Source organism: Panthera tigris, chromosome B1 (genome assembly GCF_018350195.1).
Source record: "Panthera tigris isolate Pti1 chromosome B1, P.tigris_Pti1_mat1.1, whole genome shotgun sequence".
NCBI classification, from domain to species: domain Eukaryota; kingdom Metazoa; phylum Chordata; class Mammalia; order Carnivora; family Felidae; genus Panthera; species Panthera tigris.
In genome coordinates this window covers 183,364,902-183,496,243 of record NC_056663.1, presented here as the reverse complement: position 1 = coordinate 183,496,243, position 131,342 = coordinate 183,364,902, and the positions used below count along the sequence as shown (strand labels likewise).

Genomic DNA, 131,342 nt, shown 5'->3' with positions numbered 1-131,342 from the left:
ATATTCTTCATGGACTGAATTGAAACTAGAAAATAAAAGCTCTTCTTACTAGGTATCAGCCAGCCTTCATTCTGACTCCCTGGTGTCCGTAGGTCGACTTACTAGGAGGATGACCCTTGGTGTTTCTAGTGCTTTAGACTTGCCCTGTAAAGAATCATCCTAGTCTCTGGGGCACCTGGGTGGCTCAGTCGGTTAAGCATCCGACTTCAGCTCAGGTCATGATCTCGTGGTTCATGAGTTCAAGCCCCGTGTCGGGCTCTGTGCTGACAGCTCAGAGCCTGGAGCCTGCTTCAGATTCTGTGTCTCCCTCTCTCTCTGCCCCTCCCCTCCTTACGCTCTGTCTCTCTCAAAAATGAATAAACATTAAAAAAAAAAATTAAAAAAAAATTACCTCAGTCACTCTAAGTGACATGTTGAAGCAGTTTGTCACTCTGTGAGCACCAGGAACCATCAGATAGCCACATTCAGCTTCTTGACCTATTGAGAGACCAACTGACATTTGGGTGGCCGTGTTCTCTGGCTTTCTCTTTGCAAAGTTTCCAGAAGACAAGCCCATGCCTGCTCAAAGCTGGCATTTTCTGAGCTCACTCACTGCTGAGTTCCTTGGCCATGCTAACAAAGTGGGGCATCAGAGTTCCTCCATCAACAGGAGCTCTCTGCTCCACTCTCTCCCCCACTGCGCATGTCCTCTCCTCCAGACCCTTGTTCAGGCAGTTCTCCCCATCAGATATGCTTCTCTAATCTGCCTGGCCAAAATCCTGCCCAGCTGGCAGGACTCAGTCCCCACCTCTGTGACTATCCCTCACTTCCTAACTACCACCGTTGCTCTCCATCATAGAATGCCTTGAACATCTTGCGTTTTCTTGGCAATGGGTTGTAAGGGTATGTACATTACACTCAGATGTGCATTGGAAATACATTTTCTTTAGTTTGTCTATAATCTAGACTTACTTTTGAGTGTGCATCCCATGGGTATTGGTGGGGATGGGTGGGAAGTGGAGTGAGGGAACTATTTAGTCCAAAGTAATAAACTAACACAGTGTCTTTGGATGATGTTCAGATTCATTATGTAAAATGTCTCCTCTTCTAGATTCACCCCCCACCCTCACCCCCAAAATTCCCTCGTAAGATGGTGTAATGGTGGGACATGCAGGATTCTTGTGGTATGTGTATAAAGTCTTCAGACTGTCTCGTCATTGAGCCAGCCTCTGAGGCAAATATCTGCTGTCAGCAAACTTGTGGTCCCTTCCCTTGGCCTGGGCAGTGCTTCAGGGACATCCTCTCCAACAACCACTCACCAATGAACTCCACTCTTGCTTTCATTGATGTTTAAAGATTCCCATAGCTGCAGCCCCTGCTAGAGAAGGCAGCCAGCACCCTCAGCTTCCTTCCACATTTCTCCCTCAGGGCACACACGTGTTTCTGGACACCTTCAAACCACACGGAAAGCTGGGAAGATTCAGGGAATCCTCAGGCTCTTCCTCTTGGCTACGGCAAACAGAGACACTGGTTGAACCTCAGGTATGGGCGGAGGGTCTGCAAGACTGGCATCTTCCAATGGAAGGAAGATAGAGGTCCCTGTGCCCCAGGGCTTCCCTGTGTCTAAGCTTGAGAGTCAGTCCTTCTGAGGACTAGGAATGTGCAGGGGCGGGAGCACAGAGGATATTGAGAGGATGTGAGAAGGGACAACCATGGCATCTGCTTTCCTCTTTCAAATTCTGCTCCTCTCTTCTGTCCCCCACCATCCTTTGGCTGGAAAGAGTGAATTTTTCTCTTCCCTCCTTATACTCTTTCAACCATTGTATCTAGTTGTCACAAGCAGAAGGAAAATTGTCTCTCCACCATTGATAGAAAAATCTTTGAGCTAGGGGGCCTGGGTGGCTCAGTTGGCTAAGTGCCCAACTTTTGATTTCGGCTCAGGTCATGATCTCATGGTTCCTGAGTTCAAACCCTGAGTCAGGCTCTGCACTGACAGTGTGGAGCCTGCTTGGGATTCTCTGTCCCTTCCTCTCTCTCTCTCTCTCTGTTTCTGTCTCTGAAAAATAAATAAATAAATAAACAACTATTAAAAAAAATCTTTGGGCTAGACCTCCAAATCTATCCTTTGATATAACTAAAGAAATGTAGGAAACCCACTCTTTCCCCACCAGGCTTAATTGGCAAGCCCATCATTTGTTAATGAAGTCAAGTATCTGTTTTCTTCCACTCTCTGGTTATAAGCTTTGGGACTGTCTCTGAGGGAGAAAGCTTCAAAGGAACATGAGTTGTAGGGGAAATTAAAATACATTGGTTTAATATTTGCAAATATGATCCCAATTTCATTTTGTTTAATGCTTGTGCTTTCATTTAACTTTTTATGGTTGTCAGTCCTCTTTCCTGAGTAAGTAAAATGCTTGTTTTATCCACCATGAAGATTCACACACTGTTATATACACAGCTAATTCACACAGGAAAATTAAAAATAAAATTTTACAGCTTCACTGAAGTGTAATTGACATACAACATACTGCATATATTTAAAGAACACAACTTGATGGGTTTTGACACATGTAAACACCCATGAAACCATCCTCAAAATCTAGGTAATCAATATATCTATCCCTCCCAGAAGTTTCAAATGCATCTCCTGTCCCACATTTCACCCCAACCCTTGCATGCCCTAGGCAATCACTCGTCAGCTTTCTGTCACTATAAACGAGTTGATATTTTCTAGAATTTCATGTAAATGGAATAATTTGGTATATACTCTTTTTTGTCAGACTTCTCTCACTCAGAATAATTACTTTGATATTCATCCATGCTTTTTGTGTATCCATAGTTCATTCCCTTTTATTACTGGATAGTAATGCACTGTATGGATATATCATCATTTATTTATCCCTTCTTTTGTTCATGGACATTTGAGATGTTTCTGGTTTAGGGCTATTACGAAGAAAGATGCTATGAATACTATGTACAGTGGACATATATTTTTACTTTTCTTGGGTAAATACCTAGGAGTGGAATGGCTGGCTTATATGGCTTATATAATATATATATGTTATATATATATATATATATATATATATATATATATATCCCATTAAATATATGTATATATATATATATATATATATCCCATTAAATATTTAGGACATACCTATACTAAAAATTATTTATTGGAGCGCCTGGGTGGCTCAGTGGGTTAAGCGTCCAACTTCGGCTCAAGTCAAGATCTCATGGTCTGTGGGTTCAAGCCCCGCGTGGGGCTCTGTGCTGACAACTCAGAGCCTAGAGCCTACTTTAGATTCTGTGTCTCCCTCTCTTTCTGCCCCTCCCCCACTCATGCTCTGTCTCTCTTCATCTTTCAAAGATGAATAAACGCTAAAAAGTTTTTAAAATTATTTATTATTTATGTGAGGTTAAAATTTAACTTCCTTTATCTGACAACACTAAATTAATTAATTAACACTTAATTAACTCTATTAACTTTTTAAGAAACTGCCAAACTTTTTTCTGAAGTGGTGGTCACATTTTACATTCCCATGAGCAGTAAATGAGAGTTCTAGTTTCTTCATCTCCTCATCAACACTTAATATGATAAATCTTTTTTTCCAAAAAAAATTATTTATTTATTTTTGACAGAAAGAGGAAGAGAGCACAAGTTGGGGAGAGGTCCAGAGAGAGAGAGAGAGAGAGAGAGAGAGAGAGAGAATCCCAAGTGGGCTCTGCGCTGTCTGTGCAGGGCCCTATGTAGGGCTTGATCTCACAAACCATGAGATCATGACCTGAGCAGAAATCAAGAGTTGGATGCTCAACTGACTGAGCCACTCAGGTGCCCCAATATGATCAATCTTTTAATTTTAGCCATGCTAGTAAGAAACAGTGGTATCTCAATGTGATTTTAATTTACATTTCCATAATGACTGCTGATATTGACTATATTTTTAATGTGCTTATTTGGCATTCCTATAGCTAACCTGATGAAAAGTCTGTTTAGTTCAGATTATACCCCCTACTCTTTTTTTGTATTGGATTTTTGAAGTCTTGTTATTAGGTTGTAAGAGTTCTTGATGTATGATGTATACAAGTCCTTTGTCATATACATTTTTTGCAGATATATTGTCCCACTTTGTGGCTTGTTTTTTTTCATTTGTGTTAACAGTATCTTTTGAAGAGTAAGAATTTTTCATTTTGATCAAATTCAATTTATTGATATTTTTCTTTAGTTCATGTTTTTGTGTCCTTTATACAAATCTTTGCTAATTCAAGATTGCTCATATTTTCTTTCAGAAGCTTAATAGTTTTAGCCTGTAGATTTAGATCTGTGATAAACTTTGAGTTAATTTTTATCTATAGTGTAAGGTAAGGTGCAGTTTCAATTTTTTGCTTATGACTTTCAAGCTGTTGTTTTTAAGAAAAGACTATTCTTTCTCCAAGGCAGTTAAATGTCTTGGCAAATTTGTTGAAAATCAATTGACCATATATATGTGAGAATTTCTGGATTCTCTGTTCTGTCCCATTTATCCAGCAATGTCATGCTCTGAGTTTTCAGAATACAGATCTTTTAAATCTTTGTTAAATTTATCCCTAGATATTTTATATTATCTGGTGCTATTATAGTTTTTTAAAGAATTTTTCACATTTCAATTATTCATTGGTAATACATCCAAATATAATTTGGTTTTGTATGTTGACTTTGAGTCTTGCAGGCTTACTAAGGTCATTTAGTTATTACAGTATCTTTTTTTTGCGTATCCCTTAGAATTTTACAAAAGACTTACATGACAATACTGAATAGAACTGTGAAAGCTGACATCTTTGTGTTGTTTCCAGTCAGGGGGAACCATTTAGTCTTTCACCATTAACTGCAATGTAGCTGTAGGTTTTGCTGCATATGCCCTTTATGCAATTGAGAAATTTCCCTTCTCTTCCAAATTTACTGTCTGTTTTTATCATAAAGGAATATTGGATTTTGCCAAATGTCTTTTCTGTATCTATTGAGATGATCCTTTTTTACATTTTCTAGCCTTTTAATATGGTCAGTTACATTGATTTGTTTCAAATGTTAAATCAACCTTGAATTCCTGGGATAAACTACATTTGGTCATGATGTACTATGCTTTTTAATATCCTTTTTGCTAGTTTCAATTTGCTAATATTTGATTAGAGGTCTTTGTATCTGTGTTTATGAGAGATACTGATGTGTAGTTTGGTTTTCTTTTCTCGTAATATTTTGTCTGATTTTGACGTCAAAGTAATGCTTGGCTTTGTAAAATAAATTCTGAAGCAATTCCTGTTCTTATTTTTTACCAAAATGTTTGTGTAGAGTTGGGATTCTATTTTTCTTCATTTTTTTAAAGATTTTTTTTTTATTTGTAAGTAATCTCTACACCCAATGTGGAGCTCAAATTCACAATCATGAGATCAAGAGTCACATGTTCTCTCAACTGAGCCAGCCAGGCGCCCCTTTTCTTAAATTTTTGATAAAATTCACCACTACAGCCATTTGGGCTTGGAAATTTCTTTTTGGAAAGGTTTTTAAACTATGAATTCAATTTCCTTGAAAGCTGTAGACTATTCACATTACCTATTTTTACATTAGCCTTGGCAGTTCATATCTTTTAAGGAATTTTCCATTTTATGTATGACATCACATTTACTGGTGTAAAGTATTCATAATGTTCCTTTATTAATCTTTTTATGTCTGTAATAGCTGTAGTTATATTGTTCACTTATTCCTGATATTGACAATTTTGTGTCTTTTCTCTAGACCATTATGAATTTCATTGATTTTTTTTCAAATAATCAGCTTTGATTTCATTGATTTTCTTTTTTTTTCTTTTTTTAAAATGTTTATTTATTATTTTGAGGGGGAGAGGGGCCAAGAGAGGGAGACACAGAATCCGAGACAGGCTCCAGGTTCTGAGCTGTCAGCACAGAGCCTGATGTGTGGCTTGAATTCATCATGGACCACGAGATAATGACCTGAGCCAAAGTCTCAGACGCTTAACTAGGTGCTCCTAATTTCATTGATTTTCTTTATTTTCTGGTTTCAATTTCATTGATATCTTCTTTTTTCTTTTTTACCTTTTTTTGGGGGGGGGCTTACTCTGAGTTTATTTTGCTCTTCTTTTTCCTTATGGTAGAAATTTAGATCATTGATTTGAGATCTACTTCTTAGAAACAGTTAATGTTATATATATAGTCCCACGAATTTTGATGTGTTTTTATTATTATTCAGTTCAAGATATTTTCTAATTTTCTTTGAGATTTCTTCTTTGACCAATGAGTTGTTTAGCAATGTATTGTTTATTTTCCAGCTAATCTAGTTGCTTTAGTCTGTTAACTTCTAATTTATTTCCATTGTAGTCAGATAACATATTCTGTAAAAGTTCTATATTTTGAATTCCATTGAGACTTTATGTATCAGAATATAGTTTATCTTTGTAATCATTCTATGTGCCCTTGAAAGGAATGTGTATTTTGTGATTTTTGGGTGTAGTCTTTTATGTTAAAACATTTATAAAATGTTTTGTCATTCAGATCTTCTGTGTACTTACTGATTTAGTTTTACTTGTTCTATTACTGAATGAAGTGTATTAATATTTATAATTTGTGGATTTGTCTGTTTCTCCTTATTTCTGTCAGTTTGTGCTTCATACGCTTTTGACATTCTGTTACTAGTCATACCTATATTTCTAATTATTCTATCTTCCTGATTCATTATCCGTTTTTAAAAAAATTTTTTTTTAATGTTTATTTGTTTTTGACAGAGAGAGAGAGAGACAGAGCGTGAGCAGGGGAGGGGCAGAGAGAGAGAGACACACACAGAATCGGAAGCAGGCTCCAGGCTCTGAGCTGTCAGCACAGAGCCGGACACGGGGCTCGAACTCAAGAGACTGCAAGATCATGACCTGAGCTGAAGCTGGGTGCTCAACCGACTGAGCCACCCAGGCGCCCCTCATTATCCTCTTTGACATAATGAAGTGTCCCTTTTTTGTCTCTTGTAATGCCCCTTGTCTTAATGTCTATTTTGTATGATATTAATAAAGCTACTCTAGCTTTATTCCCCATTTGTATCTTTTAGTAATGTACTACTTTTAGAAAATATTACATATTTTTTAAAGTTCCTTTCTAGCTTTTTCTAGTTTTAAAATCCAGGCAATTTCATCAGGGCTGACTTTTTCTCACCGGTGTATCGTTCTCTGCTCTGCTGATCTCCACAGGATATGCTTTGTCTGTCCATTGGTTAATCCAACACTGTCTTCATGACACCAGAGCTTTTGCAAAAGATGCTTCAGCACAGGCTCATTAAAGGAAAGCCAAGCCTTCCTCCTTGTGTCTAAAGTCACAGGGAAAGCCAAAAATCAAGAGATTATAGGGCCTACTTATTTTTTCCCTACAAGGATATTCAAATGGTAGAAGACCGAATTCTAATAAACACCTGCCAATTCTGACGACTGAGGCCAATTTTAGTTTCTTTTGTTTTGCTTTGCTTCTTGTATTTTGACCCCAGTTACCCACCGTAGTATTAATCATTCTCTTCAGTTCATGGCACACCATCACCTGGTGTGCAAAACACTGCTCTTTTTTTATTGTAATACTTTTCCTTTCCTCATACAGTCTGTCTTCTAGTCCCTGCCTCTGAATACTTAACTAGCTACTCTAATAGTTTGAGCCCGTGATATATGATCTGACCTAATGATTCTCAACCAGGACAGACTTTCCTCCATCCCTACCCGGGGACATTTGGAAACGTCTGGGGAAATTTTGGGTTGTCACAGCAGAAGGGGTGCTACTGGCAGTTAGTAGAGAGAGACCAGAAATGCTGCTAAGCATCCTACAATACATAGGACAAGCTCTTACAACAAAGTACTAGATAGCCCAAAATGTGAATATCACCAAGGTTGAGAGCTGTGTGTGTGTGTGTGTGTGTGTGCGCGTGCACGTATACTATTCCTTGGGAGCTGGATTTTTAATTTACACAAACAGTATTGAGATCAGATCTTATTCAGTTGCTTACTTTTTTCATGTGTTAATATATTTTGTACATCTCTCTATGCTGCTGCTCATAAGTCTGGTTCCTTACTTTCTGACTGGCACATCGTTTTCCATCATATTCATCTACCACGTCCGTTCTCCGAATGATGGACTTCCAGGCTGCTCCATCTCCTTGTTCTCTGAAACGGTGCTGTGATGAACAGCCCCCTCATACGCATCCCCTGTCGGATGTGCAATTTGTGGAGCCTGTCCTCAAGAACAGACTTGCTGGGTAATAAACATTTAATTTTCAGTAAGTGCATTGCCTGCATATTGCACAGCTGTTGGCCCTCGTGATAGCTAAGCCTGAGAGCTTCTCTTCCCCCATATCTCAGTCTTATGTGTCTTTCTCATTTTTGCAAATATGTGGTTATGAAGTGATATCTTTTCATTTTAATTTGTATTTCTTTGACTTTGGGTTAGATTGAGCAGCCTTTTATCCACTTGTATGTCATTAGATTTTTTCCTTCCATAAATTGCCTGATCATGTGCTTTGAATATACATATATACATATATATATATACACACACACACACACACATATATATATATATATGTATATATATATATTTTTTTTTTACTGGGGTTTCTGCTGTGGTCGATTAGTGTGCATTCCTTATCCAATGCAGACATTGATCTTTTGTGGTGATGGATATTGCAAAAGCCTTCTCCCCGTCTGTCACCAATCTGCCAATTTTGTCTGTGGCATCACAGCAGAAATCCTTCATTTTTGAAAAAAAGAAATGTATATATTGTTTAAAAAATCTTTTCTGATTCAAGCTCAGTAAAATACTCTCCTGAATTTTCTCCTACGAGTCTTGCAGTTCTGCCTTTCACAGTTAAGTCTAATTAAATATGAAATTTATTTATTTTTTTATATAAAGGACAGGAAATACAGTGTCCATCTTGTTTTTCTACCTGGGAATAGCCAACTTCCTGACTCTGTCTACTAAACATTCCACTCTTAGTCCAATTGGTTTGTGATGACACTTTACCATGCACCAAATGTCTATTTATAACTGGTCTGCTTCTGGGTTCTCGATTGATCCCCTTTGAACCATTTGTCTATTCCTCCATCGCCACCCCACTGTTTCTGTTCCTGTGCTTTGAGGTAAAATGATGTTTGGTAAGTCACTTCTCTTTCTTCTTCTTTTTCGGATTTTCTTCACCTGTACGTGGACGTGTCCCCTTCCATACACATCTTAAAACCAGCTTATCAGTTCCTCACAAACACAGAATCAGGACTGGTTGAAATGTCGTTGAATTTATACATTAACTTTGAGGAAATTAACATATTTGTATGTTATTATTCTATCAATGGACATTCGGACTACTTTATATCCTCTTTTATGCTTAAAATTTTTTTAGGGGTGCCTGGTGACTCAGCCAGTGGAGCATGTGACTCTTGACTTCAATTCAGGTCATTGTCTCTCAATTTGTGAATTTGAGCCCGACATCAGGCTCTGTGCTGATGATGTGGAGCCTACTTGGGATTCTCAATCTCTCTCTGCCCCTCCCTCATGCTCTCGCTCTCAAAATAAACAAATACACCTAAAAAAACTCTTCTAAAATAAAATTTTTAGCTTTCTTGGTGAAGATCTAGTGAATTTACGGTTGGGTTAATTACCAGACATTAAAAATGTTTTAAAAATATTTTTGGTTATTTTTTAATTGCCATTGTATCCTACAACTTTTTTAGACACTTTGTTGGGACTTCAAATGAGTCACAACTTGGCATCTCTCTCTACCAAAGAGTGGAAAGAAAGACCACTACTTATCCAGCTAACAGAAGCTTGACAATGATTAAGCACTAGATGAATCTGGGCATCTCTCTCAGATTTGCCAAAATGAGGTCACTAAGAATAAAAGAAGGAAGTACAAAGCATAGATTGTAATGCCTAGGTGGGCTAGGTGTAACTCAACAGGAAATGGTGGGGACTGGGGTAAACCAGAAGGCACAAGCTCTATCTAAAAGGAGCAGACCTCCTTAGCTTCAGTTCATTCTTGCCATGTGGGAAGGAAAGCTACTTTTTTACATCTTCAGATTTTATTAGGAAGAGCCCCAAATCCTTGATTTTAAGATGTTAGGAAATAAATCAAATTAAAAAAAAAAATACATTGGATGTGCCAAAGAAATCACATCTGTGTGCTAGATTTGTTTCACAATTTACTGGTCTACACCCCCTGATCTGAGACTGTCCCAAAGGGAGGGGACAATAAGAAAGGAAGTAAATATCAGTTCTGACCCTACTCTTCCATTCCTTCCCCCCCATCTCCAACCCATGTTGACTTCACTATGCAAGGTTGTGTTCCAGTCAGCTTGGACACTAGCCTCATAGGAATTGAATTTAGAGCTTGAGAAGAGAAGAGGGAGGTCAAGGTTTGAGAAGGTGTGGGCTGGACCCCCATCACACAGCCCGAGAACCTCCATGAGAACAGGTGTCTAAGCTGGGACATGAATTGATGTGTGACCTACCTACCAGCTTCTCCTGAGGTCGTCTGGTACCAAAACGACTCCAGCTCTTTCCCACATTACCTGCAGGTGAGCACGTTTGGCTGTCTCGAATCAAGATGGTTCCCACGAATCCACGCTTTGGAACTGAAGCAGCCTCCCATGGTGTCTCCGGTTGATGTTATGGGATGCATTGTGTCCTCCCAACATTCTCACATTGAAGTCCTAACACCCAGTATCTCAGAATGTGATTGTGTTCAGAGATGGGGCCTTGACAGAGATCAGTGCTGTAAAATGAGGTCGTTATGGTGGGCTCTGATCTAATGTGACTGGTGTCCTTATAAGAGGAAGAGATGAGGACACAGCCACACATGGAGGGAAGACTGTGCCACCTACAAGCCAAGGAGAGAGGCCACAGAAGAAAACAGCCTTGGTGACACCTGGATCTTGGACCCGGATCAGGCTTTAAAACTGTGAGGAAAAACATTTGTGTTGTTTAAGCTCCCTAGTCTGGGATACCTTGTTATCGCAGCGCTAGCAGACTAATATAGCTGTGTTCCTTGGAAAAAGACTCTGAGGTGCAGGGTGGCATGTGAAATTTTATGGGACCAGTGTCAGGAAATCCTTCACAAACAAGGAAGGCAGAATGGGGCAGAGGGAGATATTGAACTATAATGAGGTTGCCACCAAGCTGGCATCCTGGAGCTGGGAGGGCCCTTCAGGGCTGTTCCAAGTTGAAGCAAGAAGCCTTTTTTCCTACATTGGTCATTCCCGAGGTGAAGGGTGGCAGGGGTGAGTTCCCCCCCTCCCCACTCCCGTGAAAACATTTGGCAATGTCTGGAGATATTTTTTGGCTCTCACAATTGGTGTGGGGGGGGGTGGCTGGGTGGGGGGGGTACATGCACCACTGGCATCTAGTGGGTAGAGACCAGGGAAGCTGTTGCTAAATGTCCTACAATACACAAGGTGGCCATCAGGTCCCAAATGTCACTAGTTCTGAGGTTGAGAAAGCCTGCCCTATATCAACAAGTCATTGGCCGTGAGGTGCTCTTACAAGGACATAACCTTGGGCAGTTCCCAGTGAGGGATGTAGCTGTGAGCCATCAGCAGTTTTATGATCCCAGCAACTGAGGAGTGAGTGTGTTTGCCATGGAGAGAGGATCCAGGTAGAGCAAAGAGCCCTTTACCTGGTATCTGGACTCCCGGGCTTCTCTCTCTCTCTCTCTCTCTTTTTTAAAGATTTTATTTTTAAGTCATCTCTACACCTACTGTGGGGCTTGAACTTAGAACCCTGAGCTCAAAAGTCTCGTACTCTACTGACTGAGCCAGCCAGGCACCCCTCAGCCTTCTCTTTCTAATAAAGATAATCAACCACGTCTAGGGCACTGCCATGGGGGGTTTACTTCCATTATGTCATTTAAGCTGCATGAGAAGTCCGAGGGGTGGATTTTATGACCCTTACTTTATAAAGCAGTAATCCAAGCCTCAGAGAGGGTTAATGCCTTACCCAAGGTTATCAAGCTAGTAAGATATAGAACCAGAATTTGAATCCAGGGCTGTCAGACTCCAAAGTCTGGCTCGCTCGCAAACAGGAAAGACAACCTTTGATAAAACAAGAGCGTTCTACACACACAGTAGGCACAGGAGAAAGGGCATGGGCTGCAAGTGTTACCCAGAACTGATATAAATATAGCCCCAGAATAGTCAGAAGCCCCGACCATGTTTGGCACCACGCGAACATCACGGGGGACCAAACTCTGAGCATGGGATCCCTGGAGAAGAGCCTCCTTCCACCTTTATATCTGTAAATATTCATGGTTACCAGAAATAATCCCTCTCATAGGGAGGACTCTTTTTTTTTTTTTGCCTCCTTGGGGAGCATGCATGGACCTTAGGACTTTGTATGAGGACAGCAGTAACTATGAAAAAGGAAAAAAAAAAAGCCACTTCCCAGAAGTCAACAGTATAAAAATAATTTTTATTTACTACTGTAAATAAAGTAGTGCAAAGAGTAGTTTGGACCCACAATATTGCATTACTGATTTATTTACTACCTTAGCAGCATACAGCATACAGACAGTCTGCTCTTCCTCTTTCCCCCCCAACCCCCTCCCCTCTCTCTCACACACACACATGCACACACACACACACACACACACCCTCGCACAAACTCAGGCAGGCATAAGGGGTAGGGACGGAACTATGAGCTAAAGGCTTATTTCCTGCATATTCCCCTGCTGCCAGTCTATTCTAATGGGTAATTCATGGAGAAGACTACAGTTAAATACTAAGAATTTTCTAAATGTTATTTTATGGACTTGATTGAAAAGTAAACGATATCCAACAATGTCATTAAATGATTCGGAAGCCCGACCCTAGAAAAATCCAAGGAGAAAAATGTAAACCCATTTACAAAGCCATCACCCTCCCTGCATTTCCAGCCATAACCTATTTATTTCAAGGTGCCTTAGAACCGCCGGGTCTTGGAAGTCAAATTGAAACCCGTCTTTTGGACTTTGAGGAGCCGGACTGTGGCAAACACACATACCGAAATATTCCCTACCTGGTAGACAAGTCACAATTTTCTGTTCTTTAAAAACAGGGAATGAACAGGGGCTAAGATTTTTTTTAAATGCATCTCAGTGTGTAAGGATTCAGATGGGCCACAGGGCAAACTCTGACTCCCCATACACACATCTGCAGTGACCCAGTTAACCTCCTCAACAGACCCCTGTGATCAGGAGTCTCCTTGTATCTGGCTGATAACCTTTGGTTTAGCCACTGCCTGCTCTGGGTACTTCCTCCTAATTTGATTAAAAAAAAAAAAAAGACACCAAGTGCAAAATTCGCATCCAGTTGACAAGACATGTACGTAAGGTGTTTATCAGTATAATGCCCTAGCCCCAGCTTTCCAATACCAGCTGTTGGAAGGACTGTCTCTCATCGGGAGAGACCTGGAGCGCACAGTTCACTCTCAAGGCTCTGTGTTATTAGTGACCGTGGGCTGGTCCTGAGCGGAGGCATCTGCAGCTGGAGTCACAGCCGGACTGGTGGACGGGGCCGTGGGGTCTGAGGAGGCCCGGGCTGGTGTGGGACGGGAACCACTGGCTGCAGAGACACATGTACGACAGGTGTTGAATGTTTAAACCAGTGTGTGCAGGACACGCAACCACACCTAGACCCCAGCAAGCCGGGAGAGAAGCTTCTAGTCCAGTGGCCCTGACTTGATAAGTAACCTTACGCCCGTTATGTAGGTTACTCAGACTTTGGTGCCCCTTCTGTAACATGGCAGACTGGAACAGATGTGCAAAGATCTCTGCCGGTTCTGACCTCCTGGGATGCAAAGTTCTGCATTTGTATTGTGACTTCCAGGCAGATATTTTAGTTAAAGAAAGAAAGAAAGAAAGAAAGAAAATGAAAGAAAGAATGAAAGAAATACAAAATGAAAGAAAGGAAGAAAGAAAGAAAGAAAGAAAGAAAATGAAAGAAAGAAAGAGAGAAAATGAAAGAAAGAATGAAAGAAAGAAAAAATGAAAGAAAGAAAGAAAGAAAATGAAAGAAAGAAAAAATGAAAGAAAGAAAGAAAATGAAAGAAAGAATGAAAGAAAGAAAAAATGAAAGAAAAAAAATGAAAGAAAGAAAGAAAGAAAATGAAAGAAAGAAAGAAAGAAAGAAAGAAAAGAAGGAAGGAAGGAAAGAATAACAACTCTCTATGTCTATGTTTCCTGGTCTATGTTTCCTGTGGTCATCTCTCTCTCTCTTTTTTTTTCTTTCATGGCATTGATGTAATGTGAGCCATGAATTAATTATACCAGTCAATCAGAAAGGAGTGTTTGTTTTATTCACATTCTTATTCCAGTTGGATGATGTACCAAATTTGGTTTAAATTATGTTATTTAGATAAAATGTGGATAAGTTTCAGAAATCGTGACTACTTGGTTTAATTATCTACCTTTAGTAAGGAGGCTAAACCACCATAAATATTAGGGAAGCTTATGAAGTTTTGTACTTTATGTCAGCCCTTTGCAAATAGGGCAATTTTTTAAAGCTTATTTGTTTACTTTTCAGAGAGAGAGAGAGAGAGACCAAGCAAGCTTCATGCTGTCAGCGCAGAGTCTGACCCGGGGCTTGATCTCACAAGTGTGAGATCATGACCTGAGCCTAAATCAACAGATGAATGCTTAACTGACTGAGCCACCCAGTCGCCCCTCACACAGGGCAATCGTGATTCCCAGAGGACAGTTGGTTACATCGGTAGACGTTTTTGGTTGTCACAACTGGAGGGCAGGCTGTTGCTAATAGACAGTGGGTAGAGGCCAGGGATGCTGCTAGGAGTCCTACAATGCGTGGGGTAGCCTGCCTGAAACAAAGAATGATCCAGCTCCAAATATCAGTGGTGCTGAGGCTGGCATACTTTGCTTTACGGACTGAGGCTGAGAGGTGTCCCGGTTACGAAGACTGTAGTCTCTGGCCACTGGCCACTCGGGAACTCTCCTTCATCAGTTATGTGACTTGGGCACATTACCTTCTCTCCTTCTGCCTCTAAAACATGGGGGAAATAAAAGGATCTATACCACGCTAAGCTGTTATAAGAATTAAATGAGCTAGTGTATATCAAGTGCCCAGACAGGGTCTGGCATGCTGAGGTACTCAACAAATGTTAGCTATTAATACTAGTGATAGTATACCTGTTTTACCCTCAAAACGTGTTTTAAGATTTATTACTTTCAGGGACATGTCTTATAGGACTGATAAAAGAGTTGGTGCATTTGTTTCTAGGAACCCTCCCCAGGAGCCTCTGAAAACAGCACAAACTTTGAAGCCAGAAAGACCAGGACTTACACGACTCTGACATTTATACCAGCTGAGTGTTAAGCTAGTTATTTAGCCTCTCTGAGCTGTGGTTTTTTCATCTGTGATATGGGGGTAGCAGTTTGCAGGCGTGTGTGACATACGGTTAACACAGGGGCCATCGTTTGTGCAAACTGCTAGCTTGTCTTTAAGTAGTGATCTTAATCATGCTCAGCAATCCTGGAGTCTTATACAGTCTTCAGCAGGTGGGACCATTTTTAGAAGTTCCCAGTGTCCAGCCTGAAATGTATCAACTTGAAAAAGCTGCCACCACACTGACAATCTGACTTCTAGATAGACTCGTCAAGAGTTTCACCGCCAAGAGACCGTTCCACGAACTTTCGAACGAGCTCCAAACCCTCTGGCTTTTCTGGATATGGAAAGGAATTCTCCTAGGGACCCTTTTCAACACCTACAGAAGATCTTGTGAATCCGGAGATGGTTTTGAAAGAACAGGACAGTGGTGGTGGTTGGTGGGGCAGGGAGGACCCAGGGTATTGCATGATGATGTGGATGTTTCTAGGTTAAAGCCAAAACTCTGGTAGATGATCTAACATAGCTGGGAGCATGTGGCCCAGTGACGTGGTACAAAGACCATTTGCTGGAGTCAGGAGACCTGGCCTGGGCAAGTCTCATTTATCTGCCATTAGCAGGGGACTTCAGGGTAGGTACTGAATGGCAGCTATTTTAGTCCTAAAATGCTTAAATCTCATAGGCCTCAGTTTCCTCATCTGTGAACTGAAGGGCTTGGTTCAGATGGTGTCCCAGACCCCCTTAGGCCCGGAGATTGATCTCTGAGGAAGTTAACAAAGTACTAAAGCATGCATTTTTTCCTTTTCAAGCTCTGGGTGGGGGGAGGGGGGGGAGAAAAAATGTTTAAATCACCATGGTAACAAGAAAAATCAGCAATCAGTTTTCTGATTAAAACAAAAAAGTGCCAGTGTGTAAATGTAAAAGGAATGCATAATTAGCATTGCCACACTTTAAATCTTCTCGTAAGAGCATAATGAAAGTGCTCGATGTTTCCACAGTAAATTTGTTATTATCCATGCGAGAACTCTCCCCTCCCCCACCACCATCAGGGGTTTGCCATCATTGGACAAGCCCCCCACAGCCCATCATAATTTTAAAGTGGTCTCTTCGTCTCTGCTCACCTGAAATGTGTGCTAATTTGATTACCGGGCTGGAATCAAGGTAACCAGGAAAATGAGTGTGCCGTTTCAAATATTACAGAGACTATTCCAGCACCAAATAGAAATGATTTCTGTATCACTTGCTGCTTGGGGGACCATGTTCTATACATTAGTGAGACTAATCAAGAGCTGGCCCTGAGCGGTGTAGACCCAGGGGTTGACACTCTGCAACCCACAGGCCAGATGGGGCTCACTGCCTGTTTTTGTATGGCTTGCAACCTAAGAATTATTTTTACCACTGTCAGTGATCGAGCAAAAATCAAGAGGGGAGTAATATTTCATGACATGTGAAAGACATATGAGATTCAAATTTTCATGTCCTCGGTAAAGTTTTATCAGAAACGAGCCATACCCATTTGTTTTCATGTGTCACCAATGGCTGGCTGCCTTGGGTGTATAATGAAAGTTGAGTAGTTGAGATGGCCCTCAGAGCCCCAAATGCTTATTATTTGGCCTTCATGGAAAAAATCTGCCAACCCCTGTGGTGGACCATTGTAGGAAAAATGTCTGCTTGCTGGTTGACCAGATGGGAGCATGAAAGAAAGAAGAACTGGAGAAAATATATTCAGCCAGTCCTGAAATGGTAAAATAAAGTTTGCAAAGATGGCGGGGCGGGGCGGGGGGTGGGGGTTGGGGGTGGGGGGGCAAGGAGGGGTGGGAACAGGCAAGACCTGGAAATCTTATGCTATGAACAAGATATAGCCTGCTTCACCTGGGTCTCGAGATCTAGCGAGGCCCGGGACAAGTATACAATTCATGTCATTTAAACATTTCTTATGAGTAAAGCTACTAGATCAGTGCCAAGGGCAATGAGATCGAAGAAAAGTGAATTCTCACCATTAAGTCGCTCTGACTTTAAGGCTACTAGTTTTTTTCATGAGCACTGCTTTGTGACATTTCACTGTAGTTTTAGCAGCAACCTCATTAACTGGAAATGGAGAGGACAGAAGAGTAGAAATGACTTCATTCATCTCGTTCATATCATCTTACTCTTTTGCAAAGACACTGGGCTAACCACGTAGGCAGAAAGAAAGAGTTGGCTTGAATCATGAACGTTTGGAGTAGAATGACATTGGAGCGAGAGGTTAGCCCATCACACCTGGGAGCTGGTAGTTTGTTCTAAATGTCTTGCTCTACACTGCGCATTCTACTGGGAATTGAAGTTCACGGTAACACTGGTAAGGCAGGAGTCTCTGAAATCGTCCCTTCCGGTTTGCCCCTCGGTTCTCTCCTTCCCTTCCCTTTGGGCAGCCAGCCAGGCTCCATGCTTTCTCTGTCTCAGGGGGGACTGCAAGCAGGGCAGAAAAGGAAACGGCTCTAGACATACTTTGCTTCGGGATTTTTTTGTTTTTTCAAAAGCCTGAGTCCATTAAGGCAATTATGCTTGGCGTCCCTGACAGGGGAGAGGCGGAGCACTTCGGAGACTCAGGGAGGCAGGAGAAGGAGGGTCTGGAGCCTGGGAAAGTGGCTGAGCCCCGGCTGTGGGTTGTACTGGCCGCTAAGCCCTCGCCTTGCCCCTTCAGCAATTTCAGAAAGGAAGACCGGGGAGAAAAAAGGTGAAGCAAAGCCGGAGGGACCCCTAGGTGACCAGAAGCTGCAAAGCCAGTGGACTTGGAGAGACAGAGTAGGCGCACGGCAGCGTGTGTTCAGCTATCAGACTGGCGACAGTGTGAGTGGACCAAGACCCAGGGACCCTTGCACCACCCTGGGGGGCGCTGGCCTCAAGAAAGACTGAGCCACTTGGTAGAACACAAGCTGGGAGGCAACATCAAGTTCAAGGAAACGAGAGACGTGCGATATTTTTCATGTACTCGCTCTGGCTCTCTTCATGGCCTGGTCAATATCTTTTAGATACTTTAAAAAAGCGTTTTGTGTTTGAGAAAGAGTCTAACAACGTAGAAAAACCCACTGGGCTCTGGGAATTGTGTCTGTTACTGAGATAAAGCACGACGTGTAAGTACAGGTGCTACCTGAGGTCAAGCTTGAATTGAGGGTGGAACCCCCCGAGGATATTACTCCTAGGGGAGCTACAGCCACCGCTTGTTCAGTTCTAAGCACTTTACCTCGTGTTATCTGGCTGTTGGCTTCCCTCAACTGCAACAGGAGGTAGGTGGACCGCTATTTCTGCTATTTTACAGAAAGGGAAACCGAGGCGCGCATGGGCTCCCTCCCTTGCCCAAGGTCACACAAGTCAGTGGCAGGGCCAGAATCCAAGCGCATGACTCCCGAGCCCATGCGGTTAGCTACTGTCCCACACTGCTAACCTTCCGGACGCGGGACGATTTAGTGTGGCAAAGGCGGCAGAGTGTGGACCATATATCACAGAGCACATAAACTCAGGAGGGAAATGAAGGTAGTTGGAGCCGAAAGCAAAACGGATGGACAGCTCAATTTAGAAGTTTGACCATAAATCACTAATGTTGAAAAACAACTAGCTGGAAAAATGCAAATCACAAAATGACAAAGATCCCTGACTTACAGCACAATCCTTACACGAGGCTACTTAAAGGAGGCTCCCGACTTTCAAATCTGGTCCCTCCTCGCTGTCGGCCAGTGCCCGGGCTTCATTCCTGTGCCTGCTTCCCCACATCTTGGCCACCAGCCTCTACGGGAGGGCGCCCCCTTCCCACCGGGCAGGTCGTGAGACCTCCGGCCCCGGGGTCACTGGGGAGACAGATGCTTTGTCCTCTCAGCCGTCTTCTCCCCCTGCTCCTGTGTGCCAATTCGTCCCCTGCCCCACTGTCTAGTCACTGACAGAGTACCTTCCTATTTCAAAGTTATTGACAAATTTGCACTTATGGGGAGGACCTTAAAAATAGGAAAATAATTGACTACATATTTTAACTCCTGACACACTAGTTCTAACAGGGCTAGTAGGTACTACTCGGGGCGCATTTTGGAAATACGTGAAGACTTTTTTTTTTTTTTTTTTTTTACTTCTAGGCCCTCACTACTCAAAGTGTGGCCCATGGAACAGCAGCATGGACATCACCTGAAATCTTGTCAGAAATGTGGAATCCTACCCCTGGACCTACTGACTCAAGAATCTGCATTAAACAAGATCCCTGGGTGATTCATGTGCACATTACAATAAAGAAGTATGGGGCTAGAATTTACATAGTGAAATATGCATCATTTTATTATAATTGGTTTCTTTTTATTTCTCCTTTATATTGCTGTGGGGTATTATTTTTAAAAATATGTCTGGAGGCAGGTTAATTATCGTTCATTTCAAGGTACCCAAAAAATGTGCTACAAAATATTTTTTATATAAGGCAACAATAGGTCAGAGACACGATCGTAGCCACTGTTTTAAAATACTGTTGACCCTTGAATAGCACAGGTTTGGACTGTATGGACCCACGTACACAAGTTTGTGTTGGTTTTTAATAAATACACTACAGCGCCATGGAAGTACTTTCTCTTCCTTATGATTTCCTGAATAACAATTTCTTTTCTCTAACTTACTTTAATGTAAGAATACAGCACATAACATATATAACATATAAGATATGTGTTAATTGACTATGTTACTGGTAAGGCTTCTGGTCAACAGCAGGCAGTAGCGAAGTTTTGGAGGAGTCAAAGTTTTCTGCAGCATTTCAGCTCAGGGTAGGTCGGTGTCCCTCACTCGCCCTGTTGCTGAAGGGCCACCTGTATTGCAAGTCTGAAAAAGTGTGAAATCCTGCTGCCCTCTGTCCTTTCTTGGACTTTGTTTTGTGATTTGGGGCAGACCACTTTGTCTACGTGGCCTCAGTCTGTCCATCTGTGAAATGAAGGGCGTAGAATTAAATGAACTTTAAGAGCCCATCCAGACTCGTCCAAGGCCAGCAACAGGGAGGGAGGTCCGCACAGGAAGTGAAAGAGTTTGCAAATAAATGAAGAACATGTGTAAAAGAGCAAAGGGAAAAAAAAATATCAAAGGGCAGGAGGGACAGGGAGGCGAGAATGTGGAGAGACTGATAATGAAGACAGGAAGACAGGAAAAAGAGACAACTTCTGATAAAAGCGATTCCACCAGCCCATGAATTTTCATGGCTACCAGCTGGCATAAAATCATAAAGACAATTTTCAGCTCCTCTCACGGAATTGCATTTGTAATAATCATAACAATATTTCTGCAGAGTAAAACTGACAAAGATAATTTGAAATGGAAAACACTGACAAGATGCAAAATAAATGTGCTCTACCTGGCAACAAATTTAGGGACGGGACAGAATTTGCATGAGGAAAATTTATAAGGTGGCATACAACGGGGCAGCAAATCTGGATGGGCTTTTGATGGCTCCTTGTTAACCTCCTCAGGTAAATCAGAGGGAAGTGATTCTGCATTAGCCTCTCGCGACAGTGACTTCCTTCCCACCATCGAATCTGTGGTGGAATGCACTCCTTTCGCTTTTCATTATCTGCTACATGAATAATGGTTGAGCAAATGCTCAAGTGCTCAAATGCCATGTCCAGTCCTAATTTATCCATTTGTAAATGTCCCTCCTGGTCTTTGTGAGACATTATGTCCTTCTGCGGTCATCCAAGATGGCGGGAAATGATAATTCTCCACGGTCAGAGGTTTGCAAATTTGAGCACCTACTAAGTGTGCGATATCCTAAATGATGCACGAAATCCTGCCTCTGATTCCTCTTACGGTTTGATGGGGGAGAGGAACGTACTAGCTCACATTTACCGAGAGGGTTTTATATGCCAGATAACTATAACAGCTCAGATGAAGCACAGTAGTCATTTTGGTAAGTGTCATGCGTATTTTTTTTCACTGGACCCTTCTGACATCCCTGGGAAATCGCTACTATTATAACCTAATTTTATTGTTGAGAAATTGGGAGATCAGGAAGGTGAACCAACGCACCATAAGTCACACAGCTAATGAGTAGCCAAGCTTGGACTCCAAAGCCCAAAGAGACGCCAAGGCGGTGTCTGTCTCTTTAACTACGGTCCTACGCCAGCTCAGACAAATAACAGTGACCAGTGGAAATCACGCTAACCTAAATGCTCACTTCATATTCCTCTTTGGCCCCTCCTTCTGACTCCATGTGGCTGGGTATTTTTATTCATCATGAGTGTTTGTTTATCATCCCACACATCTGATTCCTTGACTGGGATAAATACGAAGAATTCATACTGGAGGGTGCTTCAGATCTGGATTTAAGGCAACAGACGCAGAGTATCTATAGTGGATGTATTTTCAATGGGAGAAGACCTTTTAGTTCAGCATCTTAAGCTTCTTACTTAAAAAAAAAAATCCTCGCTTACTTTGACAAATATAACAAAAATTGGGACCTTCCATCCGCCAGAGATTATAGTATAACCTTGGGGGAAACCTCCACCCTACGAATGACCAACCTAATGAAAGGAAGTAGCATAGTCAAGGGCGTGAGGAGGAAGAGTGTCATCTTCTTGGTAGGTGAAAGGAATCCCTACGTTTTTATATTGCCCTGGCTTCTTATAAATCTTTACCTGAAACAGACTGGAAATACTGCACAGTCCAGGCGATCAATACAGACAGCAAGAAGGTTCCCAGAAAGTAGATCTGCAAAATCCAAAGCATGAATCAGATGACTGACAAAAGGCAGGGACCCCCATGGGCAGGGCCGGGGGACATGGCGCCTACCAGGGCGGAGTGCAGGACGGCACCCCAGATGAGCCTCAGGTGAAGGTAAAGCCAGGCCAGGGAACAGGGGCTGAAGGACTCCTCGCTACTTTGGCTCCAGCACCTGCGGGACAAAAAGCACGGGGCATCCGGATGTACTGGCAAACTTCGGTGGCATTACCTATGACCCACATTATCAGACCCTCACGCCCGCCTCCTGCTTTGGGCACATGGGCCACTCTTGAGATGCAAGACAAAGAAACGCAGCCAGTTCTAAAGGGCTTGGGTCTGCCCTGAAATTCCAGGATCCTGGCAGAAACCTCAGAAAAAGGAGTCCTGTCCTTAATAAAAAAAGCTAATGGGTCAAAGAGGACCCTGAAGCAACGAGCTGCCAGAGCAATACTTCGGTCCGAGCGCCTGTCCGAAGTCTGGACGTCGGACTGCTTCTCTATTTGCAGCAAGGCGTGGTCTAATCGGACGCGTTAGTCTTTCCACCCTCATGGGAAACCCTGGTCCGCACTTTGACTTCAGATCAAGCACATTCTGTATGGTAGGCTTCAGACAGGGAAACTGTTTGGGTCCAGCTGAGTGCTCTCTAATCGAAACAAGTCCTGAGCCCTTTATATAACAGCTGCCATTACATAATAAAAGAAAGCCTAACCTTTACCAAGAAGTAAACGCCACCCAGACTCCACAGTATTAAAGAGGCTCTGAACTCACCTTTCATACAGTTCCTGAAGGATGGAGATGTTATTAGAATGGATAGTTGGGTCAATTTCCAAGAAATCCAAAATATGATGTGGGATTATAGCACCTTCCTCAATTAGCAGAGCCAGGTTAAAAAATCCCTGAAAACAAGCCACAAACCAAACTCATCAACTCCTTATAATAAAACCCCAGACACAAGCCCTTCATCAAATGTAAACTTTTACAACCTCTAGATTTTTTTTTTTCAGTCCCTCAAGCCAGATGTTTTTGTCATCTTCATTGATGGATTGTTTCCCTAAATATATGCATCTGAGAAATTTATTTGCAGGAGAACCAGGAGGCTTTCAGGGAATGCTGTGTCCCATCTGCCAGAAGCCAGTCAACCAGGGGACTCTGTCCTTTCCTGCTCATTCTCTCAAGACAGAACTCACTGGAAAACGTGCCCTTGTATCATCAACAAACCAAAATACCAAGTTGAAGGCAATGTCTATCACTTACAGATCATGCCCTGGGACACCAGCAGCATGTCGGAAATCTAGCAGAATGCTTTGGTGGCTGGGGGTGCTACTCCCGACTGACAGGCTAACATAGCCTCTCGTGCACACAGTCGGATACGGGGGTTTGTCTCTGCTCTCTTAGGCCCGTGCGGAGAACCTTCTCTCGTGATCCTCTTGGCCCAGCTCCTCCCAAGTACATTTCCCTACCTCTTCCTTATATGCCTTGGTCTTGACCCTCCGAGGTAGGACCTGCTTCATTGGGCTGTGCAGATGCAATTAAAAAACCCAGCAGAGTTAAGAGCCTGACAGTAGAGGTGCTTCATAAAGTATGGAGGCTACCACACTGCCTGGAGGAGAAGCCCTGACCATCATGAGCTGAGCACGTGGCCGGACCAAGAAATAAATGAAAAACAATGGGTAACGTACCATTAGGGATTTACGAATGGAACTGGATTGTGGCCCTTCAAAGAATTCATGGTCATGTTTTAACGACTTATATCCTCCCTTCAACCTTTCCTTTCAGTTGCCATTGATAAGGATCTCGATGAAAATCACCCAACAGGTTGTATACACTAAGCCTCTCACTGCTATCCCGTGCAATAATCATGATAAAAATAACAGTGGCTAACATTTTCTTTCCTTTTCATTTTTTAAAGTTTTTACAAAATGGTTGAGAGAGTGGGGGGGGGGAGGGGCAGAGAGAGAGAGAGAGAGAGAGAGGATCCCAAGCAGGCTCCCTGCTGCCAGTGCAGAGCCCGACGTGGGGCTCAAATCCATGAACCGTGAGATCATGACCTGAGCTGAAATCAAGAGTCAGACGCTTAACTGATTAGGCCACCCAGGTGCCCCCAGCTAACTTTTTCTTAGTGCTATTATATGTGAGACATTGTTCTGTTTTATATATACTTGATGTTCATAACAACAAACTGAGATAGGTACTATTATCTTCTCTACTTTATAGGTGAGAAAACTGGGGTGCAGAGAGGTTAAGGAACTTGCCCAAGGTAACACAGCTAGACAGGGGCATGAATTGGGATTCAAATGCAAGCAGACGAGGTCCAAATCTCAAATCTTAACTTCCACTACGCGGCTAAATAAGCCCTAAATAGATGAAAGTCTTGTGTCTTTAAGATGCACACACAACATACACACACACACACACACACACACACACACACACAAACAGAATATAGACTATCTCTCCATTCTTTAAAAGGAAGGTACTCTTTTTATTATTATTTTAAAAAGAGAGAGAGAGTGCAAGAAGGGGAGAGGGGCAAAGGGAGAAAGAGAAAGAGAAAGAGAAAGAGAAAGAGAGAGAGAGAGAGAGAGAGAGAATCGCCATGTGGGGCTCCATTCCATGACCCTGGGGTCATGACCTGAGCTGAAATCAAGAGTCAGACACTCAACTGAGCGAGCCACCCAGGTGCCCCTAAAAGGAAGGTACTCTTAAAACTTGAACTATTAGAAAAAAAGAAAAAAAATCACTTTATATAATTTTAATGTCTCTTGGAAGAATAACAAAATTAAAATAAATGGGAAAATAGACTAGAGAATATTTGTATGCAGTGTAACAGCTTAAGGTTCATTATCTACCGGGCAAATGTATAAAGAACTAATTACGACATAAATTAAAAAAAAAAAGCATCAAAAATCCAAGAGATAAATAGGCAAAGAATAAGAGAAGAGAATTCACATAAATATCAAGAGTAAATGATCATAAAGTATATGTAAAAGTGTCCATCACCACTAGTAATCAAATAAATGCAATGTAAAACAGTAAGGAAGTTATCAACATAATTATTTAATTAGAATAATTAAAAATGAAGTTGTGAACATATCCAGTGCTGACAAGATTTTAATTCCTTTCCTACACTCAACCACTGCTTGCTAAGGTATTCCTTGAGAAACCCTTTCAGAAAACAAGTCGACAGTATGCTCTTATTATGTAACCACGAACCCATTTTGACTGTTTGCCTCAGCAACACTAGCCTTCAGATTATAAAGAAATTGTTCAAGTGGAGACAAAAGATGGAAATATGAAAATGTCCACCATAGCACCCTGTGGCATTGCAACACACAGGAAATGGCCTCCACGTTTTCCTTAATAGACTATCAATCCCACGAAGGCAAGAATATTGTCTATCTTTTTCTCTTACGTCCCCATCACTAAGAAGTGTCTAAGACATGGCGGGACTGAATAAATATGTGGTGAATCAATGAATAAAATAGCACATGAGAAAAACGTTTCACCAGCTCAGCTCAACAGAATATGGGGCGGTGGTTAAGAGTAATTAATAATGACAGAGACTCCGCAATAAAATGCACACATTCCTACAATTTGTGAAAAGAGATGGGTTTTTAAGTGGCATGGGCAATCTTGTTAACGTTACAGAGAGACGGGGTTGGAAGGGGACAAGAAGACAGGACAGAGTAAAGCCCCTGCCATGGAACTGTGGCTGCATGCCTTAATTTTTATTTTGCTTTAAAACTATCTTTTAATGTTTGTATAACATTGTTTTTCCAAAAACATAAATCAGAATTGGGGGAAAAAACTCCCCTAAATTTGAGTGACAACAGACATCATCTAAGGGAGTTTGGCTCTATAATGAGGCCTTTTACCACCAACTCCTAGTTCATTCCAGAAGAAATAATAACAGAAAAGATCATGTCCATTGAGTGTACTCAATGCTGCACTCAGTGCTTTACATTAAACATTTTTTTAAATGTTTATTTCTTTTTGACACACAGAGAGAGAGACAGAGTGCGAGCGAGGGAGGGACAGAGAGAGAGGGAGATGCAGAATCCAAAGCAGGCTCCAGGCTCTGAGCTGTCAGCACAGAGCCCCATGCGGGGCTCTAATCCACGAACTGCGAGATCATGACCTGAGCCGAAGTCAGAGGCTTAATCAACTGAGCCACCCGGGTGCCCCTACGTTAAACATTTCATCTTCATAACCTATGAGGTAAATACCTCCATCTTCCAAATGAGAAAACACAGACTCAGTGATTCAGTGACTTGCCGTGTATGAATAGCTATGAAGTGATAGAGATGTGGGGTTTTAACCCAAATAAAGAAACACTCAGGAGCACCTGGGTGGCTCAGGTGGTTGAGTGTCTGACTCTTGGTTTCAGCTCAGGTCATGATTCAAGGGTTGTGGGATCAAACCCCATGTTGGGCTCCATGGCTTTTTCTCTATAATCAGACCCCAGAGCGCAACACCAGAAAACTGGTGTATAAGAAGGTAACAACTATTGCAACTTCCATCGTGAAAATGACCCTGAGATCCTCACAAGAGAATTCTGATTAGCAGATGTCGAAGGAGTGAGGCAAACAGAGGATCACCATTAGCACATTAGCCACATTAATCACTGTTGCAGGCAAGATCTACTAAAGAATGCTGAGATTAGCGGACAGAAATTTGAGGAGGAACAGAATATTTGCAGAGTTGCAAGCTCTCTCCCCAAGATATATATATATATATATATATAAATTAGAAAGAGAAAAATACCAACTTTACCGGGGAGCACCCCGGAAGAAACCACCTCAACCAAGTGACTGAGATCAGCCTCACTAGTAATGAGATACACCGACACCACATACGTCTCAGACGATACACTGAGGACACATCCCTTCTGTGCTTTCCTTGCTCAAGATGCAGAACTTCATTCTATTCATGAGGAAACAGAAGACAGAGCCCAATCGAGGCGCACTCTACCTAATACCCAACCAGTGTTCTTCATAAGTATCAAGGTCATGAGAGACAAAGAAAGACTGGGTGACTATTACCCATTGAAGAAGACTAAAGAAATACGATAAATAAATGCAATGTGGGGCCCTGGATGGGATCCTGGAACAGAAGAAGGACATTGGTGAAAAAATAAGTGAAATCCAGGTAAAGCCTGAAGTGGACTGAATGGTACAGAACCATCACTGGCTTCTTAGATTGAGAACGGTATTGTGGTTATACGAGATATTCACATTAGGGGAAGCTGGATGATTGGTATATAGCAACTCTCCGTACTCTTGTTGAAACTTCTCTATAAATGTAAAAACATTCCAAAATAAGAAGTTTCCCCCCCCAAAAAGTCACCAAGAGCAAATTCCTATCACCGAATCGGTGGCCCAGCCAAATAAACAAACCACTTGTCATTTTGACCACACTTCCAATTTCTTCAGCTTCTATGCAGTGAGTCAGTTTGATGGGATCTGGAAGAAAGAATTCTTGGATTTGGAGCCAGAAGATCTGGGTTTCGGATAGGACTGCTTCACCTGCTACCTGCCTGGCCTTGAGCAATGTATCACCTTGTTGCAGTCTTACCCTCTAAATGAAATGGTTATAATGATCCCCCCTTGATGAGACTGCTGTGACGATGGGATGGGAACCACAGTACGTGCTCAATAAACGTTCACCATTACGGTTCATGCCTTCACAGAGCTATGAAAATGGATGAGGAATGACTTTGTGAACCGGGAAGAAGATAAAGATGGGGGGGGGGTGTGTGGCTTGTGAGGACTTGAGGCCTTGCAACCTCACAAACAGACATCACCAAGAGCTCGTTTCTGTTGTTTACCTGTGAGTCTCCATCCAATGCGGCTTGGGCGTACATCTGCACAGACAACTCAAGGTCTTGTGACTGGTTTTGGTGGCCATAGTAGTAAAGGTCTCCCATTTTCAAATATGCTGCAGGACAGAAAGCACAGGCCCATTTGTGAAGTGGTTTTATTTCAGACCGACATTTTCAATGGTTGGCCCAGTTGCGTGACAGAGAGTTTTTCCTACCGGAATGTGAATACATGACATCATTGTTTCCTTGGTGTGCCAGGAAGGAAAAGAAGAAAAGCGAAAAGAAAAGAAAAGAAAAGAAAAGAAAAGAAAAGAAAAGAAAAGAAAGGAAAAGAAAAGAAAAGAAAAGAAAAGAAAAGAAGGGAAAGGAAAGGAAAGGAAAGGAAAGGAAAAGAAAAAAAAAAGAAAAAAGAAAAAAGAAAAAAAAGAAAAGCTTTTGTACTGAGCATCACCATTTCTAGGCACATTTTTGTGCTTTGCCAGGCAGCTGTCCCGAATGGGTCTGTGAAAATCCCAGTCTGCAACTTTGCAGCCCAATCGGCCAAGATTGCTCTGGGCACTTTATTTCACATCTGAAATTTTGCTGCCTGGGTTTGATGACTGATGGGTATTTCTTTACTCTGTTTAAGCCATATATTTTATTTTCTCCCTCCGGAAAAAGTTTTGTTTAACAGCGTATGTATCATTCAACGTCTAGTCAGAAAAATAGAATCTATGTCAAGTAGTTCAAAAGATGGATTTCAACACTGAGGATTAGTTGCCAGGGTGTTGGAAGAGCTGAAAAGGCAAATGGAGGAACAACCGACAATCCAGAGAACAGGAATGCAGGAAACTACTCGCATCCCTAGATCTGGAGGCCAGCTGAGACCACAGAGGCTGGATTGCCAGGCAGGAGCTGGAACCATAAACGGGCGGCCATTGCTGGAGACACAGCCCAAAGTAGAGAGAGAGAAGAGCAGAAATACTTGGGCTTCTCACCAGCACTCTCATTGGCTAAAACTAATCAGATGCCCCGGGGCAAAGGAGTCTGGGAACTGTAGTTCCTGGGGATCAGCCCCCTACTACACAGACCAGAGTAGAGGAAGACAGGGATACATCTGAGGGCAAAAAAAGCACACGACTGGCCCAGAGAATCTCTCCAAAACAACTTTCTCTTTGGGCCTCTCACCAACTCTGAAGAAATGGTAGGTTCAAGTATTCAGTGGACCACGGACAAGGAGAAGCGCATTGCTTGAGGCTGACAGCAGCCTCATGATCTTAACAGCAGAGATTTTTCACACTCTTTTCTAATTGTTTAGAAATATCATACTTCACACAGAGCTGTTAGATGTTCCCTGTTACTAAAGACTAAAAGCTCCCAACGCTTCAACTTAGCACCCATTTTTCTATACATACCAAACGAAGGAGCACCGATTTGAAAAACAGAGAAATTATAGTATCTCCAAACACAATTCACGCTCAAATATCTCTTGGCCAGATCCTAAGGGGGTGAAAGGGGAGAAAAAGTGAATTCATTAATATTTCAGCCAAGTGACTAATTTTGCCTTCCTACAACCCAATTCATTATCCTTAACCTTAGAGCTTCCATTCTGAGAAGAATACATTTACTTACTGGCCTCTCCTCACAGATGTGTGCTAAATTTGTCTGTGACACTTCAATTCCAGTTTCTGCTGCTAAAACATAATACAGCAAAGCTTCGTGCCTAAAAATAGATGATTAATAATAAATTTCATATAGTGGCTCTTGCTAATATTCACAGAGAGCTTTATATTCAAGCATAAGAGGGCACAAAATAAGCAGTTTTTTTAAAACCACAAAATCATGAGTTTGTTGTGTGTGTGTTTTTTAAATAAATACTGTTGTTAAAAATACTGCAGGCACTGATTTATTTTCTACCTTAAAGGCTGAACTCACAGATAAGGTTGGAGAGCTGGTTGATGCAACAGCTACCTCTACTGGCCGAATGGTATATGGCATGCTGGCTGCGTTGTCTCTTAGCCTTTGGTCCTTGAATCCGTCCATCCCCGCTTAGCAGAGGTAAGTGGTATGTAGAAAAAGCCCGGTTTTGTGAAAGGCTTCATGGGGCTTAGGATTCTGAGCAAGCTTAATTAAAGCTGAGCTTTTGTGATGCATGAGAGGTTTGGCCGAGGAGAGGCAGTTGACAAGGGGCTGGATACCAATGGCCAAAAACACAGAGGAACAAAAATAAATGCTCGATACTGCTAGTAACTGAATGATCGCAAGACCATGAGACATGACTGTTCACCTGTCGAAAGACTGGCACAAGATTCACAATACAGAGTAGCAGCATGGGTTTGGGGAAACGGACGGATTCCTACAGCCGCTGGTTGTGGGAGGGCTGGTTAACCCAATGGTTAAATGCAGGAAGTCTTAAGAATGCCCACACCATTCAGCCAAGAGTTTTCCCCTTGTAAAGCTTTATTCTAAAAAAACAGAAACACGCGTAAAGATTCTGTGACCACAGAGTTCATGGGAGACCTGTTTATATGAACAAAAAACACCGGAAGCAACTTAAGTATCTGAAAATCAGTGAGTAGTTAAATTACCCCACAGTGCAGCCACTTTCAGATGAGGCCGTTAAAAATGATGTTGTAGAAGAGGATTCAAAAACGTGGAGAGATGTTTATGCAAAATTTTCCTTTCGGTTAAAAAAAAAAGAGGGTAGGATGAAAAACAGAGCAATTCCATTTTTGTAAAACAGAAATAAAACCAAATGTATCCATTCACATACACACACATGCAGATGCATGTATGGAGAGGAAACAAATAAAACTTAAAAATTATCTATCAAAATGCTAACACCACGGGGGTGCCTGTGGCTCAATCGGTTAAGCATCCGACTTCCGCTCAGGTCATGATCTCACAGTTCCTGGGTTCGAGCCCCGCGTCGGGCTCTGTGCTGACAGCTCAGAGCCTGGAGCCTGTTTTGGATTCTGTGTCTCCTCTCTCTCTGTCCCTCCCCCACTAACGCTCTGTCTCTCAAAAATAAATAAAATGTGTAAAAAATTAAAAAAAAAAAAGGCTAATAGCACTTATCCCTCGGTGGTGAGAACCAAATCATTTTATTTTCATCTTTTTACTTGTATGATTTCCTCCATTTTCCTTGTGTTTCCCAGTTAATGAGTAAAATTTTATTTTAGCCATATATAGTTGTTTCTAAAGCTTATTTTTCATTCTAAGCAGTTGACATTAAGAACTTTTTTTTTTTTTTTTAACTGCAACTCCACCTAGAAACTGGTTTATGGGAGGGTTGGGGAAACAAAGGAAGCAGATTCTGAAATTGTCTTTTCTACTCTGCTAAAGCAGCTTCTGGTGGTCCAACCCCTGGGGACAGGGAGAGGTGACTGGGGGTCAAATTAGGACAGTGAGACCTTCAATCAGACACAACGCAGGTCACGGGTCATATAGCTGCTGAGTGAGCTGATTCTTGGCTTCCCAGACATCCAAGGCAGCCGACCAATTAGCCATGACTCATGCTAAAGAGACACAAGGCTGGCTGAGCAGTGTCCCCTACGTCACAAGCCAGAAAACGAGCCCACAGCACAGAAGACGCCTAGGCATATTCTTACACAGCTTGCAAAAACCACATTTTGGGACAAGAATCTTCAGAACAGACAGATCCCAGATGGAGGGTCTGCAAAGGTGGCCCAGCAGAAAGTCCCCATCACTCTGCAACAGGGACCCATTCCCAAGGTCTTACAATCTCGCATTTCTTTGGAGATGCTTGAAGGCGAACCAGTGCCTGGTTTCCCCCTGGGGATGGATGAGGGAAAGAGAGGTGTAGACTTACTGGCCCAAGGCCAAATACTGGGCCGGATCCCTCTGCTGCCATAATGGATGGAATGTGGCTCACATTATTATTAAAATGTAATAAAAGGACGTTTTCTTTGACAGCACTTTGGGCAGACTGTTAGAATTTGCGGGGAGGCAGGAGGTTGATGCTTCCTGTAAGAACTGAGTCACTATGACAAACTTCAGAAAGTCAATATCTTGTCTCAAAAGCTACCTTGGTGGTGGGGAGGGGAGGAAGGGACGAGTTTTACAGGAAGACTTCCACTGTCCAATTAAATGTGTAAGCCAAGAGGAAATTTCACAGAATTCTCAAGCGTTTCCTTTGAGGAAGCACTGAAATCCATCAAAAAGAGAGGTCTAAAAAGCATTGATGTCTGTAGAAATGCCGACTGGAAATCCAGCCCCGTGTTCCATCCTGCAGAAGCGATCATCGAAGGCTGGTGCTCTCCTATATCACCGCCATCCATAGGCGAAGCTTAGCAGACTCAAGGCCAGACTTGCTCCGCTCATTAAGACTTCTGAGAAACGACACCTTTGCAGAAATCCTACCCACCTTACCTCCCAGTGCTTTGTTCTTACTTAATTGTGTTCCGACACAAAGTGCCCGGAGGTATTAATTACAGATATTTCTATAATTATAATCATGGGACAAACATGTCGGCAGCACCTGCTATGGGCAGGACGCCCAAAGGCAAGCCATAGAACCGTACTGCCCTTCCAAGACTTTCTTCAAGGTTTAGGAAGCTAACCAGAGCCTCAAGCTTTATTTCCAATGCACCAAAGTGAAAATGTCCCCCAGACAGTCATTCCGACAAGGACTGGGAGTGGGGGGGTAGATGCGGAGAGGAGGGGATTTACGGTAAAGAACGAGTTTAGGGGCACATTTGCTATCCCCCCACTTCTGCCTCGGCATACACATTTACAGAACTTTTGTAATGATACATATTAATAATCAATCCTTTAGCTGCTTGCTGTGAACTGTGAATCTGAGTACCTCTGAGCAGCTTCTCAAACAATTATGTTATTTTCTTTGTGCTTTCCTCTGCCGATGCCTGAAGCAGCTTATACTGGACGGATGGAAAAAAAAATCCTGGGATCTTAGTGGAATTCAGGACCCCTGGTCTATTGCAGAAAGGTGAATCTCTTTCAGTGGAACTTGGCATGCCCCAAGCCCCCCACCCTCTGGCTAACCTCCTGGGTTAAATATTTAGGACATATCTAAGACAAAGGACAATAAAACACCTAGCTCACAGATAAAACACACATAGGGGGAAGGCGGAGAGAAATGAAACATGACAGCCAGCCTCTCCTTAGCTGACTTCTCCTGGTGTCCGAGGACAGCCTCAGGCATGACAACATTATCTTCCGTATTATGCCTATACAGCAAAAAGCCCTCTTCTCAATCATGCTCCTCTTTTAAACTATCCCATATAAATCCTGGAACAACACAGAAAAACACAAGCTCATCAAACTGACACACGTAATTTGAAAATAACGTCCAGAATAAATTCACTCACAGAAAATGAAGGGGGATGGACTTGGGACATTGATGGATGATTTAGTTCTATTGCAGCCAAATAGACGGTTTCAAAAAAGCCACCCTGTGGTGTGGGAAGGCCAACAGTCATAGATTTCCTGTTTAACCCCAGGGCAAGTTTTGGGGCTTGGAGAGTGGGGGGAGATACAAGCACTTTGCCTCAACCATACTTTCACAACGATTTTCCCATTGTAATGGATACTAGATGTCCCTTCCTGCTGATAGAAAAAAAAAAAAAAAGGCTTTAAATCCAGATTGAAACTTATCTTTAATAACGCTTAGCATCAGCATCAAGATTGGTAAGGATCTGAAGCAGCAAAAATATATACATGGTTGGCAGGAGAGCAAACTGGTAAAAATCCTTTGGGAAAACCGTTGGCATCATCTGACAAAGTTGAACACGTGCCTGCCCTATGACTCCACTCCTAAATTTATATTGCAGAGCAACTTTTCTGATGCATGCCACAATATACATAAAAAATGTTCATGGCCACATTGTTCTTAAAAACAACAAAAAAGGGAAATGCCAGTGTGTGTTAATATAAGAAATGGGGAGCGCCTGGGTGGCTCAGTTGGTTAAGTGTCTGACTCTTCATTTTGGCTCAGGTCACGATCTCACGATTTGTGAGTTCGAGCCCCGCATTGGGCTCTGTGCTGGAGCGTTCTGGGCTCAGAGCCTGGAGCCTGCTTCCGATGCTGTGTCTCCCTCTCTCTCTGCCCCTCTCCCACTTGCACTCTGTCTCTGTCTCTCGAAAACAAATAAATGTTTAAAAAAAAACACAGAAAACAAAAAACAATAAGGCTCAGGATGATGGTTACTTCTGGGTATAGGGATGGGGGTCGATTTAATCTGAGAGGGAAATGCAGGCTTCAACAGTTCTTTTTTTTTTTATGTTTATTTATTTTTTAGACAGAGAGACAGAGCACGAGCAGGGGAGGAACAGAGAGAGAGGGAGACACAGAATCGGAACCAGGCTCCAGGCTCTGAGCTCTCAGCACAGGGCCTGATGTGGGGCTCGAACTCAGGAACTGCGAGACCAAAGTCGGAGGCTTAACCAACTGAGCCACCCAGGCGCCCCAGAGCTGTTCATTCTCTTATGTAGGGTTATAGGTGTTCATTTTATCATTACGCTTGAGAACTTACGTATATATCACATATTACTTCATACGCATCAACCATTATATGACAGAAGAAGAGAAGAACAACTGAACTGGCTTGTGCCCCATGTCCAGCTCAAATGCTCAGCTCCTTTCACCTGGATTCTGAACTAACATGCCCCTTCTGACTCTCCCTTCTCTTTACCATCAAACACAGTTGTTTGGTTAAACAGCTCAGAACCCAGCTCTGTCATCTCAGTACCCTCTCCCAAAACTATCAACAACTCCCCACTCCTCACAAATAGAGTAAAAAGTGTATGACCTGCCATTTAAAGTTCCCTAGAGCAGCATTTCTTTGGTCTTATTCTATATCACTCCCTTTTACAAATCTCACCTGAAGGCAAACTGGAGGCTTAAAAATTTCTAGATTCATCCAGAATTTTCCTATCTCTTTGCTTTTGTTCCTGCTATTCCCTTCACCAGAAACGCTGTTCCCTGCATGGCTAAGCGGAAATTCCACCCACCCCTCAAGGCCATATCCTCTGCTACCTCTGTCGTGAAGGCTGACCTAAGTCCCACAAACTGGACAGCATTTTTCCTCCTCAGAATCTTTCATGCTCTTGATATGCTGCTCATGGGTCTTGAGTTATGGTTGTGCTACTTGCCTTCGTTCATACATTCATTTGTTTTTGAGCACTTCCCAGGTACCACTCGGGGCTGGGCACTGGGGTACAAGACACAGGGCAATCAACAAGGGCCACCATGATCCTAACGGGAGTACGGAGTTAGGTGGGACTTCTGGGCAGAGGAAACAGCATGTTCAAAGATCCAGAGGTCAAACAGAGTACGGGCCATGTGAGTTCAGCATGAGAAGAGGTGAGGCCGCAAACTTCCCCAAGCCCTGCTGGTGGCATCCCCTGAAGCATAGGACTAGATGAGGCACCCCGCATTTAAGTCTACTCCATAAAGTCTGCTGAACTGGACCCAAACTCACAAACAGTGGAGAATACACTTAACTTCCCCCTCCCCTCTACCAAAAGGAAACAAAAAAAAAAAAAATCAATCTCATGCTGTGGCTGAATATTGCACGAAGGACAACAGGTCACGAAAATTAATTCATCTTGACCTTCACAGCAAATTTCAAAATGTGCTACCTGAAACGCTTTGTGATGTTAAATTCAAAAGCAGGCAAGTAATGTCAGCTATTAATAGGCACTCTCTTTATGGGAAAAACAGTGTCAAACATCTTGGTGTGTGTGTGTGTGTGTGTGTGTGTGTGTGTGTGTGGTGGTGTGGGGGAGTTTACAGATGTGCTCTCTCTGGGGGAAAATCCCTCGCATACACACTTCGGTATCTGAATGCTCTTTTTCCCCTCAGAAGCTTGTGGGGGTGGGAAGTTTGGAGGGTGAGAAGTAGAGAATAAATTAAAGTCAAATTTGGGAGTTTTATGAACTGAAACTTACTTGGGAGACAAGATGAAACACCAGAAAAATTGTAAGGTGTATCAATTGCAAAATAACAATTTCATTAAATTTTTTTTTCTGATTGTGTACAGTGAGGTTATAGATAATACGCTTTCACGGGATGATAATGATAAGCATTTCTTTTGGTGCTGTTTTCATTGGATTCATTTGCCCTGCCTTCTTTAAGACTCTCATTTACCGAATACTATCTGCTGATTATGTGGGCACCCATGGACCAAAGGAGAAAATCGCGTTCTTTTGGACTCATATTTTAATTTTTAATTAAGGTTCAGATCAGAGTGTGATCTGTAACAGGTCTGGTCTAATATCTTTGAGGCTGTGGACTGATGGGATATGTGCTGGTTTGCATGCCCTTGTTAGTTATTACTGAAATACCCAGATCATTCAGGCAAAAAACCAGCCAAGAAAATATGGCCCAATGGAAAAGCAAGACAGAACGGGAGGACTGGCGGAAGAAAACAGAACGATGGATCAGGTGGGTTTGCAGTTTGGAAAGGTGTGCCCTTATTTGTAAAATCAAGGCACAGCAAACGGGGAGCATTTGCAAGTCTTTACGTGCAGTGTCTCATCCCATAGGGTCCAGGATGAGACTTGCTAACTTCATCAGAAGAAAGTCAAAATGGGGAGACTGTTTGGCTATGACATCAGAGGTCTGGTGAGTGAGTTCCAGCAAATCCAGGCTCTCGGCCGTGGAAGATGTGGTAAAATATCAGTGGAAGGATGTAGCTTGAGCCTAAACACACTGCTCTCTCTTCTTCCCGTGAGCTTTCTGTGGCCTGCCAGGGAGAGGCAGAGGTTCAGCTAGGACCCCCTGTGCTGTCTCCACTCTGAAACCAAGAGGAACAAGCTTGAAGGGAAGAGATGTCAATACATTCATGTGTCTCTCAACTTGATGAATGTGGACGCTTCCCCTGGAGAACTAATTTTTGTGTATAATTAAACATGGAAATGCTATGTTTTCCAATCAACAGCCAATCAGTCTGTGATACTCTGAATATCATTAGTGGGAGGCCGTGATTTCCCTGCAAATTGCATTTTCGGTTGTATTTTAAGACTCCATCTCCTAAGACTACACGGACAAATTGAAAGGTGAGAGCTGAGAAAATTCATTCTAACAGAAGTCCCCAGCTTACCATGAACCCTCCAGGTAGGCATTGAGGCCTTTGCGAATGACGTGGCCCAAGTAGCCATTTTTCTCAGCTACGTGCTTTGCCCATCTGAAAGGAAAGGAACGAGAAAATACCCAAACTGTGGCAAATAAACAATTGCTTTTTCTTCATTTGATCTCAATAAATCCCACTTGGGGAATATTTTGCTTGCTAGAATTTTTATACAGCAACAAATCAGAACGAAACACTATGCATTTTGAGAGCTTTGCATTCAGTGCCTTTTCTTATGAATGCTCAGGAGTTATCATGCATGGAAACAAAGACACGAATGGTACCTAATGAAAAATAACCACCCGTACGAAAAAAGATAATCTTTGCCAAGAGTTCTAGTACTCTCTCCATTAAAACGTATATACTGATTCATTATAAGGTTCCTCATTTTTTTCTGTTCTCTAATTTCTCCTGGAGACTTTTATTAATAATGAACTGGCTTGTTGTAATCTTTAGATTTACAACCACTAAAAGAATATTATAAGGGTACATAGCTAACAAGCTAATGGAAGGGGGAAATAAAATAATGTTTAAAAAATACTTGGTTAATATAAAGGAAGGGTCAGAAAATGGGGCAGAAGCACAAAGAACAGATGGGACAAATAAGGAATAAACAGTAAAATGGTAGATTCGAAACCAAATGTATCAATATGTTGCATTAAATGTAAATGGTCTAAATACACCAATTAAAAACGAAACTTTTCAGACTGAATAAAGAGCACACAGAAACCCAATTATATGCCGCTTACAAGAAACACACGTTGAAATTAAAAGACAGAGAGGATTGAAAGCAAAGGCTGGAAAAAGATATAACATGCAAACTCTAACAAAAAAAAAAGGCAGGTGTAGCAAAATATGCTGGTCATCAAACAAGTTTCAACAAATTCCGAGGGATTGAAATCATTCAGAATATATTCTTTGATTGTAGTGGGATTAAGCTAGAAATCAGTAACAAAAAGATAACAAGGAAATGTATGAAACATCTGAATGTTCACACCAAACATCCTGAATAACAATGATAAAGCTTCAAATCTGTCTAGGTCAAGTTTCATCACTGAGTTCAGGTCAGGTTGGATTTGCTCTCAAATGTCTGATGAAAAGCCAGACCATTGGTGTGAGCGTGGTCTAAAGCAGAGGTCTGCAAAGTTTGTTTTCTCTTTTTCTGTAAAAGGCAAGATAGTAAATATTTTTATGGTCTCTGTTCATATTCATTGTTGTGTGTGTGTGTGTTTGTTTTACAACGCTTTAAAACGTAAAATGTATTCTTAGCTCTTGGGGCCATACAAAACAGATGGTGGGACACATGGTATTTATGGGCCATAGTTTGCCAACCTCTGTAAAACATTTTCAGGTATGTGTGACCTCGAAAATGTGCCTCCTGTTCACCGTTCTTTAGGACATTACTGTACAACGTGCTCTACAAAAGTGTAGGAGTAGACCGAGAAAGAGGAAGAAATAGGGCCCAGCAAACAGAACCCAAAAGAGACGGAGAGGAAGGGAAAGGGAACCCTCACAACGATGACAAAGTTAATTTCAGGAGGGTAGCTATGTCCTGAAGACTCCGGGAGAGATGTCCCCGAGAAGATTAGGTTAATAGAATACCTGGTGGGTCTGGACATACGGAGGAGAGATTTGGACAACCCTGGGAGAATGTGGAGATTAAGCACATGAAAAATGGTAAGTACGCAGAAAGGTAAGCAACTAAAGAACAATTAAATATAATTACTACTCCACAGAAAACAAAAAGCTGTGTAAGAAAGAAAAGGTAGTCCCAGGACAATGCATGGCTCAGCCATGCACAGCATTCACATGGTCATAATAATGGACACCCTGATACTAATCTAACCAAAATAATGATATATTTATTGGGAAAATGGGACAGGGTGGGAAGTGTGGATGTGTGGGATAGCAGGTGGTAGCTGAATGAGAGAGAACTGTATCTTTATCTGCCACAGTGAGACGTCATTAGACAAAGCCTATGATGAAAATAACAAGAAACAGTGGTATAAACATGTCATTTAAAGATAGAGGCCAATCATAAAGAAATAATTCAAAGATTGAAAGCGACTTATTCTTAAGAGCAGGAAAGAGTCTAGGTGGGTGGGGTAGCAGATTTCCTGGTTTCCCTTGTCAAATTATTTTTTTTTAGCTTGATTTCTAATCTATGTTTGCCTTGTCAAATTATGGGGCTCTTTAAACTATGTGCATGTATACCTGATAACAAAAAAAATTAAATTAAAAATTGCAAAACAAAGAGAAGGAACCCCATGGTCAGGCATTGTGAATGAATAAAGTACATGGCTTTTCCTTTGCACACAACATCTGACAGATGCTTACACCACAGCCTTCTCGGGATCTCTAGGGAAGGTCTCCAGGTTGCCTGTGATATAATAGAGAGAACACCACAAGGTTCCTTCGATGTGTCCGCCTTGTGCAGCCTTATGGAAATATTCACCGGCTAACGTCTGTAGAGAGATAAGCAAAGTCATCTCATTGGTAAGGAGTCCTTCTAGTTGGGCCGGTTTCACCAGAGCCAACGTGGTGAGACAGACACTTAACGCCTGAGATTTTCACAGGCTCATAACTTCTGGTATCTTTAGGAAAACCAAGTCAAGCTTCAGGAAGACAGCCAACCACAGAAGCTGGCCTCTGGATGTGATTACCTTAACGGTAAGCGAGTGTTAAGTTTACCCAGTAAATAAACAAGACAGCACGTGGCTATGAATCATCTAACCCCCACAAGCTAAGTAGGAGAACATACCAGCAGTTACACCAGGTGAAAATCCAGGCATTTACTTTCCTGACCTTGCTTAATACCTTCCTTCAAACCCCTGTGCAGAAACTGCATTTCCAGTAGGAAGGTGAGAATTAGAATGTGACAATAAAAAATCCACACTTGCAGATACGTGGGCGGGTTACCAGACATTAGCAATGCAGAAGACAAACATTTACCAGGGTGTATGTTCCATTGGGTACTATTATTTTTCGGAGGTAGTTAGCTGTCGTTCTCAAGGCAGGGCTTTGGCATCAGACAGGCTTGGGTGTAAATCCCAGTTCTGTTCCTTAGTAGCTGTGTGACCTTGGGCATGTTAGTTAATCTCTCCAACTGAGAGTTTAACTCACTTTCTTCAACTGAAAAATGTGGCTTCTGATAGTACCTAGCAGGAAAAGCTATTTCAAGGATTTTTTTTAATTTAAATTTGTTTTAATGTTTATTTTCGAAAGAGCGAGAGAGACAGAGTGTGAGTGGGGGAGGAGCAGAGAGGGCGACAGAATCGGAAGCAGGCTCCGGGCTCTTAGCTGTCAGCACAGAGCCCGACACAGGACTCAAACCCACGAACTTTGAGATCATGACCTGAGCCAAAGTCAGATGCTTAACCGTGGGCCACCCTGCCGCCCCAAGGCTGTTTCAAGGATTAAATGAGATGTATTCTCAAGGCTTAGTACGATGCTTCACAAAAAATAATCTTCTGGTCCCCCATCCCCCAAATCTGCTGCTGCCTCAGTCCTGCCCATCCCACTAAATGCCGTCTCCACTCTACCTCAATAAATGCCAAACACTCTGAAGTCACCCTGACTCCTCTCCCCTTTCACACCTCACGTCCAAAACACTATCGACCCGGTCACCTTGACCTTCAATGTACATACGTAGTCGAGCCACATTTCCGACCCCTTCTGGGGTCACCCTTCCTTTCTCCCTCGGATTCAATACATTAGCCCCTGCTCCCCTCTTGTCTTCTTTAATTCTAGTCTCTGCTAGGATCCAGGGGCGGCTTCTAAAACAGCACATCACTGCCCTGTCCAAAGCTGCCCACAGGCTTCCTATCTTCCTTGGAGCAGTTGAGTCCTTACAATGACCTGTGCCCCTGCCTCCCCAACCTTATCTCCCACCTACGCCCCTCCCCTGCTTCCTGCTGCTGCGGCTCCAGCTTCCCGGTCATTCCTTGAGCATGCCAAGCTTGTTCTCCTCTAGGGCTTTTGCCCTGGCTGTTCCCTCATTCTAGAAGGTTCTCCCAGATACATGTAAGATCTTAGGAGTCTCTGTAATGTCACATTATCAGAGAGGCCTTCTCTGATTTCTTGCTTTATTGCCCCGTGACACGTATCTCCACCTGCTCTCATGTTATATATTTCTTTGTTTATTGTCTTTCCTCCCCACTGGAATGTAAGCTTCCCAGGATCAGGGACTGTTTTTGTCTGCTGCTATATCCCCAGGGCCTGGAAGAGTGCCTGGATGGGCATTCGATGGAATTTGCAGAATGTAATGGTGCAGAAATTATAATTACCATCATCAATATTAATAATGAGGGGCTTTCACTTTGTGCAGGGATCCAGGCCCTGCCTCCACTAAGTGTGTGACTCTGAGTAAGTGACATAACCTCTCAGAGCATTGAGTGTTCATTCTGTAAAATGGGTGTAACAGCAGCTGTTGCAGAGGACAGAATGACGCGGGATGCATGTCAAGTATCTGTGAGTCTCTGTCACAGAGAAAGTGCTTCACCAACGCTGGAGACTATCACTGTTGTTTTCACTATCATTTTTATTAAAAAAAAATTTTTTTTAATGTTTATTTATATTTGAAGGAGACAGAGAGAGACAGAGTGTGAGTGGGGGAGGGGCAGAGAACAAGGGAGACACAGAATCGAAAGCAGGCTCCCGGCTCTGAGCTGTCAGCACAGAGCCCGACGCAGGGCTCGAACCCACGAACTGTGAGATCATGACCTGAGCCGAAGATGGACGCTCAACCAACTGAGCCACCCAGGCGCCCCTTCACTATCATTTTTAAAAAATGTTTATTTATTTATTTGGAGAAAAAGACAGTGAGAGCAGGGGAGAGGCAGAGAGAGAGGGAGAGAGAGAATCCCAAGCAGGCTCTGAGCTGCCGGCACAGAGCCTGACATGGGGCTCAATCTCACAGATTGTGAGATCATGACCTGAGCCAAAAACAAGAGGGCTGCTTAACCTACTGAGCCACTGAGGCACCCCTGTTTTTACTCTCATTAAATCTCGTCTCATTTCCGGTAACCCTCTCTGGACCCAGCTCTCTTTCCTTCTAGTAATATCAATCTCTGCACTGCCTCTGATGCATTCTCATTTTGTATCATCTCCCCCTCCCTCCCTAGTTCAGGCCCTCCTCCTCCAGGAAGCCTTCCTGACTGCTCTGGCCTTCACAGTTTCCCATTAAGAGCCGTTTGGGTCATAGCAATTAGCACACACTGGACACTTGGCTAGATGCCGTCCTTGGTGTTTGGCTATCTTATCTTCCTAACTGGACCCTTGAGTTTCTTGAGGACAGGGTCTGCGTCTTGGCTGGCATTCTGCGCCGCCCATGGGGCCTCATCCTGCACCGCCCACGGGGCACGTAAGACCTTCAAGGCTCCATGATCTGGCAGCCACCTGCCCAGCTGCTCTCAAGACTTACTTGATTCCTTTCAGGAATTCCTGGGAAGATTCCATCCAAATGCAGGACTCCAAGATTGTACGATGCATCCGGGTTCCCCATCTCTTCTGCTTTTAGCCAGTACTTGGCCGCTTTGGCATAATTTTTCTTGAATTTGTGGTAATACCATCCTAAGCCATTGACTGCCTGATGCAATCCCTGGGTTTTAGAACAACAAAAAAGAAATTATTATTTTTTTTTTTTTTTAAGTGAAACCTAAAGAGAATCAATTGCTGCGAAAGCACTCTGCCTGAGTCTGAGCAAAACCTTTCCTATCTCTTTTTGGGGGCAGATGGCATTAAAGAAACGCTAAGAGTTAGAAAACACAAGCCTGCCTCAGAGCCTTCCCAGGTGGGTTTCTTCCGGCTGCTGCTGGGATTCTTGCCTCCTGGCTCCGCGGTCATGCTGACCCCCCCAAAGCCTACTCAGCTCCTGGGGGCTCTTACGCAATGCCCTTGTCTCCAAAAGGCTGCTTATTGCCCTGCAGTGTCAACAGTGACCTTGAAACTCACAAGCGCTCACCTGCGAGAGGAGGCCAGGCACTCCCCCAACCCCCGGCTGGGACAGTTTCTAGGTGACCCGCCTGCCCATCTGTTGATTCCTCTGCCCCAAACACCAACAAATCCTCTGAGGGAAGCGGCTGGCAAAACACAGGTGCTTCGGGGCCACTTAGCATCCCGGTTCTGACAGGTGGAGTCTGGTGCGGCCGAGGCAGAGGTGGAGGGCGGTGGAGATGGGAGGAGGGTTTTCAAATTGTGTCTAAACCTGGGGCTGGTACCAAGGAAGCGCTTCACGCGAATCTAGCCTGGAGCCTCCTTGTGCTTGCTGATTTGTGCTGTCAGGTGCTCTCGTCTGCTTTCCTTAGGAACTCCCACTTGCTTCCACAGGGTAGCGGGCGGCTTGCTTGTTGAGAGCTCGGAAGCCCTGAGGGGGTGCGAGTGCTTCGGATCGAGCCTCCCACCCGCAGGGAGAACACTGTGTGTAACCTGGGCGTCCAGTGTTCTCATTCCTCCCTTCCTGCCAGCCCCACCAAACCAAACGAAGAAGCAGGGGAGAAAGGATCCGAGGGTCTAACGGCGCCCTTGCCTCTGTGAGACTTGTTAAGTTAGAGGCTAAGTATGGAACCAAACCTCTTTCACCCCCCTTTCACAAGCAAAGGACAAGTGTCCCTTAAGAATACATGCCAAGATCCCAGTCTGAGCCTTTTCGGTCTGCCACGGATCCTAAGAGCCTATACTTCCTAGGTTCTCTGTTGGACTCTGGGTGTTGGGAAGACCAGGGGAAAGAAACTAACAAAGCTTATTAAAAGAGAAGCTCCATGAGGGCGGGAATCTTGTTTCCCAAGTCCCTTTATTAGTGTTTGCCACAGAGTAGGTGCTCAGGAAATAGTTGACAAATGAATGAAAGCCGCCCTTTGAATCTCGGTGTTAAACAAAATGGAGTCCGACCCTATACCCCGAGGATGGAGAGTAGGGTTCAGATCTCCAGGCCCCCCAGATAGCGGACTCCAAAATAACGGGCATCTGGAAGGAGTATCAGTGCTGTGGATCTAGGCATAGAAGCGTTCTTCCTGAACCTCACACAGTAGCAGGTGCAAGGTGGTCTGCTGGTAAATCTTACAGAATGCATTTCAATACTGTAATAGACCAGGGAATGCTATACAGTGGCAAGAACGAGCTTTGGAACAGGCTTGTGGAATGTACACCTCACAATGGCTTTTGCTGCGAAGCCAGAGGCCACAGGCCTATTCAGATGCACCTGCCATCCCTCAGAACATCTGCGGAACTCCTGGAGGGACCGCACTTGGAGCCCCACAAGAAATCCCGTCTTCTTGCTTACTATTCATACTTTGTTCTGGAGAGGTACCGCTCAATCACCAGAGTTGCTTCCATGTGACTCTTCACTCATTCCAAAAATCAAATGATATGCGGCCTTCGCCACAGGGCTTGACAAAGAGTAGGGACTTAGAAATTCCTTGCTGAGTGAATGAGTGAGAATCACAAAGCGCTTTTAAGGAGGCAGTGACTCCAGGCTATAAAACTGCATCTCCCAATAGTTAACCAAGCTCTGCTCAAAACCCCTTCAAGACAAAGCACAGTAGACATCAACGCACCACTACGATGGCCAAAGAGACACAAATTTCCCGGCTTCCGGGAAACCCCAGCGTTGCCCCATTTTAGGATTCTCTGGAAACAATGCCCTCAAGGACCACCATGAAACTGCCTCTCTACCTCTGCCCTAACATTTGTGTGGGGTCAGGAGTTGTTGTGTGCTGAAGTCGGCTCCCTTCTCCTGGGTCATGTGCCCTCTTGACACCACAGAGGTGGAGGAAAAGTCTTCTGGCTCTCTTGGTCCATGCTCCAACTTTCTGCTCGACACAAAAAAGACACTCTGAACTTCTCAAGGGGAGGGAATGAGGGAAAAAAAATCAGCACGGGATCTTCAGGAGTCTTTGTCGGTAAGGCAGATATTGGCAGCCTGGGGGAGGGAGGCATTTTCAAGAGCCAGAAGGGCTAGAGAGGACCCTGTCAAGGTTGTAGAATTACAGTGGTTTCTACAAATGTATTTATTTGCCAATCTGCACGCGTGCACCCTTGAGTGTGCTTGGGTGGGTACGCGTGCACTGTGTGTGGGTGCGTCCCCACACAAACGATACTTAACCTCCATTCTGTAGGGCCAGAGTGAAACCAGCTGAGTTGCCAATAGCAGCGAAGAGTAAATAGTGACCAAAGCAAAGAAATTTCTAAACCCGGCAACAAACTGGATAAACGTCTCTGTTATTAAAGCCCAGGAAGTAAAGGAGCATTGGACACAACAGGGTTAAGCTTCAAGGGAATTAGGCCTTTGGTTTTCCCAATTCAATGGCATTTATACATACCCATTCAATTCCAAGGAGCCCCGCTACCCCCCCCCAACCCCCAACGCTTGCTTGTTATCAGGGCAGCCAGTGATTATAATTTTAGCCTTCAAACAAGATCGGCCTGAATTCTATTGACTGGAAGGTGAATTCAGCTTTTGAATTTTGCCGTCCCCATTGTGACAGGTTTCCGTATGTGTTGTAGCTCCAAAATGACTAATCACCGCAATGCCAGTGACCTCCCTCCCGACTCCTGTTTTCTACCGGGGCCAAAGGCTGGCCATTCACTTTGGCAGATTTGCAGGCGTGTGGGCATGCGTGGTGCAAATGTTTCCCTCTGACAATATGCAAAAGTGTTACCTTGGAAGCCGCTTTCTTCATCAGCTCTAAGGCAAGCCGTCTGTTCTTTTTTACTCCTTGACCCTAAACCATGATAAACAGCAATGAGTACGAAGAAAATCAACCCAGAGTGCGCTCAAAGACATCACGCGGGTATATCAGTGTTCCAGGTAAAATACTTACACAATAAAACCCGAGCCTTCCTATTTAGAAGCCTTCCCTTAAAGATCTCTCGATGCAGAGCCATTATCCCATCATCATCACCACCACCACCACCATTATTTTGCTTATGTGTGTGGAGCTGAGGCAGCGGACCTGACCTTCCCAGCTTAGCGTCCATACAAAATCCCCCATTATCATCCAGTGGATCGCATTCCTGTCTGTCCACAGGTACCACTGGGAGAAGCCCTGAAGAATAGGGCTAAATGAGTTTGGTCATCCTGGATGCGTTCCTCTGGGGATGGTCTCATCCGTGAGCCAGATATCGCGCTTTATCTGCACTGGACAGTCAAAAGTTATCAGGCCTGCCATTTGCAGCCTTCTTGGGTCCTCTCAGGAGTCCCCAGGGTGGAACACGGTGGTTTCAGAACCAGCTTGAGAGCCTGTCTCGAAGGAGACAGGACCCCTTGGAACCCTCTGCCTCAGATGCTGACAGAAACTGACAAGGTTCCTCCTCCGGCAAAAGCAAGTTTTCCCAGCAGACGTGGTTTGAGCACCACCACAGAGAGAAATACATTAGAAAATAATTTTATATACTATATAAATATATATTATAATTTTATATATTTTTATAAAAATATTATAATTTTATCTGTTTATATAGTATATATAATTTTTTTTTTTTTTGAGAGAGAGAGATTGAAAGAGACAGAGTGCGAGCAGGGGAAGGGCAGAGAGAGAGGGAGACACAGAATCCGAAGCGGGCTCCAGGCTCTGAGCGGTCAGTCAGCACAGAGCCCGACACGGGGCTCGAACTCACGAGCCGTGAGATCAAGACCTGAGCCGAAGTCGGACGCTCAACTGACTGAGCCACCCAGGTGCTCCTTGGGGTTCTTGCTGCAAGAGAGGAACTTCGTGGGATCACGCTGAAGTGTCTGCAGGACCATGTGGGGAAGTGGCAGGTCTGAGGGGGGAGCTGGAGGGGTCCCTGAGGTCTGTCTCAACACAGGACTGACAACAAAAATGGCGGGCCACGGGAGCTGGATGAAAACCGTCGCTGCTACCGAACTCAACTGGAATCTGTGACTGACACACACCACAGGTGCCCCCTGGACTCTTCCTGGCCTCAGACACGGCGGTTGATGGGGTCACATTGTGACATAATGTGGCAGGGCTTTGCAATGAATATAGCTTTTAACTCTGTTGAAATACTTAGCACCACAGCAAATAAATGACACTAGCAAACATTCCCGCATTAATTAGGGTGTGCCCAACCCTGGGCTGTCACACCTAATCCTCACCACAAGCCTGGAGACGTGCTGTGAGCATTCCCATCTGAGCCCTTGCCCAGACTAGCACAGTGAGTGAGATATAGAGGCAGGATTTGAACCCAGGCAGGCAGGCCCCAGAGTCCAAGCACACAACTACCACTCTCTCTTGCCTCCTGTACATTCCAGTTCTGTGCTGAGAACACATAACGATTTGTAACCTCCTGGCAGGACCCAGAAAACATGCAGGATATGGTTGTCTCTATTTTTTCAGGACCCAAAAATAAAATCGTGACTCCAACTAAAAGTGAAACTATATGCACCAAATTTTCTACTAGACTTTAACTTACCTATTTAATAAAGCCAATGAGCTGAGGCAAAGTTGAAGATGAAAATATTTTTCGGAAATGCACCATTACTTCATTTAATTAGAGAAAAAGAGAGAAAAAAAAAAAAAAGAACAAGAAGGCTACTTGGAAAAACTGGATAGGGCAATGAGACAACACTTTTGGACTTCTGGAAAAGTGTCAGAAAGACCAGGATGACAGAATGTTAGAACCTGGTTGAACTCAAATTTTATCTTCTGCAACGTCTCTGCTTTGAAGGAATAAAACTGGGGCCCAGAGAGGATGACTCATCCAAAGGCTTACAGTCGGATCTACGACTAGAACTCAGATACTCTGATTTCTAGCTGCCATGCATTTTCCAGAATACTTGTTCATTTCATCCTAAGTGGGATACCTTCCTGCACAGGGGCTATGCACTCTACACAAATCTGAGTAGTCCTGGAAGTTGTTAAGTGAGAGAAATGGAAGGCCCTGGTACGTAGTAAGTGCTCAATAATATCCACTGAGTGAATTAATCAAAAACAGCTGCTGCAGGAAAGGTCAAAGCTCTGTCCTCTTGTGGATGCCAGACGGGATGGCCTGGACTGTCTTGTCTTGGACAAGCTGCAGCTGTCATGGCACCATGACACAATATGCCCAAGGCCCACACAAAGCCCGGAGCACAGTACTGTTTGTCACATCTGGGAAGCTCATTTTCTGCATGGGGTTCTTTCCCGTGGAATACACTTAAAGTGACCTTCTGGCCAGAGGTAAGATCTTCGATACGCTAATGAGCAGCTTCCTTGATCCCACTGAGGGATTCTTAGTTAGAATGCAGGAAAAACAAAAGTCGCTAAGGTTTGGGAAAGCAGACAGTAGGTCACCTCCAGAGTCATTTGTTTATGTTATTTGCCTCTGCCTCTAGATGGCGAGCTCCGGGTGGGCAGAAGTCATGTCCGATTCGAGCCATTATCTTCTCTGCACTTTGACAGTGGCCGGCCCCAACTCCGGCGGAGAGGTGCCTCTCCGTGCCTGCCCTCTCCACCAGTGCATGAGCCCCTTGAGGTCGGGGACGCGGCGCCCGCGTCCATCTGTCACTCCATCTAGCGCAGAGCCTGGCATTTTGTCAGCCCTGAATGGGTGTTTATTGAATAAACACACGGATGCATCAGCATATGGCTAGGAGTCAAGCCGTTTCTGTGTTGACTTGACAACTGAGAAAGGGAAGTCCAGACTCTACATTTGGAAACCACATCAACCAATAGGTTTTAAGGCTGTGGAGGGTCCAAAATGTAGCAGAGTCAAGGTTGTGAATCAGTGAGTGGCCACAGCTGTGGTTCCAAAGATGGACCTGGCCGCAGAAATCCACGTCCTTGTCTGAAGACACTCACTATCTGAGGACAGCCACTTGCTTTGGGCATGACATAGGATCTAAGGGTTTCCTTACTGGAGCCAACAGCTTTTTGCTTTGCCAAGGTTGGGGAGTTGATGTCTCTGTGTTTGGGGGTGAAGAACACAGACTCTGAAGCCAAAGTGCCTGGAGCTCAGTCCCAGATCTCTAAAACGTACCAGTTGTGTGACCTTGGGCAAGTTAAAAAACCTTCCTCTGCCTCTGTTACCACATATATAAACAGCAATCATAATGCACCCCCGGGCCTGCCTCACAAGGTCGTGATGAGGATTGAATGCATTAATACATGTAAGTCCGGTAATAAGTGCTCAAGCAGTGTGATCTATTCAGATTTCGTGTAAGATACAGTATTTTTCATTTCTTGAAGCCCATTCATTATATTATCTCATTCAATCTGTGATCATTACCGTTGTCCCATGAGATCAAATAACTCCAAGGACACATAGGTGATGATGGCAGAGGAGGGACTTGAACTCCATCCTCTGTCTCCTGTGCTAATGCTTTCAAACCCCCCCGCCCCGGCCCCCACCATTCTGCTGTTGGCTTAAAGCAAGATCTTTGTTTTGACCAACCAGACCGTTGGGATCCAGCCCAAACACACACTTCGGTTAAGCTGTAATTCAATGACAACTCTGCCTGGTGGCGAACTTGCAGCCCCCTTGGGGGCTGATGGCCGTTTTCCAATCCGTAAAACGTGGTGCCTCCTCCAGAATGCTACAGTTCTTGCAAAAGCAAAGAGAATCCAGGTGCCAAACATAAGGCTAATGATTAAAAATGAGACCAGGGCACTGTTTCTGATTCTGCCTTTCCAGCAAGTATCCCTTTCCATCAAGAGTGACGGAAGCACATACATACTAAGTTCTTTCAGTTACAGATTCCTTGTTTGCCAGCACGCCTACAGGAAACTGCTCAGAAGTCTGATAAGAATTGCATAACGTTGGCACAAACCGAGGGATTCTTACCTTGAATAACACAATGGCATAGTCATATATCAACGCGGGGTCCTCAGTCTCCAGGGCACCCTTGGCGTACCACTCGATTGCCGCTTCAGGATTCTTGGCCACACCTTGCTGGCCCCAAAACAGCATCTGGGCCAATCGTTGCTTCAAGACAGTAGCAATTTAGAAGAATGACTTTCCTGTGTAATGCTTAACATAAGACTTTAAAAGGTGGAAGGACAAACCAAGTTCAAAATGTTTTCCTATGAGAACCAAGAAATAGGTAGGCGCATGTTATCTTCCAACTGGGAGCCCTGAAAGGTGAACTCGTGTAAATACGAGTCCTCAGCACCAGCCGGAAACAAGGCACGCGTGCACGTGTATGTGAACGTATCTGTAGCACCCAGGGCCAGAGCTGGATGGAACTTGGTCAACAATCACGACTGTCTCCTGTCCTCAAAGCCCCTCTCCTTTGGGAGGTACTGCCTGTCACTTGGCCTAGTGAATGGCATGGAGGCCTGTGCACATCCATATCAGGAAGGCACTTATCTCTCCCCATCCCAGCATTTTTCCACACGACTGACTCCACCATGACACCCAAGGCTGAGAGCTCTCTGGGGATAGGAACCTCAAGATGTTTTTTTGTCTGCCTTTATCCCCTCAGCCCCCATTCAGCAAAGCTCAGTAGAAGCTCATAGAAGCTATTCCACAAAGATTTGTTAAACGAAGGAAGGAAAGTTCATGCAAGCTCTGGAGTACCCAGGAAATGACTCTGGCAGTGGCATTTCCAGAATTAGGTACTAGAATTCTTTCCTGCACTAGAAAGACTGCAGGCCAGGGACAGATGTCCAACAGGAGCCAGAGCAATGTCTGGCCCATTCTGGCCTCTTGTGGTCTTTCTTTCTGCTTCTTCTCTCGTCTCCTTCTCTTCCTTCCCCTCACTCCTCAAATACCTACAACGTCCCTCAAAGTATCTCCTGAAATTCTAGGAAGACCTCTACAGACGGATGGGAGACCCATTCATCACTAAAGGGTCTCTGAACTATTTGCTTGTCAATGCATTTGTTCTTTTCTGTTCTCTTTTCTTTTTCCCATCTTTGAGCTTCTGCCTCCTTAACAGACCCAGAGGGTCTTCCCACACTGTGTGCTCACCAGGAGCACAGAGCAAAAGCTAAATCCACTCTTGGGGAAGGAGGCTTTCTCCCAACCGGTGCAATCGGCCTAAGCTGTCTCCCATTAAGGGACTCTCTTCATAGTGAAATCAAGGGAAGAAGTCAGATAGAGAACATTCTCCCAGCTTTCTGCCCTTCCTGGTACCTCTGAAAAGTCCTTCCAAAAACACAAGACATGTTCAAGAGACAAGGTTGGTCCTCTGGTCTAACATACTGCACGTGATTTTCTGTTAGTCTCTTAGCTGAATTCACGGCCCTTCTTCTTGATATCCCTCTAATCTCTACTGCACCCCAAGATGCTTTTTTTCATTTCTATCCAATGCACTAAAATGTCTGATGGTAGTCTTTAGGACAGATCACAAATGTTAAAGCTCTTTCTCCTTCTGGGTGCAGGGTAGGACTACACTTCCGGCCCACGTGAAGTCAAGGGAGACCAGGTGACTTGCGTTGGCCAGTGAAACGTGAGAGGCGGTCCCTGCCACCTCTGTGCAGAGCCCCGCCGCAGTGGCTGTGGGCGACTGTATTGCAATGAAGCCCCTGGTGGCTTGGTTTGTAGGGGCTCATGAGAGCACGGCACGTGCCGACCCCCACGGGACGGGTAGTGGAAGCGAGAAACTAACTCGTGTTGTTTCAAGCCACTGAGGTTTGGGATAATCTGTCACCATGACATAACCTGGTCTATCAGAACCGAAAGAATTTCCAAAACAGTGGCCCGCATTTTTACCTGAGCTGCCGCATTGCCTCGGGTCGCCTCGTGCTTCAACCACATGAAGACATCTCCATCCTCTTTGGTTTGTACCTTGAGCGTTTCCTCATCCTTCAGTCTAATTGTTTCGACATATGCCTAAAAAGGAAGGACAGAGAGGAGAGAAAGAGGGAGGGATGAAGGAAGGAAAACAGAAGGAGGGGGACAAGGGAAATGCCCAAATGATTTAGGCACGCAAAAGCCATGGCATTATTCTTAAACTGGCAATTGCTCAAGTAAAAACTATCTGAACAACTGAAACACGGGGTATGTTCACAATGTCATAAGATCAAATGCGTCTTAAATGAACGTATCACATCTCCTATACCTAAATGGGCATATTCGTTCCTACCAAAGCGTTTGCCTTGGGAGGACAAAATTTATTCCACTCCCTCTTCCGTTGCTCAAGCTTGTTCAGAAGACCACGTTCACACCACTGATTTCAGAGGCAGATTCCACACGGCCTCAAAAAAGGTGAATCAATATTTTCTAAGTATAACCTTGTTTTTTTTTTTTTTTTAAATCCCAAAGTGTTATTATCCTGCATGACTAACCCTTTTTATTTAGAAGGCTCAGCTTCAAATATCTTTTGGCTATTTCCAAAAATTAAATCTACCCTGCCGAAAAGAGGGCATTGTTAATTCTGAGGATGCAAGGAAGAAGGTGCTAGAGGCTCTGAGGGGGAATCCAAAGGGAAAGTTCCCAAAATGTTTGGAATTTGCGCTCCGCCTCGGAGGTATCCGACTCCTCTGCAGAAAATCAGACTCATTTCGAAGTGTAAATTTTGGCTGTTTATCAAGAGACCAGCGCTGTTGTTTCACGGTCTCCCCTTATACATAATGAACTCTATTTAACAATGCCGTGAGAAGGGCTGGGAAGGGCTTCCCATGCCCGGCACATGCCACAGGCAGATGGTAAAATAAAGAAAGAAAGAAAGAAAGAAATAAAGAAATAAACAAACAAATAAATAAAATAAAATAAAATAAAATAAAATAAAATAAAATAAAAAAATGGATCTGCATGAGTTTGGGAAAGAAGCCTCAGAGAACAAGGAGCCAGGCCTGATTTCCCTTCTGACCCTCTTTGTTTGTTAGCGAGGAAGAATTCTTAGATTCACAAACTCTAGCCTGCAGCCCATTCCTGAGACGGTCTGGCAGCTGTCTCCTCTGCTATGGCCGCATGGCACCATGGGTCCCTCCCTGGGGCACGGGGGTGCTGAGAAGTGGGGACTGTGTCGGGAACCCAGCAGGCATCCCGTCCTGCTCAGTGTCTAACCCGTGGAGGCCACCAGGCAAAGAGCAACAATTAGAATAAGGCCACCCACTACCTTCTATTGAAACAATCTTTGTGCCAGGGGTTTAACAAATCTTTTTGTCACCTCATCCTCACGACAGGACTGCCATCCAAATGTCACTGTCCTCGATTTATAGGCAAAGAAGCGGAGGCCTGAAAGGTGAAACCAGGAACTCATGATTGCCTTGTAGAGCTGTCAAGCCAGCCCGGCCTGACTCCAAAGAAAGGGCTCTCTCGGGCTCCCCACAGTGTCACCCTCTAGCGAGAAGGCCCTAGAATCCACTCTATCCTGTTGACGCCGACAAGCGTAGGACTAACAAGTGGGTGCTTTGGCTCGAACTCCAGGGGACACTCTACGGTCTGGGGTGAACTTGGGATTGGGCTGACACTAGAGCTGTTCAGATAATGGAATCCTCAGTTAGAATTTTGTTTTCAACTGGACAGTTCGGGGTCTTCTGAGTTTTGGTTATTTTTCTTATTTTGTTTCCTTCTCTTTAACTTTGTCATGGGGCTTGAATGAAAGGCATGACATATGAAGACACGGGTCCTACCCTGCGGGATTTACACCCTTAGATGTTTCTGCCACTCTCTGGCAGTGACGATAGATCACTGACATATCAATGATAGTTGATGTAGCACTGATAATACGTCACTGTTCTAACTGCTTTGCCCAAGATTGCCTCATTGAGTCTTTGCAACCTTGTAAGAGTGTCTCTGTCAATATCTCCATTTCAGTGATGTAGAAACTGAGGCTCGGAAGTTAAGTAGCTTATCCAAGAGCGTATATTTCGTTCTTCAAACTTAGGAATCAAATCCAGGCTGGCCGGCTGTGGGGCCCGTAGACCTCACCACCCCGTGAAGGGCTCGCGCATTTGAGAGGAAGCAAATGGTGGACTGCTTCCTTGTCCTCCCTGATAGTGAACTCATGGCCTTTTGGCAAAGGCCACATTTCCGAGGGAACTGGGTAGCTGTGCATAATTCTGAAGAAGTGACACTTTTGCCCTTTGTGTCGTGGTACCCTGGTCTAGCTCCCCTGGGTCGTGCCATCAAGTTTTGCAGCAGGACAGGGCCATTAAGAGCACAATCTTTCATATCAGACCAAGGGGAATTCTAACCCACCACGAACTACCCATGGGCCTTGGCCAACTAACTTTATTTATCTGCGATTCTGTCTCTGCATCCATAAAGTGGAGCTTAGCATGGTACTTGCTAGATCAAAAGCACTCAGCCTAACAGCCCCTATTTTTCACTGTATGAAGAGTTAGAAAGGCCTAGGTCCCAATCGAGGCTCCACTACTCAACCGCTGTGTGACTCTGGGCAGCTCTTCAGCTTCTCTGAGGCTCAGTTGCCCCATTTGTAAAATGGGAACCGATCTCATAGGGTTGCGTGAAGATTCCATGAGACTGTTTATAAAAGAGCTTAGCAGAGCGTGTGGTGCATGGTGAGCTCTCAGTAATGGAACCCATCGTTTGTTAGGTCCTTACTTCACTCTGACACGTAAAAGGCTGGGAGCCGTTTAGAACATTAGCCCTCCTATTGGTTCCGCAGTTTTGTGCAGCTCACAACCTTATGCGGCGGGGTCTATCTAAGAGCATTTTATGCGTCAGAAGATGAAAGTCATAGACTTTAAAGGGGGAGTTGTGGGGACGGAAGCCGGGCTCCATTAGCCACACATCATGTGGGTTCGCTTGTTCAAGCTGTGACACCCGTGTGAGGTACACGTCACGGCACCCGTTTCACTGGTGAAAAGCTGTGCAGAGACAGAGGTGAGCACTATCACCTAAGATTTCACACCCAGTGAGCAACAGACCTGGGACCTTAACCCAAGTAAATCTGGCCGGAGCCACGCCTCCACTGTGGGCCACACCCAGGCAGCTGGTAGCTTCTCCGTGGTACTGGGGTCACTACAGCGGCAGCTAGCACCGGAGCCATATGGTCTGGGCCTTCTGTGAAAGCCGACCACCTGCAAAGACATCTGATGAAGGAACAACCCCTAAAAGGGAGGAACGTTCGGTCGTTCATGCATTCACACAACATTGTGTGACCGGAGAATGATGCGTCGGATGGAAATATGACCAAGCCAGGAGGAAGAAGGTGCGGTGTGGAGAAGCAGCAGTGGGGGTGTTTGGGGGGCAGAGCTGAAGAGATGCTGGCAGGGACCCAAGGGCCCCACATTGACCGGCGCTGGGACTTTTGTGGCTTCTGAGGGGTTCTTTTCGTTGCTGCGTTACAAAGTCAAGGTCTCTCGAATGAGCTCATATCCTGTACTGCAGGGTTAAAATCTGCTGACCAGGTCAGAGGAGGTCCAACGTCTGGAGACTGGACAGACCTTACAGCCCCCACGCCCACTGTCAGAGGAGGCGCCACACTGTCCCAGAGACGCTGACACTTCACCGGTGTCACCACCTTTCTCTCTGCTCAGCCTGCAGCTTCCAAGGGCGGTGTTCACACCGTATCGGCTATCTGCCATTGATCACAGGGCGGGGCAGAGGAGACGGGGTAGGGAGGGCAAGAGAAGTGGTGGAGACAAGAAGAGAAGAGACAGAAAAGAGACAAAGAGAACAAGAGAAAAGAGTGAGAGAGAAGTGGGGGGAGAGACAGAGAGACAGAGAGGAAGGGAGGCAGAAAGGGCAGGACTTGGAAAACCCCTCCGACTTTGCAACTGGGGCCTTCACATTTTCCAGAGCATCTGCGTTCCCTGGAGTTGTGAGATATGACGGTTCAGCCAGCACCCCTGGGAACTCAGGAGCAGGGCAATTTCAAAGCCTACACTTAAACCGCCTACCTCTGCTAACTTCCTGCGAGGCCTGTGGGAACCGCCCTTGGGAACCCGCCTCTCAGCGTGTTTAAAATCAGCTGTAACGCTTGGCTCCCAATGGTGGGTGTGTGTGTGCGTTTTCTTTGCTGAAATTTCACATTTTAGGGATTTTATTAAAGTAAGAATGGGGAAATACGAGCTGCAAGGATAAGTACCCACAATTCTCAAACGCGGGATGCCACCCAGAAAGGCTGACTGGGAGAGGGGCGGGATTTAAAGCCAAGTGCTTTGGGTGCTTGCAGTCAACAATGAACACTGGTCACATCAAAAAGCACCAGAGTCTGGGGCGCCTGGGCGGCTCAGGCAGTTAAGCCTCGACTCTCGATTTTGGCTCAGGGCATGATCTCACGGTTTGTGAGTTTGACCCCCCCCCCCCCGCCCCTGCAGGGCTCTGTACTGACTAGCCTGCTTGGGATTCTCTCTTTCCCTCTCTCTCTGTCCCTCCCCCGCTGTACTAACTCTGTCTCTCTCTCTCTCTCAAAATAAATAAATATATATTTTTTTAGGCACCAGTGATCGAACAAGACAATGTCATAACTTCAGGTTTATCACTGGATGCTCTTCACTCTTACCCCGTCCGTCAGCCCATTGGTAAACACTGGGTGCCAACTGTGTGTCACGCCCAGTGCTGGGCACTGGGATCACTGACATGAACAAGGAGCCTGTAACAGGGAGCCTATGGTCTCCTGGGGAAGCCAGCTCTGTGACCCTGTGCGTGGCACCCTTCGTAAGGGTTCATAAGGGCAATGGCAGGGATACACCCGGGTGCCCTGGCCCCACCGCCAAGAGATGTGGAGGAGGAGGTGAGGTCTGAGCCCAGTGTTCAAGTAGGAGGGGTCAGCAGGCAGGAAAAGAGGAGTGAGTGTGCAGAAACAGACCGGGCAGAGGAGACCAAACAGCACCAGGAGGTGGGAACAGCAAGGCGTGGCCTATGGTATGGTGTCACCAGGGTGGCCAGGCTGAGCAGGGATCACTGAGAGCTGAGGCCGGAGAAACAGAAACCAGATCAAAGAAACCCTCCGACGCCAAGCGATGCGCTGAGCTGAGGCGTCGTGGGTCAGTCCTTCTCAACACGGGCTGCACATTATGAACATCCGAGCTTTTCAAACACACTTGAACAACGCGGGTTTGACCTGCCCAGGCCCGCCTAATGCAGGGTTTTGTTTTTTTTTTTTTTTCCAACAAATACGGTGCTATAAATATATTTCTTGATGATTTTCTTAATCACATTTTTTTGTCCTCTGGCCTACTTTATCGTAAGAATACAGCAGATAATACATATAACAAAATAAACATGTGTTCATTGACTGTTTATGTTACCAGTAAGACTTCTGGACGACAGCAGGCTATTAGTAGTAAACTTGGGGGAGTCAAAGTTATATGTGGACTTTTAACTGTGTGGGGGATCGGTGCCCCTAACCCTCCTGTTGTTCGAAGGTCAACTGTATACACATACACACATACACGTGTGCCCAGCCCCCCCCCCCGCATGCTGCGACCTCAAGACTATGGGGTGGAGCCTGCGCGGAGTTGTTCTTTAAACCCCCAGGTGATTGTGACGTGCAGCCAGGTTGAGAGCCTTGACTGCCGACAGCCTACTTGGGAAGAAGTAGTGAGAAGAGAAGGGAAGAGACAAGGCTGGTGACAGAAAGACCAGTTAGGAAGCACATCGGTTTGCTATGGCCGCCATAACAAAACGCCACAGACTGGGTGGCTTGAACCACAGACATTTATTCCCTCAAAGTTCTAGAGGCCAGAAGTCCAAGATCAAGATGCTGGCAGGTTTCGTTTCTTCGAAGGCCCCGCTCCTTGGCATGCAGGTGGCCACTTTCTCACTGTGCCCCCCCACATAGTCATCCTGCTATCTGTTTAAATCCTATTCTCCTGTTCTTTGGGCGGGGGTGGGGGGGGGATGGGGATGGGGAGCAGCACAATTCAGCCCAGAGCAGGAGGCTGTCCAGCAGCTGGGGGCAGAGATGAGAAGGGGCAAATGTCACCTATGGCCCCAGGGATGGAGACAGGCGGAGAGAGAAATGGGCAGCTGGCGGGGGCTGTAACTGACGGGAGGATGGGGGGATGGCTCCTTGGCTGCAAGGAGGGACAGCAGGGCCATCAGCGGAGGAGTTACGGGGAATGGGCGGTGTGTTACCTCCTCCGCACTGTGTTATGAATCCAAATGGGGGTGCATAAGAAAATCTCAGCTGGACTGGAAGGTCTGAGTGTCACCAGTATGTGGAGGGCAGTTGAAACCAAGGGTGTGGACGAGACCCCTGCCCCTCTGGAAGGGGCTGAGACGAGGCGGGGGACCAAACCACCAACGTGGAAAAGCACATTCCGAGGAGCGACTGAAGGAAAGCAGCTCGTCTACGATTAAGTCACAAAACAAACAAAAGCCAGCATCTTCTTTCTCTTTCACCTGAGCCAGAGACCTGCTAACTCATAAAGAAGTGACACGAAGCGAGAGTACTAATAAAGAAGATGAAATGATTTGAAGCACGCGTTACATAAAAGAGAAAATGAAGCAAGAATCAAGGAAGGAGTTACTGACGGATCCTTGGTTTGTTAATTAGAGGTCTGGCTTTCCATATCTCCTCATTTGTTTCGTGCTGCTGGTGAATTAATAGATTTCTCAACAAAAGGACATTTAAATCAATGTATGACACCTGCTTAAATTCTCAAGAAGCCATTAATTACACATTCTTAGGAAAATGAGCGATGATACAACTCTTCTAACTGTATAATTCGTATCTGTGATTCTTAATCATACGACTTTCAGCTGCAAGATGGATCTCTTCTATTCATCTTCTCTGGTTCTGACCAATTAAACACTTTCTTTCATAATCATAACATTTCATGTGCCAAATCTTCAAAAGAAAAGGAGCTTGTTAGCAACATACTATTTCCCATTGCTAATTTATGCTGAATTAGAATTCTTAAAAGTATAATACATACATAGAGGACATTCTTAACACATTCAGGCTTAGCTGAACCCACCGCAAGATCGCGTCGTGGCTCGCTTTTTGTATGAATGCCTTTTTCAGAATAATTCCTTAAAAAAAATTTTTTTTTGATCAATTCATAAATTAATTCCTGTCAAACGGAGGTCAAATTTTGCACATAGCTTATATTTTCGCTGAGAGAATACAAACAATAATGACAAGATCGTTCAAGTTTATTCAGGGGAAATTGTTATTTTCTGAAGGAATCAGAATGTCTATATAGGTAGCCATGTGGTATTTTATAGTCTGACTCATGTTTAATGTTCACTGACAGCATGTATTTTTGACTCATTTATTTCATAACCGTACGGTGGCCCCTGTAGATTTCATTTCCAGATACTATCCATCGCCAACCATCAAGGCACAAGTTTTCTGCACTGTGGGTTTCTGAGTGCCATCCAGGAGCAGAGCTGGGGACCAGTGAGTGGTTCTGGTTCCCGGGTAGCCGCTCAGGCTAAGATTCTCCAATCCTGACTTGGCCAGGCGGATCCCCTGGGCTTACGGAGCAGAAGCAGGGAAAATCGAGAGTTTATGGCCTATACCAGGGCCAAATCCGACCATGCAGTTTATGTACTATTTATGGCTGCACAAACCCAGGTTCCCCGTTTGCTTATATACTGTCTCTGGCAGAGGTGAGCAGCTACAACAGAGGGTGTATGAGCAAAGCCTAAAATATTTACTATCTGGCTCTTTACAGAAAAAGAACCCTGCCGACTCCTGGGAGAGACGCCTTGCATTTCCTCTCAACCTGACTGCCTCAAGGGCTGCGACCATCACGTCTTAAATCCTTCCTGGATAAAGAGGATATATACAAATACCTTCCAAGAAGCCAACCACATCATAGTCTACTCCCACTGAATGCAGACCTGCATCGTCGTTCCTTGAAATCTTACACCATCACTTCTATGTATATAGCTTTTTATTCACCATCCTCAAAGCAAACCATCAGTTGATCCAAGGTAACATGTTATGTATTTTTGGGGGGATGTGAGCCACTGATTTCTCTGTCCAATGAGTCAATAAGATTTGGAAGCCTACAAAAGGAGAGGCCAGAGATAGTGCCCTTCATCCAGTCCTTAATCTGGGATTGGGCAGAGTCTTCAAACATCACACATCAGTCACTTGGAAGACCTGGCTAGCGAGGCTCATGTCATGGGGACAGCCACTTCTCGAGGTGCCCAGCACTGGGAACGTAGCTAGGGACGGAGCCTGCTTCCTTCTACCGCAGACCCTGCTTGCTGACTATGCGTTGAGAGGACCCCTTAGCTTGTGGCCCCCACTCAATGTGACCCGATCCCTAACACCTCCCGGCCCCACCCCCTCACACGGTCTTGGAACAAAGACAAGATGTCTTTGTTTCTGGTACACGCTCTCTGCAAAATCAAATTCTGTCCAGGGCCAAATCTACCCTTCCCGCGCCAGCCCTCCCACTCCCGAAAAGCTTTTCATGCATAGATGGAGGATTGTTCCCGCATTCAGCCTGAGAACACAGGAAATATGAATTGGAGCACGTAAGATGGCTTTCCTCTCCGTTCGATTACGATCATCCTCTGAAGGCCTGAAAATGAGCCAGCCACAGGTGCAGACACTGTATGAAATGGTTCAGGAAGTCCGTGTAAACAGGGCCATGATGATCTCCGCCCACTTCTTTATCTTACCTGATCTCCCTGTAGCGTGTGCTGGTCGAGGGGTGTCTTCGTGGCAATGTTGCTATAGTATGCGTAAGACAGCTCCCAGTCGAGGGGGTAGTTATCGACACCCTGGTAGTGCTTGTAGCCAAGATTCATTGAAGACAGCCTCTCGCTGCCCTGGCCTCCCACCAAGCTATACAACATGCCCTGTTAGGGAGAAATTTACAAAGTGTTCACAAGATTGTAGAAAAAAGGTAATAAAATCCTAACACTGGAAGGTCATCTGGCCCCGTCCCGAAGCATGAACCTAGTCATTCCGGAAACATGTTAATGTGCCTTTTAGAAAAAATCTTCAGAAAAGAAGCCACAGCAGCTCTCTGACGGTTTTCAGACCTAGCTCTCTGTCCTTCTTAATGTCTAATATTAGCTCACAATTCCTTGACTTCTGCCCTCTACTCAGTGAAAAGAGCGGCTGTTCCCTGAATCTTTTTGTGTATCTGCCACCTAGTCTAAGGATCCCTGGTCTGTTTCAGTTACGTCATTTATGGCAGATACTATGAATAGTGACCACGTCCTAACCTTACGCTCTCAGAACGTTAGTGTTGAGAAGGGTCTTTGGAGCTCAGCTGGTCCAACGGCCTCATTTCACAATTGAGGAAAGGGAGGCCCAGAGACTTGACGTCAGGTGTCTATGACCAACCAGTGACTTTGTGACAGACACAGGGCTAGAATCTTCTTCACTATTTCACCTTCGTGAGGATTGCCTTGGGGACTTCAGGAAAGCATGCCATCAGTCATGACTTTCAATAAGCCAGAGACATATACAGAGAAGTCACTTAAAAGGAACATGGAACCACCTGGGCAGGTTTAAACAAACTGAGTCTCTTCAAATCCAGGACAAACAACCCTATGTGCAGATCAGAAAACTAAAAGTGGTCAAGAACCACTCACAGCGCTTATAAAAATGGGATCCCAAATGTTTGGCAGGTCGCATAATTAACTGGGTTTCAAAAACCACAAGCAAAACAGTCTGGTATGGCTTTTATATTGATGGTAGAAGGCTGGAGGTGACAATACTTTGCTTAGAGATCCAGATGACTTCACTTAGCCGAACAGTCATGTGGGACAATGGCCCTACAGCCAGAGTAGTTATAAGAATTGGGTAAGGGCCACCTGTTGTTCTCGAAAGAGTAGGAGTCTGGTAAGCCCTGCCCAAACTCTTCCTTGGCGTATGCCAATCACATCCCCCAGCTTGTGTCCAGAAAGGATGTGCGTGAACCTGTCCGGTTTCCGCCTGGGGCATGAGAGCATTACTCTGCACATATAACACAGGTGACTGATGGTTCTGGAACCCATAAATACTCTACCTGCAGCTGATCCTGAGGTACACTTAATCCAGTTTCATAGAAGACTGCGAGGTAGTAGGATGCTTTATGGTATCCACAACAGCTGGAATCCATCAGAAAGGGGACGACAGAGCTAATTTGGTGAAGACCATCAACACTGGAGAGTCTCTTCACAGCCTTCTCAAATATCCTCCCGCCAACTTCTAATACAGATTCATTCTGGTTCCTCGGTACTGTAAACAACCACAATTCACAGGACACACAATTAATTACCGTGGGATCGACGGGGCTTTAGAGAGAAGAGGGAAAAGCCAATTAAACCACCTGAGTTATTAATATGGTTGGTTCTGCAGTGCCTTGAAATATACCACCTTCCAGGGAGGTAAATTAAACCCTTTGGGGATGCCACGGTGTCATTCTGCAAATAGCTTTTTCTTTGGCACTAAATGACAGCCTAGTATCCTGGGAAAAAGGATGTGCCTTATATAGCTGAGAAAGCACCTCCAGAGAGTAATTTACTGAGTGTAACTCACCACCAAATCAGAACCACCGAAAGTTCCAAAGAGACTTTTTTCCCCTCTAAGACTCTCAGAAGAATGTGTTTTATCTCAGAAATAGTTCCTAGGTGCTGCTCTAAAAAGTGGAGCAAAAGAACCTTATTTTGAGATGCTTTCTTATCTTTTTCCCCAGTTTTACTGGAGGGTTTCTAAAGACGATAAAAACAATGAGTCAACTTTTATAGAGGGCTTACAAAATGCCAAATACTGGATTAGGTGTTTTATGCAAATTATGGCATGTAATTTGAAAAATTTGACTATTATTAATGTCCTTATTTTTCCAATGAATTGTCTGAGGCCTGGAGAAGTCAACTAGCCTGTCCAAAATTACAAAACCTGACAAGGGGCTGAGCCCAGTTTTGAATTGAGCTTTGCAGGTCAAGAAAGTCATTCCGACTTACTCTGCTGCACCTACCTGCTGATTGATAGGCAACCAGATGTCTTTTTTTTTTTTTTTATGTTTATTTATTTTTGAGAGACAGAGAGAGACATAGTGTGAGTGGAGGAGGGGCAGAGAGAGAGGGAGACACAGAATCCAAAGCAGGCTACAGACCCTGAGCTGTCAGCACAGAGCCCGATGTGGGGCTTGAACCCATGAACTGTAAGATCATGACCTGAGCCAGAGTCAGAAGTTTAACTGACTGAGTCACCAAGGCACCCTGCAAGCAGATGTCTTAATAAGTACCTCACCACTATCGGAAGACCCTTCTCTGTGCAACTGCTTTAAGCTGTATGATACTTCCTTTCACCTAATCCTCCCATAAATCTGATCAACATTTAAGCCCAAACTAGCAAGGTCTATGTCCTTATAATGTAAGTGTTACCGTCTTCCAAAGTCTGTCTACATTACTCATCTCTCTCGTTCATTAATTCAGGCAACAAATGTTTAGTTTCTATCCTGTGCATCTATTAGATGATATGTTACAAAAAACCATAAAGGATTGCATAGATACATTTTCATTCAAAGAGCTATGGTCATCCTATTATTTTTTTTTTTAAATATGGCCAAAGATGTTCACATTTTTTTAAAGTTTATTTATTTATTTTGAGGGAAACAGAGACAGCATGAGTGGGGGAGGGACAGAGGGTGAGGAGGAGAGAGGGAATCTCAAGCAGGTTCTGCACTGGCAGCCCAGAGCCAGACACAGGGCTCAAACTCACGAAACTGTGAGATCATGACCTGAGCCAAAACCAAGAGCAGAACGCCGAACGAGCCATCCACGCACGCGCCCTGAGCCAAAACCAAGAACAGAACGCCGAACGAGCCATCCACACGCCTCCACGGTCATCTTATTTAAGACTAAAATTCTACCTGCCTAAAAATTGTTATGTCTAACGTGTTTCTTTCCTTATCTTCATTCTATCCAAAATTCAAATGTTACCAACAGCTTTTAGGAAACACAAGAGATTCATTCTATCAGCACTCCATTAAGGAATGAACACAGGTGAGTTTCCAATGTGGGACAACTGCAATGGGAGGTCTGAGATTGGATTTATTTAAAGGCAGTCCCCTAGCAGAGTCCATGCTAAAAACAGAGGCCGGTGGGATCCAAGGATGAAACTGTAAAAGCCCAGGCACGGGTTATGAGCTGGTGCCAGTCCTTCTGGGCACACGAGCGAACTGGCTGGTCCCTGAGTGGGAGACACGTGCCTCCACTTGCTGGGCTGTGAGGAAGGAGCCCACGACTGCCTAGATCTAAGGCAGTCTCCTCTCCCCGCTCCTGGAACTCCTTACCCCAGCCTTCCAGATCCCAACAGGCATCAGCTGGTTCTGCTTTTACTCTCCCAATCCGAAGCAATAGGTGCTGAAAAAAATCACCTCACTGAACAAATGGAAGATGCTTCTCTTTCTGTATTTTTTTAATCCCTAAAGAAATAGCTGCTTGTTTCAAAAAAAAACAAAAAAACAAAAAAACAAAGAAGAAGAAAATCAAACAAAGCAGATTTGTATAAAATAAAACCAGGAGTGCCCTCTCTCCCAATCCTTCTTTAATAGTGAAGATAAACATTGTTAAAAGCTTGGTGTGTATGCTTCCAGACTTTTCCCTTTCCACAGATGATAATTCACATACACATCTATCTGTATTGATACATATGCATTTTCTTTCCAAAAAGCTCCTATAATTCTGACCCTCAACTCTCATGTTTAAATTAACCACATACCGTATTTGTCCGCGGCTGTCAGAGGCCCATTCTTTCTAAAGCTTCAATAGTATTGCATTCCACAGCAGTGCTGTTTCCCCAACCAGTTCTCTATTTTTAGACTCTTGGGTTGCTTCCAGTCATTTTGCTATAACCAACAACGTGGCAATGAACATCCTTGAACTTTCCTCTGCTCATCTGTTGGGGTATATCTGAATAATAACACCCTTTTCCATCAGGAGTCTGGGGATCTCATTTTGGATTTTCCCTTTGAATAGTTGAGAGAAGTCCAACCATTAGACAGGATAAGAACCCTCTCCACTGGATTTAGCATGCACCGCAGCACTCGGATGGAGTTGCAAAATAAATCCTCCTCCTACTTATTCATAGATTTACTTTTAAATATGGACTCATCTCCGATGCCCCTCTGTGCGCGTTCTGAGCAAAGCAACATTAACATTTTGTTAACGATTCACCCCCGCCTTACCTGCTCTGACAAACACCTAACCAAGATGATGGGTTTTGCCTGAGTACCCACAGACACGGGCTTTGTGGGCTCAGAAGAGACAGGAAACTCCAAACCAAATGATGCTCCAAATGAAACACTTGCCCTGCTGACCTCTGGCATGGAACCCCAGAAATCATTAGCAGCACTTCCCAGGTAGCCGGGATTGCTGGAGGATAAGGAGCAAAAGGGGAATCCTTCACAAAGCTCAAAGCCTTCGCGGGCACATACACACACACACACACACACACCCTGCAGAAGGCAACAGAGGCGGATTGCAAAGGTTTCATTATTTCTTTTACATGATAAAATTCCTAACTGCCCCCAAAATATTACCGATCAGTATTTTCTCTGCAAAAGAATCTCAACAATTTTCTGCACTGGTGAATATAATAAAAACAAATAATTCGAAAGTAAAACTGCTCTTTTTTGCACGTTCTTTAAAGTTCAAATTCCAACTGCGGCAGAAAAATCAAAGCCATTATACCGCTGGTGATATTGTAAAACTGGCAATTTTAAAATTAGTTTAATGAAACTGTTAATTTCACCCATCTGGTTTAGCATATGCATTTTTTTCTAGTCGATCTGTAACTAAAACACATGCCTTGTTTATGGAGATTAATGGGGTAATGAAAAAAACAAACAAACAAAATAGAAGGAGCCATTTTCCCATTTTCTTCCTTCCTGCCCCCAAAGCTAAGGAAAAAATAAAAGGTCAGCGCCCCCACTAATTAACCCTCCCTATTTTCCAAGGAGCACGGCACTGTTTGTTTTGCTCTCTTTTCTACAGCAATACCAGAAGGTGGCCATTTGCAGGCTCATCATTAACAGAGGCAAAAAGCAGAAAATGAGAAGGTGGGCCCTGGCTGGAGAGCCAGAGTGGGCATCTGCCTGAGAATTCAGGAGGGATGCAGACCCATTCCTTGTGAGAGGGACAGGGGCATCAATAAGAAAGTCATTTTTAGTTTCAAGATTCCAAAAGGTGGAATGCACCCAAAGTATAAGCTGGAAAGGGAAAGAAAGTGAAAGGAGAAAATGTCATTTAACCAGAAAAGGAAGATCTCACCAGGCTTACTACTTAAAAAACCCCCACAGCATATTCCTCTTTTGCATTCTGAGCCCCTGAGCCCCAGAGACGGAAGGAGGTGGCTTATTTGTCAGAAGTAAACGGCTCGGCTCGTACTTTTCTGTATGCAAGTTTTCTGGGTTTGTGCGTGTGATTTCTCTCCCTTTCTCTACCCACTGCCCCTCAGGACTGTCACCAGGGATGTTCTGGGCAGCAAAAGTATCTCCCTGTCTGTATTCTTCTTGGTGCTTCTGTGCATTTTTGTAAAAAAAAAAAAAAAAAATCTATAATGTACACTTTCTTAAATAAAAAAAATAAAGATGATGGTTTTGCAATGCACAACACTGAAAATAGCTCTTAAAGGACACGGTATCTTGGCGTTATTAAGGAACATTACTGTATCTCTACCATTTCTATGCTCTGCATTTTCGTGTTTCCAAATAAACATTGCAATTGTCGGCAAAAATAAGAACAGTTAAAGGCAACCGAGGGTGATGCATGTGGGGCCAGCAACCCCTTGGCAGACTGCGTGGAGGCTCCTTCCCCCTGCACTTGAAGCCTGGGGCAAGTCAGGCTGGTCCCAACAAAGGAGAGGAACAAGACGGAGGCGAGCCCACCTCAGACCCGGCCTCCTCCTGAGACCCATCTGCCAGCAGACCTTGGGCTTCTGTAGCCAGAGTTGCCTACTCCCCTGGGCTCAGAATTGCCCCGTCCAGAATGAAGGGAGGGAAGGGAGTAAGGGGTTCCAGCCCCAGGGCAGATGCCCACAGGGGAGTGCCGGCCCGCTCACCTGTCCCATGCACCTGTCCTTCCCTGCCTTTGTTGCCCACATGCACCTGAGCAGCTCTCCTCGTGCTTTCCTACCCAAACCAGCTCTCCGGCCTCGAGTCCCACCCCCTTCCACTGCCATTCCCCAGGTCTCTTACCAGCTCCCCCTCACCCCTCCCCATCTCCACCACTGCTAATGGATGCCTAGCCCCCCCATTCAAAGGGTATTTCAATTCTAAGGGTTCCATTTTGACAAGGAAGTTGCAACAGGAGAGTAGAAGAAATAGCCAGCACACCTCTTAAATAATGAAAAAGCATGCATACTAGAATACTACCATCCTAGCATTAGAAAAAGCCCAAATGCTAATAGGGCAATTTCTATGCTCTGACAGGAGCCATTTTCCCGGAGAATTGGAGGTTCCCCGGGAAACGACATAGAGAGTGACCAATCAGAAGAGTCCCCCTGAAGCCGTGAACAGGGGGTCTCGTGTTGGATGCCACCCAGAGCCTGGACCGTGGTGGACTTTGGGGCAGAGCAGCACAGCAGCATTCCCGTGCCAAGCAAGGAAATCAAGATGCAGAGCAGTGGGTCTGGAATGCCGGGAGGCAGGAAGGGTGTTCGCCACATCTATATGCACTGCAGCTGGGCGCCTAAGGAGGGCTGCCATCTTTAATTCAAAGGCATGCCTACTCTGGGAGACGAGGAACACGTCCTGTGATACTGCAGAGCGGGAACCACCACCAGCGGGGACAGCTGCATTGCATACCAGGTTAGCACCTCAGCTGTCAACAAGTAAGAAGCCTCCCTCCTCCCAGACCCCTGGCACTTGGCAGAGAGTTCTGCGTGTCTTTTCATTACGGTTGCCCCAGGGCCCAGCACAGTGCTGGAGGGCTGCGGTCCACGGGTGCCAACGGGGTCTGCACGAACGTCGGGGCTGTTTTACATCTGGGCACCTGTATGCGTCAGCCACCAGATAACGGATATATGAAAGGAAGAACCGTGAGGGCTGCATTTTGGGAATTCTTTTACAAGGAGTATGCATAAGAAGGGTCCTGGTCTGCTGCTGTTGACGGGAGGAGTTGGAAAACAGTCTGCTGGCAGACCAGGGGAACAGAGCTATGTTTGCAGAGGCATCTCAGGGCCAGGGCAGCAGCTCCTGAGAGGGAACAGGCTAAAGAAGTACGAAGGGAATGAGAAAAATGTAGAGAAGAAGGCAAAGAAGCCCACAGAGCTCTATCTATCAGTCTGGATTGGTGTCACAGCTTGGCTCGTGTGGACCTTGAACCTGTGTCTCCTGGTAGTCAAATTCCTCGTTCTTTCAGTGATTCACTGACCCAGCAAAGACATTTCTAGTACTTACAACGGTATCATGTATTCGTCTGGAGTGCATTCAGTTACCCAACAAATACTTAACTGGGGGACTTCAAAGAAAACCTAGATCCCGCTCCTGTCTTTGAAGGCTCACAAGTTCCGCTGAATCCAACAGGCAAATCAACAACAATAATAGTGCAACAGGGCAGGTCCGCTGAAGAGGCCTTGCCCACAAAGTGGCAAGGGGAGCATGGGAAAAAAAAGCCACCTGCCTGGGGGCACAGATGCGAGGGGGCAGTTTGAGTTGGGACTTGAAGACGCTTTACAGGCCAGCTGAGGAGCATGGGTAGATGAAGTATGCTCCTGGAGAGGAAAGGTACAGAAAGGTGCTGTGTAGGGTCATACAGAAGAAGAAATCGATAATATGTGGCCAGTACCACTGCAGGCTCTGTGGAGAACTGGAGGTGTTAGTGGGGTTCTTTTTTTTTTAAACGTTTATTTATTTGTTTTTGAGACACAGACAGAGAGAGAAAGAGAGACAGAGAGACAGAGACAGAGAGCAAGCAGGGGAGGGGAAGAGAGAGGGAGACACAGAATCCAAAGCAGGCCCCGGGCTCTGAGGTGTCAGCACGGAGCCCGATGCGGGGCTCGAACCCACGAACTGTGAGATCATGACCTGAGCCGAAGTCGGACGCTTAACTGGCTGAGGCCCCCAGGCGCCCCTAAGCGGGGTACTTCTACTTTTTGAGCTACCCTCAACAAGCTTGCAGTTGCATGAGTGACAGAGACACAAACACGATCGAATAACTGTAACCCGAGGCCGAGTGAGACGCGCTCTCTTCAGGCGACCCTATCCCTCATACCCGTATGGTGCCCCTCTGTCCAGGAAGCTCTTTCATAGCATCATGTCACTTTACGAGAGCATTGTTCTCAACTGGTCTTCAACCAAATGTTCCCCAGTAGATAAATTACAAACATAAATCACATCGCACACCCATGAGGATGGCCATGTATCAAAAAAAAATGGAAAATAAACATGGGTTGGCAGGGATATGGAGAAATCGGAACCCTTGCGCACCGTTGGCGGGAACGTCAAATGGTGTAGCTGCACTGAAAAACAGTATGAAGGTTCTTCAAAAGATGAAACGTAGAATCACCATATGATCCAGTAGCCCCGCCTCTGAACCGACATCCAAAAGAACTGAAAGCTGAGTCCGGAAGAGGCGTTGGCACGCCCACGGTCACAGCAGTGTCATTCACAACGGCCAGCAGGTGGAAGCAGTCCCAAGGGTCCACCGACAGATGAATGGACAAACAAAATACGGTCTGTACCTACGATGGGGTGTTATTCAGTCTCAAACAGGAAGGAGACTCTGACACAAGCCACCACATGGATAGATCTTGAGGACGGTGTGCTAAGTCAAATAAGCCAGTTACAAAACCGTATGATTCCACGTAGCTGAGGTATCTAGGATAGGCAAGTTCATAAAAACAGAATAGTGGTTATCAGGAGTGGCGGGGAGGGAAAACGGAGAGTGGTTGAATGGGTGCGGTTTCAGTTTTACAAGCTGAGAAACTTCTAGAGACCTGTGCCACAATGTGGCTGTACTCAACACAACTGAAGAGCGTACGTAAAGATGGCTACGATGGAGAATTTTATTTTACATGTATATTACCATAAAAAATGTTTTGGGACACCTGGGTGGCTCAGTCGATTAAGCGTCCCACTTCGGCTCAGGCCACGATCTCACGGTTCGTGGGTTCGAGCCCCGCATTGGGCTCTGTGCTGACAGCTCGGAGCCTGGAGCCCGCTTCGGATTCTGTGTCTCCCTCTCTTTCTGCCCCTGCCCCGTTCATGCTCTGTCTCTCTCTGTCTCAAAAATAAATAAACGTTTAAAAAAAAAAATGAGCCTGTCGAAAGAACCAGAAATCACGGGCCACTGTCTTCCGTTGTCTTATTTTTTTTTTTTTTCAACATGCCAGGAGAAACACAACTCCACAAATTAATTCCCTTTGTAGGAACAATGGGAGCCGACGTCTTCCTTTAAATTTACCTAAATGACTCTCGTTCAAAACACAGCCCCGTTTTTGTTCTGTCCTGGCTCACAGGGGGCACTCAGCCAACATCTATGGATTGAACGAATGAGTGAACGAAGGTGGTGCCATGGGCAACCTAGAAGTTTCTCACACAGTTGAATTCCTTCTCTCTCTTACCACCCATTTAGTTCCCAAAGCCAGAATTCCAAACACCAAAAACATCTGATGTTTGACTGCCATTCTTGGACTTTATCTCAGATATGAAAAATGTAGTATGATGAGGAGGTTCTAATGAAGTCGACTAGTCCACGGGACGGGACAGCTCAGGGCAACAGGGCAGAAAACATAATGGAGACATGGTTCCTATTAACTGGAGTTGTTCGAAGCACTCCCAAGTCAGCTGGACACTTAACCCCAAGACGAATCTGGAAGGACGGGTACGGGAGGAACCAGGAAAGGACCAGCCACGCTGGTCAACAACCATGCCTTTTATAGGACAGCAGAGCAAAGGTATGTTAAGAACGTAAACTTGTTTGTTTAACCTCAATTTACAAAATCAAATTTTCTGCCTTCCGCTCAGCCCTGTTAGAACCCGGGCGCCACGCACAAATGCGGTCTCTCTCGGGGGCCAGCAGGAGGACACTGTGATGGCCTCGAGCGAGGGCACTGTGCCAGGCATTTTAATGGGGAGCGTGTGCCCTCCCTCTGCAGAAGGCTCCCAGTCCTTATGGACAGGACGGTGTAACCTAGAAAACCAGGGGCTGAAGGCGGAAAGGGGGCTTGAGGTTCATTCCGGAGATCGGCCTGCCCTTGCCGCCCTCCCTCCTTGCCTGCCGGTGTGAGGAAATGGCAGGAAGGGAAGGAACGCAGGTGGCTGTGTGCCCGAGGGAGACAGAGGCTATGCGTGGGGCACGCACGGCCCCTCAGAAGACGCTCCTTGGAGCTCTTCTAAGCAGACGTGGCACCAGAAGGACTCCACTGGCTGGTTCGGCACCAGCAGTGGGCTCTAAGGTGGCAAATCCGGCCTTGGGGTTCCCTATGCCACCAGGGTGGGGCCCCGGAGGCCTACCAGGGGTAAGCAGAACACATGGCAATGTCACGGTCCCTACACCTAGCCCAGGGCGTCCTGAGGTTCAAGGGCTCGTGATGAGTTTTGAAGTCTATTTATTTATTTTGAGAGAGAGAGAGACAGAGAGAGCACGAGGGAGGGGCAGAGGGAGAAGTAGGGAGAATCCCGAGCAGGCTCCACGCTGTCAGTGCAGAGCCAGACATGGGGCTCAAACCCACGAACCGCGAGGCCATGACCCGAGCAGATACCGCGAGTCGGACCCTTCACCGACTGAGCCACCCAGGAGCCCCATGATTTGGGCTTTTACTTAGATTCCATCCCCAGGCCTCCACAGAGAAAATAACAATCCTAAATTCTCATAAACAAAACTTCTGAGCTATAAAAACAACACGAAAACATCCTTACTGAGAGTATTTACCTTAAAAAGAATGTTTGGTGAAAATGATTCACCCCTGTTCCCAGTCAGTGAAACGGTATTTAAATGGGATCAGAAATCTCATAAAACCGAATTTGACGCGGATGCGGCCTCGGCGCATTGAGCCTCAACGGTTCAACATGCAGGCCTCTCTCCCGTTGGCCTGTCTTGGGTGGTGATTCCACTGCCGTGGAGCACGGTGATTCGCCCTGCGAGGAATCTGGCCTCCTTGGGGACGTCCCGCAAACCACGGGGACGTTTCTAGTTGTCGCCACTCGAGAGGGGGGTCAGGGGAGGGGAGGGAGTACTACTAGTGTCCAATGAGTTGAGGCCAGAAACGTAGCTGCACATCTTATAATTCGCAGGAGAGGCCTCTCCTCCCGCCCCCAGCAAAGAATCATCCAGGCCCCAATGTCAGTAGTGGCAAGGTCGAGAAACACTGTTTACCCAGAGCTTCCCATGTGCCCGTTCTGTTCTGTGTCATGTGCCTCGGTTCATTCAACTCGACACTAGGAGAGGGGTGCTGTTATCCCCATTTTGCAGATGAGGAAACCAGGGCTCAGAGAAGCGAAGGAACTCGCCCAAGATCACACAGCTAGTGAGTGCTAAGTTAAAGCTGGATTCAGGCCACCTGGCTGCAGAGGCTGTCACACGACTGCACATGGCCTCCCTGCTCCTTGTCCCCCTTGCCGGCGCCCAAGCAGTCAACCCCTTTACAGCCTTTAGCTCTGTCCCCACCGCTCTGACCCCTGCATCCTTTCTTCCTGGACCACGGCCACAGACTCCCTGCTTTCCACGCCACACCTCTCTGTTCACCTCCCCCCCAACCTCCCACTGCTGCCAGAGTAACCTCAAAACCCAATTCTGATCGCACCTCTACCCGCGGCTTAAAACCCTTCAACAGGCCCCAGTCACTTACAAGGTGAAGTCCAAACTCTGAGGACTGTGTCCGGACCGCAGTCAGAATCATCACTCTCCGGGCCTTCTCCTGCCTCCCAACCCCCTTGTACATCATTTAAAATGCTGTACTGTTCCCATTCTCTGCCTCTACTTTGCCTCCCACCCCCCCCCAACCCCTACCTTGCTTACCTAGCAAACACCTACTGACCCTTCAAGCATCAAGCCCAATGCCACCTCTTCCAGGAAGCCTTCCCTGACAACTCCCTTTTTTTTTTTTTATGACTCTATCACTTCCACCCACCATTTTTACTGAAAATGCATCACCGTTTTTCTTTGTCAAGTCTGTCCCTTAAGGGCAGGGACCTTGGGTTATTTTACTTATCTTTAAAGCCTAGCCAAGTAACTGGTCAGACGCTCAGCAAGTATCGAATGAACGTAAGAGGAAACATCTTGTATGGTTCGAATTCTTTCCGGCCAGAATAGATTCCTTTTGCACTATCTATAGTAGGGAATCTACTCCGCTCAACACTGACATTCTTAGGAGGCCCTGACGTGAACTAGAAGTTAGATTCTGCACTACTTTGACTCAAGGTCCTGGTTGGATGCCCAGGAAAACCACGGGTTGCCTCTAACCAGTTTCCCCCTGCTGAACACCTCTGGCTTCCCTCCCCTTCCTAACAGATATGGTTTCGAGATCTCTTGTGGCCCCAGAGTGCACTAATTACTAAGCACACACAAATTGTGACGGGCCTCAGGAGAAGCCGGCCACGTTTGGGAAGTAAAGATTCCCGAGATGCTGCTTAAAGTGTGCATCTCAAATCAGGGATCTCAAGTTCAAGTGCCCTAAGGACCCAGGCAGGTAAGATCCATGAAAGAAGTAGGCAGAAGGTGCTGGAATAGGAGGGGGTGGGGGGTACCGTGGGTGGACAGAGCACACCTGTGCCAACTCTCACTTCCAGAATTGCTGTGATGTAGGAATGGAGGCCCCAGCATTGCCAGATCATTGGATTTTTCAAGAAAAGCTAAAAAAAAAATTGCATTTTTTAGACACTAGCAACTAATTTTTTTTAAAAAATGGACAATAACGTGCGTGCCAAACCAATCACTTTTGGTGGCCGGCTCTGGCTGCAGGCTGTCATCTGTGGCCTTGGCTTTAAAAGAATTGCTGGAGTGATTCCCAAATTTGCTTTTGTATTTGGCTTTTGAAATGTGCACAGACCCCCTGAGGGTTGTGGACACACAAGGGCAGAATTTAAATCTGATGTTAACCTAGAACACTAGGGTTAAGAATAACTTTGAGGCATAAACCGCCAAAGAGGGTGAGTGAAACAGTGGCCAAGAGGGAGCCTTCCCAGCCAGTGTCCAAAGGCAAGGCACCTACACAATCACCTGTCAACAAACCCATCTCGACCAAGGTCTGGAACAAGCTGGGGTGGCGGTCTTTCAGCTCCTGCTCCCAGGGGAAGGCTCTGCACGTGGAGGGCCTCCCGTACCTGAGCTTCAGGTCCAGATAGGAGTTCCGGAGGTCGCCTGGGCAAGGGAAACACAAGATAGCACTCCCCTTAGGAGAAGAAAGGTCTCATCCTTCTCAACCCCTCCTCCCTAAGAGGAACTAGGAATAAGAGGTCAGACTTTATGTTACTGGATGTTGGTTTGGGTGCATTAGGGATTTGAAATTGGCTCCGATGCCTTTGCCTCGAGGTCACACATTCAAAGCCACGTCCGAGGGCACTGTGCCAAAGTTGCTGATGGCTGTTGAATAATTCTCCAGAATGAGCAGCTGGCCTCGGACTGTTCCCCAGGAGGCCAATATCTAGGCCATTTTGTTGGCAGCGTGAGTTGAGGAGCAAAGCACAAGGTCCCCCAGGGAGGCAAGGCAGTGGATGTTAGGAAAATCTTCCAAGGCCACCGAACAGATCAGCAGGCAAGGATGGCCTTCCAGTTCAGAGCATCTCTCCCGAAATTACATCAGTTATCAAAATCAGTTTCTTTCCTGTTTGGGATATTACTATTCCTATATATCTTCCCCCTCTTCTGACAGCATCATATTTTCTGGATGAGTCAGCTGTACAAGCAGCAGCTGGGGACCAGTATTGCCTCTTCTTAAATTAAATTGCAGAAGGGCCGACTTTCCACACTTACCTATCATCGTCTCTGCTCCCTCCCTGAGGCCGCCGTATGAGAACCCTATCCGACTGAGGTATGTTCCAGAGGCACCCATCCATCCACGGCCTACAATGGCAAGTGCGGCCCTGGAGATGGCTGAGATGCGTGGGCAGGACTGTGATACTCAATTCGCTTTTGCTGATGGCAAAGGCCCCGTGGGAATTTCTCTTCCCGAAGGAACATATGTGACTAACTCTAGCACCACCGTATTGGGCAAGAGGGTCTAAGCACAGAGACACTGATAAGCGCTAGACCCAAGCTGGAGCATTTGGGAGACAAGTTTTGTAATCAGTGAACACCCTGCATGAGTGAAGGATGTCCATGCGAATATGAGCAGGCACAAAAGCAGTCTATCTGAAAAGCATTCCTTCTGTTGGCTATGACCGGGGTCTTCGAGAGTGGATCAGTTTCAGGGATGAAAAAAATAAAACCGAGCCCCAAACAACAAAGTCGCTATTCAACATTTCTGAAAGCTAATATTCAGATATTAATGGTCCAAGACAAAAGTGCACCGATGGGGAAACATTTCTAATGATTAATTTATTTTCCAATTCACTTTTATTTTCTTAGACCGGCCTAAGATCCCATTATGGATGGCAGGGACGCGATGTGAGACTCAAAAGGCTTTCATTTGTATTCCTCAACTAAGTCGCACATGGTGGAAGCTGAGAGGCAGATTTGGGTTCCTGGTCACTGTCGGTCTCCTTGGAATCCACGTGGAACACACACTTGTCTTGTGCGCCCATCCGTGGAGGGCTCGAGGTCATATGTGCCCCCACTGCTCAACTCACATATGTTCTACGTTAACCGTGTTAGAAAGAGGCCACACGTGTTGACACAAATACACAGAGCTCAAAACTGCTCTCCTGCAGCTCAGTACTTACATGCTTCTGGTCTCCCGCCCCCTTGCTGTACCGTGGACATGTACACAGACACTATTTCTTGAACCTCAGCACACCTTTCGTAATATAACTTGATCCGGTCAGCAAGCTGCTTCTCAAGGAGGGGGTTTAAAATCTACAAGAAGGCAAGAGAATTGAATGAACAACAAGCTGTCATCAAACACCCGTCGATACCTACGAGGCTGTGGATTGCCTTCTCGCACTGGTACGACCAGTCGGCTTGCTTTTTGCACACAGGTCATCCGCTCTGCATTAGCAAAGGGAGGGTATAATTCCAGGACACGCCAGCTCTGGCCGGTCCCCTCTAGCTGCTTTCTGTGGCATCTTGTCCTCCGCAGAGCTTCTTAAATGTCAGGATTTCCCAGACGCCAGGCCTCCATCCTCTGCTTTCCCCTCACCGCACGCTGTCCTTAGACAATTAGGTTCATGGCTCCTTCTAGTCCCCAAAGGACACCAAGTATCCCTGTGCTGTGCCGCTGCCTGGGAACCCTCCCCCCACTTTCTTCTGCTTGGCAAGCTCCTACTCACCTCCCCAAGAGCCAGATCCAAGGTCAACGCTTCAGGGCGGCTTCCCTAACAGTCCACCCTCAAGCATGTGAGGAGGTGGATGTTCCCACCTCAGCGCCCCCCAAAACACTGTGCTTGTAAGTGAGTTAAAGCACATACCGCATTCTTGACTTAGGTGTTTGAGGCCCAGACAGGGAGCTTCTCAAAAACAGAGGCCTTCTCTCAATTTATTGGTTTCCAAAATGCAGGTTGTGACCCATTGGAGGGGCATGCGATTATTTCAGCAGGTTGTAATCAGCAGTGATTTATTTTTATATGAAGCAGGACACAAAATATCCGAGGGCATTTAACATTGGAAAGATATGTATTCTTAGTAAAATCTTTGTTTTGGTTTTGTATTTGGTTTTGTATATATATATATGTGTATATGTGTGTGTGTGTGTGTGTGTGTGTGTGTGTGTGCTTATGTATGTTCATGATATTAAGTAGATTTCTTGTGTGAACCACCTTCAAAAAAAAAAAAAAGTTTGAGAGCTACCATTTTAATCATCTCGGACGCCTCAGCACCAGCACAGGGCCCCGGCACATAGCGGGTGTTCTAGAAGTATTTGTTGCAAAATGGATCAATTGATTTCTTTCTTTGTTTTCCTCTTCGTAGAGGTCTGTCCACAGGGGCTGTGAGATGCACCCATGGGTATAGTAGGGCGTCGCGTTTTTCTTCCTATACTTTGCCTAGGGACTCCTGCTTTTCCCAGAACCACCCTGCAGGGTCACAGGAATGACCTTGTTCAGGTATCTGGTGATCTCCTTACCAAGGCAGAAAACACCCCCCTCCGTGAAGGTGGGAAATCCCCGTCTCCCTGCACCAACCCCCGCGGGAGCGGGCCTGGAGAGCTGGACCATCCCATCTGCGGGTAGGTTCTGGATGTGAGGGTCAGCGTGCAGTAGATTCAGCCCTCCACAATCTCTACAACCACAGCCAGCCACCCCAGTGGGGGCCCAGGGCCTGCGTTTCTGAAGAGACCAGCGAACAGAACCAAGGTTTTAATTTGCTAGAGTGTCTCCTCTGATACTTTAAATAATAGCACATAAAAGAAGCTTTACCAAATAACTAAGATTCTCTCCTTTCATTAGCTTAATCACTGGATAGGCAACAGCCTGATAAAAATCTACTCTATAATTAAGCTAGTAGTTATTAAAACAGAGGAAGTAAATGGTTTCCATTTTATGAGTACTAAATGAACCAAACCTTAACAGAAATCTATTATCGAGTTTGCTGGGGGAAAAGCCTCCATATTAATTGTGTGTGATGACAGAGCCGATGCGAGGTCCGGCTTGGGTAAATCTTTTATTTACACTGGGCTCCACGTCCCTGAGCCACACTCCCATCATGCACGAACACCCAGAAACTTCTCGATGCCCCGGGCTCACCTGTGCAGGGTGCAGAGTGTGGAGACGATAGTACTTCAGGGGTCCAAAAAACCCTTCAATGCCAGTCACATACCTGCTCCCTCCAATAATGAAGTACCCAGCAGTGTCATTATAATAGAAATCCTCCCTGAAGCTAGGGAAAAACAAAGAATTAAGAGAAATCTCGGTTGGAACCAGAAATTTAAAAAAAGAGACTCTTTCATTAACCCTCCTGACTTAAACCCCCAAATTGCCTCACTTCCTACCTGTGTTCTAGTAGATAAGACCATGGTGGGGTCAGGCACACTTGGGCTCGGATCCTAACTCTGCTATTTACCAGCTGTGTGACCTTAGACCTGTCCCTTACCTTCTCTGAGACGGAGTTTTCTCATGAAGAAATTAGTTCCTCAGTAACTAGATTTTTAGGAGGATTAAGTGAAATGTAAAGGCGTACGTCTAGCAGAGTGCCTGGCCCCCATAAATACTCCGTACCTGCCAGTTTTTGATATTGGTAAAATTGTCTGGGATTGGAATTCTTTGGAATCGCTAGTCTTAATTGGAAATATTTTGCTCTACAATGAAAAAAACAAAACAAAACAAACAACTTGTTAAATGGATAGAAGGTGGCTGTGAATGAAAATTAACAACATATCCTGGTAGGTAAGAACCGAGGTAAAATTTGGAGTGAGGAGGAAGAGGCCACAGCAAGGTCAAAGGGCATGGCCGCACACCAGAGGTCAGCACAGGTGACGTGCTGAAAATCCACCTTGTCCTAAAAGACTTAACAGAGCAAGAAGGGAAATAGAGGGAACAATGGGCCAGCATGAATCAAATGCACAAAGTTGTTCCTTGCAGTGCTGTTTACATTCACCAAAGACTGGAAATCCCAGATGTCTGTCAATGAAGACCAGCCCACACCCAACCAATGGACCCTAAATGTGAGCCTTTCTTTCATATATAGCTTAAAAAAGGGACAGAGGGCTCTGTGAACTGACCTGGAGAGATCCCTAAACCAGGAAGTTAAAAACAAGGCTGCCTGGGTGGCTCAGTCGGTGAAGCATCTGATTCTTCATTTCTGCTCAGGTCATGATCTCACGGTTTCATGGGTTCGAGCCCTGCATCAGGCTCTGCACTGACAGTGTGAAACCTGCTTGGGATTCTCTGTCTCCTCTCTCTGCGCACCCCCCCCCCTTATGCTGTCTCTGTCTCTCTCAAAATAAATAAATAACCTTTAAAAAAAAAAAGGTAAAACGAAAATTTAAAACAAAGAGTACACTTTTTATCCAAGAAAGAGGAGAATGGCTTTTTTCATGTCTCTCTCTCTCTCTCTCTCTTTTTTTTTTTTTTTTTTTTGTATTTTCATTTAAAAACTCTGGAAGTATATACTGCAAGAAACTAATAAGAGTATTTCCCCATGGTGTGGAGAGTAAGGATGGATTAGTTGAGGGCAGAGCTAGAAGTAAGACTTCTAACTGTCTATCTTTTCATATAGTTTTCAGTTTTATTTATTTACTTATTTTTATTTTTTTAATGTTCAATTTTGAGAGGGAGGGTGTGAGTGAGTGGGGGGAGGAGTGGAGAGAGGGGGGCAGAGGACCCAAAGCAGGCTCCACGCTGACAGCAGAGAGCCCAATGCCGGGCTCGAACCCACTAGCCGTGAGATCATGACCTGAGCCGAAGTCAGACGCTTAACCAACAGGCGCCCCTAGTTTTGCTTTTTAAAACATGTGCCTTTACTACCTATTTAAGAACTAAAAACTAAAATAGGAACAGGTGGACAAGGTGCCACCAGAGCATATGTGGACAGCAGGTTGGGGGAAGGGGGTCGAGACAGGCATCAAGCGAGAAGCCAGGCAAAGCGGAAAGAGCCAGGGAAGGCAGAGGGCAGACGGAAGCAGATGGAAAGAAAACAAAATGCCAGGCAAGCCTCCAGAAGCCCGGCGGGCCGCGAGAGCAATGGGCCAGGGGGATGCCAACAGGGATGGAGCAAGACACCAGCGGTGGGATCACAGGAGCCAAGCAACCTGGGCTTACCCCAGAGAGGGGATGTACTGACGGTCAGCCAGGAACCTGACCCCTAACAGGTGCACCTGGCCAGAAAGGAAGGCAAAAGTGGGAAGGAATGAGACTCTCTGACCCCATCAAGTGACGGCAGCACAAAGTGAGCGCTTAGACATTAGCTTTACGGAAGGCAGCTAAACTGGAAAAGAAGGGCTTCGTCTCCGGTATTTTTCTCTTCAGAAGGGCTCAGTCTTGAAGGGCTGTGAGACGATGATGGTCCTTCCCTTTCTTTTCCAGTGGGACTGCAAAGTTATTATCTCTGAGAGCCGTGGATTGATTTCTCAAGAAATCTTGGTTTCTCAAGACCGTAGAATGACTTAACATTCCAGCCACGCTCACGACGCAGTGCCTGGCACTGGAGGGATACAGAGCAATGCTTCTGTAATAGAAGCTCCTTCTGGCACTCGGCTCAACCAACTCATCGGCTCACCTGAGCACCATCCCTGCAACGTGTTGGGTGCTCACTGGCTGCAGCCTACTCTCGGGAGCCTTAGTCTTCTCATGGCTTAAATCGGGGTGATAATAGTACCCACCTACTGGGTCGTTGTGAGGATTAGATAAGCTAAAATTTAAAGAGAGCATTTAGAACAGTGCCTGGCACAGAGTAAGCGCCATCACTGTTAACAACCATTATTATTATTATTATTAACCTCATTCACTGGTGGACTTTTGCTACCAACTTGGTAGGACTATGGGTTGAGTAAGAGTAAGCAGTGTTTGTTGCCAAACCTGGCCGTGCCGATTAGATGGTCATTGTAATTATACAATTTGATTAACTATGATGTTCTCCAATAAAATATGAGCAGGAAGAAAGAGTTGCTCCTTTATAACAATTAAGCTGAGTATTTTGGGTAGACTCAGAAAAGAATGGTCATGGTTGCTTAAAAAGTGTGGAATTAGGACAACTGTAAAGGATTAGAAAAAAAATGGGAGACGTCTAGATGTATTTTGGCTCTGATAGTTTCACAGGGGTCTTTGCTTGTTTGGTTTTTTTTTCATTTGTTAAGAAAGAGAAATTGAGTGCCACCTATGTAAGAAAGACCACACGCACAAAAAACTCCAATCGGTAGATTTGTAACAAAGGAAAGGCCCTATCTGGAAAGACTGGTGGATGGATATACACTTCTATTTTTTTAATTAAAATAAAACGTTTATGGTAAGTATCTTTTTAAAATTATTTGTTAGAGAGGGAGAGAGCACAAGCAGGGGAGGGGTAGAAGGGGAAAGAGTGAAAATCTTAAGCTCACGCTGAGCGTGGAGCCTGATGCAGGGCTTGATCCCACGACCCTGGGATCATGATCCAAGCCAAAATCAGCAGTCAGATGCTCAATCGACTGAGTCACCCAGGTGCCCCTATAGTTAAGTGTCTTTTCAAATGGATCTTCGCTTTAACTCAAATTTTTCAACCAATCAATAAACTACTTGGTCCCTATGGTACTGGATTGTAATTTTTTGGGCTTTTAAGATCATTATCACAATACAACTGTGACATCGTGATTTAGAAGAAATATATATTTGGTCTTTGTCCATAGTTCCTGGCTCATGATGCTCCCCAAACCCTTGGGATCTCCTACGTGTTGAAAGTGATAAGGGTTTCTTTTGTTACATCAACGAAGGTCCCTTTTGGACTCCATCCAAAGGTAGAGAGACTGGTTGCCAGATTGACCAACCATGTGGTTAAAGGACTGAAATTTTTGGTTTCATCCCCCAACCTCCAGGGAGGGGAGAGGCTGCAGGTTGAACCAGCCAACGGCTAATGACTTAGTCAATCCTGAGTGTGTAATGATGCTTCCATAAAAGACTGAGTTAGAGCTTCAAGGTTGGTGACCACATGGAGGCTGGGGAAAGTGACATACCTGGAGAGGGCGTGGAAGTTCTGTGCTCTTTCCCCAGACTTCACCTTATGTATCTGTTCACCTGGCCGTTGATTAGTATCCTATATCAGATCCTTTAATAGTAAATTTACGTAAGTGCTTCCCTGAGTTCTGAGTTTGATTTGCTGTAGCAAATTAAAAGAACCTACAGAGGAGGTCATTGGAACCTCCAATCTGCAGCCTGGAGCTTGGAACTGGCATCTTAAGTGGGGGTAGGGACAGTCTTGTAGGACTGACCCTTACCCTGTGGCATCTGATGCGATCTCCAGATAGACAGTGTCGTAACGGAGTTGAATTCTCAGACACTTTGCTGGTGTCTGAGAATTGCTTGGTGGTGGTAGGGGGCAAAGACCTCCTCAATCCCGGTTTTGGGTCTGGGAACCCCCAAAGAACAACTAAATAAGAGATCTCTCCAGTTTAGTCTCCATCCACATTGGTGCCTCCACATTTTTCTCCTCCAAAATTCTCAGTGGCTGCCCAAAGATTGCCAAGAGCTTCCTTGTACTGTGCGTGCATTGTTTGAAGGCCATCAATTTCACTGACGTAAAAGTTGAGCTAGGCAGTTCCAAAGCCCAGACCACCCCTTTTGGAAACCTCAGACACACTGGCAAACTATCTTTACTTTTATCTGGACATAGGAGAGTGCCTTGGTGTATTACTATAGAACGCCAGCAGCCCAGATGAATCTCCGATGTCGTTAAATAAACCTCAATCAGAATTAGAAAACAGTTCCAGCTCGAGGGTTTTTTCATAGGGGAACTCAGAGCCTCAAATTAGCTGTGCTCTCAAATGTCACTTCCCCGGGGACCTGTCATAAATTCTGACCTCCTGTCTCCCCTCAGGTCACCCTATAGTCATCACTTCCCCAGAATTCACCATGAATTGCAATTTTAAATTTATTTGTGAATTTAGTTAGGATCTGTCTCCCCCACTAGTTTTTTTTTTTTTTTTTTTTTTTTTTTTTTTTTTTTTTTTAGCTTCCTTGAAGGCAGGGACTGACTGTATTCTTTTCCTTCATCATTTCATCCCCAGAGGCCGGCACTGTGTCAGGTACATGGTGGACGCATTGGGACGAATGAGAATATGCTGGATGAATGAAAGAAGGAAGGATAAACACAGTACAGGCCTGAAGTTGTTACCTGTCACCCAGTGTTACTGACAGCCATTCGTTCATGTATGGCACTGTGCTTCCGAGCACTTAATTACTAATCGTTCTACACCACCTTTATGGGATAGCAGCTATCATTATGTTTCCATGACAAGAAAGGAATAAAATATCTGACGTTTAGTTCACTGGCTTGGCCCAGAGATCTCTCTGATGGATGAGATTACAATTATCTAACCACAGGAATCCCGGGTAGGCACGACATTAAATCTTTAGTTCTCTTTTTTTTTTTTTTTTTTTTTTTTAACGTTTATTTATTTTTGAGACAGAGAGAGACAGAGCATGAACAGGGGAGGGGCAGAGAGAGAGGGAGACACAGAATCGGAAGCAGGCTCCAGGCTCTGAGTTGTCAGCACAGAGCCCGACGCGGGGCTTGAACTCACGGATGGTGAGATCATGATCTGAGCTGAAGTCGGACGCTTAACCGACCAAGCCACCCAGGCGCCCCTCTTTAGTTCTCTTATTGATGGGTGAGGTCCCGGGAATACAGGCAGGGCAGCTGAGGAGGTGACAGGGAGCATTCCTGGGTCTGGGGACAGCCTGTACCACCAGGTAAGGAATCACTGCAATGCTTTAAGGGGCATGTTGAATTGGTATGTACCTGAAAATCAGTCTTCCTCTCTGGATGCTTATGTGATCACATGGATTCTGTATTTACTCAAAACTTTTATTTTTCGTTCATTGTGCATTCTTTCCATTAATTTCTCTTTCTCACCATATTACGTTAAGTGGTATTTATCATGATTACTGTTATGAGTTAAGTTGTGTCATTGTCCCCACCCGAATTCACAGGTTGAAGTCTGAACCCCCAGTATCTCGGAGGGTGACCTTATCTGGAAATAGGGTCATTGCAGATGTAATTAGTTGAGATGAAGCCACACTGGCAGAATGGGCCCTTAGTCCAATACAACTGGTGGCCTTGTCCAAAGGGGACATATGGACAAAGACACACACACACACACACACACACACACACACCCCGTCACAGGGAAAATACCCTGTAAAGACTGGGGTTTTGCTGCCACAGCCCCAGGAGCCGTCAGAGCTGAAGAGAGGCCTGGAAGCCTCAGAGCCTGGAACAGCTCTGCCCAGACCCTTCAGAGACAGCACGGCCCAGCTGACACGTGATCTTGGACCTCTAGCCTCTAGAACTGCAAAACAATAATTTTCAGTGGTTTAATCCACTCAGTTTGTGTGGCTTTATTCCAGGAACCCTAGTAAACTAATACAACTACTGAGGTTTTTGGCACCTCCTTAAATTTTATGTGGAAGGCCTATGTCTCTCTCTCCACATCCCGGTCCCAGCTCCGGATCACCCTGCGATCCCTCCGTCTACCATTCAGTCGTGCCAGCATCTAGATCCCTGAGATGCAAAGTGAAAGGAAGCCCTTACACAGCGAATGAAAAAGAGCCTATAAAATCAATCTTTTGTCCAAAAGGTCCTGGGGTTGTGGGCGGGTGTCGGAAGAGAAAGGAGAAGGTACTATTTCACACTTCACATCCCAAAATGCAAGCCCTCCTTTTCTGGGGCTCACTTGGCAGAGCAGGGCACTAGAAGGAGCTCCCGGAAGAGCCACACATCATTTGTTTCTCTGCAGCGAACAAACTCCCAGGCCTCGCCTATTCCCCAACTCTTCAGAGGAGGTCCCACGGCCACCTGTTGTACAACAAAACTCACGTCTGCTGAACTCCTTCTGACTGCTCTGAATCCACTTGGTACCCTTTCCAGACCTCCCCTCTGTTCTTAGGCATCAGCCTCTCTGTCTCAATAAAACTATCAAGTCGCCCCTGACCTTCTCCTTGCAAGCTGAGGAGTAACACCTCCTTAGCCCCTCCTTATAACGGTAATCCTTTAATCCGGCCGTGAAAATAAGAATTGTTCTAAGTGCCCAGAGCCAGAAAGCAATCGGTTTGACTTCAGTGTAAACAGGAATGGGGAGGGGGGGCAGGAAATAGGGCGTATTGTATGCCCCCCCTCAGTTCCCTTGTCCCCAGCTCTCCTTATATTCCTTTCTTTAACAATTGGTTTCCAGGAACATCCGGACTGTGTGACGAGTCTGAGCGAACGAGCCCGTTCGGAGAGAGCTGCCTGCCTGCTGTAGAACAACAATAGCGAGGAGGAACGAGTCCTCCTTCCCCAGCCAAAGTGCCTGATACATTTTTTTTTAATTATACAGATAAAGCTGGTACATGTGTAATATACACGCATACATAAATCATACATATACAGCTGGTAATTTTTGTTGTTATTCTCTACACTTATTCTTAAGCATTTGATTGTATATATGTTGTCTAGCGAGGCTGAGGCACCCTGAGTCTCTAAAGGAGGCTACCCCATGGTTCTGCCACCAGAAAAACCCGCTATTAGACAAGGATGCTGAAGCAAATTAAAAAATTATGAAATGCGAAGCAAAGGACCCCCTTCTCAGTTTCTGTAACTCTTGCGGGGAATGGTTACAGGAAGATGAAAAGTTACAGCAATGCCAATCGTTGTGTGCATTTCAAATTCAGATCATAAACATAAATATGAGGGCTGTCTGCTTTTATGTTTTATACTAGGCCAAAGTTACCAACCATTCTCAATAAGCAACGTTAATACCTTGATTTATTTTTCAGAAGCCTTCACAGAAGACAATTTTCAAAGAAAATGAATTATCAAGTGCCACGAAAGGAAGAATTTACCAGGAGATCTGGAGAGAGGAACAGTTTCTCTTGCTTGGAAAAAAAAAATGTTGTGGGGGAAATGGGGCGAGCTTGCGGACAGAAAAAAAAAATACAAAGGCTGGCTACAGGGCAGACCAGCCACAAAAGCTGAATACGGAGATGTGGGAAAAACATGGGGGTTGAAGGCTAACGTATGAAGATTTTTGAGTCCTTAACCGACATTTTGAATAAAGAGAAAAATATTGCACTTACCTAATGGTCTGATTATGGTAGCTTTTCAAATCCTGTCCAAGGCTGGTGGCTACCACTATCTGTGTTGGGAGAAACACACAAGATCAGTTATGCCCCAACACCTCACGTCATAGATACAGTCCTGGGTACGAATTACTCATAAGGTGGGCTGCATTTTCTCTCGCCTGATCCACTTCTGCAGAAGTAAAATTAACACTTTACTAGCCCCGTGAATATTGTAAGATTTAAGAAATTTAATTTCTCCAAGTGACTTCACACGGTCACAATATCCATCGTGGGGTTTCCCCCAGTAGGTTTCAGATACTTCCAAGCTACAAGCCAAAGCTTCGTTGGGTGTATCTGTGCCCATAAGTTTGTTGCAAAGAAAGACCAGGAAATGGGTAAGATATAAGGAGTTTATGAAATTTTACTCTGGGGGGCGCCTGGGTGGCTTCGTCGATTAAGTGTCCGACTTCAGCTCAGGTCATGATCTTGGGGTCTGTGGGTTCGAGTCCTGCATCGGGCTCTGTGCTGACAGCTCTGAGGAGCCTGGAGCCTACTTTGGGTTCTGTGTCTCCCTCTCTCTCTGCCCCTCCCTCGCTCGCACTCTGTTTCTCTCTCTCTCTCTCTCGATCTCTCTAATAAATAAATAAATATTAACCAAATTGAATAAAAAAATTTTTACTCTGATTCCATGAGATCCTTAGGGGGGAAAAACAAGTTGGTGCTGAGCATTTTTCATGCACTGCTATTCCCCACTCTCTTCCCAAGCACTGAGAATTGTCACTGGCATTTCAACAGGGACCATGTTTTTGTGGAGATGGTCGCTGGCTGTCCCATATTCTTCTTGAGCCGTGGACTACTACGACGACATAAGCCCCTGGAGCTAAGGGGCTCCTTCTACTCCCCTAGTACTGGCACAGAGCGAGTGTGGACGAAACATGTGCTGGCCTGATCAGAGTCTCAAAGGTGTGGCTACAACAGTGTCTACGAAAGACAAACTAACACTGAAAGACCAACCCACTTCAGCCATATGCAACATGTCAGGTCAGAGAAGAAAAGGATTCAAACCAGTGGTTTCTCTAAACCAGCCATTGGCTTTAAGTCACTTGTCCATTTGGCCAAAGCAATGAGTATGGTAAGTCCCGCCACAGAGGTGGATTCTGTGTGGTAAAACAGGAATATCGTTTGGGGACCTACAGATATCAGGGAGACCAGATAGGATGGAAAGAAGGTAGGACAGATGGCAAAAAAAATCTACCAAAACCAAAAACCTACTTTATTTTTCCTTCCATCCCATGTGGTCTTCCTAATCCTTACCCCATTACGTGCCCTGCTAAATTAAATTTGTCTCTTTAATTAAAGGACTCCTTTGGTTTTCTCTCCTTCTGCTCAAAAACCTTCCATGACATCCTGCTGCCTTGCAAACAGAAACCCCAATTCCTTGATACTCACGATTGTCCACATTCTAGCCCTAAAGACATTCCCCCTTCTAGTAGTTTTCTATAGTCTGCAAACTTCTACTCCAAACTGCTTTATCCACTAACCTCCAGTGATGTGCTAAAATCTTCCCTTCTCTCTGCTCTTAGTTTCGCCCAATCCGTAGGAACCTTCTCTACGAAACCTTCCCTGAGCATCCCAGCGTGAATCAATATGAATCATTTGGCAGTTACGCTTTCCTTATGACATCCCCTCACCTGCTCAGTGCTTCTTCCATAAATAGTCAATTAGCTCCTTGAGCAAAGTGCCTTGCATACATAAGGTGCAAAATAAGCTCCGTGATTTGTTCTGATGATTTGGTACCCATTTAAGGGACACAAAGTACTGAGCTGACCTTCTCCTTAAGAGAAAGCAGCAACCAAACTATAATGCCATCATAATCCTCATATAAATGGGAAGCATATAAACGGGACCACGGACCACAGCCCTGTCACCTAACATTGTTAAGGAAACAAATACACGCGCGTGCACGCGCACACACACACACACACACACACACAACAATCCTAGCTAACCTTTCACAGATTCTTCTTAGCAAGGCAACAAGGACTGACCTGATTTCTTTTCTCTTCAGGGAAAGGAAATGTTATAAACCTAAACACCAAGGGAAGTCTGTGTATTATCTAATACATAAGACAAAACGTCTCTTCCACTTTTGTTACTGGAAAATCACAAATCAATAAGAAAAGCTGATGAGAAAAAAAAAAAGATAATGGCATCACATATATTGAGAAACGGACTAGTCTTCAATTATAACAACAGATTTGCCAGAATCCATAAAGTCTGGGCTATGAGAGTTTGAGGCAGTTATGTGCACCGTTTTATAGTACAAGATAGATAAAGACCCTCTGTCCCACCAGAATCATCGTTTATTTTGTTATTTGTCTGTTTAATGCCAAACATAAGCAACTGTGTAACTGTCAAAAACAGGGAAACCATCTCTTGGCTGAACTAACCAATAAGTTTCCTGTAAAAAAAAAAAAAGTCGTAGATCTGATAACACTGTAGAAACATGGCCAATGCTGTTTTAACATTTATCTCCACTAAGCCTATCTCCCTCGGGGGGGTAAAAAACTGAATTGCTCAGATAATTGTGGCCATATCGCTGGCTATATTATTTACTCATTCACAATATGGTCGAAAGAAGCACTTTAAAAGTTAATTAAATGGGACGGGATTCTTATGATTTAAACTTCCATCTATAAAAGTTTGATTGAAAAAGTGTGCAGCTGTAAAGACTTTATCATGTACCACAAATTCGCTGTGGCGGATATCCTGGCTCCCTGACTTTACAGCAACGCTTAATGTTATCAGTGATGATGCTGGTGATTCATGGGGCGTGCATGCCGCTACCTGGCCTCCGTTAAAAGAGAGATCCAGTCGAAACCACTCCTTCAAGGGCATGGTGAATTTCGTTTTTACCGCAAGGTCTTCTCCTTTGACAAGGTGCATCTGAATATGCAAGTGGCCTACAAGGAAAATCAAAGCTCGTGAAAACCACACAAAAATATTACTTCGAAGTGCGTCAAGTGGGTGCACCTTTTCATCAACTGCCTTAAGCAGCTACCCAGCTAGAACGTGTTCCTCCTTCCTTGAAACAAAAACAAAGCAAACAAAAGAACACGCAAGTGAACTCCTTTGTAAAGAAGGCCTTTGTTTCAGGCTGCCAGAAATAAAGTTTCACGTGAAGCCCACGTTTGAAAATCATCACTTTCGCTGAACTGCCACGTTGACAACATCTTCCTTAATTGCAGACGTATCTGCCAATAGAGCACGAGAAAACTGCAACATCGTTTTAAAGGTTCTGTCTCATACTTACCCTCTTCGGTAAGAAATACAGACGGCGTGCCGTACATCTCATTAGAATCAACAAAGTACAGAATCCCACAGAGACTGGCCTTGCAATAATGGAGTAAATAAAGCCACAATGAAACAGTAAACCTACAAGTGAGGAGAAATAAAAAATTCTGCAGATTGATATCATCCAAGAACAGGTAATTATAGTTAACAATGACCAAGTAAATTGCTTTCTTTCCAATGAAGGGATGAATTTGCCTTCATGTTCATCATGGGAGATCAGCTTGCAAAGCTTGATTTTTGAGACAAAGGAGGTAGTTATAGTAACTGCAAAAGACAGGAGTTAAGAGTCATTGTGCAAAACTGGCAGATAGCATACCTTGCGCCCAAAACTCTGTTTCTGTGCCCCTTTGAGAATCTCACACGCCTCCCATCTGAGTTCTTGATTAGGGTTTAGAAAGCCAGACGTAAAACAAAAATCTGGATTTTAATAAGAGGTGATTTGATAAGAAGCTATTCTAATTCCAGTGATTAAAAGGAAAAAAAAACACAACTAGGGCTTTTTGAGCAATTTTGTTTCCTTCCAAGATAAAAGCCTTAAGGTAGAAAAATGTCATAATCTGCAAATGGCATCGCTCTATGTTAATGGGGACACACAGACACTATTTTAACGCACACATTAGGTTGCGCAGGATCACAGTTCTGGCTGACCCATATGGAACGACTAATCTAATTGTTCCATTTCTGGACCGGGGCTATTTTAGTTGAAAAAAGTATTGTACATCTGTGATTTGCCGAGTGGGAATAAAATAAGAGTAGTCAACTTAACTAGGACACATTTAGCCAAGATGTGTGATCCATCCATCACTCAGCAAATATTTGCCGAGTGCTTGCTTAATGCCACGCATCGTGCTAGTGACCGGAAGTTCAAAGACGAGGAGCTGGGAACAACTGCATTTTGCAGATGAAACGGCAATCAAGGTCAAAACCAACGTACAGAGTTCTTGCCATCACCCCGGTGAGCAAGTCACAGTTGGGGGTTAAAGTGGCAGTGGCTCCGGGTTCTTTGGGGGATATATCCAAACAAGTCCTTTAGAATTTTCTGGGCTTTATAATCTGGCCTCGGAATCAGTGGTAAGATATGCAAACAGATGGTGCCACACAGCTCCCTCCTGACCCACCCAGCTGAGCAAGCTCATGAAGATAAGTTATTACAAGGAAGCTTAGCAAGAACATACGCTCAGTAAAGTGACTCAAGATCTTTCTACAGCCAGCAGCATGGGAAGAATTAAATCACTCTGCTAAATCCATCCGGTCTGAGGTGAACCAGGAACCATTTTCAGCATCTTCAATTCAGCAGAAGGAAAAAACTATATCTGGGTTTTGCTGAAATCAATGGAGGAGATCAGAAGTTGTGAGATTTCAAGCAGCTCATCCAGTCTTCCAAGACAGAAAAGGCAAAGCAAAGGCGGCAACGTGTGCCGGCTGTGGCTGGCTGCCCCCGAAAGCTTGCAAGGCTTCAGGCCCCCACACCTTGCGCCCCTGCTCATGTCATTCCTGGGACCGACACAGAGAGTCTAAGGCAAACTGAGGACTGCTAATCGCAAGAATAACTCAAGACCGCTTTGGGCCACGAATTCCGTCTAAGCTGTGTGGATCTCAACATTTTTCCAAAACGTATTAGACAGGTATGTCCTCCTAAGGGAGTCCACTAGCCTGCCCTGGTCCTCAGGTTAAAACGGTCCTGCCCCACCAGCCCAGCGCCCCCCACCGTCCTCTGCCCATTCTTACACTGGGTAATCTATCCGCTGGCGTCGGGTGGCCTCCAGCTCTCGGTTGTGAAACCTCGGGAACTTCTTCACAATGCCTGTGTTTTCTCCACTGGAGGCATAGAGAAAGCCCAGCAGGGTGACCACATCTGCAAACAGCAAGACGGCTGCCTTTCAATTATCTCCAGAAAGCACTGCTTCCCAAAGCACATTCTTCCTGGAACCCTCTGCCTCGCTCCACTCAGAGAGTTAAAAGAAATCGTCTGGAAATATGAGCGATGGTTTATGGAACCCTGAATGTACGCCGGGCACCCTCTGAGCACTTTGCAGAGAGCGATCTCAATTCATTCTCAGAGCAACCCTACAAAGGAGATTGCATTATTAGTCCCAATCTACAGATGAAAAGCCTGAGGCATAGAGGGAAAATGACTCGCCTAAGGTCACGGCTAACAAATAAGTGGCAGACCCGGAGCTTGGGTTCTAGGTTCTTAACCATTTCACACGCTGCCCCTTCCAATAAGGAAAGCATTCGGAGTTCACGCAACAACAGTAACGATTATCACATGAGTAGCACTCACTATGGTCCACGCTGCTGTAAATGTATCTACAGCTCATCTGGCCAGCTAGCTACAGAGAGATTCATTGAAGCCTCATTATTATCCCCATTCTACAGACGAGGAAATGGAGGCACAGCTACCAAAATGGTTAGCTACCGTGTATATAACACAGAATATGGAATCATAGCATCCCAGGAATAATCTCATTTAATTTCACAACAGTCTTTCAGAATCCATGCCCTTAAGAGCACACAAGCTTTTTGCTTCTGTGCAGACTTTCCAATATACTCCACACATTACCCTCTGCAAAAATGACTAACCAAACCCCTTAAAACCAGAGAGCTTTCCACTTCATTTTGCAAATGTGGGAGAATTCTGTGGCTCTAGAGAAGATAGGGATGCCCTTACCAAGTCTTAAAAGGAGAACTGAGTTATCTCATCTATATTTAATACCTACTGTTCTAAACAAGGCCAGAATGATTTTTTTTTTTTTTCTAAATTGCCCATACCCATTCCCCTTCAAAGGAAAAAAAAAATCACGGACTTAAACCGAGGAATAAAGATCCCTTTCCTCTTTCTTAAAACACTCTGTGGTTTAAAGGTCCATGATTCAATGCTAGAAACCTGGGTTTCTTCCATTGAAAAGAGAAGAGTTAAGTTCTGTGCCAATTATCAAACGCCTATATGGCACGGATTACAGATTACGGGAGCCTCAGCCTAGGATACTGGAGACCCCAGCTCTCATTCCTCATTGGAGAGAATGTTTTATTATAGAGAGAGGTACCTCTGGGTCATTAAAACTTAGAAATCACAGGAGCAAAGTGTTCATAGTCTCCAACCCCTGTGATACATCTAATAGAATTAAATAAAATAGAGCCAAGCTGTCCCCAGTGCCCATCTCCCTGTTTTGTGAGAGGCAGAGAGGCATTTGAAAGCTCAAAGGCTACCAATCCCAACAGAAACAATGCCATTTTTTTTTTTTTCTTCACGATTTGAGCTCACTTGGAAACACTGGATTTGCTGATCGATCACAGGGATGGGAAGCAGGGCACACAAATGGGAATACTGCAAAGGTGTCTTCGGAATCTGAGGGGAAAATCACCAAGACGTTGCTGTCAGCCCAACCTTGGTTTGGCTTCCACCGCGTGGAGTGGAACATAAAAGGCCAGATGGCCACGTTAGCCCCCTAGGAGGCCTTCTGCTAGTGATTGCTGCTCAGTTACCTAGTGTGCAGTAGAAACATTTATCAAAAGGAGCAGGATTTGATTCTGCCCAGCCTGCCTCCAGTAAAAGGAGGCTTCATAAAGAGGTTTCCAAAGGGAAAGGAGTTAAAAGTCAATGCTGATGAGCCTCTCCTTTATCCAGGGATCAAAGTAAAGCAGGTTGAGCAGGAGAACTTGCAGCAAAAGATGTGGATGGAAAAATCTAAGACCGAAAGATCTAAGACAATTTTACAAAAACACATACCTTTCGTACCCAATAAAAACCAAAGTGATGGTGGTTTCCCTGTAAGACCTGCAGCTTCAATGGTTCTATTTTGGGGTTCTACTGCAATTTTTTCTTCAGTATAATCCTGTCTTCCCATTTACTTAGAAGGAGTAAGAATGAAATTCTGGAGCAGGAAAGGATTTAAGAATTCGGCTAGCCCGGGATAACATGTAGGCTTGTTTTCTATTAACTGGTTGTGGCTGCTTGGAGTGCTATGCTTGATTGGTGATGGCTGTCATGGGCACTAGAATGGGGAGTAAGAGTACCAGTGTCATTCCCCATTAAAAACTTCACAGGTACAAAAACTTAAGTCCAAAACGTAGGTCCAAAGAGGATAAGTGGCTTGCCCAGGTGCCTCTAGAATATAAATCCTAAGAGAGCAGGGACATTACTGCAATGGTTACCCCTTCCCTGGAGTCCAGAACGGCACCCAACCCCTAAGCCTCCACAAATACTGAGGGAGTGAACAAATGAAGAAATGAATGGACAAATGAACACAGTGCGGCCGAGTCTGGATTTAAACCTGCCTCTCTTTTGCTCAACACTTTTCACAATTTTATAATGTGCCCCGTGCTGCCCAAATCAGATCACAGTCTCTCTTCTTTCAGACCCTTCCCCCAAATCCCTTTCTTTGGCTAATCTTGAATGAAGAAGTTAGGCAGGAAAAAGGCATCACTACGACATAAACATAAAATACGAGGGACACGGTTCAGGTTTGGAACCCGCCACCTTGACTGTTTTGCTTGTTTCATTTTCTCCAACTTTAGAGCAAGAGGAGGCATTGGATTTTGTATGGCGCAAACTCCTTCACTGGGAGACAAGGAAAGTGTTAGTGTCTCGTTGAAGGTTTTACGGCTAATAAGAGATGCAGGCGTGACTCAAAGCTGGTCTCCCGCTACAAACCCAATGGGCTTCTTTTGAAACCACATCGTATCTCAAAGGCCTTATCAAAGAGAACTCACGCTGAGGTTCAGCTGGCTTGCCCCTGGGCGGCCTCGCTGGTGGTTAAAAGACTGAAATATGCCCATATTGGTTAGAGGATGGCTGCTACGTTGACCCTCCAGGGCCCCACCACTACCACACATCCAGGCTCTCCTTCAGGGTACAGCTTGGCTCGGCAAAAGCCTGCATCACCATCCCTCTTCAGCACTACGGCTAGCGCCTGCGGACACTGACCAGGGCGCCACCCTCCCCTCCCCCCACCCCACCCCGTCTAATCTGAGTGGGGTGGCTGGGGTTGGCCATACAGCCCACTCTCCAGTTCAGCAGGGTGATCAGAGCCCTGACATGGACATCTGCTCTGGAGAGGGTCCCATTTCCAACGTAACAAAACCCTCCTGAGGACGGGCTTCGAGCACCACCACAGTGACACAGGGGAGACCTCGGGCCGTTTGTGGAGAAGTTAGAGATAATCTTGAGGCAAAAAATAACCAGCTAAAAGTCTGTAAGTGGACACGGGAGGAAAAGAAGTTAAGATTTTCCAACCTGGAGAAGGAAAGCAAGAGTACGGGTGATTCAATCGCGCTTTCCGAACACGGAACGTTAAAAGGCAGGACTGTTTGGGTGTTTCATTTTCTTTAAAAGCAAAGCCTGAGAACTAAAATTCCATTTTCTAGCAAGTATGATTTAGGTCAGAACTTCCCCCCAAAGGATACAAGGCAGTGAAGTGGGCGAGTAAGGAAGTCAGTAGAATATTCAATAGTAGGAGTGTTAAAAATAAAATAAATTCCACTCCCAGGAATTTATCCTCCAAATATGCTTGTAGGTGTGTAAAAAGATACATGGACAGGGATGTTCCGTGAACCCTTGTTGTTGATAGTAAAATAGTAAAATACGTGACCAATATGCGTGACCATCAGCAGGGGACAGACTGAGTAAATTATGAGCCGTCAGGCAACAGGATTTGCTAAGCAGCTATTGAAAAGAATGAGGCCATGTAACATGCAGTAACATAGAAAAATCTCTGCTGTATTGTTAATGAGTGTAGGACAGAGTTTACAGTATCTTCCCATGTGTGTACGAAGACAAGGGCCGTCAACTTAATGCTTATATGAGCAGAGAACATTTCTGGAAAGAGACACAGAAACCGGTATTAGTGAGTTTGCCTCCAGGAAAAGAACTTGAACACAGAGTGGGCGGGAACTCGCTCTTGCTCCAATCCCTTTTACACTCTATGAATTTTTTACCAGGTACATGTATTCCTTTTTAGGCTAAAACAGCAGAGAACAAAGTCTGAGCATTTCCACGCAGGCAGGGAGAAAGGGACAGCCACATTCGGAGGCCTCCCCGCCCTGGGCCTCTGCGGCTATTCAATCTGCTTCAAGGAGACAAAGTCCAGTGGGTGAGGAAAACAGGATGATTCACATCAGTAAAAATTCAACTTAAAAAAAGAGTATTCCTTCTAATTTAGAACCTGGGTTAGGGCTGTATTAGCATATTTCAGAGAGGCGGCATAGCAAAGTCGAAGGAATCAGGAAGCTTGGACTCCCGTTAAACAAACTGAGCCTTGGTTTTCTCCTCTGAAAAGAAAGGATGAGAATAAGACTCCTTCCCATGGGACTATTATGAGGATTAAATGAGACAATGTGCACAGAAAAAGTATTCTGAAAATCATAAAGGGCAAGGCAGATACCAGGCACTAATTAGTGTTATTACTGAGAAATTCAGACTACCGTGATTAACTGGGGGGGGGGGGGGGGAGAAGAACTAAGTCTCTCTTTTTTTAATCAAAGTGCCAAACACATGGTTCTCATAGTTATAAACATTATCATCATGTCATTGACTTCTAACTGGTATTTTCACAGAGACAGGTAAAGCCTGGCTCCAATATCTGACTTAGTCCTTCCATTACTTTGTTGTAATGGAATTTTGTTGTAAGAAATCACACTTCTAATCCACCGGATCTGAAGATGAGACCGGATGTTTAGCAAAAGGAAAAGAGAATGGAAAAGAAGGAAACTGCCACGTTCCCCAGTTTCTGTCCTAAAAGGGAAGAACAGAAAAATGTTCATATAGACAGACAGTAGGGCAGAATGCTTAATACACGTTCGCATGGCATTTAAGAACCTTCCACGTGGGGCCCCAACCTGCTATTCTAGTGTAATTTCCTGAACTGCCCAACTCATACCTGAGCCTCCTCTACCTGGGTGAACAAATACAGAGCAAGGAGCTGCTACTCCACATCGCCACCCTGTGGCAGACACTGGTCATCCGTCCACATGCCGCTCATTCTCAGACTCAGGCCCAGACTCAGCCTCAGAATCCTTCTCAACACCGCGTCTAGGTGGCCACCCCCACCCACTCAGAGGTGGCGGGCAGGACGAAACCTCACACATCAAGAGATGCAGACTCGTCGCCATTCTGCCACCCGGCTGCATTTTCTCCTCTGTGTGTTGTCATTCGTGCTTTCCCTTCTGCCTGGATGCTGTTCCCCCTACTCGTTTTCTGACTATGAAAACTCTAGTCACCCTTCAAGTCTCTATTCAAGCGTCGCCTCCTCTGTGAAGAAGCCGAGCAAAGTTCTGCACACACAGAGACTGCTCAATAGCTTTTTTCAATGAATGAATGACTTAAAGTCAAGAAATGGTCTCATGAGCTCTCTCCGTAGTGGAGACCAATAGTTATGTGTGGGGTTTGGGAACCAGACGACCTGGGTTCCAATCTCTGCTCCATCATCAAGAGCGGTGCGACCTGAGACAGGTCACACTAACTCTCTGAGTCAGTTTCCTCCTCTGCAAACCTGACAGGAGGGTGCTGGGCAGATTAAATGAGATACATAAAGCACTTAGCACAATGCCTAACACACAGTGAGTACTCAGTAACAGAAAGCGGCTGTTACTACGGGGTGGCTGTTTTCCCCTCCCACGTAAGCACCTAAAGACAGAGGGGACCATGTCTGCATCTTTGAGCCACCTGACTTAGTAAAGAAATGGATACATAGTAGGTGCTCAATCACTCTTTGCTTAGTTGACCTGAACATGAAACACCTTGTGTAAGGAAAGAAGTACCAACACGAGGTTAGGGAAGGCCAGAGGGGGGAGAATTTAATTTCTGATGTTGGGGGTGACAAAAAGAAAAGAGAAGAAAAGTAATCTTCAGGGCAGGGGCGGGGGGGGGGGAGGGAAAATTTGACCTGGCTACCGGAAATAATGGGTATGGTGTGGCAGTGGGGAGGAGGTATTGGGGAGCAGTGGGGAAGGCTATCCCCCCCACCCCCTGTAAAAGAAACTGATGTAGTCAAAGCAGGAGGTGAGGAATCGCAGACTCAAACCACGAGGGCAGAGCAAAGGTGAGCTCATGTGTGGTTGTCGAGGAGAATCACTGACCAAGAGTCCGCATCCTTAACCAGCACCGCCCTGATGGGCTCTATCCGATCAGCTGTGGTGTGTGTGCACAAGCCTAGGGACGGCACACAGCCGCCCACGACCCCTGCGTGCTCCCTAATGTGACAACACAGCTGTGTGAGGATGTCACAGTGTGACAGTCACACACAGCCCTACGAGAAAAAGGTCCTTGCCCCGTGGCTAAGAGCATTCATCACTCAATTCACAAAGAGTCACCGCATGCCTGGCCTGTGCTAGGGGCTGCGGCGGGCACCGCATAAAACAAGCCAGGACCTTGGCGGTACGGAGCTTGCCTACCAGACAGAGACATTCAACAGGCAAAAAAGCAATGACGCATATTTAATTACAATGTCTGGTGACGATAAGGCGGAGAAGGAAAATAAAGATAGATGACAGGGGGGGGGAGGGGGAGGGGTGGGGCTGCCATCATAGATAAAGTGATCAGGGGAGTCTTCTCTCCTGAGATGACATTAGCACGGAGGCCTGACGCAAGGGAGCAAGCCATGTAGGGCAAGGGAGCAGGGACTTAAGTGTCCCAAAGGGACTCAGGAAGCTCGAGGAGGAACAAGCAGGTCCGTGGGGCCGGAGCAGGTGGACGGGGGGGAGCATGGCAGGAGAGGCAGTGGGAAGGGGACAGGAACAGGAAGAGGACGGGGACACCTTGCATGGGCCATGGTAAGGGTCTTGGGCAGCTCTTCCTCACTGTAATGGGAGGGACCGCCTGCGGGGGGGTGGGGGGCGGTGTGACCCCCCCTTGCACCGGTTGCCATGTGAGGGATGAGGGCAAAGCCAGGCTGTGACACGGGCCAGTAGGACAGCAATACGCACGGCGAGCAGTGATTGAATATGCAACGTAGTCTGAAGACGGGGGCCACGGGACCAGCGGCCCTCTCACCTCTCGAGGCAGGACAGGCATGAAGAGAAGTCCAGGTGGGCCTAGAGTTGCTGCCCGTGCCTCGGATTTTTCTCGATGGTCATGCATGAGTCAGACACACGTTTAACGGGTGAGGGACGACTGCTACTGCCTGGTCCCCTCCCCCCAGGAAACGGACAAGAGTAAGTGGAGCCTCAGGTGTGGCGTGCCTGGCCACCTATGGCCCACATGCCCAGGATGCAGCCGGAGCAGGTGCACCAGGAGGGCACGTGGCCAAGCCTTGGCACACACGTGTCCTGAAAGGCTGCTGACTTTTGATCTGGGCTAGATTTTCTCAGCAAGGCGGGACAAAAGTCTACCCACGTGTCCACCAACAATCGGACCACCGGCCGGGCTTGCCACGGTCCTGGCAAAGGAGATAAGCTTCCGGGGAGCGGTTGGGAGGGGGGTGCGGGGGGGGGGTGCGGGGGGCGGGTGCGGGTGCATACAACCCTCACCTCGGGAGCCGAACCTAAGCTTTAGGTGGAGAGGCACTCAGCCACGCTCACGGAACAGCCGTGCATGGGGACCTTGGCTTGCTCTCTCTTTGTAAAGGAAAAAGCAAATGAAAGCGAGTCAGGGGGCACTTCAGTTCAGACACGGAGCCCTCGTAGGACACCAGGCACTCGACACAGAAAACGTTCCCCCACACCCCACACCAGGGCTGGCTGCAGACTGCAAGGGGACCAGACATGAAAGGCACCCCCGCGGCTCCCTAATGCCATCTTGTTGTTCTGACTTGACTCTTGTTCATCAAGAGCCGAATAGAGAAGCCCCTGCTAAGAACAAGCCAGAGGCCTGGCCCCCTTCCATCGCACAGCCGCATCAAGAACAAAGGTCGTGGACACTTTCCGTAGGGCGGCCGCAGACACTCTTTTGATTCCTCTTTTAAAGAGAGGGAGAGGAAATGGTCCCCTTTCTGGTGAAGGAATCACAGCCACGCACACAGACCTGGTCTGAGAGTGCACAGAGCCCCCTCCCCCCATTTGTGGTGACTTTAATTATTAGAAAGGGTTTTCCTCTGCGTTACGCTTTTATTAGATTTGCTCTCACCCCAAAAGTAATGCTCGGAATAAGGTGGGGAGAAAAATCCCACTGCGCTGTTCCAAAGCTCCGTGAACACAGGAAGGAACAACAAAAGAAAAGAAAAGGCAGTTCACCTGTTAAGGCTATGTTCGGGCGCCCTAAGACCTCAGCCAGTCCATAAATGACTTCATTTAAAAACTTCCAGCTTGCAATTTAGTCATTGTTCAATGAGAAATATGTGATTTGCCAAACATGAAATGGAATCATTACGCCCTGACAAAATCGGAGGCAAATCAAAACCGGCTGTACGCGCCTCGTGCTTCCTTCTCCTTAATAAATTAGGTCTCCCCGTGGAGGGCATTCCAGAAAGATGCTGGCATGGGGTTCTGCCTGGAAGAAGGATGCACACTGATCATCGAAATGCAGGCAGCTCGACTAGTTAATTACCCGCCCCGCCCTACCCCCAACTCACACACACACAGAAAAGGAATCTGCCTTCTTCTGCATATCTGTATTTAAAAGCACCGCACAAACAGGGAATAAGCCAGACACAGAACGAGGCTATTCAGACAAAACCCAGGATAAGATCGCATAGAACTAGACACACGCAGAAGCACACGTGAAAACTGGTGGATTCTGAACAAGGTCTGCAGTCTAGTTCAACAGTATTAGATCCACATCAGTTTCGTGGTTTTGATACTGCACTACAGTTGGGAGAGACGTCACCATTAGGGGGAAGCTGGATACATGGGACTCTACCATTTTGCAACTTCTTGCAAATCTAAAATCATTTCAAAAGAAAGAGATTATTTTTAAGGGCAAATGTGTTCGTTCTATGGCAAGAGGCCTCCGACCGACTATAATATATGGTGGTACCGGCCCTGGAAGCTGTCATTACATGCAGGGCTGTTTGGGGGTGGCCCCAGGAGACATTCGTGGCCATCACCTTCTCGGTGTTCTTAAGTCATCTAGGAGTGATGGCGCTTAGATGTGATTTGCCACCCAGGCGCCTCCCGAGGAAGGGTCTGCTATCACAGGCCCATGGGTTTGCTTCGCCCACCAAGCCTGCCGGGGGGTTGAGCCGCAGTTACTCTAGATCAGAGTCCTACCAGCTCTGCCCCTGCTCTAGAGGCCCCCTAAGCCTTAAGATACATCGGAGTCAACGGAGTGTGTTTAAAATGCTGATTTCAGGGCCCCACAGCCTACAGAGCCTGATGGAGTAGGATATGGATGGGGCCTGGAAATCTGCATTTATCAGAGCCCTGGGTGACTCCATTGCAGCTGGTCCTAGGGTCACATTTCAGGTGAGTGCTGGGAGCATGCCCAGGTTGACTCCCCATCGCAGGATGGGCAGAAGGGCCAGCAGGCTCTCAGCATCCACATAGCAAGGTGCCCCTCTTACCAATGGAGAGAACTTCTAAGAGTGCACAGCCAGAGATCTCCAACCCCGGTGCTTAACGGAGGGCACGGGAACCTCCTGCATTGGTCCTTCGGTGGCTATAACCATGGGACATTTAGGATGAGATGTAGAGTTTGGACCCTATCATCGTGGTGGCTAATTTTATCAAGTGCTGGTTATGTGTTAAGCACATTACATCTCATTTAATTTCCACAGCACTGCTCTGAGGGAATTGCTACTTATTATCCCCATTTTACAGATAAGAAAACTGAGGCTCCCAGAATGCCAAGGTTCACAGGCAGAAAGTGGCAGAGCAAGGAGTTGAACCCAGGTTTGCTGGGCTGAAAACTCCCACGTGATTTCCTGCCTGACACAAAGGCTGCTCTGGTTCTCATCTCCTCCCGGAAAAAACACTCCACCTAAAAATAACTGATAGTCAAAGGGTTCATGAGGGGAGAGGGAGGAAGACTTCCCCAGTGCCTGTGCCCGTTTCAGTGGCAGTAACGCTCCTTTCCCAGTTCAGACCCAAGCCTCTGAAGGTCCCTCCACGACCTCTGTGACCCTCCAGTGCAATCTCTTCTCTCCTACTCTTCCCCTCTCTTCACCTTTTTACTTCCTCCCTCTTTCTCCCTAAAGTCCTAAACTACAGGCTCGGTGTGCCCGCCATTTTCCTCACCTCCCCCCACTGCTGGTATAAGAACCTTCTCCGCCATCCTCTCGTGATACAGGCTATCTGAAGAAATACGCACGAGGTTCCTTGCAAGGCAAATGACCTACCACTTTCAAGAGGACACTGGGGAATCTTGTTTGCCCGAAGGTTCCAAATATAATCCATGTTCCACTCCAGGCACACTTGATGGTCTTTGAAAGGGCGTTCGAAAGGCGGGACCGTCTTCAGCAGAGTATAATTCTTAGCTACGGCATGTAGCAAATTGTCCTCCCATTTAACATTCAAGTCTCCACCACTGTATCTGTGAGTAATCCAGGCGCGTAGTATCACCGCGGATACCGAAATGGAGTGTCTGATGAAATAATCATCTCTGTAAACCATGATGCTCGGAAATCTCACGTGCACTATTTGTGTCCTGCTGGTGTGAAGATGCTTTTCATTTTTCCACCTCTTTTTGTACACAGGGATGCTACTTCTGAACTCGGACGAGACAACTGCTTCCAGATTGACAACACACGGCTGAGAGCATAAATACTCAACCGAGACTTCAGAAACATTGCGGACGTTCCCTTCAACGACGGTGAAATAAATAAAGTCTTTGTAAGCCGTGCTCTGTTCCGCTTTGGGTGTTACCGACGTCGTCAGGGACGTCTGCCTGCCCAAAGACGGCACAACATTCTGAAAAGGAAAAAAAAAAAGAGGAAGAAGAAGAAAGAAATACAGGGAGTTAAAAAATCATCATATTAACAGATGTGTGAATCATTTTCCTGGGATACAAAAATACCCGTCTACATAAAGCAGAGAACGTGGGACACGAAAGATGGCAAAACCACTACCGAACAATTAGAGAAAAATGCACACACACACACACACACACGCACACACGAATGAAGATTAGGCCACATTCAACTCTCTCCCCAGACTCAGTAGCATCTGCTGATCAAAATGGGGCTTTCAAAGCTCCGTGGCAATCATTCCAGAGTTGGTTTCCAAACGGAGGAGCTAGTTCGCAACAAATCCAGGAGCTGCGAACCTGCCTTGGTGTGAAAGAAAGGGACGAGCCAGCTTCAGACATTTCCAAACTATTGTCCTGACTTCAAATGGTGATCAGACACAGCCAAATCAAAGGGCGGGAGAAGAGTTCAAAGTGCACCCGAGAGGGAGCATGATGGGGATGCCAACCTGGCCTCTTTTTCTCCCGTGAAGTTCTGAGCCAGGACAAGCACGCATGACGGATGGACCAGCAGGAGGTTCCGGCTGCTCCAAATCACACGCAGCCAGCCTTGGACCACAGACTGTGTTGTCTGATTCTTTCACCACGGATGGTGCTCCAGGTGCCAAGAAGGATTTTAGCCGTGTGTGTATTTACCTAGTTCTTTAAACGACGAAGACCTCTCAAAATGGACCTTCCTTGCAGAAGAAATCTTGGAAGTTGGTCATGAGATCAAGGCAATGTTTCGAGCATAAGGCGCTGATGTATGGGTGCTAAGAGCTCTTCCAAATATAACTTTTGTGATTCAGGCATCCAAAACACAATAGCAAAAAGGTTACTTTGGACCGCCTCACACCCATTCGTATGGCCGTTATCCAAAAACAAACACAAAACAAAACTAACAAGCACTGGAGAGGACGTTCGGAAACTGGAATCCTCGTACATGGCTGGTGGGAAGGTAAAACGCCGCAGCCACTGAGGAAGACAGTGTAGCAGTTCCTCAAAAAAACAAAACCTAGAATTACCACGTGACCCAGCAATTCTGCTTCTGGCTATACACCTCCAACAGGGACTCGAGGGGCGGCTGGGTGGCTCAGCCGGTTGAGTGTCCGACTTCAGCCCAGGTCATGATCTCGCGGTCCATGAGTTCGAGCCCCGCGTCGGGCTCTGTGCTGACAGCTCAGAGCCTGGAGCCCGTTTCAGATTCTATGTCTCCCCCCTCTCTGCCCCTCCCCTGCTCATGCTGGGTCTCTCTCGGTCTCAAAAATAAATAAAAACATTTAAAAATTTTTTAAAAAAAGGAAAAGAAAACAGGGACTCGAAGAGATACACTCAAAGACACACACCCATGTTCACAGCAGCATTATTCACAACAGCCAAGAGGTAGAATTGACCTCGATGAATAAATGGATAAACAAAATGTGATCTACTACACACCCAACGGAATATGATCCCGCTTGAGAAAGGAAGTCTGACGCATGCTACAATATGGATGAACGTTGAGGACATTATGCGAAGTGAAATAAGCCAGTCACAAGGAATAAATACCGCATGATTCTACTTAGAGGAGATGCCTGCAGCGGTCAGATTCGTAGAGACGGAAAGGAGGGTGGTGGTTGCCAGGGGTTGCGGGGAGAAGATCACGGGGCGTGAGTGTCTAAAGGGCACGGAGTTGCCGTTTTACAAGATGAAAAGAGTCCCAGAGATGGATTTGGTGATGGTTGCACAATAGTGTGAATATACTTAATGTTCCTGAACGATACACTTGAAAGTGGTTACGATGGTAAATTTTGTGCTGTGAATATTTTTACAAGTTTAAAGAGGAAGGTCACCGTGGTCTTTTCCGAAGAAGGAAGAAATAAGGACTCTTTTTTCAATTCTGGCTGAAGGGTGTAGGAGACGCAGAGGGGGCTAAGACATAAATGTGGGTATCAGGAAATCGTGTTTATAAATAGTGACACAAGGCAGAACGTGCCAGTGCTCTAGTCGGACTATAAGCAAGTCCTAAAGGAATACAATCCCAGGGGAGGGTCATTCTTCCTGGGGGTTCTAGAACAGCCTTTATGGAAACAATGGTATTTCCGTTGGGCTTTAAGGGATGAAGAGAAGTTCTTTAGGAAGAAAGGCAAAGGGGAAAACGCTGCAAGTGGTGTGAACAGCATCAGCAGGGGCAAGAAGGCAGGGAAACACCGACGTACGTGGGGACCACATACAGGGCAGGTTGCTTTGACCAGAGAACAGGAGGGGAACGACACAAAAGGACACAGGGATGTGAGGTTGAAAAACGAAAGGCAGGGTTCTGGCTCTCAAGGAAGGACACTGAATCCCAGTCCCCCATGTGGAATCTCATTCTACTAACAGTGAAGAATCAACGAAAATTCCCGTAAAAGGGAACTGCGTTTCTATTTTAAAAGCACTGACAGTCAATTAGAAACAAAGCTAACAATCAAGAAAAATGAGCGGAATGACATAGTTCATCAATTAGTGAATTCCCACGGATAGTAAAGGAAAGGCACATGGAAATGACACTGAAGATACCAGTTTGAACTTACTAGGTTCACAGAGATCAAAAAAGTCCGATAACACACTGTACCGGCCAGATGGGCCTCTTATGTATGGCTGATAAGAGTGATCTCTGTGGATGGTGGTCAGGCAATAGCCATCGAAAGTATAAAAAACCCTCCGGTCCGACAATTCCCCCTCTAGGATTTTACCCTACACATACTCTCAAATTTGTGCAAAATGATGTACGTACATGTTTTCACTACAGCACTGTTTGTAATAGCAAAAGGTGGAAAACTAAATGTCCATCAAGAGACTGCTGGTTCGGGTGCGTGGGTGGCTCAGTCGGTTAAACTTCTGACTTTGGCTCAGGTCATGATCTCACGGTCTGTGGGTTCAAGCCCCATGTCAGGCTCTGTGCTGACAGCTCAGAGCCTGGAGCCTGCTTCGGATTCTGTGTGTGTGTGTGTGTGTGTGTGTGTGTGTGTGTGTCTGCCCCTGCCCTGCTCTCTCTCTCTCTCTCAAGTAAATAAACATTAAAAATTTTTAAAAAATAAATAAATAAAGGAACATATATATATATTTTCTTTAATACACATAGCACGGGTTGCTCACATGGAAAAGGATAAAGTGACCAGAAGACAGGGTAAGAGAGGGACATTGGCTGTATATTCTTATTTATTATCTTTTGAATTCTGTATTACATGAATATTGCAAAACAAAACAGAGTAGGGCAGGGGGTGGGGTGGGGGGAGCAACTGTCCTAAAGATGAAAATAAAAAACATAGTTTCTCCAAGTGGCAGAGTGAGAACAGGAGAATGGCCATTCCTTTTGATTAGTCATGGGAAAAGCGTGGGAAGAAATATGTAAAGAGGTGGGTACAGTCCAAACTGTCTGCCCCCGCAGTAAGGGGTTTAATTGTTTTATGTTCTCATTTATACTTCCAAATTACACGGGGGAGGGGGGGAACAAACATAAAAATAATCTTATAATTAGAAGTGGCGACTGTTAGAGTGGATGAGCCCTTGGCGAGGAATCAGCCCGCCCCATTTTCCCAACGAGGAAATGGGTCGCTGAGAGGCGATGCTCTCCGACATCACCCGGGCCGGTGGCTCAGCAGAGGCAAGCCCAGAAGCTTCCTCCCCCCACCCACCCCGTTTTCACTCTCTCTCCCCCCGTTCTTCACCCCACAGCGCACAACAGCGAGACTGAAGAGTTGCCGGGCTGAATTCGGCTTCCTTGTGAATGAGAGATACCCCCAGCATTTGTCCATAAGCAGTGGCTTGTCGGACGTGTGGAGGTCTGGCCCGCCGCTCAAGACGGGAATCCGGCCTCCAGCCCACAGCACAGGGTGGCTGAAGACCGAGGCCACAGGTGCAGATGGAAGCTGGACGGCACAGCAGCCAACGGTGGCTGGTGTCCCTCCTACCAAGTGCCCCCAACGCTGCCCTCGCTCAGTTCCCTGGGAAGAAGACATTGGCCCAGTTAGTGAGGCAACTGGACTAGAGTCCAACACATGCTGCGGTATATTAAATATTACCTTGTGTTCTTTCTCAGAGAATGACTTTAAACCTCTTCCTCATTCCTCTTATGTATTCCTTAAAGACTCACCCCAGCCCTCTTCACCCACTTCAATTGTTTTTCAAGTTTATTTATTTATTTTGAGAGAGAGCAAGAGAGAACACGTATGCCGGGGAGGGGCAGAGAGAGAGGGAGAGACTGAGACTCCCAAGCAGGCTCCTTGCTGTCAGTACAGAGCCCGACTCGGGGCTCGATCCCACAACCGTGAGATCGTGACCTGAGCTGAAATCACGAGTTGGACGCTCAACTCACTGAGCCACCCAGGCGCCCCTCCCACTTCAGTTATTTTTTAATCTTTTTTTAAAATTGTTTTATTTTTTAAAAATTTTTTTTAATGTTTATTTATTTTTGAGACAGAGAGAGACAGAGCATGAACGGGGGAGGGTCAGAGAGAGAGGGAGACACAGAATCCGAAACAGGCTCCAGGCTCTGAGCTGTCAGCACAGAGCCCGACGCGGGGCTCGAACTCACGGACCGTGAGATCATGACCCGAGCCGAAGTCGGATGCTCAACCGACTGAGCCACCCAGGCACCCCTTAATTTGTTTTAAAGTTTATTTATTTTGAGACAGAGACAGACAGAGTGAGTGGAGGAGGGGCAGAGAGAGAGAAGGAGAGATTGAGAATCGCAAGGAGGCTCCTCCCTGTCAGCGCACAGCCCGACGCGGGGCTCAAACTCACGAACCATGAGATCATGACCTGAGCCGAAACCAAGAGTTGGACTCTCAACTGGCTGAGACGCCCAGACACCCGTAACCACGCGTTTAGTATGGACGCTAGGAACTCCAGTGAATCTTTCTGGTCAACCAAATTCTGGAGGGAAGGCTATTCGATTTCACCAGATTTCATTGCAAAGTGCAGTTGGTAACAGTGTCCATTATCTTACACCTCAGGGCTAAACACGCACAGTCCCCTGTCCCAAGTGAATAAGCACGGCACATGGAAACCGGTTTCAGTTTTGCTCGATGACCCGTGACCTTCCGCACATGGGCTCATCACTGCGGAGATCGGTGGTGACAGATGAAAATGAAGAAGGCGTAGGACACCTGACAGCATACTCTCTCTGGGCCCTTCCCTCGAAATTCTGTTTTCAAAGGAAATCTCTACCTATGCATATGAAGATTATTTTATTTTCACATACTTCCAAGTCTCAAGTGCAGCAGAACTAAGTCCAAGGTTTATGGGTCCTAGACTCATGCTAAGCTGATGCAGTAGCCACAAGTCACATGAGGCACTGGTCACGTGGCTGGTCCAAAGGGAGTTGTGCTGTAAGTGTAAAACATACACTGGGTTTCAAAGACGATTTTTTTAAAAAAGGCAAAATACCTCATTAATATTTCTTATACCGGTTATATGTACAAATGGTTGTATGGAGATGCAGTAAGCTAAATTGAACACGTGACTAAAATTTACTTTGCCTCTTTCCGTTTGCTTTTTATTTTTATTTAAAAAAATTTTTTTTTAATTTTTTTTTTAAACGTTTATTTATTTTTGAGACAGAGAGAGACAGAGCATGAACGGGGGAGGGGCAGAGAGAGAGGGAGACACAGAATCAGAAGCAGGCTCCAGGCTCTGAGCCATCAGCCCAGAGCCCGACGCGGGGCTCGAACTCACGGACCATGAGATCGTGACCTGAGCTGAAGTCGGACGCTTAACCGACTGAGCCACCCAGGCGCCCCTATTTAAAATTTTTTTAACCTTTATTTATTTTTGAGACAGAGAGAGACAGAGCATGAATGGGGGAGGGGCAGAGAGAGAGGGAGACACAGAATCAGAAGCAGGCTCCAGGCTCTGAGCCACCAGCCCAGAGCCTGACGCGGGGCTCGAGCTCACGGACCACGAGAACCTGACCTGAGCCGAAGTCGGACACTTAACCGACTGAGCCACCCAGGCGCCCCTCCGTTTGCTTTTTAAACGTGGCTTTTAGAAAATCTGAAATTACCTATATGACTAGCATCTGTGGCTTACGTCGTATTTCTCCTGGATGGTGCTCTTCCAGATTTGAAGCGAGCACAGGCTTTTCCTCTAAAAAAAGGGCGCGATGGTAAGTATTTTCGGTTTTGTAGGCCACTTGGTGTCCGTGAAAACTACTCGGCTCTGCCGAAAGCAGCCACAGACAACTAACTCACAAGCGAACGAGCACGGCTGTGGTCCAGCACAACTGTGTTTACCAAAACAGGCGGCTGGCTGGCGGGCCCGTGGGGCACAGTCTGCCGACTCCTGTTCTAAGATTATCAAGCTTTTATTCTAGATTTAGAATTCAGGAAAACACAAGATGACAGAAAATATGCACTTTGAAGGAACGATCATACCGAAGAAATGAGATTGGGCAATTAGATACAATTTCATATACGTGTGGTTGATGGCGCTTGATTTGTTATTTTGCTAAGGTTCCCTGGCGGCGGTGTTGACATCTTCCTATTGTTTCAGTAACATCTACGTGGGATAAGAAGTTCGACCGAGGCTAAAAATTTCAGGACTGGAAAATTTCACGGGCTGACAAAGACGATTGGAGAAGTGGGAGAAGCGTTAGTAGGAGAGAAGAACAATTTCAGGGATGGACAATTGTTTTCTTCATAGGATGGGGGAGTGCTGGCCCCAAAGGGGAACTTGACATCACCGTGAGTGGCTTTAGGGGCAAGGTCTGAATCCCGCCAGAAGGCACTACAGTCTTCAGTCCTTTGGACACCTATGCAACGTAGGAAGCTGGCATCTTGTGGGCTGGAGGAGACCCAGTGGGCAGCTGCTACGCCGTGAGTTGTGGCTACCTCTGTTATGTACAAAACCAACACCGATTAGCAACACATCACACTCTAAATATTGATTAAGCTGAAGCTGATTTCCTGGCTCAAGTCATGTGTGTGCTTATGAGCTGTTTCCTGCCAGGAAAATAAGGCAATTAACTTGAAGAGTTTCAGCTACAGGCATGACACGTGTCCAACCTTCATAGGTATTTTCACATGCCAGCTTGCATTAGCGGAAGTGAAAAATTACCCCCAACGTTCCTTTGTTTAGAAATTATGAGGTCAGAGTCCATGTCTTACTCATTGTTATGTCTCTGGCTTCTGAAATACAGGTAGGCAGGCACACAGTAGGATTTTGGTTAAGTGCTTCCTGCTGAACTAAAGTCCTGGGCGTGAACGTTTCTGCCAGGACCCGCTGTGGTCTGTCCTGGGTCACTGCTCCTGGGGGGGGCACCTGTATATTAACCGGAGGACTCCATCCAATCTTGAGTCCCTGACTCCCATTTTTGCGATGGGGAGCTGTCTCCACTTCTCCGTTTCCATCCAGCCTCGCTAATCTCCTTGTAAAGAAGCCTCACCCTTTGGCATCCCACCGGGCCCCTGGGGGTCACGGCTGACATGAGGGACTGTGAGGTCAGGGGAGGTGGCACTCTGGCACCTACCTTACCCATTTAGGGTGGACTTCTTTCAGCTATCAAGTCCCTCCAGACCTTTCAGACAACCTCCCTACATTCTAGAACTTTCCATGTCTCCACACCAAAAATACAAATTAAATTTTTTAACATTTCCTATCCTTCTACCCTCTGTTGGACTCCTGCTCATCTGGCAAGTTCATCCATGTTAATGTGATAATGAAAACAGTGCTGCAGTAAAGTCACATACCTACATTTCTATGCCAGCCTGGTGAAGATAATGCCTTAAAAGCAAAGCCTAAACGCACTGTGTCTATAAGCAAGATTTTGGGAGTGACGGGGCATTTCTGTGCCCCTTAAATTATGCCATTTAGGCAGTCACGGAGATGTTCCACCTCGGAAGCTACTGATTTGTTCTGCACACAATGGAGCTGGGCTCTGAAAGATGCCTGAGCCCTCAAACATCTGTTTACACCAGAAGTAAGCCTTAATCAAAGTCAAATTTGACAATGTCACACCCACTCACAAAACAGATTCCCTTGTGTTTGTGTAATTGAGTATGTATTGTACATTTTTTCTAAAGAAAGAAATGGGTCAGTTAATGTTGTGTTCATGATGAGAGACCCCAAATTGGAGACCAAAATGCATTCGATTCAGCCTGGGAATTGCAAAACAGATGAATTTATGTATCTTCTGGATGGGAAAAAAAAAATCTATCAATTCTGCCTAAACTTCTTTTAGGATGGCTGCATCTGATGCCTTTAAACAAAATCAATAAGAAGAAATTCTATTCAAATAATCTTGCCGGTTCTAAAAAGCTGAGAAAACTTGGCTCTTTTCTCCATATGGTCCACTTGTCATTTAAGGAAGGGACAGAGAGACTGCAAAATCTTCAATCATTCACGTCTTGTTATGGGAAGTTTATTTACACTAACACGTGTACGTGGGTTCATGTGATATACAAACAATAACTGAGTGTGTGTTTTTCTCATTCCTGCCCATCCCATCCCATCAGTCACCTAAGGAAACCTTGGCTAATGAGTGTGCTTTCTCTCCAAACTGGCCAGATCAAACTTTCCATGAGTCAAGAGGTAACTGTATTGCCTTAAAACGCCTACTTTTCCAATTTCTGTTGACCAGAAAGAAGCAAAAATCCTGTTTATGTCAACAAAGCATGCAATTAAACCGAATGGGCAGTGATGTCAATATGGACCCCAAAATTGAGATGTGCCTTGGGAAATACTTCCCAGTTTACTAATATGCCTTCCCCAAACTGAGAGCTGGCTAGAGAAACCACCACAACAATGATCAATGCTTCTAGTTGTCTGCTCCCCCCCTCCTCTTTAATACTATTTGATATGCTATTTCTTTTTAACTTAAATCATAAGATGGTAACCAAGGTTGAGTTTGGTTCGATTTCATGGAGTACCTACTCTGTGCGGGCATCGGGACAGGTGCGGAAAGTCCCTTTTCTCACTCACTTCTAACCTCATCCTTCACAGAATGTCTCCCTTCAAAGCCAATCTTCACAAGGGCTTTGGGAGGGACACAGCATTCCAGTTTTACAGTTGAGAAAATAGCATGGGTTCAGAGACGGTAAGTAACTTGCCCGAGGCCAACCAACCACTAAAAACCAGAACCAAAATTCAAATTCCCATCTGACTCCAAAGTCTGCGATAGTGTCCTTCTTGCCTTCCAGTTAACACCCCAAAGGAGAGGCCCTCAACTCACCAACTCACCTCTCCACCTGTCCCACTTTCTGGCTACAGGTGGAGGAAAAGTTGGGACTTTGCTCACTCTCATCCTGAAGGCGGGGTGGGGATGTGTGTGGGCGAAAATCCCCCCGTGTCAGTACGGCTTGGTTGTGGGGAGGGTAGGTATTGTCTTACCCACAAACATACACCTTGAACCGGGCCAGCTCCCCAGCTAGGGTAAGCCCTTCTTTGGATGAGGATGTCGGCCAATCTCTCCAACAATTCCTCACATGCTGCACAGCCCTCCTGCCCCTTGACTCCTTTCTCAGGGGAATAGGATGAGTGGGGTAACAGGAATTCACTTGAGACTATTTATGGTCTACTTGAGTCTATCCATCCTCTCTGAATTGCCTGGATTCTTTAAGCCTTCTCGTCTACCTTTCCTCCAGCTGCCTCCATCAGCCAATTCATGGCTCCCACACTATTGTCAACAGGAATAGAAGGTATAGAAAGAAAGAGGCAAACACCATGGCTTGGGAGATTTTCGGAGCTCTGGTCAGGATGAATGTGGACCCTACTGGCTGACACGAAGTTTGAAGGTGATCTCTGTATTTCATATATTCATTTTCACTCTTGGGCAAGCGAGATAATTGAGAATTCTCTATACCTTGTTTTGATCTTCTCAAGTCCTGTGTTCCAGAGTAAGGAGTTAATGAATACTTCTAGAGGGATAACCAATGGTCTGTGGCCACTGATGGAGAATTCTGTCGCAGCCACCGTCTGCTAACGATCCCCACGTACATCCGTGCCACTAATGCCCTCTTATTTCTTTGTCCTCTGATTGTCTAACAAGTGCAAATGTCCACTCTGAATATTTCGGCTCTACAGCTGACATCAATGTTCGCCATTGTGAGATCTGTTTTTCTCATTTAAGAAAAAATTATACATTCGAGACCAGAGTTCAGAATGGACAGAAATGCCTTCTACAAGTGCCACTGATATCGATGGGGCTGGGGTAGCCTCAGCTGGTCTAGCCTGGTCTGGAGGAGGGTAAGAGTTAATGATGTAAGAGACTGGCAAGGGGGTCTGTTGGCAAGCTCTACATGGACCACACCGCTCAGCACCAGTGACCTCAGCGGAAGCGATTCTGTCACCTTTTACTTTCGAGGCCGTCACCTTCTCTGAGGGGGCTCTCTGCATCTTGACCTTTGGTGACCTTAGAATTTTCTGGCAGCTGCTGGAACCAGGGATCATCTTTTCCGAAATCTGCTTGGCATCGTTCCGTGACTTATCTTTCAGGCCTCGTCACAATTATTCATGCTTTGGCAGTATCCTAGCTACAGTCACAGTACTGTTCTTGGGCTGTGACTGAAGGTTACGCTGTCCCCGCCAATGGGGAAGAAAGGCGCCCGCTGCCTCAGGACCCCGGCTCCTGGAAGCCCGCACCCACGAGGGCAGGGGCTTAAAGGCATCTGTTCAGAAAAGCACTCTCAACCTCCAGGCCTTGCGAACGAGCGAACTGGCGGGGATAACACCAAGTGGGAATCGGCTCCCAAATCACGGACGACTTGGCTTTGGAATGCATTCCAAGGCACACTCGCTCTACACCTGGACACGCATTCACACAGACTCGAGTGCTAACCCCCACCAGCTGCCTCTGGACTACAGAAGGACCCTATCTTTAACCTCTCCATCACAGATGGCAAATATTTTCTGGTTTCACCTATTTTTTTTTTTTTCTTTTTAACATCCTGCTTCTATTCTGTGGCCTGTGCTTCCTGCTTTGTATATTTTAGGCTACTTTAGACATGACCTCACATCCTGACCAATTGCACAGTGGCTGCTAATTGTAAGAGCTTTGCTAACGGCCCATGCATGCATCTATGCATGAGAGGAATGGGTTCCAAGCAGTGAGATCCAGAAAAGCAGTAAGTTAGCGTGGCTAACTAAGAACTGGGGCTCTGGAAGTAGATGGACTTGGGTTGCGATCCTGGACTACCTGTGTGGCCGGGGGCAACTTACTTAACCTCTCTGAGTCTCAAGTCACTTCATCTGAATAAGGATCTTAACAGCTTCTACCTCACAAGGTTGTTGTTAAAATTAATACTGCATAATGGATATAAATGACTTGATATAACGCAAACTATTATTGCTACTCTTATTATTATTCACGTTTCCAAATTATGGGACAGCTTTCTCCCTCCAGTGTCTGCACATTCCTGAGATCCTGCCTCGTTATTCTGCTCTACTTGTACCCTCCACCTGCCGGCCTCGCCTCCCCCCGACCAATCTCTTCCTCTACAAAGCATTCCTTGACAAGCAGAACGGACACAATTACGCATTTTTTTCATCTGTTGTTTTCTGGCCCTCATGTGTTTTGTGCCAATGTTTGCGGCTTCCCCCACCTTGCACACTGAATTTCTCCAAGGTCAGGAAGCCTTACCTTTTAGCAGTGGCTCAGGTAGCTCGTACCTCTAGAACAGAATCCTAAGCAGACGGCTAGACCTTTAGAACAAACGGGGAAACCCATCTTCCAAATCACACTTTTGCTTTCCTGGCTTTGACAAAACCTTCTCATTTAGTTGCAAAATGGCTTGCTTGTTTATCCGAGTCTTTCCTGTACAGTAGCCTATCTGAGGCCCATCTGAAGGAAACACACACAGTCAGGAAGCACTGACATTTCCCTCCTCGTGATCGTTCCCAAATCCCATCCTTCTCTGTCTGCCAAGACACTCATCCACGCTCCAGTTAGTTCCCACATTACGGTATTTTCTATAATCTCTCTTCGGAGCCGCACCTCATGACTTCACTAGCTCACCTTATGCTTCGGGTATCGTCTCTTTCCCCTCTCTGTGACCTGTTCTCCCAAAACCCCTCTGGGTCCAAACAGAACTTTTACACCCGCTCCGACATCTGCCTCTGTTCCCACAGACCACTAGGTCTTTAGGCTTTGTTCTTGTTCCTCTGAGTTCTCGGAACTGACAAGAACTGGTCTCTCCCGGCCAGGCCTTCGGATTTCCACGTGGAACTTTCCAGACCACCTGTACACAAATGTTTCACACACGACTCTACTATGTCATCATTTCTGCCTCTGTGGGTAACCAGTGCCTTGTGGACGGGGATCATCTGTTTAAACTGAAACCCTGTCATTTGTTTTGGCAGTTTTATTTATGAGCCTGTGTGCTGTAACCCTGTGGCATAAATATTAAATAATAATATCTCTCGGGTGCAAAAAAAAAAAAACATTCAGGTTAACTGACAACTTTTCATGAAAATATCAAGTAAATCCAACCACAAAATTTGGTACTTTAAAATATGAGGCAAAGCATGGATTGCTCAACAGGTATTTTCTAAAGCAGAATTACAATTTGCATTTTTACACCCTCTTGCTTCAAGAAATGCAACAGCCAAGAAGTAAAGAGTGTTAAAAGAAACTTGGGCTAGGTGGCAATTTCTTTGGAATCCAATTCTAATGCCTGACAATGTCTCCCAAGCAGTTTTTAGCTTCTGTGAAGACAGACTCTGCATAACGGCAATACCACATAAATGAAAATAATTCTGGACAATGACATTGCTCAATTTTAAGCGTTCTGTGAATTTCCTATTACATCAGTTTCATGATTCAGCATTTTCTATTTCATTTATTTACAGTAATATATGGCGAGATAACCCAAGGTTTCTGCAGGATCCTGGAACATAAGGTAGGCTGGACAGGAAGGGTGTCACCTTCTGTAAATTTACTATTGTTTAGGAGAATTCAAAGCAGAAGAAAGCAAGCCATCAAAGGAACCAACGAGGACTATTTCCCCCACCTTGTTCTGAGGGTTTAAATTACTCTGGTATTTTAAATGAGGTGCTTTTGAAAAATAGGTTACTGCCATTTAGTTGATGACGGAAACAGAAGCCAAGAAGAGTGCAAATTGTAAACTGACGTGCATAAGCCAAACGTATTCTCTCAAATGACAACGTTCAAGACGCAGCTAAAGTCCCCACTCGGGCGGTAAGCGTGTTACAGAGAACTAGATCTCTTTCTGGCATCCGCAACTTGGCCGGAGTGACCACGGAGGAGTTGAAGAGCGCTGGCAACGCTAGGTTCCTCGCCGGTGCGTTGGCAGAAGACAGTCCGGGCCATGAGGCCCCGGTGGAAAGTAAAAGGAGGTTCGAGGCGGGTGGCGTTCGCCGCGAGAGAGAGGCGAAGTTAAGCACGGGAAGGAAAGGAGCTGCGAGACTGTGAGGGGAGCCCAGGACGGGGAGGGAGGGGGCTGGAGAGCCGCGCGCGGCGGGTGGGGAGGAAACGCGGCTGGCGAGGCTCCCGGGGGGAGTGGGGAACAGGAGGGGAGGGTCTCCAGGGGAACGTAACCCGGGTACGGAGCGCGTCTCGGAGGGAGAGGAACGGACACGAGCGAGAGCGCCGCGCCGCAAGTCCGGTCCACGCACCCCTCTCCGCGCCCCGCGTACCCATCCCAGGTGCCGGGCGCGCCCGGGGCGCAGCGGCGCGGAAGCGAGAAAACTAGCAGCGCCGTACCGCCCGGCGAGGAGGAGGTCCCCGGCCGCCCCCGCCCGCGTCCCCGGGGCCCCGCGCGGAGGGGAGGACCCGGGCAGGGTCCGGCGCTCACCAGGTAGCAGAACAGGAGCAGCGCGCAGGCAGCGCGGCCGCCGAGGCCCGGGGGGACGCCGCCGCTCGGGGGGGCCATGGCTGCGGCCCGGGGACCGACCGCGGGCGGCGGGGGTTGTTGCTGCTGCCGCCGCGGCCACCCGAGCCCCGCGCCGCGCCGCTGCATGGCGAGGCCGCCCGGATCCGGGCCGGAACAGGTCACCTGGTGCAGGGACCGGCCCCCGCCCGAGGCGCCACCTTCCCGCCCGCCCCCGGCCGGGCCGGCCGCCGCGCGCGGGGCCACCTGCCGCCGCCGCCGCCGGACCCGCCGCCGCCACTGCCGCTCCCGCCGTCGCCGCCCCCGCAGCCCCAGCCGAGCGCCGGCTCCTCCCCGCCTCCCAGTGCCCGTCCCCTCCCTCCCCTCTGCCTCCGTGCCCAGCCCGCCTCCCGGCGGCTGCCTCCGACCCCAGCTTCCACCTCGCCCCGCGGCCGGGGACCCCGCAGGTGGGGACTGACCCCGGTCCCGCCCCCTGGCCGCCGCCCCCCCGCCCGGTTCCCTCGGTTCCCGGCCCGCCCCCCCCCCCCTTCCCCTTTCTTCGCTTTCCTCCCCCGCCCCCCTTCGGGCGCTCTTCCTGTCCGCGATCCCTCTCTCCCCTCCCTCCGTTCCCCTTTTTCCCTCTCTCCCATCTCCCCCTCGCACCTTTCTCTTCCTAACCCCCTCTTCCACTTTCTGCCTTCTCTCCCTGCCCTTCTCTCCCTTCCCTCCCTCCCCTTCTCGTTCTATACCCCGCTCCCGCGTCCTCCCGCTCCCACCCACTCCTTCTGCGGGTCCCGCAGCCCAGTTCCCGCCGGTGCAATGGGTTTTGTTTCCTTGCTTTTTTGGCGAGGGCGCCATTCCCGCTGGGCGCAGGGCGACTGTGCCCCCTGCAGTTGCGCCACGCAGCGGCGCAGCTTCTAGTCTTTTAAGGATGGATTTTGACCCCTGCCAACCTCCACCTGTCCACCTGCAGGGGTGGGGCCGCCTCCCTGCGGGCACATTTTTAACCCGGGTTGCGCCCCGCCCTGCCGGCTGGTTCCCGGCACGTTCTGGATGTTTCCCGAGGGTTTTGTGCGGTGCCGCCGCCGCCGCCGCCGCGCTCTTTGTTTTAATTGTCCAGAGTATCGGCGCCCAAAGCGGGTTTGCATTGGATTTGCAGCCCTGTGCCCCGGTTTCCACTTCGGACCGAGGAGAAAACGAATTAATTAGGTCAATGCGATTGTACTGAAGCCCTAAACGAAAGGGTGAGGCTCGTGAAGCGCACACTTTTTAGAATAAATCCAGGCACACCCTCGGCCGTGGGGCCCAGATTGGGACTGGCTGTTCGCGGATACGGGTCCTGCCGCCAAGCGCAGGGGCACGGCTGGCCCTCGAGTCTTCCAGCTTGCGGCCGCCCTGGTGCTCTGGAAAGCGCTGGGCTGTGTCCAGAGGTTCAGACAAGTGCTTGGGCAGGTAGCTGTAGCTCCGAAATAGTTAACCCACGTTCGAAAGTTCTCAGAAGCTTCCCTTTGGCACTGGTGGATTTGTGCGTATTGGAACTAACAATGATTGGGAGCCTGGAAGGACACGGCCCTTGCCCTCTGGAGATGCCACCTCGGTAGGGCAAGTCGCGGCAGGCGTCAGGAGAGTCTGGCCATACAGATGGAGTGCCCAGGGTATGCCCTCGGCCGTCTCAGTACAGGCCTGGCCACCCTCAGCAACTGAGCTGAGTCATTCCTTTCTTTTTTTAGGTCACCTGAGGGCTGCGGCCCTGGGTCAGGTTCTTGGCTCCCAGTCACTCATTCCAAGGTTCCCAGTCACTCATGCCTTCTGTCACTGGTTCTCAAACTTCAGCCTGCATGTGAATCCCGGGGAGGGCTTATTAAAACACACGTTGCTGGACAACCCCACTAGAATTTCAGATTCAGTTGGCCCTGGGTGAAGCTTGAGAAGCTGTATGCTGGTCCACAGACCCCATTTCCAGAACCATTGGCACGTAGGTAAGGTCATTGTGCTCCTACCTCGTCCAGCAGGCACTACATTAAAACATCTGAGAGTGTCTTTGTTTGACAGCTGTCTCCAGCACCCCTGCCCCACTTCCAAAGACCCGCAGCACTGAAAATTCTCCTGTGTGATGTGGAAAATCGTTTATTCTATTGAGTGTCCAGGGGGGTTGAAAGATTTGGCAGCTTTGTCCCAGATTGTGTCCATATTATTTTGGGGGGCAGGTCAAAGTATAGACGAGACTCTTTTTTTTTTTTAATTTTTTTTAACGTTTTATTTATTTTTGGGACAGAGAGAGACAGAGCATGAATGGGGGAGGGGCAGAGAGAGAGGGAGACACAGAATCGGAAGCAGGCTCCAGGCTCCGAGCTGTCAGCCCAGAGCCCGACGAGGGGCTCGAACCCACGGACCGCGAGATCGTGACCCGAGCCGAAGTTGGACGCCTAACCGACTGAGCCACCCAGGCGCCCCTATACTCTTTAATGTGTATGGAAGGAAAACTGTTGGCCAGTTCCAGAAAATGGGGCTTCACGATATTTCTGGAATTTCCGCCTGTCTTCCTGGGCCTTTCTCTGGAGTTCTCTTCCACTTCATTGCACACAGACTCAGTTTGGCCTTCAGGGAACGAAATGGCTCCCTTAGGTTGTTTGTAATCAGGATTCATGGAATCCAAGTTTCAGAAGCCTTGTGAGTTTGAATTTACCTAACTGTAGTCGTTGTGGAGGCACCCCTTGGGGCACTGAGCTATTTTTAATGTGGTGCACCGAATCTCTTACTTACTAGGCCTCTGTTGTGCCCCTACTGTGCGCCAGGCATCACTCAACACCCCAAAATCCAGAGGTAAGAAGGTGCCCTGTTCCGTGAGGAGCGTCAGGCAGGCAGAGAACTGACCTCAAGACAATTCGGTCCTCAAAAAGGGATGTTCAGGTTGCTCTGTGGCCCAGGGCAGGGGTGTGGCAGGATTGACTGATTAATGTTGTATTGAAGAGGGGAAAGAAAAACAGAAGGTCAGGATTTCTATTCACAGTGGACTGTGACATTTTGATCCAGAAGACGGAATCGGTCATTGCCCTTGCCTCCTCTGTCCGGATCAGTAATTTGAAGGGTGTGGTCTGAGTGCAGAAGAAGACCGTTCGTTTTAAAATACCATTCTTTCCCACCTTTACAATTTATTGGTTCGAATTAAGTTTTAATGCTCCACTAACCTGGGAAGGTCCCTGGGGACTGTATCTGCTCTCACTCATCGCTGCCTTAGGGTTATCTCATCCCCTCTGAGAGACAGTGAGAGAGCAATCCCACACCTCAACACAGAAAAAGACCGAGTCCAGCAGGAGGATGATAGCCTCTCTCTCTGCAAGGCTTATGAGGAGAAGCATCCAGAAGCCTGGACGGGTCAGGTCAGGGCTGCAGGAAAAAGGCATGACCTTCACTGAATATGCTTGCCTCTGTAAGCACGGGATGGCGTTCTAGGCCAGGAGTTCTTAGAATCTGAAATGGCATAACATCTGTAAAATCCCAGGGACCGATGCAGTTGGCTACCTATCCACTTGCCAAGTAAAAGTATTTAAAACAAACAAAAACCCCAATATACTATTTTTATCAACATTATTTCATCCAAAAGACGGTATTTTTACCGTCAAAAAATTAGGAAGGATCCAATATCACAATAAAAGACAGCTCTTTAAACGGAATATAATTTGTGAAAAATTCCAGACTTGTCATTGCCTTATTTTTTGCTACCTTCATTCAGGCTGTCACAGTCCACGCATGGGCACTTGGAAACCACATTTCTAGGTACTGAGGATGTCTTGGGATCTGTCTTGAGGTGTGTCCTTGCAAAGACACCTGATCTCTGAGTTATAAGAGGGGGCAGGGAGGGCACTGCAGAGCAGTGAGGAAAGCGCCCTCCTACATAAACCTTTGGGCCCAGGCAAATGCCACCAGCTCTAGAGAGACATCCCTTGTGATCTCAGGTCAAAAATCAACCGGTGGTTTCTCTCTGTCCCCAGCGAACATTGCTTGTAACCCCGTGTGGCAACTGGCTAATCCTGCTTCGTATTCTGGTCGGTTTGTACACCTGTTCTCCTCAGCTCTGGGCATTGTCCCCTGGCCTTATACGTAGAAGCTTCTTAGGCATAGTCAGTCAATCAGATTGACTTCATCATCTTCTTTTTCATTTTTTTTCTTTCTATCTGTCCTTTCCTTCTTGCCCCCTTTTTACCTTCCTGCCTTCTTTTCCTTTTATATCCATTGTTATCTCCTCCAGCTCCTTCCTGTTAGTACACAATTTTCCCCGTGGGCAGGGTCCTCTGGAATTCTGTACCCTGCCACTTCCCATCCATTCTGCAACTTCAGATATGCGGAATAAAGATAAATGAACTGTGACATTTGCCTTTTACATCAAAATACAAGAGAAGAAAACAAAAATGGAAGAGAAGATTGCTGTCAGACCACACATTTCCCATCCCCATCGGAAAACCATGGTCTTTTTTCCTGCCAACAATGACCTTGGGGATCCAGTTAAATCCTGCCTGACGTTTTTAACATTCAGTACTTCCGTTTTTCTCACGGGGAGTGGGGGGGGGGGGATGAGAAGGCCTAGGCTTTACCTTCCCTAAATCTGTTCCTGTCTCGGTTCTTCCTTTTTTGAATCCTCCGTATGTACCAATTATTTCCTGTTTCTTCCTCTCTTAGAACATTCCACCAGGTGCCATTCTCATCCCCGGGTCCCCAGACCTCATCTTTTGAGCCTCAAGTCTCTCTGACTGCAGACTCCTTTTCCCTGGGCCACAGGGTCCTCGCTTTGAGAAGTTGTGTGAAGAGAGGATGGAAGCATTTGTGTAAGCTGGGAGTTTTTCCATGTATTTCTGTGGGGATGCGGAAGGTCTCAGAATCACCCAGTCTGTAAGCCTGGCGCACTCCGAAATGAGCTCTATTTCTGGGCCTGTCAGATGAAATGCTGTTGCTCCCGGTTATTTTTGGCTCTTTGCCCTTCTGAATAGGTGCATATTCAGCTCAATTCTCCCCCCGACCCTGAGCTGGGAAGAAGCAGGCAGCTTCCCTCAGCCAAGCCTCCTCTCGAGTCAGGAACATTTGCCCCCTTAAGCAGCAGCTATCTCAAGAGTCCTGGACTGCGCAGCGGCTGTTTATGCCGTGGCCAGGGGGGCAGCAGGGGAGTCCGCTCCCTGGCCCCCTCAGATGACTGATGGAGACCCTTGTGAGCCGAACAGCAGGTACAGCCAGGTATCCAAAGCCTCCTCGTTCATACATACAAAGGTCTGCAACCTGCCCCACTGGGCCTGGCTGCAAAAACTTCTCCTACCATCCTCAGGGCACCTGGGATGGCCAGGGGACATTTTCGGTTCAGTGAGCACAGAAATAGCTGTACACTGAGGGTCTGAGGAAGGAAGAACGCTGGGATGCAGAAGGTCAAGGGCATGTAGTTAGAAAACTATCTTCGGGTGAGCATGTTGAGAAGAACATGTGTGTGAAAAGGGTGGAGGGAGGTTGGGTGTGAGTGTGCAGATCCACGTGGGACGGAGAGCGAGGAAGGACAGCGACTGTGCACCTAGGGAGTGTCAGTGTAAATAATTGAAGAGAGAGAGTGAGTACACCTGAGACCTTGGGGAAAGTGGATTGTATCTACGAGTCCTGACAATATTTTATAACTGCATCCTGCAGTTGAAATCGCGATCCTCAGACAGGCATTAACATCGACTTAGGGCTTTTAGTCTATCCGGTAATAAACAATATCAAGTGATATGAAATGTCAAGATGAGCTGTACTTGCATGGACACTTAGTAAGGTCCATATAAAATCAAGAAAAGCATAGAGAAGAGGAAGCTAGCCCAGGGTTCTCTTAACAGCTACTTATCTCTGCAGCCTTTGACTGAGAGACTTCTTTTGAAAGTTCTTACCACGTTATCACTTTGACGCACTAATTCACTCAATCCTCATGACAGCAGCAGCAGCAGCAGCCTCGTTTTACAGACGAAGGAACTGAGTCGTTTGAAAGATCCCAGGTCCAGGGTCATCACCAGGTGGCAGAGCTGGTTTGGTCCGAGCAGCCGTGCTCAAGGACCGGAGCTTCCACGACTACACGAAACTTCTGTAGTGACAGCGGGTGGTGGAGGGGCAAGCAGGTGTCGTGAGGTATGTCCAGGGCTCGCACCTGGGTTTGAAACGTAGGTGTGTGTCCGGGCTTCATGGTGCCTGGGGACAGACACTGCCATGTCGGACACATCTGTCTGGGGCCATCCTGCCACTCCCCAGCTATGTTGCCTTTGCCGGGTCACGAATCCTTTTTTGAACCTCAGTCTCCAGCCTCTGCAAAGCTGGGGATAAAGTCACCGATCTGGCCATCGATGTGGTGTTGTGGGGGCCAGTGAGGTAGCATGGGTGAGGGTGCGTGGCAAATCGTCAAGCCCTAGACAAGAGTAAAGCACTTCTTGTGTATTTTTCAGACTCACCTACTTCCAAAAAAGGCTCACAAAGAAAGGTCCATCCCTTGTAAGTTTATGAAAAACAGAAAATAAATAAATAACCTGTCAAGGGGTTAAGGATGACCCCACCCATGAAGCACATCTCCATTATAACCCTGGCACAGGGGAGGGTATTCCCCCAGTATTTACCCCCCGGGGGGTGGGGGGGAAGCCAGCTGCCGTGTGTCAACTCTCACCACCAGCAAGCCAGCCATGTGACGGGAGAGAGATGCTCAGACATTCCGACCCCCGTGTGGGCCAGACCTGCGAATGAGCAAATCATCCTGAAGGTTTATCCGTCGAGCCTTTACATGACTCGAACCCAGCCCCGCCCCGTTCAGCTGAAACAGCTTCAGAATCCCTAAGCCAGAACTGCCCGGCTGAGTCCTAGCAACTCACTGACCCATGAAAGGTAAAAATAAACTGTTCCGAGCCACTAAGTTTAGGGGTAGTTTGTTGACAACAGTAGGTAACTGAAACAGTGTCCTAGGCTAATATTATATTTTAACTCAACAGTGTAGTTCATTTTGAGCTCCCTGGCATTCGAAGCAACAAGGGGAGCAGGATGGATTATATGCACTTCTTATTATCTTGAGTATTAGGATTTACCTGAAGGGCTATTTCATCTGACTCGTCTCCTTGTGGTCCAATCAGAATGAAAATTAAACTATCTTCTTACATTAGAATCTCTCCGGTCTTGACCAAAATTACGGTTGTGCAAATTCTATAATCTGCCCTGCTAGAGCAAACCAAAGAATTACAGTTGTCACTGACAACAAAATGTTCCTTGCATCTGGCCCAAATCTTTCAGATGGTAGCTCAAGCCTATTTTCTCCTGTTTGGTGCTCAGTGTCTCTTCTGCCTCCTGCCTCATCCCCACCCCAAATTAAGTCACAAATGGGCTCAGTGTCTCTGGGGTCCTAAGCAGCCAAAATTAATGATTAAAATAGAAATGCTGAAAATAGTTGAAACTGAAGCAGATTGGATGATTTATTCAAACCTTCAGGAAAAATTACTATTCAGCCCAGAATTGGAAATTGGATTTGTGGTTCCTAAGAATGCAACACTTCCCTGGCGCTAGCCCCCGAAAGGGAAAGGAAACAAACACGTAACATACATCCGTGACCGTCTTTGTGTCCTTTAGACCCAGGCTCTGGGAGGTCAGGAACCGCATCCGTGTTCTGGGTAGTGCAATGTTTAATGCCTTATGGTGCTTATTAAAGCTTGTCTTCATTAAGTGACCTTCCAAGTCTACGATAATGAAACACATAAAGCTGAGTGTGAATCGGGGATTTCTGTTCTCTCCAGTGTGACCTTGGTGAACAGGCGTTACCTGCCTGTGGGTCCCATTCTGGGAAGGCTGGTTAGCACGTGGGGTATTTGAGGTCACCTCACTTACGTAGAACCTGAATGAGGCCCAGCCAACCCTGTGAAGGTAGTGAACCTTGTCCTTGTGTCCTTGACCTTGTTTTCTGTAGTCTTCCCCCACATTTGTCTTCACACCCCTAAGCAGGACTTCCTAGTCCTCGTAGCGAACCTCTGTGTGGACAGCCTGAAGGGTAGCAGAGAGGAGCACTCTCAAATTCCAGCTGAGTTCCTTATACCACATTTTCCTAAATACTTTCAAGTCACCAAGACATTTCACATCCATATTTCAGGTCACTGTCTCAACAATTCCTGTGGAATCCTGGGGGATGACCCTGTTATGGGTTGAATTGTGTTCTCTAAAAGGATATGCTGGGAGTCCTAACCCCTGGTACCTGCGCATATGACCTTATTTGCAAATAGGGCCTTCGCAGATGTAATCAAGTGAAGCTGAGATCGTAGGGTGGGCCCTGATCCAATATGACCAGTGTCCTTACAAGAAGATGGAAATTTGCTCATAGACATGCACCGAGGGGTGACAATGTGAAGACACAGAAGGAAGAAGGCCATACGAAGACAGAAGCAGAGATTGGAGCCACGAGGCCACAAGCCAAGGAACGCCCGGGGCTACCAGAAGTGGGAAGAGACAAGGAAGCATCCTTGTCTAGCGGCTTCAGAGGGAGCGTGACTTTGCCTGTGCCTTGATTTTTGGACTTCTACCTTCTAGAACTGTGAAACAACAAACTTCTATTGCTTTGAGCCACCCAGTTTGGGGCACTTTGTTCGAGCAGCCTTCGAAAACTAATATGTAAGTGTTGTCATTTTCTTATATTTTTTAATGCAATGTTATTGGATTACCTTTTTAATCCAATGTTATTGGATACCTACTGTGTACCAGACTCTGTGCTGAGCTCTAGAACTCAGACCCAAAGCCAAAGGTTGATACAAAACAAATCAAAGACCTGAGCCCTCTGATGAGTTTTCTATGCTCATTCTGTCGAGTCTCAGGCTCTCCCCCAGCATCCTTACGCCCAGACACCCCCACCCCCACCCCCACGCCCATCCGTCACCACTGTCTGGTGTGTGCCCGTTCCCACAACTGGCTGAGACGTAGGCAGTGCTGGGCCTAGAAGCAGCTTGGGAGATCTGATCCGGCCCCGTGGCTTTCCAGGTGTACCACCTGAGGTTGAGAGGGGTCACCCTACCAGTCAAAAGGCAGCATTGAACTCCAACACGTCTTCTCACTCTCTGACTCTGGTTAATTCATGTTATGAATAAATTCAACAAACAACAAATGTTTGTCGAACGAACACTAAATTATTAATCCCTGATAACGAGAATATGTTCTACCTCCCAGAGGTATTTGAATGTGAAACAATGCCTTAACCCAGAGGAGTGCATTTCAGATCGCGGAGGGTGGGACTGAAGGTTGGGGCGGGCAAAGCAGGACAGGGGGACCCGGGGGCAAGGGTAGGGTCTTTCACTGACCTCATATCTCATATCCTTAAAGCAACTTCGGTGTCTGCTCAGGACAGAATGGCGACCACGGAGAATTCTGGACGGGGCGGAGGAAGAGATTGCTCCCTTCTGTACTTTGAGCGGCAACAAAGGGCTATGACCGATGCCCTCTTGGATGCAGAAGGAGGCACTGGCCTCATTATATGCATACACCATGACTGCTGTCTTAAACTCCAATACTGCTGAACAATTCAGAAATAGATCCATTATAGGTCTGCTTTAGCCCCAGGGCTTTAACACGGGTCACTAGAAAATCCAAGATTGCACAGTAATTCAAACTCTTAAGAGGAAAAGGAAAAAAAAAATTCTCTTCAGCACTCCCGCCTGCCCAGAGTCCCTCCCTCCAGCATCACAGGGAGCCCCTCTTCATTTCTGTAGTGCTTTAGAATAAATAGCTCTTATGTTGAACTTGAAATCTAAATTTTTCGCCAGCTATTAATTGATAAGAGAAGCTCGTTTTACCTCTCATGCTCTGTAGTAAGATTACGGTGTAAATAAACTGGGTCAGGTTTAGCCGGATGGAGGTGAACTGTTCTCTAATTCCCCTTAATCTCTGGTAAAGGAATAACTAGGATTTGAACGTCAACATTCAATAAGCAATTATGGCACTCCTTCAAACACGATCCAAATTAGTCTGCTGTTCCCTCAAATAGAATCCAAAGGACCTCCAAACCGTGCTCTTCGATTGCAACCTCCTTGTTTTGTTCTAACCGGTGAGAGGAGTCAGGATTGCAGGAGGGATTTGATTTGATTTATATTAATTTTTAGAGTATCAGGGATCTCTTGTTTTACTTGAAACAGATCAGGGAACGGGGTCAGTCAACAAGGGTTTTCTCGACTACTGATCACTGATGTCGACTACTGATCACTCAGCATTTCATGAGGCTGGCTTCTAGCTTTCACAGTGCATTAGAATCATTATCTAATTATTAATCTCACCCTAGAGCTCTGAGGAGCTTATGACACCCGTTGAAGTTAATGAAGGCTTTTACCTGTGGATCTGGCACTAAATCTCTGTGATTGACCGAGTGCCCACAATATGGTAGGCACTGACTGACAGAGGGGAAAAAGAATTAAAAGGAAGGAAATTAAGAAGAGGAAGAAGGAGAAGGCATCAGAGAGGAGGAGGGGCGAGAAACCAAAAGGAGATTGTAACTTCAAAACACCTCGTTAGGAAAATGGGGCAGTTAAGGAAGAACTCACCAAGTAATCTGCTTAAACTTTAATTAATTATTCATTTATATATATTTATGTGGCACACTTTCTCTAGGGAAACCAATGTGCTTTGCAAACATATTAAATAATTAACTCCCTCAAATCTGAGTGGAAAGGGAGCAAAATTACTCCAGAAGAGGACCGGCGGGGTTGATGAGTGATGGATGCGTCTGGCTTTGAAGAGGCGATCCTGTGTGATACCCACCAGAGACCGCATAACAAAAGACCTCTTCTGGGGGGTAACTATGGGTACTATGGTGATCCCTCCCCCCACCTTCCAGAAGAAGCAGCTTTTGCTTATACAGATAAATGATGCTACGGAGAGAGACAAACAGGAAGACACATAAATTGATATGATACAGAAATCCAGTATATTTTGAGGAAGGGTGCTATTAGAAGAAAGTCAAATGGAGTGCATCTTTTAATAAAATACTGCCTTTGAGACAAAAGTTAAAGTTAGGACGTATTTCGAACCAAGAACATTGAACATGGCATTAAGTAAAATTAAATTGCAATGGCCAAATGATGAGCAGCAGCGGTTAGTAAGTTGTGTTTAAACAGATGTTGACTTCCTGAAATTACATCCTCAATGCATCGTTGACAGGACACTATTAAAAAAATAAAATACCTTTTTTTTTTTTTTTAATTATTTTTTTTTAACGTTTATTTATTTTTCAGACAGAGAGAGACACAGCATGAACGGGGGAGGGGCAGAGAGAGAGGGAAACACAGAATCGGAAGCAGGCTCCAGGCTCTGAGCCATCAGCCCAGAGCCTGACGCGGGGCTCGAACCCGCGGACCGCGAGATCGTGACCTGAGCCGAAGTCGGACGCTTAACCGACTGAGCCACCCAGGCGCCCCTAAAAAAAAAAAAAAAATACTTTAGCACAAGTGGTTTCAACATTTCTCTGGAAAGTAGAAATGTATCTGCCAGAACAGTGGAGGGCAAAAACAAACAAAAAACTTAGGAAATTAAAAAAACACAAACTAAAAAACAAGAAGTGAAAGCGGCAGCTGTTCGGAGGCAGTGAGCATGGCCGAGGGGTGAGCGGGGCAACCATACAGGCATCAGAAGATTCGTGCCTTCTTGGGTCCAGCACTCTTGGGCAGTTGCAGGAACAGCCTTATGTTCACTGCATCTCAAAACTAGTAAATTGGAATGCACCCACGCAGGAGGACAGACGTGGTCCTTGGAGAGGTCATGGTCATTAAAACCGCAACATGCATTTGTTCGTGTACATATGGCCGGAGGGCTCGGCACCTGGCAGCTAAGGCTGAGACTTGGCCAAGTGACCTGTGGGAAGTTTCAGTGTGGGAAAGAGACCAGTGATTAACAAGACCGGCCTCCTTACCTTTTTAAAATGAAAGATCTGCCTTACCCCAAGACCGCTGGCAAGAAATTAAAATAAAAAAGAGGAAGGGTGGTGAGTCCAAGGGAAGAAACTTTTTTTTTTTTAATTTTATTTTTAAAATGTATTTATTTAACTTCAAGTTAGTTAACATACAGTGTAGTATTGGTTTCAGGAGTAGAACCCAGTGGCTCATCACTTACATACAACACCCAGTGCTCATTCCAACAGGGCCCTCCTCAATGCCCATCACCTACCTTTTCCCTCCTGTGACCACCCCCCGCCCTCCTCCATCAACCCTCAGTTTGTTCTCTGTATTTAAGAGTCCCTTATGGTTTGCCTGCCTCTCTGTTTTTATCTTATGTTCCCTTCCTTATAAGGGAAGAAACTTTTTTAAAAGCAAACAAGACCAGTCTATTGATTCCAAACTCCACCTGGAGCCCTGATGGCTTTCAATTTTTATTTTATTTTACCTTCTTTTTAAAGAGAGTTTATCTTCCTTCCTTCCCTTCCATCCTTCTTTCTTTCTTTCTTTCTTTCTTTTTTTTTTAAGTTTATTTATTTTTATTTTGAGAGAGAGAGACAGAGAGAGAAAGAGAGAATGTGACCAGGGCAGGGACAAAGAGAGGGAGAGAGCGAGAACCCCAAGCAGGCTCTGTGACCACATAAAGCCTGACACGGGGCTTGAACTCACAGACTGTGAGATTATGACCTGAGCTAAATTCAAGAGTCAGATGCTTAACCAACTGAGCCACCCAGGCTCCCCTCTTTCTTCCTTCTTTCCTTCTTTCCTTCCTTTCTAACTTCATCCTTCCTTCCTTCCTTCCCTCCCTCCCTCCCTCCTTCCCTTCCTCCCTCATTTGTTCTCTCTTTCTCTTTCTTTCTTTCTTTCTTTCTTTCTTTCTTTCTTTCTTTCTTTCTTTTCTTTCTCTCATTCTCTCTTTTCCTTCCTTCCTTCCTTCCTTCCTTCCTTCCTTCCTTCCTTCCCTTCTTCCTTCCTTCAAAACAACTTGGTGTATGGGATAGAAGTGATTCTCCACCAATTTCCAAATAAGGGCCTCTGAGCCAGTCCCTTGACAGCCTGAGCCTAAATGGGCTCTATCCATTGAAAATGATGACAGCCACTCTCAGGATTGTCCTCAGGATCAAATGAAATGGCGGCAGGGGAAGTGCTTTGCAAAGTACACAAATGTGGGGTCACTGGTATCATTTTGGACAGGGAGAAAAGTCTTACTGTGCAGGGCACACACTTGCAGGAGTCAGGGTTGAAAACTCACAGGTCTCTCCTCCCATCCCCTTCCATAAGACGAACATCCCATGCTGCTGCCCCTGGAATGTTCCAAACTCATGCTCCAGTTTCAGAGATGTTTTTCTCACTTTATTATTCGCTTTCCCCCTTGGACTAACCCCAGTTTATCTCGTTCGTTTCAACATTAGTCAGAGATCAGTCTTTAGCTCTCATGTAAAGGAACTAACATTTTCCTGCCTAATCCCCCGACTTCCGGCTGCACAGACCACAAAACACACTGGGACACAACAAAACAAGCACTCTCTTCATATTCCTCCGAGGGCTGTAGATAAATTCTCCTTCCACAAGATAAACAGGCAGGCTGCCTGGAGTGACTTGTGTCTAGAGCTTTCCTTGATTCACACCAACTAAATTCTTCTAACTCCATTCACATGTTTAGTACCTATTGCTTATACCTTCTAATCTAAAATACCAAAGGCTTTTTCAAATTGTGTAAGCCATGGCATTACCGATATTTTTAGGTAGTGTTTCATTATTGTGTACTGTGAATCTATTCAAGGATATTTGTATCTGTAACATACATACATATAGGGTTTGAATCTGTTTTACATATTATGTATACAGAGCAATGACACGTGTTAGAGACGAGCTTAAACTTATTTTGTATCTATAATAGGTTTATGTAATTTATGTATTTTTTTTTTTTACGTACACAAAATAAGCTTAAACTTTGGTATGTCTAATCTCAACTCACCAGATTTAAATTTAGGGTGGTTAACAGGTACTTCCGTGACATTTCTAAATCCTGCATCTCCAATTATATAAAAGAAACATCTGCCTACCTAACCAATTTAACAAAAAGAAATAGGCAAAATACGGAGAGAGCCTGGCAGGCTTGAAGTGAGAAGTAACACCCTTCAAATGATAACGCCCGGTCCCCCAACTGTGATCTCATTAAGCCTCAAACTACTCCATGAGGGATTCAGTGACTGCTTTTACTTTTATTTTCAAAGAAAGGACAGTGGAGATCCAAGGAGATTTAGCCCATTTTCAAGGTCACTCATGTACAGCGTGGTAAAGAGGCTGCAAGCCCAACACCTACAGTTGGCTGCAACAGTGTCCCGACAAAGTGACACACGGTCTGTCCCTGCGGTGGGGAATGGGAGGGGGGGCATCGGACCCCTATCAGAGCACTTCAACCTCTTGGGAAACTTTACATAGCTTCTCCAATTCCTCCAGACTGCGGTTAAGCATGCGAATGATTGTATTATAGCTTTTAATACCTTCCCATCTCCCACCAAAACTGAGACGGGGAGAGATATTTAAAGTCTCAAGAGCACAGCAATCAAGCAACCGGTTCCTTTATTTATTTATTTTTTAATTTATTTAATTTATTTTATTTCTCTGCAAAGGAAGATATGGGAAAGTCGTTTGTGCATTTCAAACTTAAATCTTCAAAGCTGACTTGTAGAATCATAAGCTCAACTTCCCTCAAGGAATTAGAAAAGGCTCTGTCCCTTCGTTGGGAGTTTTGAGGAAGGCTTGAGTGTGGTTATTTTCGTATATATGCTACGTGTCTAAATAGCTTGAGAAATAAAACTGATTCTTAGGTTGAAAAAACGCTAGCCATATTGTGTATAAAATTCTTAAAAATTGGATGGAGATGTTCAAATTTGGGGCGATGTTTACCGTTGTTTCACGAAACCCTCTACGCTAAGTGTGTTCATTATGACTCCCCCATTACGGCGACTCAAAGTGGGGGGAGGACTGCCCCCCAGAGGATGTTCGGCAGTGCCCAGAGACATTTTTGGTTGTCACAACCTGGAGAGAGACAGGGTGGTGTGCTTTTGGGGTCTAATGCGTAGAGAGGCCAGGGATGCTGTTAAACATATAATACACAGGCCCGCTCACCACAGTAAAGAACGACCCGGCCCAAAATGCCAACAGTGTCGAGGTTGAGAAAGCCTGCCCTATGACAGTCACAGTCAGAGCTCAGGAAATCGTTGCCCTTCCCTTTCCTTCCCCCTGCCCGGAATTCTGCCCCTCCAAGATTTATTATTGTCTTAGGATGCTAGGCATGGGAATAACTTGAGCCAAAAATGTTTTTTTTTTTTTTCCAGATCTTTTAAATCTTCGAATGTTGAATACCTGGATTATGCAAACGCATTTTATGATTAGCATTATACATGGGGTCAAAGCATTTCTATTTTGAAGTTATCAATACTTCATCTCGGTTGTAAATTGAAGCCCCAGCACACAAAGGCCACACGTTACCTTTCCGAGGAGAGATTATGCCTGTTGTCTTGTGTTCTATTAAAGTTGAAACCAGGCTTCCCGTCAGGCCATTACAGTTAAACACATTCAGATCTGTGAGCGGTAAGCATAAGCTTCCTGCCCAAATGGCTCATTGTGCGCAGAGGAGAGAGCAGATCCGGACCACTGGAGCATGTCCCTCTGCCACCCCTGAGTGTCGTCCCTATTATCCACTCAGGCCTGGGAGACCAGTCTGCCTGACAGCTCACAGCTGTGGGGGGACACCTGTAATTGAGTCAAGCTGCTGAGGCAAGTAAAGGCAAGAGCAAGAACTTCTAAAACCCTCTTACTCGTATATCTCTGAGTCCCACAGGCCACACTGTAAAATTGAAAAAATTGAATCTCTTCCCATCCGCCACCTATCCTCACCATGTATCAACTTTGCTGTTAAGGGCAAAGCTCTTTCAGGATCCACAAGGTCCTGCCCACAC

The 131,342-nt window shown here is 45.9% G+C and overlaps 1 protein-coding gene and 1 long non-coding RNA gene across 8 annotated transcripts; one reads left to right on the top strand and one right to left on the bottom strand.

Moving 5' to 3' along the window:
- Positions 1-12,487: 12,487 nt before the first annotated feature.
- SEL1L3 (SEL1L family member 3) lies at positions 12,488-115,672 on the bottom strand. Of its 7 annotated transcripts, none has more exons than XM_042984825.1 (24): positions 115,424-115,670; positions 101,050-101,620; positions 90,569-90,713; positions 88,800-88,921; positions 88,232-88,449; positions 85,502-85,560; positions 77,507-77,639; positions 75,551-75,683; positions 73,890-74,030; positions 61,751-61,962; positions 60,411-60,590; positions 51,621-51,740; positions 49,749-49,889; positions 45,644-45,706; positions 42,409-42,585; positions 39,324-39,451; positions 36,960-37,043; positions 29,506-29,596; positions 29,289-29,373; positions 27,901-28,010; positions 22,842-22,969; positions 22,143-22,245; positions 21,989-22,061; positions 12,488-13,583 (listed from the first exon to the last, which is right to left on the bottom strand). In XM_042984825.1, the coding sequence occupies exons 1-24, from the start codon at positions 115,586-115,588 to the stop codon at positions 13,450-13,452; spliced, it is 3,516 nt and encodes a 1,171-aa protein (XP_042840759.1). In that variant the 5' UTR covers positions 115,589-115,670; the 3' UTR covers positions 12,488-13,449. The 7 variants fall into 7 exon arrangements, 6 of the variants coding, with proteins under 6 accessions (XP_042840759.1, XP_042840761.1, XP_042840762.1 ...); XM_042984827.1 differs by having other exon boundaries at positions 88,331-88,449; positions 115,424-115,669; XM_042984828.1 differs by having other exon boundaries at positions 88,334-88,449; positions 115,424-115,669.
- Positions 115,673-117,832: 2,160 nt separating this feature from the next.
- On the top strand, positions 117,833-126,601 carry LOC122238101. The gene is made up of 3 exons (XR_006217055.1): positions 117,833-122,314; positions 123,561-124,075; positions 124,778-126,601. It is a non-coding gene; the product is annotated as an uncharacterized LOC122238101 (long non-coding RNA).
- Positions 126,602-131,342: the final 4,741 nt, after the last annotated feature.

Coding starts and splice junctions, on each gene's coding strand:
- SEL1L3 (XM_042984825.1), bottom strand. CDS start 115,588: ATGCAGCGGCGCGGCGCGGGGCTCGGGTGGCCGCGGCGGCAGCAGCAA. Junction 77,640..85,501: donor TACCATAATCAGACCATTAG/GTAAGTGCAATA, acceptor GTTTTTCCCTAG/CTTCAGGGAGGATTTCTATT. Junction 61,963..73,889: donor CGAGATGGGTTTGTTGACAG/GTGATTGTGTAG, acceptor GGTTGTTTACAG/TACCGAGGAACCAGAATGAA.